Source organism: Pseudonaja textilis, chromosome 1 (genome assembly GCF_049901715.1).
Source record: "Pseudonaja textilis isolate UNSWEBS1 chromosome 1, rPseTex1.2, whole genome shotgun sequence".
NCBI lineage: Eukaryota > Metazoa > Chordata > Lepidosauria > Squamata > Elapidae > Pseudonaja > Pseudonaja textilis.
In genome coordinates, this window is record NC_141990.1 from 95,693,623 (window position 1) to 95,837,801 (window position 144,179).

At 37.5% G+C, this 144,179-nt stretch overlaps 3 protein-coding genes across 9 annotated transcripts; 2 read left to right on the forward strand and 1 right to left on the reverse strand.

The window, feature by feature from the left end:
• The first annotated feature begins 4,794 nt into the window (after positions 1 to 4,794).
• FAM184A (family with sequence similarity 184 member A) lies at positions 4,795 to 62,957 on the forward strand. Of its 7 annotated transcripts, XR_015745175.1 has the most exons (19): positions 4,795 to 5,873; positions 17,892 to 18,746; positions 24,381 to 24,516; positions 26,646 to 26,827; positions 27,427 to 27,624; positions 29,844 to 29,966; positions 30,736 to 30,897; positions 33,496 to 33,621; positions 33,966 to 34,112; positions 42,112 to 42,324; positions 42,623 to 42,776; positions 44,815 to 44,942; positions 48,733 to 48,917; positions 49,348 to 49,494; positions 53,177 to 53,294; positions 54,000 to 54,104; positions 59,642 to 59,841; positions 60,620 to 60,710; positions 61,324 to 61,460. XR_015745175.1 is itself a non-coding variant. In XM_026705436.2 (18 exons), the coding sequence occupies exons 1-18, from the start codon at positions 5,700 to 5,702 to the stop codon at positions 61,403 to 61,405; spliced, it is 3,435 nt and encodes a 1,144-aa protein (XP_026561221.1). In that variant the 5' UTR covers positions 4,795 to 5,699; the 3' UTR covers positions 61,406 to 62,957. The 7 variants fall into 7 exon arrangements, 5 of the variants coding, with proteins under 5 accessions (XP_026561221.1, XP_087798154.1, XP_087798143.1 ...); XM_026705436.2 differs by lacking the exon at positions 60,620 to 60,710 and having other exon boundaries at positions 61,324 to 62,957; XM_087942028.1 differs by lacking the exons at positions 59,642 to 59,841; positions 60,620 to 60,710 and having other exon boundaries at positions 61,324 to 62,957.
• A 3,232-nt stretch (positions 62,958 to 66,189) lies between these two features.
• Positions 66,190 to 105,693, forward strand: MCM9 (minichromosome maintenance 9 homologous recombination repair factor). The gene is made up of 13 exons (XM_026705432.2): positions 66,190 to 66,290; positions 68,037 to 68,354; positions 69,828 to 70,144; positions 70,777 to 70,858; positions 72,171 to 72,371; positions 74,108 to 74,233; positions 75,643 to 75,762; positions 91,502 to 91,676; positions 93,740 to 93,942; positions 96,521 to 96,724; positions 99,306 to 99,388; positions 101,856 to 102,001; positions 102,843 to 105,693. The coding sequence occupies exons 2-13, from the start codon at positions 68,042 to 68,044 to the stop codon at positions 104,299 to 104,301; spliced, it is 3,429 nt and encodes a 1,142-aa protein (XP_026561217.1). The 5' UTR covers positions 66,190 to 66,290; positions 68,037 to 68,041; the 3' UTR covers positions 104,302 to 105,693.
• On the reverse strand, positions 79,793 to 86,814 carry ASF1A (anti-silencing function 1A histone chaperone). The gene is made up of 4 exons (XM_026705433.2): positions 86,212 to 86,814; positions 85,149 to 85,264; positions 82,636 to 82,812; positions 79,793 to 80,191 (listed from the first exon to the last, which is right to left on the reverse strand). Exons 1-4 carry the CDS (start codon positions 86,318 to 86,320, stop codon positions 79,979 to 79,981), a joined length of 615 nt encoding a protein of 204 aa, XP_026561218.1. The 5' UTR covers positions 86,321 to 86,814; the 3' UTR covers positions 79,793 to 79,978.
• Positions 105,694 to 144,179: the final 38,486 nt, after the last annotated feature.

Sequence of the window (144,179 nt, forward strand, 5' to 3'; positions counted from 1 at the left end):
GGTTTGTCCCAGTTTTCTTCTGCTCTCCCAAGGCAAAGACTGGATAACCATTTACTATAAATATTTTAATTTGTATTTTTGCAAGGAGCTGGGAGTTGGATTCAGTTGCTTAAATGGCCCTTCCTATTCTGTAATCCTACAACTCCTATTGTAGCTATCACTCATCTTCAGGCTCAATACTGACAAAACAGAGATCTTGGATTTTTGCCCTAGCCATCCATCTTCCCCCAGTCCTCTTTCTGCTTTCCATTTGCCTTCAAGGTTGCTCTAGGCTTTCTTTACAGCCATTTGTATACCAGTAACTGCTGACGCCTGTAATTTCCATCTGATGCAAACTTGTGAAGAGGAATATTGGAGATCAGGCTAAAAGTCCTTAGCTCAAATACATCCCCATAGGGAAACTAAACTGTCAGCTGAGCCATAAAACATTTGGAATGCTAAGGGATACTGATAAGCCAGGAAAAGATGCTAGGAAACAAACATAGATTTTTGGAATCAAGCAGTTTGAGAATTCTCAAAGCAGTAACTCTCCACAAAAAAAATCATGAAATATTTCCCTTTTGCTTTTTCAAAACTCCTGTTGTCTTTGTAGTCCTGCCCATCACCACTTAGTTATGCTCTAGTAACCTCATTGACCTCACAAGATACATGATGTGCTACATTCAATCAAATACTCTTCAGTTATATATATCAAATCAAAACCTATCTTCTATACTCTCTCACATGACTATTCTCTATATACATATAGAGAGAAGGACTAGGAAACCTCTGTCTAGTCTGATAAAAAGAAGGACTAGAGATGAGATTATAGCAGTGTTCCAATATCTTAAGGGCTGCCATAAAGAAGGGGAAGTTAAGCTGGATAAGAAGCAATGGATGGGAACTAATCAAGGAGCAACCTAGAACTAAGGAAAAATTTCCTGACAGTTAGAACAATTAATCAGTGGAACAACTTGCCTCCAGAAGTTGTAAATATTCCAGCACTGGAAGTTTTAAAGAAGAGATTGGGATAACCATGTCTCTGAAATAGTATAGGGTTTCCTGCCTAAGCAGGGGGTTGGACTAGAAGACCTCAAAGATGTCCCTTCCAATTCTGTTATTCTATTGTCTGTCCTTTTTAGGGCTGTCTTTGCCTTCAATTTATGCTTCCGTGTAATTGACCCATTTGTTTGAAATTCTCCTGTATTTGAGTGCAACTTTGGGTTGTAAATATAAAAACAGTCAAAGCTTGCATTATGACAGCATGTCACGTGGTTTGCCATTTGCTGTCTTTGTGACTACAGAGACTCTGGCTCTAAGATCCCTAAGTACCTTTTACTCCTGTGAGTTCAGCCATCTCCTCATTAATGCAGCCACATCTTTTCTCATGCTGCTTCTACACTTGTTCCCAGTTGTTCCCATCTGCACATGCATGCCCGCATACATACAAAGTTCCTTTTCTGGGGCAAAAATATTGGTTCTTCTTCTTGTTCTCTAAGTGGCATTTTAATCATGGTATCCTTCTGGACCAGCTATGTGGTTTTGGAGCAGAAGGCACAATATTGTGCTTGATTTCCTCCTTTTTACATTATGATCAGTATTGATTGATGGGGAAAAAAATCCAGTCCAAAATCCCTAATTTGCAGGATAGCTAAGACCTGACACTTTAATCCCTGATGTTTAACATCTTCATGGAATTTTGGATGTCATCTACTGCATGGATTTAGGGAATCATCAGTATGTTGATGATACTTAACCAAACTTCTCAAATGTGGTCACTCCAGTGATGTTGCCGAGATCTTGTCCCAGTATTTGAAGGCTCTTCAGATCTGGATGGGGGAAATCAGGCTAAAACTTAAGTCTGATAAGACTAAAGAACTAGGGATGCATGGTTCTTCTGGTGCTACAGATTCTCCTATTATTTTGAACAATCCCTTACAGAATGTATGCACAATTTGGGGTCTGCTTAGGCCAAGAGCAACCCAGAAAAATCCAGTTCTTTGTTTACATTATATAGACAGAAACCTTGACAGATATAAGGCAGGGGTGTCAAACTCAAGGCCCGTGGGTTGGATCCAGCCCATGGGGATGCTTAGATCTGGCCCACCCTGGAAACAGCAAAGGACCAGCCCGCAGTGCCTCTGCCAGCAAAAATGGAGCTCAGAAGGGCTGTGTGGCAGAGGGTTACAGGAGGCCATCCAAGCCAAAAATGGAGCTTGGGAGAGCACTCAGGTCACCACAGGCACCCCTGACACGAAAGATATCAAGCTGGCCATGCCCAATGTTAGTGTTTGGGGATAAACCCCCAAGCAGAGTATGCAGCAGCAGTCAAGCCAGGCAGGCAAATGAGAGAGAGAGTGGGCCCAGGAGTATACACACACTGGAGACAAAAACACTGTTTGTGGTTTTAAAATAGTTATTTAATACACACAGAGATTAAGAAGTGTCATTCAGTCCATATATCATTATCCAGTATATCCATCCAGTTATCAAGTCCATTAACAGTAAATACAATGTCCTTATCTGCTTGTAAATCTTCTCCTCCCGATACCTTTCTCTCAAAGACAACGCTGAATCCTCAGCTCACCAAGCAAACAGTCTTTGTGTTCAGTTGAAATGGTATCTGGCACAGTAGCCTCCAAGAGTAAGCAGATAGACGTTCCAGCAGGCAGCAGACCAGGAACAGAACCAGGTGCATCCAGAAGCCGGGTCTATTACGTTTCCCTTCCTACCTTTATTACTGCCTGCAACCGCACCCACAATGACATTGCAGTTTCTTGCTTAAAGCTACAAAACACTTAAAACTAGGTTTACATATTTATTCAACCCAAACCTGGTTGGTGTATCCATATACCCAACACCCACCCTGGCCACACCCACCCGGAACCCCAAGTCAAACACAATCCTGATGTGGCACTCAATGAAACCAAGTTTGACACCCCTGCCCTAGGGAAGTGGTTATCCTAAATCTCTTCCTGTCTCCAATCTACCTCTGGATTGTGTTGTCTCTTGTCTCATTCATCTCCTTAGAATGTGCTCCTTCCTTCCTGGAAAACTGCCTCTTCAGTGTAGTCATAACACTTCCCACTCCATAGCTACAATCCATTGCATCTTGCTTGAAGAAAAGGTGGCAATTTAGCTGTAAGGATTTTCTCAAAGATTCATTTGGTATACTAAATGTGTTCTTTCTTGGACCAGGAGTCTTGTGATCACTCAGATCTGGGTACTTTCTAATGTGCTCTACCTGGGACTGGTTTTGAAGACCACTGGAAAGCTACAGCTGATCCAGAATGCAAAGATATGAGCAATTCTGGGCTCATCTCAGTACACCCAGGTAACATTTCTGCTGTGTGAAGTGCACTGGTCATCAGTGAGCTTCCACATACAATTCGAGATGCAGTTTATGAATTATAAAGTCCTTCCTCAGATATATAAGCTCTGTGCCTTGGAATGCTTCAGTCCTATCATTTCTGCCTGGCTCATAAGATCTGACATAGCAAGGTTGCCTTGCTTGTCCCATCCACTAAGCAATGTCATTTGATGGGATTAGGAAGTGCACCTTCTCTGCCGCAGTGCTTGCCTTTAGAGAAACATCCCCCCTGGAGATTCAGACTGCCTCAATCCTGCAAGCCTTCAAACAATCTCTGACCTATTATTTTCCCCAAATTCTGAGACCAGTTAGGCCAGGCCCGTCTGGAGTGCAGTGTGTCAGTCACACATTTATTTTTACTATCTGTTTTTTCCTTAGGCATTGTATCTTTAAAAAAAAAAAAAAAATCAGCATGCTTCCCAAAATCAGTGTTCAGCTGGATAGCCTTATGAATCTAATAAAGTTGCCCTTTGTTCAATTTTTATTCAAACCCAGGTGCTTCATTCATGTGCCAGCTCTTCAGAGGACTTGCACAGCCTAGCAGAGAACTAGACCCATGTTGGCGAACCTATGCCACGTGTGCCAGAAGTGGTACGCAGAGCCATTTCCCCCTGGCACACGAGAGGTCGCCCAGAAGAGCCCCACTGCGCATGCGCTTGTGTGCCGCCGCCGAACAGCTGATTATTGGGTATCTGGCATGCATGTGCAGGGGGCGGAGGGGAGTGCACGGGAGACACGTGCGCATGCGCCGGGAGACACGTGCACGGGAGACACGTGCGCCTCATGCACCAAGCATGAGGAGATTGCATGCACATGCGCAGACATGCTGTGCACAAGGGGGAAACGCACGTGCATGTGGTGCACGAGGAGGGAGTTGAGCGCATGCGCAAAGATGCATGGTGCATGAGGGGGGAATCATGCGCGCATGCTCAGGGGGCCCTCAACATGCATTGCCTTCTGGGTGCTGGCACACGAGCGTGCGCAAGTGAGCGTGCACTCAATTATTGGCACAGGAGCTGAAAAAGGTTAGCCACCACTGGCCTAGACCGCTGATGCCTGAGAAGGATGTGTAGTTCTCCTCTTCCAAAGTAGTGAGAGCCACACAAAAGCCTAACGGTGGGAGAGATTTTCTTTCTTGACTACTGTTCCCAGAGACCAGAGTAGTCTCAGCCTAGCAACATTGTTAGGCACCTGTCACTGTTGATTGCAGCCCAGGAAACACAAGGCATGACGCCAGGAGGAGGGGAGGGAACGGCAGATTCTAGAGTGACATGATCCACCCCCTCCCCCTTCTCTTTCCATCCCCCTCCTTCAAAGCGCGGATGCATCCACAGCGGGCGGGCGCGTGAAGCGCTTCCTTCCTGCGGGAGAGACGTTTGTTTGCTTGTTTTTAAAGAAAAGCCTCTTTCCGAGGTTCTGAAAAGGGGCGGAGACCGGAGACCGACAGAGCCGGAAATGACGTTACCCCGCCCGGTGTAAACAGTTTGGTGGGACCCTGGTAACCGTCGGTTGGCCACGGAGGTCTTGGAGCGCGAGGCGACGGGGTGGGTGACTTAACAGTCGCCGTGGCGGCCTCTTCCGTTTTCTCTCTTTGCGCCGAGAAAAGAGGAGCCCTGGAAGCGCAGAGCGGCTGAAGGAAGGAGTCCTTCTCCTTCCGCGGGAGTTCAAAGAGGGCCCCGCGGGGAGCGATGCTCCTGTGAAGGAAGAGCGGGGACCATCTTTCCTCTCCTCGCCTTCCCTCTACTCCCCCTGGTCCTTGTCATCTCTCGACGGGAGAAAGGATACTGACTGCTGGGACTTCCCAGAGGGTGGAGGTGGGAGGGGAGGGAGGCAGGAGGCTGTTTTCCATACATCCGTTGAACGGAAGCTCATACTTTTTTTGGGGGGGGGGTCTCTCTCCAAATACCCGTCTCCCTCACCAGCGTGAAACGGGGGACGAGAGGCTGTAGGGCCCTTGGTGGGTTGTTGTTTTGGGGTTTTTTTTTTTTTTTTTGGTTTTCCTTCTTTCCTCCCAGCCGAAAAGAGACAAACGGAGCAAGAAGAGACTAAAATGACCACTTGGGCCTGAAAGAGGAGACAGTGAGGGCCAGGTGCTGGTGCGTTGTGTGTACTTTGTGAGCGCGCGAGTGCGCGCTTGTCCCTGAAAAAAAAAAAAAAAGCGGGAGGAGGGGATGAGGGGGTATTTTCACCGCCCCGCTTTCCTTTGGGCACCTTCTTCCCTTTCTTGGCCAAAGCGCTAGTGGCCGGTTTCTATCCTTCCTCCCTTTCCCCACGTTTGCTTTTCATCCTCCCTCTCCCCCCACCTCCCGGGTGCCTGGCAGCTCCGTTAACGGGGTCTCTGCTGTGGAAGATGGCGACACCAGGGATGAGCTGGCAGCAGCACTACTACAGCGGCAGTTCTTCGACCGGCACTGGGAAATTCAACACCAGCTCTTCTTCCTCGGTGATGTCCTCCCATTTCGGCATGGAATACAACCAGGATCTCCATCTCAAAATGAGCAAGAAAATAGCTCAGCTAACCAAGGTAGAAGAGCCCTTCCTCCCCCCCGCACCCCAAATCCTCCCTTTTCCTTCTTAATGTTTCTTTTGCTCACTCATACCATTTGTTTTTTTTTATGTCTTTTGAAACTCTGCATTTCAAACTCTGCCTAGGTTAAAAGGGAATAATTATAATTTGACTGAACATCGGAATCTTAAAAAAAAAAAAATCTTTTAACAGGTTTATTGCATGATGATTGTTCCATTATTTATCAGTGGATCCTGGTAGTAAGCATGTTCTTCTCTGCGATTCTATTTCTTTCTCCCAATTCAGTATATGATGGCCTTTGATAAGGTGGAGGGAATGAAAGTTGCAATAAGATATACTCACAATGATAAACTCCATTGAACATAGTGAGATTTGACAAAATGTACTAATGGATAGTGTGTTTGAATGCCTGATAGCCAATGATGCATAATTGCACATAGTTTTATTATTGCTTTTATATTGGAATCTAAATATACTTTTATTTATCCTGTCGTATCTTGGTTTTTTTTATAAGGATTCAAGAATTTTCTAGTTGAGCCTCATAATGCCTAACAACTATTGATTTGTTTCAGAACTGCTATTCTTGCAAATCTTGGCAGTTTTCAAATATTAAAATAAATAGGTTTGCCTCTAGAAAGGAATTACAAAGTTCTCTTTGGGGAATGTTCCATAATCATAACCTACTACAGAAAGGCATTCGCCCTGATAGAGGTTCATGTAACTTGTCATTTAGAGGTAATTTGGAACAAGTGTCATTACAGGATTGCAAACAATATATTCTAGCAATCACATTCCTGGTTATAAATGCAAGATGTATTTTATGTATTTATTTCCTACATATGTTGTAGAAAATTGCATATACTGTATATAGACATGCCTTGATAGTTTGCAAGAATATTTTTCAAGAATATAAATTGCTTTTATAATCCAACCATAGTTTGATAGCCTTGGTAATGTTAAAATCTATATTAATCAACCTCAACTAGTATACACATCCTTCCCAAACTTCGTGTCTTCAGATATATTCAACTACAGCTGCTATAATCAGTAGATAATTCAACCATATGTTTAATTCCCAACACATCTGGAGGCACTAGATTGCAGAAACCTGATGTATACAAATATTGCTCACTTTATTGCAAGCTTGGTATGTTAATTTCAGCTTTGTTTTTATGAAACGTCTGAATGACACTGGTATTATGGGGCAGCTATATTTGAAGAAAGGGTTAATGATAATTTAAATGGTTGAATCTGTTCTATAAATACGTTTTTAACTTTTGTTCGTTTAGGAAATGCCCTACGTTTATTTTTGTAGCAGATGATTGCTCTAAATTTTCTTTCTTGGTTAACTATTGGATTTCATTGGATTTATTTATACTCTTACTGCAGGCATAGTACCATTCACAATTGCATTTTACATTTTAAAGAGGCAGCTGTCAACCAAACCCTTTATAAACTTACAAGAAATATCAGATTCAAAAATAATACGGCTCCAAATGCACTTCTAGGAATAAGAGTAGATGAGGAATACTTTTAAATCCTACATAAACATTTCTCCAAAGCAGCTGACCAGCTCTGGTTTCATATTGAATACTGGATGAGATTATTCTTGCTATATTCAGATGTAATATACCATAGTGTCTGTAGAATATGAGCTCCATTTTTTGAGCTCTATAATTCTTGAGCAACTTTTCAAAATGGTTGTTGGAATGCAAAATATATTGAATGTGTGATGAGGAGAAATTGATATGCCCAGTGAAAAATATGCCATATCATTTTTTAAACCACTAAGACAGGTAATACTGAAGGTACGACATAATGGAGACTGGCCATTACTGCTAAAAGTTGTAACAGTCATAAAACTGGTTGGTCATGTGATCAACCTGATTTTATTATTATTTTTGCAGCAGTCGTTAAGCAATGCCATGATTTAAAGTGTGAACGCCACAGTTATTAAGTGATCACCATGCCATTAAATGAACCCACTGCTCACTCTGAACACAATTTTGCCAAAAAGTACGTGCAACTTTTAAGCAAAATAGTTATAAAACATGGTCATGTGAATACAGGATACTGCAAATGGTTGTTAATGCAGTTGTGTTACCAATTGTCTGAAGTGCAGTCTTGTGATTGTTGTGGGTGGGAATCCAACTGTCAGAACCTCACATCCAAATTGCAAATCCCCTTTTTCAAGTAGGTCCTAACTTTGAACTACAGGTAGTCCTTGACTTACGGCTATAATTGAGCCCTAAATTTCCATTTCTAAGCAAGATAGTTGTTAAATGAGTTTTGTCCCATTTTATGACCTTTCTTGGCACAATTGTTAAGTGAGTCACTGCAGTTAATAACATGATTAAATGAATCTGACTTCCCTGTTGACTTTGCTTGTCAGAAGATCGCAAAAGGTCATCACATGACCCCAAGATAGTACAATCCTAAATAAATGCTGTTGCCAAACATCCAAGTTTTGATCATGTAACCATGGGGATGCTGCAATAGTTGCAAGTGTGAAAAATAGTCATAAATCACTTTTTTCAGTGCTGTTGTAACTTTGAATGGTCACTAAACAAATGATTGAAGGCACCCATTACCTGTAAACTATGCTTATTAAAAATTCCCCTTAAAAGCATGGTCATACAATAAAAGTATTCCAATATTGGAAATTGAGTATCTTGCACTTCATATTTATTCTCCTGAATTTGATGAAAAGTTATAAAGGAGCCTGTGCTATGCTAGCCCTATGTATACTGTGTCTAGCACCATTAGGCAGCACATAATTGAATCCTGTCTAATTATCTTTACACTATCACCAGATGCTGCAGGGAATCAGTTTAGGTACTCATTTGGTTTACTTTATGCTACATTGCCTGAGATAAGATTAAGCTTTCTCCTAGGATCAGGAGAACAGAAGAAGCTGCAGGACTTCATTAATGATACAGTTCTTTAATCCAGTTTAGGTGGCATAGCTTAATGTATTTTAAAAAATCCAGAATCCTTCATAAGATGGTCAGATGACCAGAACTGTACTGAATGGTCCAGATTTTTTTTATCTATTTCCACCCTTGGCTTGATTTACTGTTTTTTTTTCTGTTGTGTTTTGTTTCCTCTACTATATAGCATATTATAACCAGTTTGGTATAGTAGTTAAGATGTCAGGTTAGAAACTGGGAGACTGTGAGTTCTAGTCCTGCCTTAGCCACAAAGCCAGCTGGGTGACTTTGGGGCAATCATTCTAGCTGAGTTCTTGAAAAGGTATAAGGACAAAATATTTCCAAAAAGTCTTGCCAACTGCAGAGATTGGTCCAGAAAGCCACAAGGAGTCATAAAGTGACTTGAAAGCACCCTACACCATCACAAAAAAAGAGTAACAGTTTCTGGACGGCAAGAAATCTGAGTAACCATTAGATGGCAGTTGGTAATTGAAACTTTCTGATCTCTTTGCTGCCATCTTTTGGTTGTCTGGATTTTTATAGCCCAGTTGTGGTATCTCTACTCTCCTGACTTTTCATGCCATCAGATTTGGAAACAGAAGAACATGTGCAGGTATAACACTGACCTGGCATGTGTCCAGGGAGTCTGCTTATTATTGAAGCAGAATAGCTTGGGCAGGAAGGAAATAAGGAGGCAAAACAATCAGATGTCTTAAGGCAAAATTCCAAGGCTTTCTTCCTTTGCTTGGCAGTTACTGGTGCAAATTTTAAAAGTCTATTATCAGGCACCTGATTACCTGCTAGGAAAAAAAAGCTAAACATCCCACCTACGTATTAATTGAGGGTGCAGAGAAATAAATGAAATTTTGTTTATCCTTTATTTGAATGATTTATAGAAGATTGCTGCCAATCTCTCATAGCAATGACACTGGGAGGCATACAAAAAGTTCAAACCAAAATGATAAATGTAATGTCGTTCCAAAGAGGAAACCTACACAAAAGGTGACAGAATGCTGTACAATCAGGCCATTCCACATGTATGTACACTGAGAGCATATGCACCAAGACAAATTCCTTATGTATCCAATCACACTTAGCCAATAAAGAATTCTATTCTATTCTATTCTATTCTATTCTATTCTATTCTATTCTATAAATAATAATCTACATAACAAATGCCCAAGATTGAAAAGGAATAGTCACAACTTACAAAGGGAAATAAAAGCCATTTCATGAGAGAAATTGGCACGTTGTCATAATAAACTTTAAATTTACTGGCTGCCTAACTGTGGGTGGCACACAAAACTAAAAAAGGCACATAAAAGCTAAAAATATTAAATCAATAGGTAGCCCAGATTCAAATGCTCTAATAACAAAATCCATAAAGCAAATATTTATTTATTTATTTATTGAATTTAAATTGCCGCCTATTTGCCCGTGGTGACTTGAGGCAGCATACAGAATGTAAAACCATATTTAAAATAAAAAACAATAAAAACTAACAAAAAGACTCAGTAAAATTAATAAAGTACAATAGAACAAAATCACCAACTCTCTCCCCCCGCCGTGACAACAGCAGATCACATGAGCCATTTGATGGGCTCCATCGCACTCTGGGTTCCCCAGGCCTGCTGGCAGAACCAGGTTTCAGTGCCTTCCAGAAGAGTATTAGAGAGGGAGCCATTCTAATCTCTGGGGTTATGATGTTCCAGAGAGAGGGAGCCACCATGGAAAAGGCCTTTCTTCTGGGTCCCACCACGTGTATCTCCCCCAGGGATGGGACCCACAGCATTCCCTGCCTCCTCACTCTAATGGGTCGGCTAGATGTGACCGGAAAGAGACGTTCCCTTAGATAACCTGGTCCCAAGCCATGAAGGGCTTTAAAGATGTCAACCAACACCTTGAATTGTACCCAGAAGCAAATCGCCAACCAATGCAGCTCTTGCAGGAGAGGTGAAACGTGCGCACCAGGGTTTGCACAAAACCATGGGGGCCGCCGCATTTTGCACCAACTGGAGCTTCCAGATGTTCTTCAAGGGCAGTCCCATGTAGAGCGTGTTGCAATAATCAAGATGAGAAGTGACTAAGGCATGAGTGACTGTGAGTAGGACTGTTGGTCCAGGAAAGGGTGTAACTGGTGCACAACCTGCAGTTGTGCAAAGGCCCTCCAGGCCATGACTGCCACCTGCTTTTTGAGCAGGAGTCATGAGTCCAAGAAAATCCCTAGTTTATGTACAGGGTCTGTTTGGGGTAGTGTCACCCCATCCAAGACCAAAGATGGCAATTCTCTCTGAGCCAACGAACCCCAAACCCAGAGCCACTCGGTCTTGCAAGGGTTTAGTTTCAACCTGTTGCTCCCCATCCAGCCCCTAACAGCCTCCAGGCATTGCAAGAGGGAGGACACAGCAATACTTAACTCAACACGGGCCGAGACATACAGCTGAGTATCATCAGCATATTGGTGATACTTCAGTCCATGGTGAGGGATGATCTCACCCAGCGGCTTCATATAAATGTTGAACAGGAGTGGAGAGAGTACCGAGCCCTGTGGAACCCCATAAAGCAGTGGGCAAGGGCTGGATCTCTTCCCTCCTATCAACACTGACTGAAAGCGGCCGCAGAGGAAGGAAGTGAACCAGGACAGCACAAGGCTTCCTGGTCCCATCCCCCGAAGCCATCCCAGGAGAATCCCATGGTCAATGGTATCGAAAGCTGCCAAGAGGTCAAGTAGATCAAGGATGGATGCACTACCCCCATCCCATTCCTGCCATTAAATAGGGGCCATTATACAAATAACAAACTCCAGGACTGGAATCAAAGCCAGTTTTCTAAACATTTTGGAACCCTAGGAGATAGGGCACCAACCTTCTCTCTGAAGGGATGCTATTTCAGAGGGAGGTGGCTGCAACATATAAGGGACACTTCCTAGGTACCACAAGATATTTAATGGAAGGGCACCTATTCTGCTGGAATGTACTAGGATGGCAAGACAAGCAGAGACAAATAGTCTCCCATTATCCAGGCCCTATGCCATTCAAGGCTTCATAGGTAGTAACCAGCACCTTCAATTGCACTCAGACACCAACTGGAAACTATGCAGCTCACACATAAATAGTGATACATGCCCACACTAAGAGCCCCTCCCCTAACTGCTTGCACCTCTTTGAACCATCTGTAGCTTCTGTGTGGTCTTTGAGAGCAACCCCATGTATAGCACATTGCAATAATCCAACAATGAAGTGACCAATGCATGAGTAAATGTCTAAATGGCACCATTCCTTATACACTAATATATCTATAACTCCTTGTAGAGATTGTTTTTAATTAGGGAGAAGTAGTTGAGTTCTGCTGTCACATTGGAACTCCACTATCATAGAATTATGATATATTTATTGGAAGTTAGTGCATTCAGAAGGTAAGATATCTAACTCTTAGAAAGATATAATAAAAAAATCTTCCTTTAATCTTCCTTTAATCTTTAAATATATTGTTACTATCTATTTTGTTTTGTTTCATTTTATTTTGCGTATTTTCTTAATTTAAATTTTTAACTGGGGGGTCCTTAGGGTTTTATTTCTCTCATTTTATTTGAACCCGCTTTTAGATGTTTTATTTAGTGTTGTAAATACTTTGCTGGTCATTGACCATAAAAAAGTAAAGTTTAAAAACACAAGAAAAACACCAATAAAATTAGTCAACCATCAGAATTTGCTTAACCTCGAGATTCAAATGCCTGAGGGAACAGTCAAGTCTTTAGTGCCTTATGAAAGGCTAGCAGCTATGTGTGAGAGAGAAAAGTGTTCTTGTATGTGAGAGAAAAGTGTTCTTGTGACTGGAAAGTGCCTACATTGGTTGGTGAAATACTAACATTACTCATTGCTGTTATAATTATTTTTAGTTGGGGTTAGCACTTAATTTTTTTAAAAAAATATCACTCAATGTCCTCCCTTTTTTCATCATATCCTCTTTCATATGATACTTTAATTGCTATTCTAACCCTTCATTTACAGTAGCTTTGAATTTATTCCTCCCTCCACCAATTAAGTTGAGGAACAGAAATAGTTCTAAGTGCCTTTAAAATGCTGTTAGGATATTTTTCTGATGTTTCCCTTTATTTGTGATGGAATACTTGGCAGTGATAAGACAGTTAAGGAGAAAATAGGCCCATAACAGAAGAACCTCTTGAGTTCATTAGGGGAGAGCGAGATGAAAAATAAATTGAGAATAATTCTGCTTTATATATATATATGTTATGTGGGTGAATTACTTCTGTAGGCTTCACAATTCTGTTAGGTCATCTACCAGGAAAAAAAGAACAGAATCCATGTAGTTCTTGTTTTGTAAGCTTGCCAGCCTCACAGTGGTTGACATTATTGGACTAAAGTATTTTTGAAGAAATAATGGGAAATATATATTGCTTGATACAGATGATCCTTGACTTCTGACCACAACTGAGCCTAAAATTTTCAAGTCGCAAAAGGTGATCCCATAACTATGGGACATTGCAACCATCATCAATATATGCTAGTTGTGAATTTTGATCATATGACCATGGCGAAGCTGCAATGGTCATGTCACTTTTTCAGTGCTATTTTCACTTTGAACAGTCACCAAACCAATGGTTGTTAATAAAAGACTACCTCTATTTGGAAATATATATATATGGCATTCAGCTTTGTTCGGGTATTTTCCCACGTCATTGTAGTTGTGCTTTTAAAGTTGTAGCAACGTTTCGGCAGAATCTCATCTGCCATCATGATGAGATTCTGCCAAACGCTGCTGCAACTTTAAAAGCACAACTACAATGACGTGGAAAATACCTGAACAAAGCTGAATGCCATACATGTACCAAAACTTAAGAAAAAAAAAATATATATATATATATATATATATATATATATATATATATATATATATATATACACACACACACACACACACATACACACACACACACACACACACATACATACATACACACACACACACACACACACACACACACACACACACACTGCTCAAAAAATAAAGGGAACACTTAAACAACACAATTTAACTCCAAGTCAATCAGACTTCTGTGAAATCAAACTGTCCACTTAGGTAGCAACACTGATTGACAATCAATTTCACATGCTGTTGTGCAAATGAAATAGACAACAGGTGGAAAGCATAGGGAGTTAGCAAGACATCCCCAGTAAGGTTCTGCAGGTGGTAACCACAGACCACTTCTCAGTTCCTATGCTTTCTGGCTGATGGTTTAGTTACTTTTGAATGCTGGTGGTGCTTTCACTCTAGTGGTAGCATGAGATGGACTCTACAACCCACACAAGTGTCTCAGGTAGTGCAGCTCATCCAGGATGGCACATCAATGCGAGCTGTGGCAAGAAGGTTTGCTGTGTCTGTCAGCGTAGTGTCCAGAGCATGGAGGCGCTACCAGGAGACAGGCCAGTACATCAGGAGACATGGAGGAGGCCGTAGGAGGGCAACAACCCAGCATCAGGACCGCTACCTCCGCCTTTGTGCAAGGAGGGACAGGAGGAGCACTGCCAGAGCCCTGCAAAATGACCTCCAGTAGGCCACAAATGTGCATGTGGCTGCTCAAATGGTCAGAAACAGACTCCATGAGGGTAATATGAGGGCCCAATGTCCACAGGTGGGAGTTGTGCTTACAGCCCAACACCATGCAGGACGTTTGGCATTTGCCAGAGAACACTAAGATTGGCAAATTCGCCACTGGCGCCCTGTACTCTTCACAGATGAAAGCAGGTTCACACTGAGCACGTGTGACAGACGTGACAGGGTCTGGAGACACCATGGAGAACGTTCTGCTGCCTGCAACATCCTCCAGCATGTCCGGTTTGGCAGTGGGTCAGTAATGGTGTGGGGTAGCATTTCTTTAGGGGGCCGCACAGCCCTCCATGTGCTCGCCAGGGGTAGCCTGACTGCCATTAGGTACTGAGATGAGATCCTCAGACCCCTTGTGAGACCATATGCTGGTGCAGTTGGCCCTGGGTTCTTCCTAATGCAAGACAATGCTAGACCTCATTGGCTGGAGTGTGTCAGCAGTTCCTGCAAGACGAAGGCATTGATGCTATGGACTGGCCCGCCCATTCCCCAGACCTGAATCCAATTGAGCACATCTGGGACATCATGTCTCGCTCCATCCACCAATGCCACATTGCACTACAGACTGTCCAGGAGTTGGAGGATGCTTTAGTCCAGGTGTGGGAGGAGATCCCTCAGGAGACCATCCGCCACCTCATCAGGAGCATGCCCAGGCATTATAGGGAGGTCATGCAGGCACATGGAGGCCACACACACTACTGAGCCTCATTTTGACTTGTTTTAAAGACATTACATCACAGTTGGATCAGCCTGTAGTGTTTTTTTCCACTTTAATTTTGAGTGTAACTCTAAATCCAGACCTCCATGGGTTGCTAAATTTGATTTCCATTGATAATTTTTGTGTGATTTTGTTGTCAGCACATTAAACTATGTAATGAACAAAGTATTTAATAATAATATTTCATTCATTCAGATCTAGGATGTCTTATTTTTGTGTTCCCTTTATTTTTTTGAGCAGTGTATTTCAGAAATATACTGTATTAAGTCACTCTGAATTTTATTTTGTATTTTATTTTCTTGTGGTATGCAAGCAAGCAGAAGCATAAAGGAGTATAAAACTAACAGAGCAATATAAAAACCTTAATATAGCATGTTCTACTACAATTGCATTTGGAAAACTATTAACATCTTAGATCAAGCCAAATCTAAAAGATGCTAGAGAATTCCCCAAAGTTTAGCATTCAGACAAATCAACTATTAATAGCCATACAGAGATAAGCCACATTTATGCACTATTCACATCACAGGGGGTGGTTGTTTGATGGCTCAAAGGGTAAAGACTGGGTTTCGAGACCCGAGTGCCATGCAACGGGGTAAGCTCCTGTTACCCACCCCAGCTCCTGCTCATTTAGCAGTTCAAAAGCATACAAAGGTGGGTAGATAAATAGGTACCACTTTGGTGGGAAGATAATAGTGTTTTGTGCACCTTTGTTTTATAGTCATGCTAGCCAGATGGCCAGGGAAATGTCTTTGAGAACACTGGTTCCTTCAGTTAAGAAATGGGGATGAGCACAGCCTCCAAAATCGGACGTAACTGGACAGGGGAAATCTTTACCTTCACACACTATTCAAAAGAATCTATAAAAATAATCTAGGAAGGAAACAAAAAGACTAGTACACATCTCCTCCAGCAGTTAACATTCAGATAAGCAGAGATCAGCACCAGCCAAGCAATCAAACAGAAAACAAAAATATAAGAACCACTATGGAGGAAACTACATCCCTACCAAAACTGGCAAGACAGGTTAATTCATATAAATAGGCAGCAAACTCCACAGTCATTGCAATAGGTAAGAAAGGAGAAAATTTTTTTGAACAAGAGAACCTCAATATTATAGCTTGATTCTATGACTCACAGACCTTAATTATAAATTAACTAGTCTTGTCTCTTTTCCAACCAAACAGCAAAATTGTAGACATGTGGTTAGTGACCACTTTGCTTAGTAGCAGATTTGCCAGTCCCAATTAGGGTTATTAAGTGAAGACTACCAGTTTGTTAAAACAGGGTTTCATTACATATTTTCATGTGGGTATTTTGATGCATATCTACAATATGATTTATTTTTCTGATTTAAAAAATGTATACCACTCTGTCAGATATGCACTTAATCTTTTACTCCACTGCTTCCATTCTTTCTCTCATTCACACACTCTCTCATAGTTTTCTTAATTCAAATGTGATGAAGAATTAGAAACCACTGATAAGAGACCAACAGGGCTAATAAAAAACTGGTCCTTGCACTGGATTTACCAATTTTACACAGCCTTGATGAATGGGGCAGTGGCTGTTTGAGATGTAAATAAAGTGCAAGTGGCCCTCTTGGATTATATTATTCTCCTAAAGAAAATACACTAAAAGTTCTAGGCAAGTTGCTGTAGTATTCTGTAGGTTAACTTATATCATCTGTTATAGTATTAAATTATCTGAAGCTTTATGAGTTGCAATAAACATGGTAATTGATACCTCTAAAGACTGAGAAACCAAATCTTTTAAGTTGGTATGGTTATTGCCAGAGGAAAAATGAACAGACTTGTTATTAATCCTTACAAAATTGAATGGCTACATTTTTTGGCTTTTGGGTGCAATTCAAGGTAGTAGATACCACCTTTGAAGCCCTTAAAGGTATAGGGCCTGGCTATATGAGGAATCACTTGATTTCTGTCGTCTCTGCCCAGTAGCTTAGCAAGGTAGTTGCTCTTCATGACCTATCAGTTAAATGACACAAACTGTCATTTTGTAGAATTCTGAATGTGCACCAACACTATTACAGTTCCTGCCCTATGAAATGACAGCCCTCTCCCCCAGAGATCTGTGTGCCTCCCCCTCCCCATTTATGTTGTTCAGGGAAACTATTCAAAACTTTGTTCTCCCAGATGTTGGAGACAAAATGATTGTACAGTCCCCTTTTATTCCTTTGCCCATTTGTTTTGTTTTGTTTTTTGTTTTGGATACTTTGTTCTTCCAGTCTGTTGTATCTTTTATATGTTTTTTGGTATATATTGGTTCTTAGTTGCAGGCTCTTCAGAGTCATTTGGGAATCAGATGGCCAGATAAAAAGATAAATATATAATGTTCAATTGTCAGTTTTCTGCTTAGGTGGTTCATAGGATTTGCATCATAGAGAAATCTCAATCTTGACTTCTGGCCAGTCTCTGTCCCAGACCTGATCTGTGGAGAATGTTTTTTTTGTTTATCTGCTTTCTGGTTCAAGTACATACATTGGCTTAAATGTGCTTGCTCAATTTATGTGTAATTTAGCAGCTGTAGTACACAGACTTAGGAAACAATGCCACATTCCATTTTAACATAGTTAATTTTGCTGCCCATGATATTTTAATTAGAAAATAATCAATCTTGTGCATTAATATATTGTTGTGTTATTCTGAACTACACCAGCTTCTCATATTGTATTATTTTGAAATAATTTATAAGAAAATATCTTTTTATATATATATGCAGGTAATATATGCTTTGAACACAAAAAATGATGAACATGAAGCTGCTATGCAAGCTCTCAAGGATGCTCATGAAGAAGAAATTCAACAAATTCTTGCAGAAACCAGAGAAAAGATTTTGCAATATAAGAGTAAAGTTTCTGAAGAAATGGATCTAAAAAGAAAAATCCAGGTTTTAGAAGAGTCTCTAGAAGATCACAAAAAGATGAAGCATCAAGCTTTAACTGAATTTGAGGCTTATAAGGACAGAGTTGAGGATATGCAACTCTGTGCAGAAGCTCAGCATGTCCAACGTGTTGTAACTATGTCACGTGAAGTGGAAGAAATTAGAAAGAAATTTGAGGAAAGATTACGAAGTTTTATACAACTGCAGTTACAGTTTGAGAAGGATAAACGTTCAGCTCTCGAAGAGCTGAAAGCTGCACATAGACTTGAGATCCAAGACCTTATGAAGACACATCAAAATCAAAATGTTACTTTAAGCAAAGGTCAGGAAAAATTGGAAGAATTGCACAGGCAGGATGTGGAACAGTTGAATGTTAAAATAGAAGAGCTAAGAATAGAAAGAAAAAAGCTTATTGAGGACTATGAAGGTAAACTCAGCAAAGCTCAATCTTTCTATGAACATGAACTTGATACTATGAAAAGATCACAATTGTTTACAGCTGAAAACCTGAAATCTTGCAAAGAAAAGGAAGTAGAGCTAAGAAAGGAATTTCAGAGTCAAGAATCAGTTCTACGAAAAAATCTGGGGAAGCTTAAAACTGAGTTGCAAATGGCTCAGGATGAAGCAGGGGCTCTTCGAGAAAAATGCCAGAAGCTTCAAGTGGCTCTAAGTACCTCAGAAAACAGTGCACAGGTGAGATAATTATTGTTATGCTGTTTCTTTAACAATAAATAAATACATTTGTTAGATTGATGTTGATGAAGTTTTGTGTTACTCAGTTGGGTGTAAAATCAGATTAGTTTACCTGCAATAGCTTAACAGACCAACTAATTTCTTTCCATTTTATTTAGAGTTGTGACAAAAGTTTGCTTTTATATATGAAACTTCAGTAGCTTTTCTTCTAATAGTGAAGGCCAAAGGCAACTGAAATAGGGTTCTGCAAAATTAATGGTTTAGATTTTCAGAGCTCATTGCAGAAGCAATTTTGGTTCTAATATCCTTTCCCTTCCCTGCAGGAGCCAATAAACATTCTCTTCTGTTTTATAACATCTACTGAGCTAAAGGAGTGGCTTAAGAGGCCACAGTAGAAGAAAGCAAGTAGGGAAAGTCTTGTTTCTCTAATCTAAGTGAAAGAGTAGATTTTCCTTCATTACATCTGGAACTTTTATGTAATTATTATTGTTTATTGCATGTACTGTACATTCCACCTTTTCCTTTTTGTGTGAAAGTCTTCTTACTTGGGCATCTTTTCTGACGGAAGTTGAAATGTTAGTGTATGTATATGCACATGTGTACAGATCAAAATATTTTTATTTGTTTAAAATTAAGGTTTTATTGTCCATACCTTTTCCTAATTTTTTTCGGAATAAATATTTTTATGGAAATAATAATAGCACATTGAAGACTGGAACTGAAATACAATGCTATAAATGTCACTTGATTAAAAATGCTTACCAAATAAAAACACTAAATACTGAATTGGATAAAAGTTATAATATGAATGTGTTGTGTCTATGGAATGGCTGTGAATTTTCTAAAGGTGTAAAGTTTGCATCTGTACCTGACAATTAGAAGAAGCCTGTTTATAGTTCACTAATACAAAGGAAAACAGCAAGAATAAATGAAAAGCCATAATGGGGTTATTTTATTAAGGCTGACTGGTATGGTGCTTGGAAGAATTATGATTGACAGTTACAATATGTGACAATGAATAAAAGATGTGAAGTACACTGTATAGGTTATGTAGAGTAATGTAACATGTAGGCAATGTATGTAGGCTATATTTTTGCTCTATAGAAAGATACTAAGAAATGCATGAATATGAGAAAGTGTTGTACATTTGTTGATTTGAAGAAAGCATATGATGCAGTGAATAGGCTTGAACTGTGGAAATTTTACATGAATAAAGAATCAACCATGGATTGCTGAATGTACTAAAAATATCAGGCATAAAAATAATACTTTGCAAATGGTTCAGTACTAGCCAACAAAGTAAGACAAGGATGTGTGGTGCCTTTTGTTTATTTAATGGATTTGTGGATAAATATATAATGAATTTTTGTGGTGAGATGTGTTAGCTGCGTAAATGTGTATTTGTATTTTGTTATGCAGATTGTTGAAATCTAAAAAGCTAGATAGATTTTTAATGCAATAAATAGCATGCATTTAAAAATCAGTATATAAAAGACCAGGGATATTATATTTAACAAGACAAAGAAGCTATAGTGAATTATATATAAATGATAAAATATATCAAGTAGATAAATATATCTAATTTGATAGAATATTTAATAAAAATTGGGAAATTTTACATGCAAATGCTAGGTGAAACAATGGGTAGTATTTTTTCTCTTCTGAAAAGAATAGATATTAGTGTTGAAAGAAGTGAAAATGACTGCATGTAATAGTATGCAAACACCCACGTTATTATATAGTAAAAAGAGATAGGTGTGTCCGGAAAAGTATAAAAATAATTTGGATGCAGTAAAAATAGACATTGAATTGCCAAAAGTCAGTCCTGCTGTGTTTGAATATGGGTCTCCCTAGTACCAAGCACAATCCCACAATCACACTGGCTAATGTGGGTAGAGTGACTGGATTAGAAATAGAAGAAAATTGAAAAAGTCACGACTGGATGGAGTTGATGAAATTCTGAAAGAAAGGTAAGAAGTTTAAAAAACAAAACCCACTATTAGTGTAAAATCAAGGTAAAAGCAAGAATAGTTTGCAAGGAAAGAAAGTTATGGAGTAGTATAATAAAGGCATATACTAGTTTTAACTATATTTGCTCTCCTTTTTTCTTATTTCATACCTTCAATTTCTTTGGTTTATACTATGTTTATATTGCATACCTTGAAAAGGAATAACATATGTATGTATCTACAAATGGCAGCAAAGGGGAGAAGTAATTTGTTCTATCTGTATTAACTATTTTGTATGAATAAGTTTGAATATCACTTTTTATTCTTTTCCTATCCCTAAATTTAAAATTTCAGTTTTTTAGAGATTCATGTTGGTTTTTTTACATTACTTGCTGCAACTTCTTAAAGCTACTGCCTTTTCCCCCAAGAATCATATGGCTGTTTTCTGTAGCTGCAGGATAATCCTGGAAAATGATGCATTTCATTTAAGAGTTGCAGACAGATCTAAATGAGGACCAGGCATATTCCAAGATACCTTTTTGCCTTCAAATCCAAAGGCCTATGCTGCCCTATTTATAGAGTTATATCACTAAATGCATTTCTATCTCCTGCATTTCAATTACTCATATTTCTTCATAACATTTTAAGAATCTAAATTTTTTTAATTTACTGAATAATTTTAGCCTGTCATTCTCTGGCAGCCAACATGCTTACAGAATAAAATCTCCTATATATTGCCATGAGATATAGTAGAATGTAGTCCGGAGTCACAGGAGGGAAGAGCTCTTTCCCAGAGCGCAAAGAGACAGCAAAGTTTGGAATGTCTGTAGGCAGGAAGAAAGCAAGGTCAGACCCTAGTATAATTCACAGAATGTATTTTGGTTATTGCAGATAGTTGCTTTCATCTGGAATTTGTTTGTAGGCAAGCAACAATAAAAAAACTACTTAAAGTAACTCCATGTTCTTGGTTATTTGGACTTGACACCTGGGGGAAATGAAGGCTATAAAGAAATAAATAGCTCTTTGAAATTCCAACACATACAAGTTCCCTATCCATAATTTACCCATAACCGAAGTCCTTTGAGTGGTCTCTATGCCTGTTTGCATTGTTATTACTACTATATAGAATATAGTAGTAATTATTACTACTATATAGAATTACTACTATATAGAATTACTACTATATAGCATAAAAGTAGTGCTTAATTTATGACCAGATTTGGAATTGGAAATTCTGTCATAATTTGGTATAATCATAGAGTCATCATGTGATCAGGCCTGAATTTATCACAATTATTAAGCGAATCAAAACCACTATAGTAATTAATGAATCACTTGGTTGTTAAGTGAATCACAGTAGGAGAAGAGCAAGCAGAGCTAGGGGATGGAGTTAAATGAATCATCATCCAAGAGTCATTACGTTCCCACAAATGTCTAAGTCCAAGCCCTCTTGAATTTGTTGATTGTTATCTGGTGCCAATTTAGTGTTGAATTTTGTTGGCGAGATTCTTGCATATAGCCTTGAGCAATAAGGGCTGAATTGCAATTTAATGCATGATTCTGATTCTTTGTGTCATATAGTCAGTAAGTAAATCCAGCTTCTGCAATTGACTTTGCTTGTTGAAGCAGGCTGGGAAGGTTGCAAATTGTGATCACATGACAGCAAGACTTGTAACTATCATAAGTGCTAGATCAAGGGGGTCAAACTAATGGCCTGTGGGCTGGATGCGTCACGTGCTGGCCATATACACATCAGTCCACGAATGGGAAAACCATCACAAAATGTCACATGATGGCAACATGCCACAAGTTTGACACCTGTGTGCTAGATGATTGCCAAGTGCCTGAATTGTGATCACATGACCACAGGGGTAGTGCAATGGTCATAACTTCTAGGACAAGTTGTAGGTCACTTGTTCCAAGACCGTTGTATTTTTGAACTATCATTAAATGAATGGTCATAGTCAAGTACTGCCTATATAGTTTATTTTAAAATAAGGAGTTCTGATAGCACATTGGTTAGAATGCAGTATTGCAGGTAAACGCTGCCCACAACCTAGAGTTTGAACCTCAAGCCTTCCGTCCTTCTAAGGTTGGTAAAATGAGGACTCAGATTGTTGGAGGCAATATGCTGACTTTGTAAACCACCTAGAAAGTTTGTAAAGCACTATGAGGTAGCATATAAGTCTTAGTGCTATTGCTATTAGTCTACATATTTCATTTGCTTTTCTTTCTACAATATTGAGCAATTTTACGTATTTTGTACTTACAAATTTGGGAAAGATTATTGTGCTAAATGTTTTTTTTGCCCAAAGGTATTTTCACTCTATCTTCTTGCATTTTAAGCACTTATCAGTTTTCTCTTGTCATTTAACACAGCCTGAAGAAATAATTAAAACAATATATAATTCTGATTTGTAATCAGTAACATATGTATTTATTGGTTTCAATCTTGCTTCTAAGCAGCATTTTAAATAGTCATGGGTTTTTAAATAAATTTTTATTTTTAATGGAAAATTAATACCTATCCTAATTAAGATGTATTTCAAATTTTAAATTAGCTTTTCTTAGGACAAAATGCTAACATATCTACATTATTGGAAAATTTAGTATAACTTGTCAAAATATCTCTAGCATTTTTTTCAGTTTATCATTACTTAGTAACTATTTTATGTGAGGCCTTTTTGACATTTCACAAAGACGAATTCTGCTTTTAGGAATTTGCTTAATGAATCTATTTGATTTATCCAACAGCTTTGGGAATTTTGGTATTATCTAATCTGTTTATAATTTACTCTTTCATTGTATTTCTTTTATAATATTATAAAATTATAATATTTTATAATATTACAATTATGAAGTATAATCCAATTTTTATTCTGTCAGTAGAAGAATAAAATTGCTGTATTTTCAGCAATTTATCCTCAGCAATTTCAGCAGTTTATTACACTTTATTTATCTGCTTTGCTTTGGATAAGATTTTGCGTCTGAGATTGCAATGGGGCTACACGGGAAGGTGGAAAACTACTGTATTTTTTCCCTTCTTTTGCATATGAAATTAGTTTGCAACTTGAGGGACATTTATCATATTCCACACAATATCTTATTTTAAATGGTCTTTGGAGGGCTTTTTATGACTAAAATACAGCCGAGATTTGAAGAAAATATTCCTCTAAAAGGCAATATCAGAAAAATGAAACAAATGCAGGTGTTTTTTTTCTATTTGAATAACATTTAAATAAAATCTTGCATAATCTCTAACGTGAAACTTAGCAACTGCTTTAGAATTAACATAACATTTCATGTATTTTCCAATTTGATGCAGAATAGTGCTATTAAATGTTTTACTTTTAATCATAGTTGTTCGGTCCAATTTACTATATAGTATATATGCACACATTTTTCACTAATTAATCACAGGTAATTATGTACTGTTGTGAATAATGTAAGTCATGCACATTTATCAGAATATCTTTGTTATCAAAAGTGAATATGTCAGACTTCTATGCAGAAGTCATACATCACTTATGGAAATTTCAGAACTGACAAAATGAACGCAAATATACATAAGTAAGATAGTTACAGAACCTTTGCTCTGTATACCTATACTGGTAAATTTCATTCACATAATCTCAATTATAATAGATTTACAATACATTTTTAATAATTTTCTCTATTTTCTTAGGCTCTTCAAAAACAACTAGATGATGTCAAAGAGGAGGAAATGACATTGTTAAGCAAACACAAAGAAGTTGAAATTGAGTTAGCAGCTACAAGAGAGCGCTTACAACAGCAAGCCACAGATCTAGTGCTAAAAGCTAGTATGTGTGTATGTTTCTATTACTTTATATATAATCCATTTTAAGTTATTATTGTAAGAATGTTTGTTCCTAGGTAATATTTGATGCATAAGACAAATGTTAACTTTTTCATATAAAAACATTTTTTATTTTTATTAAAAATGATTTTTCTCAATCTGTTTCCATTATTTCGTCAAAATATCATATCCAGCACAATCTGTAGGGTTTGTTATTCATGAGGCTTACAACTAGCATATATGCAGATGATTGCAGTCTAATGACCTAAACCTTACTTAGCCAATGTCCTCCCTACACAAATGTTGGTAATATTGATAATATTGATCTATAATTCCAATATAACTGGAAAAACACTAACTTGGGGAAGCATGGTCTGACAGTTAAATCTCATGAATTGTAAGCACATGTTTTTCATGTTTTTCTAGAAATATGTTATAGTTTAAATTTTACAAGATACTTATAAAATGTATTATTAAGAACTCAAATTCAGAATATAGTTAATTCGTATGTAATATGTAAAAATGAATATATAAAGAGTCCATTTGAACAAAATATCTCAGTTAAAATAATTATGACTCAGTATCTATCATCTGACTATTACAATGGCCTAGTTCTGTTTTTAAAACTGTTTGGATTTCAGATGCCTGTTATTTTGCATGTGAAATGATACACCATGTTTCATTCCAATTATTATCCCACATCTGACTTTTTATGTGAAAAACTATAAGGTTCATTGTCAATTTTGCTGTAGTCACACGCTGTAGCGTTTTGTTCTTTATTACCTCTGTGCATCATTCAGCTATGGTAATATTGTTGGTGTTGGATAATGCTCTCAACTGTTCCAGCTAACAAAGCTAGATCTGGCAGATTGCAGGTATTATTAACATGCAGAGGACCACTGGTTTTCAATCTTTGTCCTAAGTGATTGAGTAAAGGATCTTTTTTTTTCAAAATATGTTAAATTGGAAGTTTCTCTATTTTATTTGTTTTGACAGTTGAAGATATTAGAAATAGACACTGTATTCCACCCCAATTGAAGAGAAACAAGGGGAATTCAGATGATGCATAATGTCTGCAAAATGTCCATAGATCTGTCTTTCAGTATCTCACCACTGTTTCCTAGGAACTACTACTTAAAATAGCTGCCTCATTACACTTAAATTCTGAAAGAATTTAGAGACATTTTTTCTAAAAATGAAACTAAAATTCTTGATGCCTTAATGTATTTCTAATAATATTTTAGGCATAGACATTGTGTGGTAATGTCTATGTTTTTAAGCATGTTTTTAAGTGTGGTATATAACAAACCAGAAAAGTATGTAATTTTGATAGCACCTTGGTGTTTTGTTTTGTTTTAGTTTTTTAGAGCAGAATTTGGTTTGTGTTGTGTGGAAAACTTAATAAATAAGTAGTATGTTACAAAGATAAGCATTTTTGTCTCCTATACAGCTAACTCTATTTTTTTTAGTGAATAATAGCAAAATGTACATTTTTCACAACTTTAAATCATGGAAGATTTATGTGATAACTTCATAGAAATACTTTTTGGAGAGGGAGGCAGGTGAAGTCCTGAAATATTTTTCCTTCTACATTTATCTGATTGCAATTTTAGATCAGATAAAATGATATTGTAACTAGAATTAATTCTTTTTAAAAGCATATGTTTTTATGAGCAGCTTTACTCACTAATTCTCTTATTATGAAACAAGTAGCGTCAGAGTAGGAGATCAGGAGTTAAGTCATGAAAATATATACAGAAAGGAGCAGAGTCACCTTACTTCAGATTTCAGCCTGCTTTTGTTGTACTTCTGGTCAATGAACCAAGTCAAACATTGCATGATATCGTAGTTGGGCATTCCAGAATATCTCCTGTTTCAAATTTGTCCCCAAATGAATGTGATTAAGCCAAAATCTATATAACCAATATTCACTGAGTAAAATAATGCCTGGATCCATACAATACCTAGAGTTATCATCTATGTTTACAAATTTCAGTGCTTATACTCTTACAACCCAGTAAGTTAAAATCACCTGCTTTATAGTTTGATACATTATGTGAATCAAGCTGGTGCGAGAAGCCATTCAAGTACAAATATTAATATTCCAGAAATACTTAATGCTTCATTTTACAGGTCATGTTGGAATGCTTCAAGCTACCCAAATGACCCAGGAAGTTACAATATCTGATTTGGAATCAGAAAAATCTAGATTAAAGGAGAAATTGTCTCAGTTGGAAGAGGAAAGAAATGTGTTACACAGTAAAACACAAAGTCTGGATGAAAGACAAAGGCAGCAACTTCTTACACTGGAGAAGGTAAATATTCATGGGTGGGTTACAAATGAAAATTGAAATTATATAAATATGAAAACTATTTGTTCTCTCTTTTTGAATGGTCTCCGTGCTTTTTTTTAACCCTTAATATTCAAAAGTGTTACTTCATTTGCATAAAAGCTGCATAACTTGAAAGTACACCATTTTGATCTTGGTACATAAGAATTGGTACCTTGAAATCTGTTTGTATGATCTATTATTCAATTAAAGCTATTTCATTATTGTAAATAATAGTTGTACAAAGTGTTCATTAGCAGTTTCTTTTTCTCAATATCTGTTATACAACTATTATTGCATAGCTGATTAATCTACAAGCTGTTAGAAATATTTTGGGAATTAACAGTTAATGAGGACAAGAGTGCTAGCTGTGGTGTAATACAGTTTCGTATCTAGTTTTGCTATATTAAGTGAACTTCTGTGTTCAGGTCAACTGAAGGAGAGAATCTGAAGGCTATGATATAGCTTAGATATTGCACGTATAGGACAAAACCACAATGACAACTTAAGTGTAATGAACTTAAGACTATATAGTTTTCAAAATACATTTATCTGATTTTGATTCTAAGTTGTTTAAATTAAAGAGAGTAAATGAAGCAAGGGAAACACAAAAAGAATATTATGAAAAGGAGTTAATGAAATTGCAAGTCAAACTAGAAGGAGAGACTATGCAGATAAAAGAAGCTCATTCCAAGGCTTTGGAGGAGTTGGCATGGAAACATAATACAGCTCTTGAAGCAGCACATAACAATGCTAACAAGGAAAAAAAGAAACTGCAAATGGTAAGAGAAATATAAACTCTTATGATTGTTCCTGTTTTACTATAACAACATATGTTGAGTTGTTTTTAATTGTAATAGCAGATTTTAAGTTCCACATGTTTTGCAGCAGGAAAATTTCCAGCTTCACAGATTATTTTAATCAGAAGGAATAGACTGGTATCATTTAAATAAACTAGGCAACTCTTTTTTTATTGCTGACATTTAAAAAGATTAAATTTCTACAATTTCCACAATATTTTGCATTTCTCCTATACATGGATGATTATGGATGACTAGAGTTTCATGTGAGACTATGGACTAGGATTGTTTATGAATTCCAGAAGGACTGATTGGTAGCAATTAATTAGATTCTTGATCATTAGTTTGTCATTTGGTCTGCCCATCAAATTTAAAAGTAAAATAATTACAGATAAATTACAGCTTATTCTATTTATCCAATAATATATTATTTAGATATATTAATCAGATACAATAAAATGTAGCACTGAAACAAAAAAAATATGCCAAACAATTTAACAGTTAACATTAAAAGAAATCAATTTAAAACAAGTCAGCCTTTATGATTAAAATAACTGGACTGAGATTATAGCATCACAAATGACAAGAAATTCTAGAGCTCAGGAATTACTATCGAAAGGTCCTATCTCTTGCATCCATCTTCTCTGTCTAGCTAGTTAATTTCTTTCAACAACAAAAAAATGTCATACAGATCCAAATCTCCATGAATGTATATCCTAGGTTTACTTCCCTTATGACTAATCCTAATATTGTACTCATACTGTAGAATAATCTAGAAGAAATCAGGTCAAATCATCCAAGATACTGATGGTTATTTTGAATTTCCTTCTATAGAACTTATTTTCTTTCTTTCTTTAGGAGGGACACTCATTTCCTTTGGCAGAGATAAACTGCTTTTATTTCTGAAATATTTCCTTTTCTGTCTTCTATACCTCTATAAAATTGCTACAGCAGTTGTCCCAATTTTAATTATATAAAGGAAACAAGGCATCAGAAAAATCCATCAGCATGATAATGGTCCTCCTGCTAAACATATTAACTGCCATTTATTCCTGCTCTCTGCTTCATGTTTGTTATCCAAAGAGAAAATAGGTAATTCATTAATTGAACACTTAACTCATAACAAAGATCACTGCAGAAATGTTGGAAGTCTAAATAAGCTATCTAGTAGATCTATCTATATACTACTTCATATTAAAACATTATAAAGTAAAAAAAAAGGGATTTGGCAGCTTCTTTTATTAAGCTGCAGTTACAGTTGCCTGATTGTTCAACTCATTTGACTGTAGAATTAGGTCAAATGTGCCAGTTGTATAATTGCTGAACTCAATGAACATGGCAGTAGTTACCCATATTTTTGATAAACCTTGATTTTATTTAATTATTTAAATGTTTTATATGGCCATCCTTCTTATGTACCATAACCCATAGAAAGAGCAATAAAGGCATAAAGAGACAATGAAACCAGCATCAAAATTCCTGGTAGTCCATAAACAAGCTCTTTTCCACGTGAGTAGCCCTTGACTGATGACCATTCACTTAATAGTGATTCAAAGTTATGGTGGCCTCAGAAAAAAGTGTCTTATGACCCATACTTGTGCTAATGACTGTCATATCCTCCATGGTCACATGATTTCAGTTGGGATGCTTGGCAAACAGCTCACATTGACAGCTGGTGGTAGTGTTCTGTGGTCATATTAATGTGGTTTATGATCTTTTGCCAATTTCCAACAAAAAAAACTTCTATAGAGAAGTTGTGCTTTCTAGTCCACCAGATGACCACCATTTGGGGGAAGAAATATAGAGCTCACCTACTCTACTTGATTTGGTAGAAAAGGCAGGTACCGACAGGGAGAGAGATAGTCCTTGCAAATAGCCTGGTCTTGTGCCATTCAGAGCCTTAAAGGTGAGAACCAATACTTTGAATTTCATCCAGAAAGAAACTAGAAGCCAGAGCACTTCATGCAGCAGAGGTATAATGTGGTCTTGATTGATGAATTATCTGTTCCAATAAAAATCTGAATCTAGGCTTTAAGGTTACCTAGAGAGGACTGCCTTAGATCCATTTGCTCTCTGAAACTCATTTCTGGATTATATGGGAGACTGAGCAGGAAAACAATATAAATCATTAATGTTTTTAAAGAATATAATCAATAAACAGTAGAAGACAACATTTTTTCTGCCTTGTTTTGTTTTTTAAGGAGTTGGAGCAGCAATTTGAGAAAGAGAAACAACGTTTTGAAGATGAGAAGAATCTGCTTCGACAGCAGTTGGAAAGCCTAAGGGAAGAACTGACAACCAAATTGACTTCCTCCAATCAGGAGGTAAGAATCAACACAATCATATTACCTAAATGCTGTGTGCATTCAACTATGTTTAATTATTAATGTTTTTTCTTAATTGGTATTTTAGACTTGGATTCATTCTGTTCTGCTTCATTTTGGCTAAAAAGAATTCTCTCTATCATATTGTATATTTTATGAACTATACATGTGAAAGAAATGTGTTCTTTTAGTGTTAGAATTTTTAACTAAAAAAACTAATAAGCTACCCATTCGATACTATTTTACATATGGAATTCAATAACATGATATTAATCACTGAATTGATTTCTGAGTGTCATACATATATGCACATGCATTTAGATTACAGATAATTTCTGCTGTCAAATGTGATCAACATTATATGCTTTCTGACTATGCACTATTATCATTGGACTTCCTTTGTGGGGATTATTCCCTCATTTCTTCCATCAGATTTTGATATAACTTTTTACTATTTTTTTCTATCAGAATATATGAAATAATAGGTTATTTATTATCAGCATCATGTAACATATACATAATGTTGTATGTGTTTAGTTTTTCTAATTGGATAAAGAAAACAACTGAATGTTAAACATATATTATTTCTTCATTTGTTTTACGTATTTTAAGAACAATTTTTTAGTTTATTTTGGGTTCAGTATATTAAAATGATATATAAATGAAGATTTAAAACATGAGATAATTTCTGAGAATCTGAATATACATTCATCAAATACGAATCTGATTTCTTTTTTTACTAAGCAATCATTTTCCTTCTGTATTACAGGTGGAGCATCTACAGGATGTCTTAAAAAGAAGTGAGCAGGGCCTTAGTACTGCAGAAGGGCACGTTTCTAGCCTCCAGGAAACCCAAGAAATATTACAAAAAGAATTAGAACTAACCCAGGCAAAACTGAGAGAAACCGCTGACTCCTTATATAATGTGGAGGTAAATGTAAAATTCTATCATATGTATCCACTCCATTAGGCAAACTCGGGTTGTCATATGACCTTCCATGCCATATATGGAAAAATATCTGTAATTTCTTGAATATGACAATGGTTTTCAGGGTAACCCTTTTAAACAACCCTTTTAAACAGGGATGTTTAAAAGAGTGTTAAGACAGATAACTGAAGATTTCTATTAAAATCTTGCTTGCTTGCTAATACAGTTATTTCCAACCTCAGGATTTACAATAGATATACCATTGCACCAGCTATCAGGAGCAAATGAAAGTGTTGCTTTCATGTTCTGCTTGTGGTTTTGCTAAGATATTGATCAGCTAGGCTTTATTTAACAAATATTATGTCTTTCATCCTTAGGTCAGATAGTGGTTGAGCTGTGAGTAAAGGTCTGTCTTAATATACACTGCTCAAAAAAATAAAGGGAACACTTAAACAACACAATGTAACTCCAAGCCAATCACGCTTCTGTGAAATCAAACTGTCCATTTAGGTAGCAACACTGATTGACAATTAATTTCACATGCTTTTGTGCAAATGGAATAGACAACAGGTGGAAAGCATAGGCAGTTAACAAGACATCCCCAATAAAGGAGTGGTTCTGCAGGTGGTGACCACAGACCACTTCTCAGTTCCTATGCTTTCTGGCTGATGGTTTAGTTACTTTTGAATGCTGGCGGTGCTTTCACTCTAGTGGTAGCATGAGACGGAGTCTACAACCCACACAAGTGTCTCAGGTAGTGCAGCTCATCCAGGATGGCACATCAATGCGAGCTGTGGCAAGAAGGTTTGCTGTGTCTGTCAGCGTAGTGTCCAGAGCATGGAGGCGCTACCAGCATCAGGAGACATGGAGGAGGCCGTAGGAGGGCAACAACCCAGCATCAGGACTGCTACCTCCACCTTTGTACAAGGAGGGACAGGAGGAGCATTGCCAGAGCCCTGCAAAATGACCTCCAGCAGGCCACAAATGTGCATGTGGCTGCTCAAACGGTCAGAAACAGATTCCATGAGGGTGGTATGAGGGCCCGACATCCACAGGTGGGGGTTGTGCTTACAGCCCAACACTGTGCAGGATGTTTGGCATTTGCCAGAGAACACCAAGGTTGGCAAATTCGCCACTGGCGCCCTGTGCTCTTCACAGATGAAAGTAGGTTCACACTGAACACATGTGGCAGACATGACAGGGTCTGGAGACGCCATGGAGAACGTTCTGCTGCCTGCAACATCCTCCAGCATGACCGGTTTGGCAGTGGGTCAGTAATGGTGTGGGATAGCATTTCTTTAGGGGGCCACACAGCCCTCCATGTGCTCGCCAGAGGTAGCCTGACTGCCATTAGGTACCGAGATGAGATCCTCAGACCCCTTGTGAGACCATGTGCTGGTGCAGTTGGCCCTGGGTTCTTCCTAATGCACGACAGTGCTAGACCTCGTGTGGCTGGAGTGTGTCAGCAGTTCCTGCAAGAGGAAGACATTGATGCCATGGACTGGCCCACCCGTTCCCCAGACCTGAATCCAATTGAGCACATCTGGGACATCATGTCTCGCTCCATCCACCAACGCCACGTTGCACCACAGACTGTCCAGGAGTTGGAGGATGCTTTTGTCCAGGTGTGGGAGGAGATCTCTCAGGAGACCATCCGCCACCTCATCAGGAGCATGCCCAGGCATTGTAGGGAGGTCATACAGGCACTTGGAGGTCACACACACTACTGAGCCTCATTTTGACTTCTTTTAAGGACATTACATCACAGTTGTATCAACCTGTAGTGTTTTTTTCCACTTTAATTTTGAGTGTAACTCCAAATCCAGACCTCCACGGGTTGCTAAATTTGATTTCCATTGATAATTTTTGTGTGATTTTGTTGTCAGCACATTCAACTATGTAATGAACAAAGTATTTAATAAGAATATTTCATTCATTCAGATCTAGGATATCTTATTTTTGTGTTCCCTTTATTTTTTTTGAGCAGTGTCCATACCAATAATTTAAAAAACTGTTCTTACAGTTATAGACAGGATTCTGTGATCTCCCCTCTAATATTTACATGAAGCCAATGGGTGAGTTCACCCGTGACCATGGGGTGGGGGATATCATCAGTACACTGATTATACCCAACAATACATCTCTGTCCTTGGCAACTTAAGTGAGATGGTGAATATCTTGGTGTCCAGAGTTTGTGAAGAACTGAATGGAGCATGGTAGGCTTCGACTGAACCATCAGCAAGACTGAATGATTTTGGGTTTGGGGGTCCTACTTGTTCTAAGGCTATGCCATTTTGGCATTTGGGATGGGATGCCATCTAGGATTTGGGTAGTGGAGACATTCCTAGAAGATTGATATTCTTCCTTTTTCTGTGGGATTTATATATTTATTTTTTTCTATAATGGTCTCATTTTAACAATTACATTTTATATTTTATTTATATGCTGTATTCTTTAATTGTTGTATGCTACCTAGAGTTGCTTTGTATGAAATGGGCAGCCACATTAAACATTTCCATGTTAATGTAAAAATACGAATAATTTTGCATTTTGAAATGTTGTTTCTTAGCATAATTTTGTTATAAATGTTTTTATTTTAAGGGGGAGTTAAATCAGGAGAGACAGCACCATGAAGCAATGATTATAACCATGAGGGAAGAGGAAAAATTAAAACTCGATAGAATGGCTCGTGACCTGGAAATAAAATGGACAGAAAATCTCCGGCAAGTATTATTTCCATTTATTTTCTCTTTTAGAGAAATGTGTATCTTAATAAAAAGGAGCCAATTCGGTGCAATAGTTAAGGCATCTGGCTAAATACCAGGAGACCCTGAGTTCTAGTCCTGCCGTAGGCATGAAGCCTGTTGAATGACTTTGGGTCATTCCCTTTCTCTTAACGCAAAGGTAGTGGCCAACCACTTTAGAAAATCTTGTGAAAAAACTGATTCAAAGGAACAAACATATAGCTTAATAATAATAATGTTTTGACAAAGACAGTGCATTTCAACAAGATTTCTACAATGTTTTAAATAGTAGAATAAGTTTTAGCTTTGACTCTTTTTTTTAGGCAGGAATGTACAAAACTTAGAGAGGAATTGAGACTTCAGCATGAAGAAGATAAAAAGTCAGCAATGACACAACTCTTGCAACTAAAGGAGAGAGAGAAAAATGCCGCCAGAGAGAGCTGGCAGAAAAAAGTTGAAGATCTTTTGGATCAGGTAACCAGAATAATTAGTTGATAAATTAATTTCACTTTTAGATTATTGAGATTTTTGTTGCAAAATTAATCCTCTTAAAATTTGATAAGAATAGTTGTTAAATTTGATATAAAAATGTGTGGATTTCTTTGACATTGTATGTAGCATATGACTCAATGTTTTTAATTATTAAAAATAGGAATGTGCCATACAACCAGCATACTAAAATGTTGCCTTTAAAGGTTATGACATCATTCAGTTCTCCCAATGTATAATGTTACTTTTAAAAAAACAGGCAGGAACCATTCCAAATTTTTATAAAAATTCTGTACTAAATAGGTTAATAGGAGACAAATAAATCAATATATTCAGTTACAGAGTTGCAAAAATCTCAGTACTTGGGCAGCAAGGAATTTATCCTTGACTAATAACCACAATTGAGCCCAAAATTAGCATTGCTAAGCAAGACATTTATTATCTTGGTTTTGCCCTATTTTATGATATTTCTTGTCACAGTGTTTAAGTGAATCCCTGTAGTTGTTAACAACATGGTTGTTAATACATTTGGCATCCCCATTTACTTTGCTGATCAAAAGGTCACAAAAGATAATCACATGACCCTGGGACACTGCAACTGTCATAAATAAATGCCAGTTACCAAACATCTGAATTTTGATCACGTGACCATAGGGATGCTGCAACAGTCATAAGTATGACAAATTTTTGTGTCACTTGCTTTGAAGTTGAAGTTTTAATAGTCACTAAATGAATGGTTGTAAGTTAAGCACTACCTGTATAATTTTTAGATGATGCACACATTTCTTCTGCTAGCAGATACTGGAGGAAGAAGCATTTATCTTTTTTTATTCTGTCCCGTGTTTTAAGAATTTCAATTTGAAACCTTTTGTGTTTCTTTTTCTGAAATAAGTGAGTTAGCTACATCCATTACTAGTATTATGAATCACAGCTAGATACCGAAAACAATAAAAGTAGGTAGCTGAACACAAATTAAAACCCTAAGAAATATACATATACACTAAGATTAAATAGGATGGGATGTACATTTCTGTGTTCAATTTACACATTTTAGAAATTAAGTACAGTAATAGCAAAATATAATTTTAATTCTGAAATCATTTAGAACAATCCTGACAATCCCAGTAATTCCTAGGATTGTTCTACTGAATTCAGTGGAAATCCTTCCAACAATACAAAAGTAAGATTATATTGCTTGATCATTGCGTAATAGCAAGAATTCATGCTATCATCACTAAGAAAAAATAACATTGTTGTAGACTATATAATGTCCAGTAAAAAGAGCAGCCATACTGAATAAAGTTTGAACTTGGTCTAAAGTATGTATCTGGAAATACAACAGTCTAGTTAACGAAGGAGTTTTGGTTTCTTATTAATTATGGTATCATAAATGATTTCATTTTCAGTAAAGGAAACAGGTTTTGCCATTTAGCAAAGATCTCATAGTTTTTCTGGATTAGAATTTTTTTGTGGCTGAAATTTTCTGAGTTAATTTTATTATTAACTAATTACTCCTATGAAATTGATTCAATAGCTACAAATAATAGTTTGATTAGTACATAATTTAAATAATGAATTGATCTCTTTGTAAATTGTGATTTTGATAAAACATTAATAATTTAGGAAATATATCATAGATCAGTAAGCATTTTAAGGTTCTTAATGATTTGACTGAAAGAACAAATGACTGGGAATGAATCATGTATCCAACAGTGAAATTATCCATCATTCAATTTTAACAAGTATGGTTCTCATACCCACGTGGCATTTAATGTATATAGTGATGTACCACTTATACATGCTGACAGTACATCTTTAGCTTGTTAATAAATGGCAGTATATAATGAATTTCAAATATAATTTTGCTATGGAGTAGATATTATAAAGAAAAGTTCATATTTAAAGAAGGAAAGAAAGTATTTATGAATTAAGTTGGGATTGGTAATAGTAAATTATGATGCAAAATTATTTTAGAAGTAAAAAAATGTATATGTTCAGTATTGAAAAATATAGCTGAACGTTTTTTTTCCAAATTTCTAAACAGATGTGCTAACAAATATATTTGCCAGTTTTTCAGGAATTTATTTATTAAATTTTATGTAGTATTTATTAAATTTTATGCACTATTTGGGCTAAAAAATAAAATAGTGTCATTTAGAAACTGCATATAATTCTTATATTTCCAATTTTTATATTTGAAAAGGATTCAAAACATTTTTAATAAGTAGATTTTTAGAAGTGTTCAGAAGATTTATAAAGCCATAGCAAAACTGTTCTATATTAGTTTTTCTCAACATATTTCCTTTATCATATCAATATGAATGTTCTGTCTTTTACTGCCCCTTTTTTATTCCATCTTCTTAGTTATTTCTGAATTATTTCTTTTATTCTTGTGATCTTTCCTTCATAGCGGCACTATCTTGGTGAAGCTTTGCATAAATCTATCAGCAATGTAAGTGAGTTGCACTTACAGTTTGTACGCAAAGGCATGCCTGTACTTTTCAGCTTGCATACTGGGCAGTGTTGCTTTAAAATCTAACCCTTTGAAATAAAATAATTAAAATATTTATAGAAATAAATTATATATTTTCATAAAAAGCTTACCTGCCTTCATTATGTCTGTATTTATATTTGCTATCAGATATCAGTCATTCTATATACTGAAAAGAAGCTTGCAGCTAATATATTTGCATATTACATAGCCATTTTATAAAGCATGATGTAATGCAACTCAGTTATGGATGAACTATTATAAATCTTGGACTTCTGATATTCATTTATTATAGCAAATATTTTATGGGCAATTTCCTTTAATATGCCACTTTTTAGTAATGCAAAATATCTCTTGAGCTACAGTATCATAGATTTGCTGGTATTTTTTCCATTTGGTACAATCCTATAGATGTTTCCTCAGAAATAAGAAACTTGAGATCAGTGATCAGGAGGTATAAGATTGCAATTTCCATGGCTGTAATTTTTGAATTATAAAGATTATAATTATGGCTTGCCCTTTGAGATAATGACTTTATAGTTTAAAAGTAGCATACACATCAAAATTTATTCTGGTAGCCTTTCAATTTTACACAAGGTCATATGAATGTTCAATTCCAGTAAATTTTTTCAAAAATGTTACATGTATGTGTGAAATTAGTGGTGCTTGGGTTGCAGGTTGGGAAAAAAGAAAATAGCATTTCTTAATTATATTATAATATATTATGTTAATGTTTATATCTGTGACTAGAGTGGGACAAAAAAGATTGTAGCTGAAGCTTTGGAAAAATTGTCCCAACTTCTAAGTGATTTTTAAAATAATCTGATCTTGAAATGGAAATCGGAATTGGCCCATTTGAAAGCCATAGCATTTTCAGCATACGAAACCAGAACAAACATTCCAGTAGCATGGCAAGATATTACAGTTTTGTAATTTTGGCCACTAAATAAATTTACACTTCTGTTTTTGGCTTAAAAATTAAAAGTGTTAAACATGTAAGAAAAACATTAAAATATGCATTTCTAACCCAAGTCAGTACAGGTAGTCCTTGACTTATGACCACCGTTCACTCCAAAGTTTCTGTTGCTGAGACAGTTGTTAAATGAATTCCTACAGTTATTAAGTTAGTGACATGGTTGTTAAGTGAATCTGACTTCCCCAGTGACTTTCCCTGTCAGAAGGTAGCAAAAGGTGATCACATGATCCTGGGACATTGCAACTCATAAATATGAGTAAGTTGCCAAGCATATAAATTTTGATCACATGACCATGGGGATGCATCAGTGGTTGTAAGTGTGAAAAACAGTCATAGCTCACTTTTTTCAGTGCTGTTGTAACTTTGAATGGTCACTAAACGGACTGTTGTAAGTCAAGTACTACCTGTATTCAAAATATCAACACAATTAACCCAGTTAAATTAATTTGATAGACTGCATGTTTCATATCTATTTTTGTCAGTCTCTCTTATTTGTTTAATTTGCTTGACCTGATTACCTCCCCAAAACTGGCCTTGAGAAATTTATTAGGATGTGATGTATAAACTACAGAAAGATTAGAGTTAAAGATACTGTCAAACATTTGGCATCTAAGCTTATGAGAGTAAAGCATTTTTCACAGATATAACAGTACCACTGGGAATATTTCTGGGCAAACATCAATATTTCATGTAGCTTCACAAAATTTAGTTATCCTTGTTCCTGTTCATTTTTCAAAAGGGAATAATAAATGTATAAAATTGTTTCCTTGGTTAAATGGTTTATTTCATGCATGTTTGCATTCCACATTAAATATATCCTTACATTTAAAGGGGCTGAATGTGAATTTGTTTTTTTTTTTTGGGGTGGGGGTCTGTTTACACCAAAACATTAATTAAGTATAAGGTATGTTGCCTGTTACAGTAAAACTGTATGTAGTTTTCATTATTAATACATTGCTACTTGGCATTTTATAAAGAACATGATTCATGCGTAATCCTGATTAGTGCTGTGGAATGACCAAGTGAATATGGATTGTTGGCAAAGGAAAAATAATAATGGGGCATTTGTGTGATTAGACTTCTATTAAAGCCTTATTCAGTTCTAAGCTGGGTAGAGTAGAACACAGCCAATGTAGCAAGGATTTACTCCATTGGTAAACATTGTTAAACAATGTGAAGAATTTTAGTATTCCGTTTTGTTTGGAAGTTCAGCATTCAAATAGTGGGAAAAGTGCATCAGATTAGGCATACTTTTATTATAGCTGTCAGTACCACCATTAAAAAGCCACACCTTTTCTATGATAGCTATGCATCCCAAGGCATTTTTTGGATTTTAGGAGGCAGTTTCCCAGAAAAATACATTTTCATTTAACAAGTATCAACGAGACAGTAATGGGTGTAAGACCATATTTTCCATGATTACTTCCGTTGGATTAATTTGGAATCTTATAACTATAAAGCTTGATGCAATTTAAATGAAACATTATAATTAATAATCTTTTCTTTAGAATTAGGTTTTATTTCATCGAACAAATCGAGACACTCTTCTATCAACTCTAAAATTATTAATCTTAAACACTACTGTAGTCAGCAATAAAGATTTCTCAGCTCATTTATATTCTCCATTGCTGATACAAGGCAATATCATTTTCCCGCTCTGATTCATTTACTAAAAGGATATTAACTTTAAAATTGCCAGAGGTTCCATTTCCTCAAAGGCCTCCATAGCAGAAATCTAGGATTTAGGAGAAATCCTCTTGTTTTAAAAACTCATTGTTTCCATTTTTGTTCAACAGTGAGATTTACAGAAGGATGCATAGAAGAGGGAATAAAAGACTGATGAAAAATACCCCTTTACCCTTCAGGCTTTTTGACTTTGGAAAATTTTCATGATATATAGATTTTGTTCCTCTTCCTTGCTTCAAGAACGCTATCTAAGTTCTGCCATGCAGTTTTCTTATGGTGATGGACTAACAATATAAACTGTATAGCTTTCTATAAATCAGGGCTGTCAAACTCATGGCCTGTGGGCCAGATGTGTCACGCGCTGGCCATGCCCATGCCCAGTTTAGTGAAGGGAAAAGTCCCAATATGTCACATGATGCCACTGTGATGAGTTTGGCACCCCTGCTCTAAATGCTACAGCAGTTAGTTACATAATATACCTTGTAGCTATTTGACAGGCTTTTTTTTTAAAAAAAAAATCAAGAATCCAGAGGATCCATTAGCTCAAAATTGTTTCCAGCTGTAGAAGCTGGGTGATCTTCTGTCTGAAATGCTCTAATGTAGTGATTCTCAATATGGGCCTGCCATATTTTTAGGGAGTCATAGTTAAATTTCTGAGGGTGTCGTCCAACCAGGCATATATTTGTCAATTTGTCATAATCCATATATCTCATTCTCTGTGCTAATTTCAGCAATATAGATATTGAAAATTACTGCAGTTTACATAAATATCTTAACAGTGGTAATTGTGTGTGTGTGTATGTGTGTATCAGAGAGATAAATGAAGTTCAGAAGTAAGCCACGAGCAAGAAAAGGTTGAAAACCGCTACTGTAGTGGATCCTATAATTCTAAGATTTTATAAAAGAAAATTGTATGGTGGAAGAAAACTCAAACATTTATTCAACATCGAACAGAAGGTACTGAATTTGTTGCAAATGCTTTTCCACTGCACAAATAGGTCAAGGGGGTAATTTGCATTCCACATTACCCTAAGCAATGTGCCTCTGTTGTGTTGAAGCAGCTGTGTTCTCAGGAAGATAGTCTGTGCGTGTGTATGTCCGGTCTTTGGGGACTGCTGATGAAGTAAAGCAGCTCTGCATGCACAGAAAAGTGAAGACAAAGCCCTTGGAGTACCCACACCCTCCTGAAAATACTGCTACCTGAACATTTCAATGATGAATTCTTTTTCACGCTATTGCATTTGACCAAAGTGCCTTCAGAAATTTTGCACAGGTGTAATACATTTAGCATTTATGTTATCTTGTAAATGAAAGCATAATAGAAATCTTAAATCTGAATTAACTTGTATATTAATTCTTTCATCTATATGCAGGGTATCTGTACCTTCACTGAATTATTTGTGAGTTCATCTGTGTTAAATAATACTCTTGTAACTATTTGGCATTATGATCTTCATAATAAATATTTATAGACCGATAAAGTATAATGTTTGCACTAATCATATGAATTAAATTTTATCTGATTGTCCTACAGTTAAGCTATTTGAAAGCTGATATACTATGAATGAAACTAATGATAGTACCTGTGGTCTTTACTAGTAATTACTTTATGTGAACTTATTCAAAGAGTGGTGACAACACCAATATATTATAGTAATATTGGAACATTATACACTATTTTAATGTATATTCAGGTTTTGATAGGAAGACTGTCAATTGAATATAAAAGTAGTATAGCTCTTCCTTCCAATCTCAACTGCAGTGTTATTATTTTCTCCTAATCTCAATCTCTAACATGAACTGTCCATCCTGAAAATAAGATGTAAGATCTGTACATTACTCTGCATGGCTAGCACATCACTCAATTTAAAACTGAGTTTTAAGAAATCATCTAGAAAGGTGTGGGTTAAGCCACAAAAACATAATATGGAAATAAAGAATTACAAATTAGGGGGATTATATATTAGCTTTCCTTCCAGAGTTTAAGGCATTGTACATAGTACTCCTACTACTTTACTGCAATATGCTTGTGAGGTGGGTTTGTCTGTCAGATAATACCAGATATGCAGTCGTGAACTGAGCAACATGTCTAGCAATATCAAGCTAATTGTCCTTAGTCCATGGTTGAATGCACTAAGCATTATAATATGTTAAATATATTATTCTTTTTCAGTGCCCTAAACAATTCTAGAGGTAATATAAAAATCTGATATTTAATTTTAAAAATTATTAGTAATTTACTCCAGAATCTAAACATAAGATTGTAAATCCAATTGAGTTCATTAGGATTCCTGCCTTAAGTAGATGTATTGAAATTTTTTCATTTATTATTTTTATGAAGCAATCTTTTTGTACTTTTAAGAAGACTTTCTGTAACTCTGACTAACAAGCTTTAGATATTAAAATAAACTGTCTGAGTGCTTTGAACTTGACTTTTAGATATCTGAGAATGTCACAGACAGTTGGGAGAGGCATTTTATAGAATGCAAAGTAGCAATCTTTGTAGTAGTCCTCCTATCTTTAGTATCATAAATGTTTGTTTCATGTTATAATGTATACCTGAACTTTTCCTAAAAGAAATGTGCTACTTAACAACATATGCCAGAAGATAAGGATGCAATGTTTAAAGATACAAAATTTCTGTGAACATTGTATATTGCCTTTCATATCTCAAACTACAACTTGGATTGTAGTTGTTCAGTGGACTAGTAACATGTTTATAGATTTATGTACTTTTCCAAAATTAATCACAGTTTTAAAAAAACTTTGCATAAATTTAATTTGAATTTCATTCTGATATTCCTGTGTCATTTTCCTTTTCTGTGAATTAGATCACTCTGCTAAAGCAAAACCTAGAAATGCAGCTTTCACAATCTCAGAACACAATGCAACAATTGCACGCACAGTTTAGTCAAGAGCGGCAGAGACTGACCCAAGAAATTGAAGAACTGGAGGAAGAGCATCAGCAGAGACATAAGTCCATGAAAGAAGCACATATTCTTGCCTTTCAGACCATGGAAGAAACAAAAGAACAAGAGCAAAAGGTATGTTCAATGGGGGTTGGCAATATCACACATTTTCAAATAAAGTCCACAAAAAAAGAAACATTAACATTATTTTAATTAAATACTTAATTTTTATTTAGAACATCCAAGAGACCCTCACCTATGTTTGTCTACAGTTGTCTTGGAACCAAACTACTTTGCTAAGTAGTATCCAGAGTACAGTGATTTACTGCATAAGATAGAGAAGCTACAGTACAGTAATGTACTATACAAATTTTAAAGATAATTTTATATGTTTAATTGTAAGAATAATCTCATACTGATTTACTTTCTATAGGAACTCGAGGAACACTTGCAACAGAAATATTTAGAAGAACTTCAGGCACTGAAAGATGCACATAGACAAGCTATGGATGTTTTCAAAATAGAAATGGAACAGGAAGTGCAGACTCTTCGCTTTGAATTGGAAGACGAAGGGAAAGCAATGCTTGGTACTGTACTGTACTTTCATGTCACAATTTAAAATGTAAGCTTTGATTTAGAGGGCAGATATAATTTGCTGCCTGATACACAACAATGTAGGAATTTGGCTTTAGTTTTGCTAACAATACAGAAATGGTTTGCCATTGTCTTCTCTTGGGCTGTTTTTCTCACTTTCAAGCTAGTTTATAGCCCTAGGGTTTCTTTATGTTTTTCAATGTAAAACCTTCTTGAAATCGACCAGCCTTTCCTAAGTCATATGCAACTTTTTATGTTTGGAGGACATACATACAGAGTACAGAATACAGAATAAGAGAATTGAAAAGGATCTTGGAGGTTTTTTAGTCCAATCTTCTGATCAAGTAGGAGATCCTATACCATTCTGGATAATTGGCTGTCCAATCTCTTCTTTAAAATCTCCAATGATAAGAGTACCCACAACTTCTGGAGTCAAGCTGTTCCACTGGTCAATTGTTCTCACTTATCAGGAAATATGTCCTTAGTTTTAGGTAGGATCTCTCTTTGAAATCATGTAGTTTTTTAAGATGAAAAATAGCAGCATTCCTTAGGGTAATCTTTGAAAGGTAATTAATACCTCACAGTTTATAATATAAACGTGATACTATATCTCAGTCTTGTTATTTATTATCTCTCAAGTTAATGACTCTGCTATAAGATTTTTCATAAAAGATTCTGTTGGCTAAATAAAGATTTTCCATAGGTGTTTTAGATGTGTTCTGTTTTCATATTCTGGGCTATATTCCTGTGTCTCCTTTTTCATTATCTTTGATAATAGTAGTTTCTTTAGTGTTATCTTTATATCAGTCGTCTTTTCACTATCAACATCAGTGCCTCATTTCATCAGAAATAGAGCAAAATCAGACCATAAAAATTAGGGAGAAGTATCCACATAATTGGAGAAACTCAAGGTTTGCAAAAATATAATGCAGTATTTAAAATTTCAGAGAAACAAATCACTAAAAGAAGTGCAGTGGTGATTGTTCAAAGCCATCAAATTGAATATTAGAAAAGAAAAGAGAATACTGGCTTAAAAGGAAGATAATGAAGTTGCTTCCTTGAGTCTTTCATGGGTTATATAATATACTTTCTTTGTATGATTCGCTTACCTGGTTGCTATTATTATCTCTCTGAGCTTGGTTGTTTTCTTGAAGACATTTCATTATCCAAACTAGATAACATCATCAGGACTAGCACTGATTATGTTACCTAGTTTGGGTAATGAAATGTCTACAAGAAAACCAAGGTCAGAGAGCACAAAGGATCTCTCATTTCAATCCTGATCTACAAATATTCTCCTTTATTAGCTATAGTTATTGTCATCATTATCTTCTTTGGATTATTTTTGTTTCTCTTTTTGGAATATGTAACTAATGTCCTTTTAAAATATATGCTTGCTGCTTTGAATATGCATGGTACAAAATATTGAGTTGTAAGTCTTTTAAATATACATACATATAATATATGCATGTTATGTAACTATCCTGGAAAATAATATGACTCCCTGAAAAAGGAGCACTCTTTCCAGAAATAGAAATTACATTTCCAGTCTAATGATATCAAGATAATAAGGATAAAGCAGAAATTTTAAAAATGTCATCCTTTATTTTAGTATTTTGCCTTTATGGGTTTCCTACCAAGTTTATGAGTGCTCTACACAATTATTTTATAGAAAGTTCATATACTTGGTTATGAATAATTTTACTTCACATTTTGAAATGACTTTCTTGCTTGAGTAACACCAAATATTTTGAAGACTAAAAATAAATTTAAAACTGTGGGTTGCAAACACTATAAATATGGAAGACACAGTGTGGTACTTTAATGAATGTCAGGGTAATACACTTATTATAGAAGATTTTCCCATGAATAGCTGGGAACTAGTAAGGAAAACAATCAGCAAATTGTGCCATTTGAAAAAAAACATTAATATATCACGCATAAACTATATGATAACAATATGTGTACCTATCAAAATGTCAAATATTATTTGTGAAGTATTTTTTAAAATACTTTATTTGTATTTCTCAGCATCTTTGCGCTCTGAACTAAACCATCAACATGCTGCAGCAATTGATCAGCTCAGGCACAATCATCAGCAAGAAGTAGCAGCAGCTAAAATGGAACTTGAAAGAAGCATAGAACTCAGCAGGCTTCAGGTACATATACTCTATGCCCTAAAGTTTATTAACATATTTAAAACTATCGCACAAGTGTTTGATCTTTGATATAGTTTTTTGATCAAAAAGTAATCAAAAAACTGTTTGATCAAAAATTGATATATGGTATTTGAGTTATTTCTCAGTTAACACATTTGAATTGAATTATCATCTGTCCAGCATTTCTTTGGACATTTTCTGGTCTTTTAAGGTCCATTGACATCGAGCAAGGATTGACGTTCATCACTGTTGATCTAGTTGTTATATAATATAATACAGCCAGTTCATTGCCATTTAAATTTCATTGTGTTGCTTTCACATTTAATGTCCAGGTTTCATAACTATATATCATTATACACTAATTGTAAATTAGGACTAAGCATGTAACTATGTTGCTTTTGAATGAAGCATGAAATTGTACACATGTTGTAACCACATGCTACAACCAGACCAATCTAGTTGGGTCTATTCAGAATTTATCTTACACCATGAGCTCAATAGTAATTTTTTGACTGAAGTAATTTTAACCACTATTCTAAAGATAAGTAACAGACTTAAATGACAGCAGCAAATTGTTAAACTTGAAAATGAAGAAGTTTGGACAGAGATTGTTGGGGGCAATATGCTAACTCTGTAAACCACTTAGAGAGGACTATAAAGCAGCGGTCACCAACAGGTGGGCCGCAGAAGAAATGGCCCCCAAAAGCAATTAATCTGGGCTGTGCAGTTCTCGCGCCTCCCGGCTCTCCGAGGGACCTTGGAGTCAGGTCCCTGAGATGCATGTGCCAACCAGCTCCTACACCCAGCAGCGGTGGCAACAACAGTCCCCTCCCCCAGCTCCCGCTGTTAGCTCTCCCCATTAGTTCTCTAGCTTTGAATTGCTCCCGCCTCTTTCCTCCCCCTCCATGCCCACATGCAAGCAGGGAAGGAAAGGGAGACAGAGCCATGTGCAGTTCTCCACTCTCCCACCCCTCGCTGCCTCTCTCAACATCAAAGCCTTGGAGTCGCAAGTAAAGCCGCTGCAGCAGTAGTGTCCTGAGTTGCCTTAGCATGCTCGGTTAGTTTAGAATCGCCCTACCCAGAGAAGGAAGTGGTGCTGGAGGAGGAGGAAGCAGTAGTAGAGAAGCAAGCAACTCAGGGCGCTACCGCTGTGGCGGCTTTGCCTGTGTTTCCGAGACTTTGATGTTGGGAGAGGCAGCAAGGGCTGGAAAAGGGGAGAGCTGTGCACGGCTCTCTCTTTTCTTTCCGGCCTGCATGTGGGCGGGAGGGGAGGAAAGAGAGAGAGCCGGGAGCAATTCAAAGCTAGAAAACTAATGGGGAGAGCTGGCAGCAGGCGCTGGGGAAGGGGACTGTTGCCGCCGCCATGTGGGAGCATGCATCTCAGGGACTTGAGCTGGGAGGCACGGGAACTGGAAGTGGGAGCGTTTGATGATTTTAAAGAACTCCTGGAACACGGTAGATTGGCATTTTGTATGTCTCAGTGAAAGAGTGAGTTTTGTTTCACCTACTTTCCTCCCTGGGTAATGCGAGAGATGCTTTCTCTCTCTCTCTCTCTCCCGCTCCCCCCCCCAAATAATCACTGGCTGTGGCTGGGTTTGGCAGCGAAGTGCTAAAGCGAGTGAAGTGCCCCCAGGGACACCTTTCCTTGTCTGTCTCCAGGTGAGGCTGGAAGACCCTCCCACAGCTTTTCCTCGGCTGCAGATCTGAGCCTCTCAATCCTCCACCCGGGATCTGAAAGGAGCTCCCACTTTCTCCCCCTCCCCTTCCCCAATTAATAAGGGCAGCAGTCCTTCTGCAGGCAGCCAAGGGGCACTACCCCGCAAGGAGAGCAAAGCCCCCTTTCTGCCTCTGCTCCTCCCAGTGGCAGTTGCCCCAGGCCCCTCAGCTCAGACACACACACACACACACACACACCGCCCGCTCTTCTGTCTCTTTCAAAGGTGCCAGGTGGGGGGAGGCTTCCAGCCCAGAACTTTTTATTTTGTTATCATTAAGCATTTACATTTTTGTTATAATTAAATAAGTGTGTATGTGTGTGTGTATCAAGTATGTATGTGTGTGTATATGTGTACATATATATGTATGTATGTATGTATGTGTATGTATGTGTGTGTGTGTGTGTGTGTGTGTGTGTGTGTATATATATATATATATATATATATATATTATATATATAATTTATAATTATATTAAATATATTAGCTTTTAAAAAAAATGTGTTAGTGGTCCTCGGGATTTAAAAGTATGAGTTTTGTGGTCCCTGAGATCCAAAAGGTTGGCACTCCCTGCTATAAAGTCTTATGAAGTGGTATATAAGTCTAAGTGCTGTCTGTCTGTCTGTCTGTCTGTCTATCTATCTATCTATCTATCTATCTATCTATCTATCTATCTATCTATCTATCTGCCTTCTTAACCAACCAACCAACCACCCATCCAAATCAAGAACCTGCATCTCCATTATGCTCTGCCAGTTTCCTTGTTTTATCAATCTACGATACCAATCCCATTATTCTATTAATTTATATTTCATTTTCCATTCAATCATTCCCTCTCTACCTACTCACATTCCATTCCCTCTCTTCAGCAATAAAAATTAAAACAGGATGTAGAGTAATTAAAGAGATAAGATAGTTGCATAAAGAAGAAAAGAAAAAGAGAGAGAGAAAAAGGATAAGATGACACAAGGGAAAAATAAACAGACAATGGGGGGGGGGGAAAGAAGCTCTGTTTAAGCATTATGAGAGACTTAAATTGAACAAGCATCTCAAACACCGGCTAATTATTATGGCAATCTTTGAGATAATCCATCTCTTTCAGCAAGCCCACAGTAATTTACACTAGCACTTCCCAGAATGCTCTATATATTTTATACTAATGTCTATAGGCTTAAAGCCTGATTCTTTATGACTGAAATTTCACTTATAGGATGCTTCTACAAGAGAAGGGCTATAGGTGATTCCCCACCCCCACACTCCTTCTGTTTCCCTGAAAGAAATAGGGAGTGGCAGGAGAAATCTGTATTATTTGTTAGTTTTGGGAACCGCATGTGGCATTGTGGCAGTAAAAGTGTCTGCTAAGGAAAAAAGAACTTCAGTTAAATTAAGATACTTTATTTACAGAAGAACAAGTCTGGCTGTAAAGACCTTTTGTTGAAATATGTTTTGGTGCTAAATAAAGGTGAAGGCACAATAACAAAGATAATACAGTAATTATAGACACTACCAAACCTTCCAGACAAATAACTGAAAACCTGAACTGGAGATCAGTCTTTGTAGTGAAAAGAAGCAAGCACAATTCAGTCTTAAAACTCAATTGCAATCTCATAATTCTTATTCAGTATTCCATTTAACTTTATATTTGATTTTTCACAGATGAAGAGGAATAAAGAGAAGTCAAGAATCCCCTAACTTAAGGAAGATACATTATCATTTAAATCAAGAGTGTACAACCCATGGCCCACAGGCTGCAAATGGTTCTGGACAGCTAGAAAAGTAGTCCCACAAGATTGTAAACTTTTAACATTATTATGTGATGCATGTATATTAACTACATTATATATTTTATATGTGGCAATTCTTTTCTACTCAATGACAATTCTTTTCTACTCAATGTAACCCAGGCAAGCCAAAAGGTTGAACACCAATGATTTAAATATTCTGTTTTTAAATGCAATCTAACCTAATAAGGAAATAGAAATGTTTTAGTGAAAAAATTGAGTATGTTTTTTTTTGCAGAAATGAATATATGTACAACTATTACAAAGTATTCTTTGATTATTAATACTTATTAGGAGAAAGAATGTATGTGCCGAATATCAGATGTACAGGATGAACTGAGGCATCGAGACCATCATATATCAGAATTGGATAAGGAAATACTTACTTTACATGAAAACATAAGTGCATTAACTAAGGAATTGGAGTTCAAAGGGAAGGAAATTCTACGAATACGTAGTGAATCTAATCAGCAAATTAGGTATGAGTATTTCTGATGACAGGTAACAAGTTCTAATTAATTCAGTTCCTAAAGCTGATAAATAACCTTTTTTAAATTTTACATGGAATATTTTAGGTACTTAAATTCAAACTGCTGTTCTCATCAAAGTCTAATATCGATTAATGTAATAATGCATTTAGGCTGGGATTGCCTATCATATGGCATTGCACATTACTCTAGACATTAGCAACTGGAAAAAGCTATTTTGATCATTTAATCAGATTTTGTTTTGTTTTTATTATTAAAGCATTAAAGGAGATGAAAAAAATTATAAAGATAAGCTAGAGGTTGGAGAAATGGTAATACTTTTTCAATTATCAGTATCACTGTGCACAAAGCCTTTTCAAATACCAAGATTAATGAACCCAACTGACATAAGAATAACTGTTTTTAACATGAAATGAAACAGGCTACATGAACAAGATTTAAGCAAGAAACATGAGAAAGAGTTGGATGTCATGACAGCTGACAACATCAGAGAGAAACAAAGTATGCTGGCAGATTTTAATAAGACCCAAGAGCTGCTCAAGGAAATTAATTCAGCTTTGCAAGTTTCGTAAGTTTTACTACCTTGAACAATTTCATATACGGGCCAAGTTTGAATGGAATAATATATAACTATTATCTGTTTCCAATTGATACTGGAGAGGCATAGGCTTGTACATATAATTGAGAACCTTAGCATATCCGCTAACTTTGGCAACAAATTTCAACAAACATGCAGAATTGAAGCCATGGGAAAAAGTAAGACATCCAATTCATACTTCCACTTAACCCTTGTAATATATTAAGCAGTGGAGGATAATACAAATTAAAAGGACAACGGGCATTCTCATAAAATCAATCAGAGTTTAGGTCAGCTAGATGATGCAGGTCAAACAGTTCTACACACTCTTAGAAAATATTTGGAAACTTCAATTAGTTTCCAAAATGCAGCAGCCAACATGGTTTTGTACAAGCCTATATTTGCACATGTATTACTTCTCCTGTGGGAGCAGCATTGGCTGCTGATTTGCTTCTGGGTCCAATTCAAGGTGGTGTCACCTTCAAAAATCCTACATGGCTTGGGACCACATCTTTTCCCAGTCATATCTATTCAATCCACTAGAATGGAGAAGCAGGAAATGCTATAGGTCCCCTCTCCTAAGGAGGTCCATCTAACAGGATCAAGAAGGATCTTCTCCATGGTGGCTCCCTCCCTTTTCCCTGCAGAGGTAAGATTGACCCTCACTTTTAGAGACTTTCACAAGACCCTGAAGACATGGTTCTGCCAACTAGCCTGGGGACCCCAGACTGATAGGAAGCCAATTAAGTGGCTTATCTGATTGTTTTCATAGGGGGTGGGGAGAGTGGTATTGTTTTGATATTAAGATTTTATCCTTGTAAGCTACCCAGAATCACAGAACGAGTTGGGCAGTTATATTTTTTTAAAATAAATAAATACCACCATCCTTTCATTAGGACTGAACATCAGACTAAAAATGCTTGGTAAGCCTCTTATTTTATTTTTGTGCCTCTGGTTAAATTGATGCAATATTTTTAAAACTAATAACTCCCATATTACATAATGTTGTTTATATTAATGGTTTTAATTGTGTCTTCCCACAAACTTCTATGCCACCGTATGATCCTTATATTTCTGTTTCATGTTTCTTTTTGTAAAGTTAATTTCATTACACTGAAGCTATGTCTTCTAATTAGGTTTCCAGTTTACTTTCCCAATTATTAAGCACTGTCTTATCCTAAAATAGTCTATATTCTCATATCTTTTTGGATACTTTTATTATTGAAGAAAAATATAATGTCTTTGGGGAAAAATGCCAACTAAGGGCCTTTTAAAATTCTCAAGTGTTATAGTTACTGACTAATAATTATTGGATATCTTTAGTGAAAGGACATAATAGATTGTAAACTCTTGCCCAGCTCTTATTCATCTGAGTCTGAAGCTTAGAGATTAATATACAAGCAAACTTAAATAGATGTTTGTTTAGCTATGCTTCCTTTAAAATGGTAAGATTCCATTTGTAATGAAATTTAAACTGACAAACTGCCCGAAATAATACTTTTTTCTATTTAAGTTTTTCTTCTTGTAATAAAGAAGCATAGAGCTTTCTGTAAGTCAGAATAGTCTAAACCAGCAGTCCCCAACCTTTCTAGTTCTGCAGACTGGTAGCAGCAGCAGCAGAGGTGAGGGGATGGTTTTCTGCATGTGCCTGTTGCTTGTGCAAATGGAGTTTCGTGCATTCGCACACTTGCTTGCCGCTTGCACATCCCAAGGTTTGGGGAACCTGGTCTAAACTGCCTCTTCAAGAGAGGATAGAAGATTTTCTTCAATATAATAATATTTATCATAAAATATAATGAAATCAAAATTAGTTTTACTACATAATAACCCAATGTTAAAGCAGTAACTTTGGAGGCATGACCACCAATAAAAGCTACAGATTTTAATTAAATATAAAAGCATTTCATAAAAGTTTTTAAACTTTCCAAATATAGTCTGTTTGTATTTAGGGAATAAAAGAGTTCCATTACTGTATGAGCCTGGCTGATAGAAAATATGCTAGGTAGTAGTGAACCTAAGATGTTCTAGGATTAATCTTGAGGGGATTACGAATGCTGACAATCTTCAGAAAACCTGAATGAAGTTATGAAGGACTTTTAAAACCAAAGCAGAATTTCAAATTATGTATAGTAAGAAAAAGGCAATTGGTATGTTTAATATATATTTAGCATAATACAATCTGAACATCTCTTGCATGTTCTGCATCAACTGGGATTCATAAATTGACACTAATTGAGCCAGGTACTGTATTATAAACCATCTTTCCATTGGGCCACAGAGCAAGTTGGCAAAAGGTCTTCTGCATCTATTAAGTCATTTGAGAGGGCAAAATTCAGCTTTCAGAATATATTCCCTATTCATTTATATGGCTGCCCATCTTTCAACGAACTCCGGACAGTTATCAATTAAAAATTAAAAGACATATAAAATCATTTTAAAACTATAAAATTCAGCCAATTAAAACATAAAAAGCAAAAACTTGATGCCAATCAGTTCTAATATGTGTCCCAACACTTGGGGGTGGGGGAGCCAGATCTTCATATATACCATATTTTTTGCACTATAAGACACTCCAGACCATAAAATGCACCTAGCATTTGGGGAGGAAAACTGGGGGGGAATCTGCCTCTGCTTCCCAGCAATTTGCCTCCTTGCAGCAAACAGCAAATAGCCTGGTCAGCTTCAGCACAGACTGATTTAGCAGGAGAAGCCGATTGGCAGTTGGATCAGCCTCCTTGAATACCACCAATCAGCTGTTCCAGCTGCAGGGATCACCACCACCCATCGCCTGGAACAGGCCGAAAACAGGATGCACAGAGGCCGAAAACAGGGTGTGTGGAGGCTGAAAATGGGGCACGCGGCAGTGGCCGCCAATCAGCTGCTCATGCTAAATCAGGCTGTTTGCTGTAAGGAGGCAAATTGCTGGGAGGCAGAGGCTGAAGAGTGGGGGCTGGCAGGTGGGGCTTTGCCAACATTCCCTCTATAAGAAGCACAGACACTTCCAGCCACTTTTTTGAGGGGGAAGTGTGTCTTATAGTGTGAAAAATATGGCATATGAAACCCCATCAGAAAACTGGTTCTTCAATTGCATCCAGATCAACACACCTAATAATCCATATGAATCCATCATATCAGCTTATAGCTTCAGTTTGTTCAATGTTTACTTGTAGTCTATTAAAATCCATATAAAAGTCCAAAACCAGATAGCAACCTGAAAGGTTAATTCAAAAGTTATTAACCTTTCTACAAATTCAAGGCTCTGTTTTTTTGGCCTTTCAGTATTTTTCTGTAAATTAATTTATTTCCACTCACTCCTTTAATGCTTCTTCACTGTCTTTTTAGAACTTTTTGCAATTTTCTTAATTTCTGTTTTCATTCTGTGGTGTTTTGAGTGCTTATACTAACTTGTTTTTTTTAGTTGTTAGCATATACTTTCACACTCATTAGTTGATTCATTATAATTTTATTATTGAGGTTATGTTTTAACTGTAAATTATGACAGTATTTTCTTTAGCATAACCAATAAAAAGATGTTTATAGGTATGAATCTATATCTCTTTTTATATATAATAAATTTATTTATTGAATGAATCTGATAATATGGATTTACAGTATTATCTTTTAACTTCGACTCATTACTAATGCATTGGTGATACTTTTGTCTTCTATAAAGTTTAGAAGAAATGGAAGATAAATATCAAAACAGGGAACCAAGGCCAGAAGACCTGCAGCTTATTGCAGAGCTGAAAGACCTGATTGCTGAGAGGGATCAGCTGATAAAGAAGTTGATTGTAAGATAATTTGGTGGCCTTTGTTTTGAGCATGTGAGATGCTAGTAATTTTTTGTCAAAAATTCCAAACACCTATTACATGTGAAAGACAACAGTCTAAATGAAAGTGACTTTTAGTTTTAATCTCATTTATCTAAGCTGCACACACAATTTCATATCTCTTTTTGTACTCTTAAACAGTTGTTCATAATTTAGTCTCTAAAATAATTTAATTCTATTTAATCTCTCTCTCTCCTGTTTAGAACAAATATGTACTGGAATGTTACCTATAAAATTGTATCTTTTGTACTCTAAATCAAATGCTAGATAAATTTTAAAACATTCGGGGTATCTTTTTCTTCTGGTTGGCATCTATATAAACAATATATATTTTAATGTTTTCTAGTAAGTTTGTTCTGAATTTTGCTGATAAGAAATTTGCTAATATGAACCATTTGCTGCTTCCTGTATCATAATAGGGGAGAGCAAAAATTTGTCTTTGAACTCAATGCAAAATGAGAATGTTAATGCTGCTATAGAGAAGGATTATAGGAATGCCACAAATGATAACATAAATGGAACAAATGTTGCCAATCTTAGTTCAGTTTCAACAGTTTCATATTTGAAGTGAAGATTTTTTATTTTGAACAAAGTTTGGTCATACTAGCTAAATAATCAGAACTGAATATATTGAAAACAACATGAACATATTCTTTTCTTTATTAGGATGACAAAAAATTCTATCAACTGGAACTAGTCAATAGGGAGACTAACTTCAACAAAGTGTTTAATGCAAGTCCTAATGTTGGTGTTATTAATCCTCTAGTAAAGGTATGGAACATAATTATTACCTTAAAAGTTGAGAATGTTGGTTGGTAATATTACAAATAACTGAAGTCCATTAACAAACATTAGGCAACAACACAGGTTGGGAATAGGCAAGGTTTTCACAATATGGTCAAATTTTCTTAGTGAAAAATATAAGTTCCTATGTGATTTTATACAGTAGAACTGTGGCTGTTAGGGGATTTTTGGATGTGTTTAATTTAGAGTAATAGGTTTTAAACAGGATATATAAGTGTGTTTGTATAGTATATTTATTTAACATAGGATATCTTTTTTTAAAAAAGCAACATTTCCTTAGAAACTCAAACCCTGGTGACTTCCTGCCATCCTTTAATTCTCTTAGCAATTACAGAGATTATTTCATGCTGCTATTTTTTTACTTCCTGACCTCCTCTATAAGCTGTTGATAAGCCATCCAAGTAACTGATTTATTTTGGGCTTGTTTACATTTGAGGTGGTTCCATCACCTACGTGGGTACTGTATTTTAGAATAGTTTTATATTTTATTTCTCAGAAACCATTTGTTCCTGACAATTTTCTCAAACTGCATTGCTCATTATACCCATGTTTGCAACTGCACTTTGATTGCTAACATCCTTTTCCAAAATCAAATTTTGATGTTTATTTGGTTTAACATTTACTAACACTGTAGTTAATTAGATAGAAAAACTTAATAAAAAGATTGCTTCTCTTCCGTCTTCTGGAGCTTGTTATAAAAAGTCTCTTTGTTATGAAATTCTTGTTACATGGTAGCAATTCTGAATTCAGACTATTATCTTATTTGCAGTTATGTCTCTTAAGTCCTTTGCATATTAGCATTCCAGTACTGTGGAATGTATTTTCTTTAGTAAATTGTTATAAAAGAACCAAATGCCTCTCCCAGAAGAAAAAGCAATGGAATCCATGTTAGTCCAAAGGAAATAAACTCAAAATCCACAGTTGAAGAATACCATTATTGAACTGACTATGAAGTATGGAAATCATGGGCTATATTCTGTTTTGGTACATAAAGTAACTAATATTCAATGTTAGAAAATATGAATAATTATTGCTAAAATAATTCAAGATTTTGCTATATAATACATTTTCTAAAAAAAAAATTGTGCCATCAAGTGAAATAATTATATTTTTATACTTCCTAATATGATGCTGAGTTAGTAACAGACCACATTGCTTTCCTTTTTCTACAATTGTCATCTTTTTTTAATTTACGTTTATAGAGGATTGCAACGATTGTTATTTCCAGTTGATGTTCTCATAGCACTGGCTGTAAGGCAGAAAGTGAACATCTCTTTAGAATCTCGTACTTGAATTAGGTGTATTCTGTCTTCCTGTAATGGAACTCTTTATCATTATTACATACATGTGATTAATTTTTATTACGTGAGATATGAACACAAGTTTTGATTTGAAGCCTGTTTATTTTTTTCTATACTCAAATATAAACTTACTTCTTGACTTTTTAATTTTTTTGTCAGTTTTGGCACTGGAAATACCTTTACATCCTCTATGTAACTTAATTATATTTTTCAAACCATCTTTTCTAGACATTTGAACAATTCTTTTGATTCAAAAAGAGAAGGAAAACAAGCAGTTGAAACGGGTGTGTACCCTATTTAAAATAATTAAATGGGTCTGCTCTTGAATTATTGTAGAATGAGTCTATTCCAATATACATTTCAAATGTAACAAAAAAAGGAAAAGTAAGTAAGTAGGAGTAGTGTAAGGATTGTAGCATTAAAACTGGATCCTCTGTGTTTATTATTCAAATGTAATATCTGCTAGGTTTAATATTTGTCTTCTGTTTTAGAAGTAAAGTTTGAGCAGAGAGGAGGGCTGATACAAAATGTGTTTGCAATCAGAAATGCATAGCTGACTATGGGGGGGGAAATCCTCTCTGCGTTATCCCTTACTCAATAGTATGTTTTCCCCCAACACCTCACTGAAAAAAAATACAGTATTCATGTTCTTTTAACAGATTTTTTTTGTCTTTTTATGCTATGAGAGATGTATTTAAAGTAAAAAACCACAGGTTGATTGCAAATGATTACAAATGAAATAGTATCATTTACACTGCTACAATATTATGTAAATGAGGCAGGGTAATTGTACAGTGAAAGCAGTAGCCTGACAAGGTGTAAAAGCCATCAGTCAAATAATTGCAATCTGGTATTTTCTGCACTGTACTCCTATGTTTTGTTAATTAATAACCTTTTATTTCACAATAAAATACTATCAAACTAGAGAAGATAATAAAGCACTGTTGCAGTGTTTCAGATTTGTTTTGTTTATTAGTAATTTGCTTTTAGTAGGTTTTTCTCACTCTGCTTCTAACAGGAAGATGGTTTGCTTAGTTAACTCCTTCTGTTGTCACTGTAATTCTGAGGGGAAAATATATTACCAAATTCCTTTCATTGACATGGTTGGGGGTTTTTAATATAGCAGAATATTATTTTTTTTATAAAACCATGAAAGAAAAGCAATAGATAAAGTGAGATTATGAATGACTTTAAAGAATTTAAAAATATTTGTGTCAACTTGAATCAACAGTAAACAGTTACCAGGATCTTCAAATTAAAATGCTATCTCCAGTGCAGGATCATTTTGATTGTAAACAGGGAGCTGTGCCCTGGAGAACTGTATTACTAACTAAAATAGTGTTATACGTTTAGTTTGTGAGAAATCTTTCAGGTAAAATTAAGTGTTGTTTTGCAAGGTGATATGGCTTCTGTGTAGAAGCAACCTAAAACTGAAAAAGTAAGAGATCTTCAGCTAAAACTATTTAATTGGGGAGAAATCATTCCATTTAAACTAAACCAAAATGAAAGAAATTAGACTGCATTATTATCTACTCAAAATAAGAATTCTTAAAACATTTTATAACAGACTTTAAAAAGAGGTAATATCAATTAGTGCCAAAAAATTACTTGTTATATAAAATTCTTAGTAGACTATAGAAATCAAATAAATAAATCATATTAATAAAAGATAACACTGAATTGTTTTCTGATATGGAAAAACTTTTAAACTGAGCTTAACATCACAATCTCCATTATATTATTATAAACACTAAAAAAGAAAAAAAACTGTTAAATAGTATAGATAAGTATTTAATTTCTGACTCCCCCCTTCTTGGTGCAGCAACTGAGGTACAGTATTTTAATATAAACTTTACAATCCATCCTGTGTTTGCATTACTTTACTGTGGATACTATACCTGAAAGTATATATGAAGTTGTTTTGTTAAACATTCTTTGTTTAGTTAAATCTATTATGTGTATAAATAGGCCCTACTTCTTTTAATAAGAATTAAATAGTTTTTTGCCAGAGTAATTGAGGTTAGGTCCTTGCTTGACCCTAATCTTGATATAAACATTTACTGGCATCTTGACAGCTGGCTAAATCAGCTATTTTAAACATCTGTGCAAACTCACCATACCCATGTTAGGGATGGTGATTGGTTTTTATTTTCCAATTAACAGGTGATGTTTGATAAGAGAGAAAACAAAAAATAGAGAAATTCAGTAATCCCTTGGGCCAATCCTTATCTTGACCCACAGTAATTAAGGAGATTTACAAGTCAGGTTACTATAACAAAATAGGAATTGTCCGTGGATTCAATATTGTCTGCTGAAATATGTCTCTGTCAACTCAAATATATGTAGTGCTTTTATTTTACAATTTATTATCTATTTTTATTCAAATTATAATTTTAGTATTTTAAAAAATCTTAAATGCCATCTAGAGCAGCGGTCGCCAACTAGTGGGCCACGGCACACTGTTTCTGTGCAGCCTGGATTAATTGCTTTGGGGGGCTGTGGGGTGGCATTTTTCTCGGCCCACAAAATTTTCTCATGGCGAACCAGTGGGCCATTGCACACTGGTTGGCCATGAGAAAATTTTGGTGGGCCATAGAAAATGTCACCCCACAGCTCCCCCAAAGCAATTAATCCAGGCTGCGTAGAAACACAAGGCTGCGCCACCCACATGGCCCCACCCATTTACTCCTTACCTGGCAAACTTGCCTGCTAAGTTGCTATTTTTCCTTTTTCCAACCATCAGCTGTTCTGCTGTGCCGGAAAATTTAGATTAGCTAGGAAGCAGGAAATGGTTGCATTTCTTGCTTACTAGCTAGTCTTTAAATCTTCAGCTCTGCTTTCCTTAGGACTGAAGGATCTATTTTTCAGTACAGACTCATGGGAAGCAAATGTTATGTGACAGACTGAGCTAGCTGATGCAGATAGATAGATCACTGAATGATTCTGTGAGCAACTCAATCTGCCTGTCTGCTTTGCCTGATTTTGGGTAAAAGATGCTCTTTTTTATAAAAAAATCAATATTTATATAAATATAATATTTACATACAAGCCATGCCCAGCCAGTCACATGACCACCAAGCCATACCCACAAATTAGGCCATGCTCACAGAACTGGTTAGTGGTCCCTAGGATTTAAAATTATGAGTTTGGTGGTCCCTGAGGTCCAAAAGGTTGGCGATCCCTGATCTAGAGAACTTTGGCTATTGTGTCATTTAATTTTTTTAATTAATTAAAAGTATCTTAGCTGAATGATGAAGAAAATCATTAGTGCTTTCTGGGCTGCTTACAATATATTAACTGTTTATCGTGACTTGCTGTTAATTGATAAATTGGTTTTCCCATCTGTTTGAAGTTGAAGAATATAAAAAATGAATTAGTTGTACCTGGTAGACCATAATTAAGTTTCAAATTATTCTGATTCTGAATCATTACCTTCAGCAAAGTAACAAAGAACAGATATACTTGTATGATATTGAAAATAGGGAGCAGATTTTTCTGTGAAAATCTGAAGGTTATGGTATTAAAACCCTTAATCCAATCAAAAGATTTGTAACTTTTCAACTATTTTATAGAATAGTTCATTTAAGTGGGATATTGTGTGGCTATTGGAAGCATTTTATTCAACTCTTCAACAATTTTTACTCAACTGGCAGAATATAACAATTTGGTACCAATCTGGCAACATCTGCTATATTCTCTAATCAGTTAAAGCCAGAAAAATAAAATAAATTGAAATTAAATATTTTTGTTGCAAGTTCTTTTTTTCCCTGAGAAATGAAATGTACTGGGCCAAAGTTTGCTTATAATCCTAATTATTGATTTGTTTTTTTTTAATTTGTCACTTCCTCTTAAAATACATTGAAGCAGGTTTTAATTCATTTAATGGCAATCAGGAGCCATGATTATATTAGGAAATGATTGCAAATAGAAAGTAAAATCAGTTTTTCTGATACACTTAAAACTTTCCAATTTTTTGGTTGGGAGATTCGGAATTATAACAACACAGTGTTAGTTTTAACAGAAAGGTAGTTTCCACTGTTCTTCGGAAATTGGAGTTAAATAAGCTAAATCTACTAAAATTACTGAAAAGTCAAGCATTGTACTGCAGCAATCCCCAAGCCATTAATAAAGCATAATTTAAAACATCTCAGTAATTTCCTGATTTGTATACTCCCTTCCCTACATGTGTTATTTTTAATGCAGCAAAAGAAGAAGAATGATAGATCAGCAAACAGGTTTGTGAGTGTCCCCAATCTAAGTGCTTTGGAATCTAGTGGAGTGGGCAATGGACATGCTAACCGCCTGGACCCTATTCCTAATTCATCCATCCACGATATTGAGTTCAACAGCAGCAGACCACTTCCACAACCAATACCACCCAAAGAGCCCAAGATGGTTTTGAGGTGAGCAGAGTCTCACCAGTTTTTGATTTTCTTTTTTCCTAACTTGGAAAACAAAAATTGATTTCTTTTTAGTTGACACCCCTCCCATTTAGTTTAAGAATACTGGAGTATGGTTATTGTTTTAGAATCATAATTTTCCCACTCTATTTTAAACCTCTTTATAGTATCCCTTTTTATTGTAAAGCTTGTTGAAATATGATTCCCCCAATAAGTCTTCTTTCCCTTAAAATTTCAAAGTGTTATATTATTACCAATGCATTGTGTGCTTTCAGTTATTTACCTTTATGAACAGTTGTGTTAAATGTTTGTTATTTCTACCTGCCCTTTGAGAATGTTACAATCCCCCAAATCAAAATGGTATTTTGTAACAGTGCTTCTAACAAAATATTTACCATATTAGATTTGTATCAATTTTCCTCACCACAGAAAAAATATTTTTCGAAAACAAGCTTTGAGTTTATGTGAATATAGTATGTGCATGTATTACATACCGTTTAATGCTATGCTTCAGCATTAAAATATCAAGCTCCACTTTGCATTACAATTGGAATGTTTTATTATCTAACTGAAATATTATATAATGCTTGATATCCTGGAAAAGTAAATGTTTCTTTATTCTAATTTAATTCTGCTTTAATGCAATTTACAAAGTTGGGGCAGAAAATAGAATAGGAAGTTTTCACTATAATAACATTTTATTTCTTAACTTGAAATAGGAATCCCATAAAATGTAATCTTCCTTATTTTCCCTTTGCATGTTAAATGCATGTATGCTCAGACGCCATTAACAAGCATGTGCATGAATTCATGAATTGTGATGATGGAATTTCCTTACAAATTATTGTGTTCCCTGATTTGTCCTATAAACGGTAGGGAATATTTTAACATTCTAGCTATAAATTTTAATTATACTAAAGCAATAAAGTATATGTAGTGATTATATCATACAGGTTTACTTGATAATTGTGAGTAAAAAAAAGGCTTGCTTTGTACTGAATCCCTTGTGCTATTGTATCTGATTCTGTATGCATGCAGTTTCAATAATTTACTCTTAAGTGTGTCATATTTAAAGTATGTAATTGTTCAGTGCCAGATAATTCAGCATGTCCTAAAGAATATGATGTTTGCATCATATTTGACAACTAACTTGATCAGAAGAAAAGGATGCTAAAAGAGGATGCTCTTTAAAAACAAATTTTCCCTTGCTTTTTTTTTTGACAAAAGCAGCAACTCCAATTTTTTTTCCAAAACACTATTTTTCTACCCTGTTGTGTGACTTAGTGACTTGTCTATGCTGCTGATGCTCTCCAATGGAGTGGATGACCGAAAGTTGAAAATGGGGAATTAAACTACCTCACAGACTAATGTGACTTTGAAATTATAAAAACTGATTCTGTGCTATTTTTGTATGCTTTTTCCAGGCAATTTGCACCTTGACTCTTGGTTGTGGGTTAAATCTTTCTTTTCTTTTTATGAATCTAGCCCTCCTCAGACTGAAGCTTCCCCAATGGCTTCACCAGATCCTCAACGTCAGGAATGGTTTGCTCGTTACTTCACATTCTGAAAGATTATTTTGAATGGCACAGCATGGTGTGGACTGTACTGTTCATAATAGCATGATCTTAAAATAAACCCTTATGTGAAACAAGCTTTCTTGTAATATGTCAAACACTGTGAATGAGAACGTATTTGTCTCTCTGATTTGAAAATGCACTCTATTTTATGTGATACTTGTTGGAATCACTTGACAGTTATATAAATGTGCTTAATGACACTTATTTTTATTTAAAATTGAAAACTATTTAAACTTTGTAATTACTGCATAATAAAATTTCATAGAAGAAATGCAATCTTTCCTCCACTTTTCCTATAAATATGTATATTCTTTATTTTCAGGGAAGGTTTTCACATCCCATTTCTCTCTCAAATGCAATTAATTGCATGGTTATTATATATTAAAATAAATTCTTAATTTAAAAATCAGACAATGGCAAAATATGTTTAAATCCATATATTTTTAATTAACTTAGAGAACTAACTTTAAAAATTGTGGTTTATTCTAAAAGTGAGGAAGACTGCTAAATTATAATAATATATAAAGCTAGGTGGTGATAAGATTATAGTAAGAAAAATTACGGATATTTTAATGTTGAAATTCATCACCTTTTGTCATAAATATTTTATAAATACATGCAGAAGCAATGCTCTTTAGACATTTAGCATTTGGGGTTACTACATTAGGTAATGCTGTTAATTAATAAAGTGAAATTTATGGAAAGCTGCATTTTGAGGATATTATCCTTTTGGAAAAACTCAGGCATTAATGAAAAAATAGTGCTAAACAAAATAATTATGCATAATAAAGCATGCAAATCTTTCATCCGAGTTCCAGTTAACATTTTTCTCTTCCATTTCAAAATTAAGCCATGACCATGTAACCTTTTTCATCTGGAGAATGAGCCTGATTTTCCACTCTATTACACCGTCTTATAATTGTGCAGGTTTTCTGAGAGAAAAGATGTAATATACTGGCAAATCTGGTTTTTATATATTTTGTTGATACTGTTGCTGTTATTTCCAAGATTACCACAATAAAACTAACACTGGTAATCTCAGGGAGAAACTTTTCTTTGTTTTATGAATGTACTTTTAAGATCTGATCTTTGTATGCATAAAGGGGGATTAGGAAAATTGCATGGTTATTTTAAAAACAGTTTTTATTCTTAGATACAAAAATATAGCTCTCCATTATTTCTGCTAAAGCCTGACTGCGTCTTCCCATTATGCAACAGCATAATCAACCAATGGTACCACCAATAATATAGTGAATTTTATATGTAGCATATGTACAAAAAATTTCTATGTTTTCATATAAAATGTCCTAATCAGACTTTTCAAATTGTATCTCCTGTAAACTCATATTGAATGCTTCACTGGAAGCAATGTTCTAATGCTTTCCTGCTAATCTAAAGCAGCATTTGACAGATATTCTATGGTCTGTGTAAAGATATATACAGCCTTTACATTAGAAGAAAGCCATATTAAGTTAAAGTTGGATTTCTTGGCTGTTACCTATAATAAAATATACTGGATAATTTTGCAATGATGATCCAAAATACTATTGTGTTATGTTTTTCTTATTTAAAGTTGTATGATTTGTTTACCTTAATAACAAAAGATTGAGTGGAGGGCACCAGAATACTGTAGTTAACATGTTGAGTTAGAACTACTGGTAGGCAATCCCAAACTGAAGTCGATCAACAACCATGGAAACTCATTTGGTGACTTTTATCCAGTTGCCTTCTCTAAGCCCAGCTGACCTTATATGGTTGTTGTGGGAAGAAAATGGAGGATACTGTATATATCATCTTAGGCTCTTAAGGAAAGGTGGGATAGAAGTCAAATGTTAAACATCAAAACTGTAATAGTATTTTAGTGTTCTTGTTTACATATTTTTCCTTTTTCTAGTATAATATCAATGAAATCAACTTATCTTCTATACTGAAAATATGAAAGAAGACATTCATTTGCATATTTTACTCTGACGCAGCAATTTACAGAAGCTGTTTTATCACAAAACACAAGTCATTTCCCCATACCAAACTAACCCTCAAAATAGTATAATCCAATCTGTAAATGCATAGAAGCTTGCTTACATATTATATATCAAAACTATGGAAAACATTCAAAAGAACTTTGCAAAGCAAATTGCTACAAGTAAAGCTCTTCTCCACAATATATTAAAAAGTCACATCCTTTGGAAAGTTTGCATGGCTACTGCAATTTCCAGGGTGTACAGACAACTTTTAAACTCTGATAGTACCAAAGTAACTGTATATGGCTCAGGCAATGGGAGACAGCCTTCAAAGCAGTTTTACAAGCTTTCCCAAGGTACAGTTGCTTTAATATCTCAAGGTGAGTGCATCACCATGCCAACACACTTTGCAAGGCACCTTTTTCAAGATTTCACAAATCCTATTTTGTAGGAAGCTGAAAGTGAGCTTTTAAAAGACCAGTCATTTCAATATATGGCAAATACATACTGTAGATGAACTACTCTCCTTGCAGTCTAAGTCATTTTTTCCGTAAAAAATTCAGTTTCCGGTTAACCTTGAATGATACAATTTATTTTCATTAACTTCTAATGTTCAACCTATATATGTAAAAAGTTATTCTGTACATAGCAATCTGCTAATACTGTGGTCTCTAATATGGCAACTTGGAATGCTAGTGCTCTTGCTATGCAACAAGTTCTATGCTGCCTTTTATAATTTTCTAAATTTAAAAAAAATGGGTGATGCTGCAAAATGAAGTATTTATCTCCACTGTTTTAATTCCTGGAAGCACCTCTAGTTATTCTAGTAGTTTATAACAGCAGCTTAATTTAATGCATAGGTGTTAAGTGTATTAAATGTCAGGTATTTTGAAGCCACACATAATACCATAGTATCTTCAAGGCAATATACATTTTGTGGCATCGTGTCACTTTCTAAAACATATTTAAAAGCATACTTGACTTATGACAACGTATCATGGGCTTCATTACTATACCCTTAGCTTCATTTCTACAAATGTAAACATTGGTAGATTGAGAAATCTATTTTACTTGTATTTCCTTTTTACTTTGCAAACTTTTTAAGACATGAAAGGAATCTCACACTATCAAACTGATAATTTATCAGGTTACTGTGTTTTACCTGCTCCTTTCCTTGTTATCGGTTTGTCTGTTATCTTTCCTTCCTCTTATTGGAGGAATGGTATTGCTGTGTTTTATTATTCAAGCACCCTATTTCACTTACAACATTTGGCAAAGATTGTTCTATAGTGCTTCTGACCTTAAAGCTATCACATTTAAAAGAAAAATGCTAGTTTCAAAGTTTCCCTTGAAAATCCAGCCATTTTGACTGTCAAAGCTAGAATGCTCAAACCATTCCTATACCTGGGATCTACGCCAATATTTCTTCTACATATTTCTTACTGTACAATTGCCCTACTTGACATTTTCCAGTGGGATGAGATGATGTCATTTTTGGTTTGTAATCATTGGCTTTTAAATGATAATACAACTGTAATGGAAAAACCTGTTAGAAATAGAAAACAACTGGAAGTTTTTACCAGAAGGATAATTATAGGACAATAGACTTATCCAGAAGTTTTCTACTACCAGCACTACCACCATTCAATGGTATAGAAAAGATTTGTTTGTTCATGCAGTCATCCAGTCCCTTCCATATAAGCCTATAACTCAGACTGACATAATTTCCCATGAGGAAATGCTGGTTACTGATTCCCATTAAGAAATGTTGGTTATATCCTGCAGTAATTATTCTACTATACTGACTTTTCTTAATTAAAAAATGCAGTTTTTAAGTGTGCAATCCTGTAATGCATCTTATAAACTAAAGCAAGCAAAGTATATACAGCAGTGTAAAAACGAGACAATTCCCCAGACATTGAAAAATGTTCAGCTGTAGGGCCGCATGTGTGTTTAACTGATACGAACTCAGTAGGAACCCTAAAGACAGTTGATATAAAAAAGCAAAACGGTGGGACTTGAGGTTCATTGTTCGTACTTCCAAAACGGGATCCAAGTCTTAACCTTCCGGAGGACTCCCTAGCCCGCTTCATTTCGCTTTTTTCTCCCCTTGTGTCTAAATCGATCCGACGACAAAGCTCTCTTCGCACTACAGTACTTTTTTATATGTGTGCCTTCTAATCTAGACAGAGATTCCTAGCAAGTTTTCTTGGCGAGATTTCAGAAGCGGCTTTGTCCTTCCTGCTTTTTCCTAGTGCTGAAAAATGACCGACTCAAGACAGGACGAGACCTCCCGGTTTCTACCCTGATACCTTAACCCCTACATCGAATTTTACTGTTCAAAAATAATATACATAAGGAACAGGTGGGGAGGATAGAAACGACCACCGATAATTCTGCTTTTTTCTTTCCGGTCTACAAGAGAAACAGCGCTCTGCTTCCGCCCCCCGCCCCCACGGCGGGAAAACTCCATGGCTTCCCATTGCCTAACTGGAGGATGGCTTCAATTCCCACTCTCTAATTTTAAAGTTCAATACTGCAGCCCTCCTGACACCTATACACGGAGAAGCAGTTTATTACAACCCAATCAAAGAAGTGAACTACGGAGAACAGAGCCGGCGAGCCTGGCGGTTTTCCTTCGAAGGGCTTCATTTACTCAATAAGGCTTGGCCACCGATAATCGTCGCGCCCCGCAACCCTCGCGCGCCCAGGCGCAAGCAGTCCGAAAAGGAAAGACACCCGCCCTTTCCCCGTCTGTCATCCAGCACCGAAGCCGGAGGAGAGGAGTCAATCTTCGCCGGTCCCGCCTCCTCCTCCTCCTCCTCCTCCTGCCGGCTGGTTCCTGCCGCTTCTTTTTTGCCGCCAGACCGGTAAAAGGTTTTTCCCGCCAGCTCCAAGCTTCGTCATACGGATGGTAAGTCGCGTGGCGTGAGAGGGAAGCGTCCCGCACCGGGGAGTTCGCGCTGCTCCACTTTTGCAGCGCGGCTCCGAATTTCTCCTTTGTCGAAGCGGATTAACCCGCTGGCGTGAAACCTGAGGGCCAAACTTCTTCTGCTTCTTAATTGAGCCGCTCGGATTTTGCCCGCCCCTTCTTCAGCCCCGCCCTCATTACTTCTGATTCTCTTAATGGATATACCCTGCAATAGCACTTAGGCTTATATATTGCTTCACCGTGCTTTTACAGCCCTCTCTGAGCGGTTTGCAGAGTCAGCATATTGCCCCAAAAATCTGGGTCCTCATTTGACCGACCCCTTGGAAGGATGCGGTGGGGAAGAGGTGTCTTTGAGCTCAATTAGAGCGGAAAGACGCTCCACTTGCGCCAAATGCAGCCTTGGAACACACACACACACACCCCTACACATGCAGAGACAAACCACACTCACCTGAACCTGGAGAGGAGCAAAAATCTTTTGAGATATGATGCTGCCCTGCCTTTTCGAAATGTTTAGATCAAATTCTTATTTATTTAGTTGTTCCATACTTTACTGCAATTCAGGACTACTCTCAGAATTATTGATTTTTTTTTACCAGTTTAGTAAATCTCCTTTCCTGGATTTTCTGAAAAATACCTGTTTTCTCTATTTGATTTTAAATATGTATGCATAATACCAGTAGCTGGTTAGATCGATAATTAGAAAGCACTAAAATGAATACATTTAATAATAAAACAAAACGTTGCAAGTTGATAATCCAATAATTGAAATGAAAATGAAAAGGGAGACAACAGGGAGCAGAGATAAACAAAAATTGGGTCTGAACTTGCAGTTAATCTAACAATCTGTTTTTCTGCCTCTGTTGGCCAGATGGTTGTGGAAGGCTTGATACAATAATTAATATGGCTTCTATAGCTACCTAATGCTCACAAGAATGCTCAGGAATCCTTTCATGAAGATCCGATTGAAATCACACCAAAAACAACAGTTGGAACTATCCTGTATTTGCCCGATTCTAGAGGAGTAAGAGGCAATTTGCTGTTCATTGTTTCACATATGTTTATATGTCTGCAAATTAGGAATTTTGATATTTTTTTCTGTATCGATATTTTTTTCTGTTAACAAGAAATGTTTTCTTCTGCTCTGTGGAGTTACTGCTCTGCTGTACTGTGTCTTATGAAACTGTTCAACGCTTTAAAAACCAGAAGTGTAAAAAAGACCTTTCAAAACTGAAGCTCTTCAGTTTCTAGAGTTCTCTTATAGAATCACATCGTTTCACCGAATTTTACAGGAGATGCAGCTATTAATTCATAGTTCCCCCAATTCTGTTATTTCTCTTATAAAGCAAAAACTCATCAAGAAGGTTAAGCTATAAGACTTGGTTACCATCAAGAACCACTCATCTGGAAACACCCTTTTAAAATTATTATATATATTATATTATATTATATTATATTATATTATATTATATTATATTATATTATATTATATTATATTATATTATATTATATATTGATTATTATATATACACAGCGTATGGACATAAATAATATCACTGAAATGTCAGGAGACATTAAAAAGGTTTTATCCAAGAAAGGAAGCAAAACAGAGAGCAAGGATTCAGAGGAAGAGCTGAAATATAATTATGAAGCAAATTAGTTTTATGCAATGTGCTAGAAACATAATTAAGTTAGTTTAATATTGTCTTGTATCTCTCCTAATTATAGGACTCATGATGGTCTTAACTACTGAGCAAATAAACCTGATTGGACAAGTATTTGAATCATATATTCTGGCATATCACCAAAATGACATCTTGCAGATTTTAAGGGAAAAAGATGATGACACCCATTACCCAGTTATTGTTGATGCATTGACACTTTTTGAAACCAACATGGAAATTGGTGAATATTTTAATGCCCTCCCTAATGAAGTGCTTCCTATTTTTGATAATGCATTGCGTAGAGCAGCTGCAACAATATGTCAGTCAGCTTCCCAAGCTCAGGAATTCATCATTAAACAGAATCTTCATGCCAGAATATCAGGTAAATTGCATTTCTCGTGATACATACAAATCTTGGTTAGCTTTGTAAAAAGTCTCTGTGGATTATGTAGCAAGTGTAAATGTACTTTTATAGCAAGGCTGTTTTTTTCATTAAGATACCCTTACTGCACCTGCCAAACTTGAACAGTAACTTTCATAATTTCCTTTTAGTATTGGTAGCTGAGATAAATGGAACAATTTTAAGCCAGAAAAGGCTGACTTAGAATTTGAATCCAAGAGCACAACTGTTGAGTAGACTATTGAGAATAGGGATCTAGATGCTTTTTCCTTTCTCAAGAGGTTTGGGGTGGTTTATAGAAATTCTGTGTCGATGCATGTACACCCCGTCTTCCTTCTTTCAGTGGTAATTTTCTGCATATCTCGCCAGTTCCAATGCTTTTTAGTTATATATCTAAATCTTTATTTATATATATACAGTACCATTGATGGCACGCTCTTTTTCCAGTTTCAGTTCAGTGATTTAATTTCTCTCCTTCACAACAGTCAACACTTTCCTAGTCAGTCTTCATATCTCTTATAATTTGTTAAACAAATGGGATAGGTAGGAGGTAGGTAGGTAGGTAGGTAGATAGATAGATAGATAGATAGATAGATAGATAGATAGATAGATAGATAGATAGATAGAGATAGAAAATAAATAAATAAATAAATATATCCACTCTGCTTATATTTTATTTCTAGATTCCAAATGCTTGTTTGATGCTTTTTTTCTGACAAGAAATGCTGGCAGTTCTTTGAAACACTGTATCTCTTTCAGTCTTCACATGATTAACTTGTGCTTTAAAATAGGTCATATAGTTTAAACCCGTAAATAGAGGGAAAAGGGTATTACAGGGAATATATAGGGGAGGACTCCCTTGTTAATTTTATAAAGAGTATAGTATATTTGAATCTATAGAAATATAAGGTAGCCTTAAAAAGGAAATTCTGATGAAGGTTTTTTTTTAAAAAATTCTTTTTTATGAAGTAATTTTAGATGACTTAGCCCACTAAAAATTATATATTGTGTTTATTGTTTTCATGTAGCAAATTTCTTTCTGATGCTGAGTCTCTTTAATGTTTGCTGTGAAGTTTTGGGTAGGAAAACTAGGTGGTGTTTCTATAATTTTTGACATACTATATCCTTAAATAAGAAATATATAAAAAATGATCAGCAAACTTCAACATCTGATTAGACATTGATCTTACACATTATACAAACCCGTTATTTTATTCATCTGGTTTTAGCTTAGCATGCTATGTGTAGCGAGCCTCTTTAGATTCAATTGATTGTTTAATCCTTAGCATGCTATCAGAAAAAAGTACTTGGTCCCCTGGTAGTATATTTGATTATCCATAATGAAATGAAATGTGTGAATCAAGAATTCTTCATGCCAAGTTGCTAAATCAAAATTAAGAGTTAGTGGAAACTGCCAATGAAATAATCTCTCTTCGTTGTTTGTTGTTTCGCCAGGTTTACCTGTGTGCCCAGAACTAACAAGAGAACACATCCCAAAGACTAGAGATGTGGGGCATTTCTTGTCAGTTACTGGCACTGTTATTCGGACCAGCCTAGTGAAAGTCCTGGAATTTGAGCGGGATTACATGTGCAACAAATGCAAGCACATCTTTGTGGTCAAGGCTGACTTTGAACAATATTATGCTTTCTGCCGTCCATCAACTTGCCCTGGGAAAGAAGGTTGCACCTCCTTAAAATTCACTTGTCTCTCTGGAACCTCCTGTGCTCCCAATAGATGCAAAGACTATCAAGAGATCAAGATTCAAGAGCAGGTTGTAAAAAAAAAGTGTTCACACAGATTTGTTGGCTATATGTTTCTTGAGGGATTTAGTGGGTAAATGGTAGAAGCCATTTAAGATCCTTTCTCCATGTTACTATTGCCTTTTCCATTATGTGACAAATGTTTCATAGAGAACTTAGCTGATAGAAGTGTAGAGTCACATCCATGGCTTTTTTTGTTCCCTTTCTGCTATATCCTTGTATCCGATAAATATACTTTGGAAGACCCAAAGCTTTTAAAGCAGGTTTGTGGAATATAGGGTGAAAGGATTCCATTCTGGTTATTCTCTCAAAGGCAAGCATGCTTCTAACCGGAGTGTAAATGCAAGGGAATCTGCTTCCGAATCAATCATTCAGTTTTATTACAGTCACAGATCAACATTGGAATCTGCTTCTGAAGAAACATACATAAGATAGACTCTAATGGAAATATAGATCAAATGAAAGCAGATTTCTAAACAGTTGCTTGTCTGAATTCCCACAGGTTGATCACTATTTCTAGTTGATCATACCTTCTGTAAAGTTGGTTCTCATCTGGTAACTTACATAAATTTAGTTGTAGTCCTTGAAACTTATAAGTATTTGCCAACCTTAAAATAAAATAAATAAATTCTATGTTGTCCAGGTTCAAAGGCTTTCTGTTGGAAATATTCCGCGTTCTATGATGGTGGTCCTTGAAGATGATTTAGTTGATAGTTGCAAATCTGGTGAGTTCTGTGACAGATTCTTTTGGAAAATAACTTCATTTTAGCCATTCATAATTAAAGAATAATTCAAATTAACATTTTAAATGAGTTCTTGTCTATTAGTAATGTACATGTTGTGTTGTTTCATTGTTACAGTTTTATTGATTGTATAACATGAAATGCCATTGTCTTAGGTCAAAACTTCAAATCATATGATGATTGGAATTTAAAGTTTCCAAGTTTCAAAAGACTATTTTTCCATAAAGGGAGCATTGCAATACATGCTCTTCTATGCTAACACCTTTCCACAGAATTTGGGCCAATGTGTTTAAAATATTGTTCCCAGTTAACAGTCTTTATTGTCTTATGTTTTCATATAGATTTAAAAGAAAATAAAACTACATACAAATGTGTGGCGGGGGGGTGGATTGTAGATTCTTCTATGTGCTTACTTTCTTGTTAACATTTTCCTGCAATTTTTTAAACAGTTCAATAGGCAGAGCTCTCTGGATTTAGAATCACACACACACCCAAAGAGAGAAAATATAAATTGTGTTAAAACATATCCAATAAAATAACATACAAAAGACATTACACAACTTGGGCCTTGCTGGTCATCACCAAATATAATTAAAATATAATTAAAAGCCTGATGGCAGCAGCATGCTAACATAGGGATCAATTGAGACTCTCTAGGAAGTGTTCCAAAAATTGTGCCACCACAGAAAAGTCTGTCTGCTTTGTAAACATCCACTTCACCTCCTTTGGTGTGGAGAGACTCCTCAGAAAATAGTAAAGTCTGAGTAGGTACATGCAAGAGAAGGCACTCCAGTTCATCCAAAACAGATTTCAAAGTAGCTGCTTTGTAATTTCCTCAATTCCTTCTCCACCTCCTTCCAGAGATTTGAGTTACATTGGTCTTTTTTTAACACTTGAAAAAGGATTCCTGCCTTTTGTGAGAAGTAGCATATATGGTGAGCAGCTTAGCATTTTTACTCAAAAGGTTTTTGAATTCCTTTAGAATCCTGGAGTGGACATCAAATCATATGATGACTGGCCAGAAAACTATTGCCAGTTAGCGTAAACAATAATGTATTAAATTAATACAGAACTTAGCATGATATATGAGATCTTTATTTTCCCAAATGCCAATAATTATATCAGTTGATTTTTGACTTAAGATGGCATTTCACATTGTCCGATCAGTATAATTACAATATCAGTATAATTATAATACTAATGAAACACGTACATTACAAACAGGCAAGACGTCTATACTAACATGTGCCAAATTTTTATGACAGTTCTTGATGTTTGTTTTTGTTTCCCTCAGGTGATGACATTACAGTTTATGGAGTAGTGATGCAAAGATGGAAGCCTTTTCACCAGGATTCACGCTGTGATGTAGAAATTGTTTTGAAGGCCAATTATATTCAAGTCAATAATGAGCAAATTATGGGAATCACAATTGATGAGGAAGTTCGCAAAGAATTTAAAGATTTTTGGGAAAGACACAGGAGTGACCCTTTAGCAGGTATGCAAATTTTTTTAAAAAAATTGGTATTGACAGCTTGATTTTGAAATGCACTGATTTTGTGCTTTATAATCAAATTGTATTCCATGCTCTGTAAAATCTGATGGGGAAGCTTCATAGATAATAATTAAATTAAATGAGGAAAAGGAATAAGAATAGTTATTTTTAACAAAAAGAATGGTGGGTAACTAGCTTAAAGCATGGTGTTTTAAATTTTAACCATGCTATGTCTTGTTGGGTTGATGAATAAAGAGACATCAAATAGCAGCCTTCTCCAATTTAGTACGCTATAAATTCATTGAACTGCAGCTCCTTTTATTAGTTGTACTGGTCAGGAATGATGGAAATTGTAGTCTTGGAATGCCTTAGATTGGCGTACCATGCACTGCTGTTGTGGAATTGAGATGCTAGGTTGAACACAGAATGCAAATGGCCTTGTTTATTGCTTTTTCATAGTTGTGATCAAAGAAACAGGAGACAGACGCTGGCATATGATCAATACATTTTTATATACTATTTATCCCACCCAGAATTCTATGTATTTTCCTAAGTTGCATGTAGAACTTTTGTAGAAGTTCCAGTTCATTTGACCGGAGACACCCAGAGGTGGGTTTCTACTAGTTCTGTCCACCTCTGTAGAACCGGTTGCTCTGAAGAGCAGCAGACATAGAACCGGTTCTATGTCTGCCGCTGTTGTGGCCCACCCACCCACCCCGGCTCTTACCTGACCTTTATTTTCTGCTTTTTCAACTGCAGCTGCTTTGTGTGACACAGCTACAGTTGAAAAAGCAGGAAAAAAGGGCTTTTCCAACCGCTGCGCACTTGCACGCAGCGCTGCTCAGCTATCCGGGCAGCTCAGCAGCTTGTAAATTGCACTCGTGCGACTCGCACATGCGTACATGATGCTAATAGACAGAACCGGTAGTTATACCAGTCGGATCCCATCCCTGGAGATACCTATTCCATTATGTGTCTGTTTCCAATTAAATGAAGGAAGGAAGCTTTTGTTGGTGTAAAAATTCTGCACCTGGAATAGAACTCTTAACAACCAATAATAATCCCTGGAATCCTTCTTAGAATCTTTTATTCTACCCTTTTAGAATATCAAAGTTTTACCCAATGTGTTGTCTGCCAGTTTTGAACTACTTTTCATTATTATTAAATTTCTATGCTGCCTACCTCACTGGGACCCAGTTCATTAGACTCAGTTAAGGTAAAATGTGATTAGGAATGATGGGAGTTGTCATTCTAAACATCTGGAAATAATGATTCAACAAATCAATGAATACATTTAACTTAAAGAAAAAACACATTCGCCCTATTATCTGTCAAATTATCCAATAGAAAGTACTGGATCTAGCAATTTATTTTTCATTATAACTGAGTCAAAGTGAAATTTGAGAAAACATCACAGTGATTTCTAAATCACCTATATAAATGCTAAGATGAATTGGGCATGGCTAGTACTTGGATGAGACACCCCAGATTATAGTATTGTCTAGACTGAGAAACTGAAAGTATTGTAGAAGGAGGAAACAGTGGCATTGTTGCCTTGAAAATTATATAGATGTTCAAAAAGTCAGCAAGATCACTGGAAATCAAGTCAAAAGAGACTACTGATCATTTTTTCGGTTTAAACAAAGGACAGCATAATAAATAGAGTCAAAGGTGGGATTGTATGTATGTCAGAGAAAGATCAAAGTATATTAATCTATTACTCTTTTCATACTTTGCAGGGAGGAATGAAATTTTAGCAAGCTTGTGTCCTCAGATTTTTGGATTATATCTTGTGAAATTGGCTGTAGCTATGGTACTTGCAGGAGGGGTACAGAGAACAGATAATACCGGCACCCAGGTTAGAGGTTGGTATACAATATTTTCTTCCTTCCACACTATTAGAACACTTTTATTTTTCTCTCTATTTGTTAGACATTGGCCTGAAAAATATATTTAAATTTAGATTAGACGGTGTGTGTGTGTGTACATTCTTAGGGAACTAAACAGGTTAAGGATTCTATTTCATGTTTTCACAAGTAATAGAAAGGGCAAGTTATCATCATAATGCTTACAGGCAGAATCAAGATTAAAAAGATGACATATACATATCTTTTACAATTTCTAGAACCAAAATATGCTTTATTATAAAATGTATATACAAAAAGCATATGTTTCCTACCTTTTTTGCCCTAACAGAATTTATATATCTTATTTAATATTGTACCTTACTTTACCCAAAGCAAATTTTTGTCTTTGAAATTAGTAGCCATAAATATCATACAGTATTATTGAAAAATTGTTATTGCTATGCTATAATATATGTTTAATGTAAACAATATTTTAGGCATAGTTAATGCCATAGTCTGAATTTTGATGATGATGACCTTGTTATACACATCTTTAAAAAATGCAAAAGGTTAGAAAGATCTGAAACATAGAAAGTGCTCAACAGGGATTCTTCTGGACATGATACTTAAAATACATAAAATTGTTTGATATATATACTATTCCATAGGACAAGTTCTCATTTGTTTGAAAACCTTTAGAGTATTTAGCTGTTAAAGCGAAAACTATACATTTTTATCACTACTTTAAAGTTAATCATATATTCAAATAATATTCAAACAGGGGAAAATATTAATCAGTTTCAACCATCTTACTCAAAAAAATCACCTTTTTTAAATCTCTAACTAGAGTATTTGTTTAAATTGATTATGATAAGCTTTCAGGCAGTTTTTTTCCCTTTGATATTGAATGCCTGAATTAATATTTAAAAGAAGGTGCATTTTGTTTATATGCCTATAAATAAATAAATTTAAAAACTGATCTTTGAAATAATGGTATCATTTCTATATTGGTGTAGAATATCCAGAAAGGCTTTTTGGAAATTAAGGTAATCTGTTCTGTTCTGAATAAGAGTTGTTTTGTCAACTCTTGTTTGTTTTTGTACTTTGCTCTTTAGAAATGATTGTCAGCAAATGATTTTACAAAATATTAAAAGGATGGACAATTCTGTCATTTTAATCATAGTTTTACATTTACCTTTTCCCATATTACAATTGAATTAAAAATGCATGTATTAATCATCAGTAAGGTCATGTAGTAATCTGAGTATGAAAAAGAAAAGGTGATTCATTTAAATAAATTTCCATGCTTTCCCTACAAATTATGGACTATAGATGGGCTTATATTTCTGCTTTTTATATTTCTTCAATATAATATTCATCTAAAATTTGGTCTGTAGAAAACATGGGCATCTTTACTCTACCTCCAGGTGAATCACATCTTTTATTGGTTGGAGACCCCGGTACTGGTAAATCTCAATTTCTGAAATATGCAGCAAAGATTACTCCACGATCTGTACTTACAGCAGGAATTGGATCTACAAGTGCAGGTAAATAATGCTGAATGAATATCAATTTTTAGAAAATGGGTAATTAGAGTGAAGTACTGCAGGTTATTTCTGCTGACTGCCGACTGCCTGCAATTTGGCAGTTCGAATCTCACAAGGTTCAAAGTTGACTCAGCCTTCCATTCCTTCCGAGGTTGGTAAAATGAAGATCCAGATTGTTGGGGACAATATGCTGATTCTGTAAACAACTTAGAGGTGGGTGTAAAGCACTGGGAAGGAGTATATAAGTCTAAGTGCTATTGCTAAGAGTAAGATTTCCCAAATTCTCCACTAATATGAAGAAGCTGCTGAAAATTTTACACAGACTAGTACAGACAATCTTCTTGTCTCACTGTTGACAACCACAGTTGTCCCTGGTCACATTTGTTCCTGCTGTGGTTCATGCCCCCACCAGTGGTTCACAACCCCCTCTTTTTTTATCATCACCCAGATGATGTTGGTAGATCTCCAAAACCCTTGCCTAGCTTCCTCCACATTCAGCAAGCCCAGATATTCCTGTGATCTAATATGTCATCTCTTGTTCCACGGTTGGCTGCAAATGCTATGATGGAGAAAGAGGCTGGTGCTGATGGCAGGCAAAAGTGCAGCTCTAGGCAGTTTTTTTCTCCATGCAGAAGAAAACTGTTCCTATTTCAGTGATTTATGTTCAGGGAGGCAGATGACAGACAAAGGATGCTCCTTGAATTATATTTGAATTGTAATGCAGGGCAGATGTACTCAGTCCAATAATGCATCTACAAGTTAGCTTGTAATTAAGGAGTGCTTCTGTGCATAATCAGTATAGCACTATTTGGTAGCTCAGGAAGAGAACTTTCATTTCTAAGCAAGAGAAAACAACCCATGTATTCTAGCCTCACCTTTGCAGGGACTTCAATTTTCCAGTTCAGCAACCCTGAGTTAATGATGGCAGTTTTTCTCTGATAATGTATTCCCATGTCTTAACATATTTTAAAAACCCAAATACAAGAATGATGGGAGAAACCTATCAAAGTATCAGGGGCAGAATAATATATTCAAGGCCAAGTTCTCCAAAGTAATGGGGGGTGGATTCAGGCAGTAGAAATTAGGAGACATTGGAAATGCACTGCTACTCAGAAAGAATTGGACTAGGAGCCGACCAGATGCATTATAAATCAAGTTTTACTTAGGAGGTGGTAGTCTTCCAATGGATTTTCTAAGCATCATTCAATAATTTCTCAAAGTTTTGGAAACTATATGCATAAAGCAGAGCTTCTTTTCCACTGACTGCTCCTAGTAATCCCCACTAAAAGAACCAAGAGTTGAAGTTCACCCAAGTTGAGGATATTTGGATTGGGGAAGGACGATCTAGGAATAATGGGGGTAAATGGTAGAATGTTTCTTGTGAAAGTTAGTCTTACTTGGGAATTTCTAATAGCTGACATGTGAACAGAAGAAACTACTAAGCTCCACAGTTTTCTCCATTTTCATCTAGAGGAATGGATATAGTCTTCATATAGTCAAACAACAAAGAATAAAGGTAAAGTCCAATACAGAAATCGTTGGTTGTCTAGCAGACAAGGGTCTTTGTACCCAAACCATAACCTTAAGAGATATGTGGACAGAGTCATCAAAAGTCAGATGTGTAGTTGCTAAGGCCCACTTATGTTAAAAGTGATTCTCTTGGTGCCAAAAGGAAGAGAAAATCCTGGCACTTGAAGAGAAGATGGAGGCTCAGGAAGGGACAGTATGATCTAGGATTGTTCCAAAAGATAAACTGATGAAATTGTCTGAATCTCTAATATATTGGGAGTAGATTATGAAAAAAACCTACGTGTCTGCTAAAGCTCTCTAACAGACCTTAGTAGATAGTTATTTAAAATGATGGAGAACTGAGTAAACCTATGGGGCTATCTAGGAATGTAAATTCCTACCGGCAGTTCAATAAGTACCAAAGTCCCCTGCAGAATAATAGCATGTGCAACTGATGTTAGCCTGGACTTCATTATCAGTTGACTGACAACTGACCAATTCTTGAGCTGATTATTAAATCAGTAATTCTAGATAATCAGTGTCAAGCCTGAATTTGGTTAGATTGTGGCCCGGTAAGTAGACTGAGGTGCGGTAATCCACTGTGCCACGCAAATCAGCTGAGCTGAAAAAGATAAAAATATAGGACAGGATAGGGCCGGCGGGCGGGACCAGCTGATTGTCAGAACGACTGGTTGGCTAGAACCAGTCTGAACTGGCAGCAGCCCTCCAATAGTGGTGTGAGGAGAAGTTATATAGCTCTTCCTCTTTCTTCACACTGCTAAATTTTGTAGAAGAGTAAGTTACATGGAAAATAATGAGATGTATGGCAGACCCAATGATACATACTGAGTCCTGAGCTTCAGATACAACAGTTCGTATCAAATGTAGCCATTTTGAATCTTAACTTTCCCTTGGTCTTGTTACCTCTTAAGAGTATTCACCTAGAAAATTTATAATATGCATTGCAAACTTTTTTGGAAATTAGATAACAATAAACAGCTAAAAAGAACAGAACGTGAGCCCCAGAAATCTGGCCATCTCCAGACTCCTGTCAGTCCTTGCCTAGAGACTCCATGCAAGCAGAATTTCAGGCCATAGTATTTATAGCACTTTTTTCTATCTGAAGGGGAAGGAACTTTTCCAGAAATAGGAGTGTTCTAAGATTAGCCAAGAGGGGCAGCTTGGTGTAGTAGTTAAGGCACCAGGCTGGAAAATGGGAGTCCAGGCGTTCTAATCCAACATGACTTTTGGCCAGTCATTTTCAATCCTGAGGACGTAAGGCAATGATAAGCCATTTCTGAAGCCTTACCGAAAAATCTGCAGTGACATGCACAAGCAGTTACTAGAATTTAAAAGGCAGGCGTGCACATGCACACAAAATCATACACACAGCCAGATAGGGACAATTTTGGTGTGCCCCATATTACTAACCAATAGTCTCAACCAACTAATGTAATAATAATACACCAATATAGATTCACACACTAATATGCCCTTAAATATGAATGGCATCATCTAGGAGTCACATTCATCATGTACACACCTTTTCTCTTTGCAAGTCCTACATTCTACCAACTATACGTAAATCTTTCATCTAAAAAACAGCAACAAAGCTGCCTCGGCATTTGGAGTCATAGTAAATTTCTAACGCACTGTGTTTAGCTGCTTGGAATGAGAGAAGAGGCCAATAGTTATAAGTTAAAAGAACAGCATCCTTGTGGGTAATTGTACTGTACTTATAAAGATTTGGGGGCTTGTTTCTTAAACCATGAATTCCTATTACATTATTTGCCACCTCAATAGGGAAAAAGTTTGGAGTACCTTGGCCAGCTAATGGTATTGTAATCCTCTATTTCTGGTTTGAGGTATTATACCAGGGCTGTCAAACTTGCAGCCCACAGGCCAGATACGTCATGCGCTGGCCATGCTCATGCCCAGTTTAGCGAAGGTTAAAAAAGTTGCAATACATCACGTGACACTGCCATGACAACACAAGTTTTGACACCCCTGTATTATACACTTCCAGTAGCAGCTGTGCCTTTTCCAAGATCGCTTGGGAGCTTAATGCTTGACAGGCTTGAAGTTTTACTAGTTGGTCACATTTGAGGTAGCCGCCATAATCTGACAAGTGTGCAATGGCACCTGTCCAGCCAAGGCCCCTTTGGCAGCCTGCATATGACACTGTTGTCACTGATAAGTGATATTAAGTTGCATTAGACTGATCTCACATGAATCTTAATTATCACCTGCAGTTTGCAGGTAGTTGCCACCTTTTGTTTGGGCCAGCTCTGCCCACTATGCATACAATTCACACTCAAAGCTTCTATTCACACTTTATGATTCTCAAAGCATAAAAAGATCATTACATTCAAGCTAAGCTTATAAATCAGCTTCACTAAACCCCATCTATAATTTACAATTAAAAACATTAAATGTCTATCATCCCTGCCTACGCCTAGTTTGCATACCTTTATACATGTGGGTAATAAGCTCTAACACTAGATTAAAAAAACTCAGGCAGTTACTTAAAAATAGTTTTATTTATACATCCACTCAAATACTTTTCCTTATAAACTTTCTACAGGGTGTGTGTTCTTTAAGCAATTTTCACATTTGTTTAATATGTAATCCCAAAGAAAAAGTTTCTGTGATGGTTGTGTTCTGTGTACTGTGTTTAGAGCTCAACATATAACATGGGCGCAGAAGGTCACATGCAGTCCATATGAGATTCCAACATGACATTTAGAGAGTTTTCAGATGTTGGCCACCCTTTTGAGGCCGAAGGCAGAGCATCTGTAGAAAGGAGTGACTGGAGGTTTGGGTTACTGCTCTCGGCATCTGTCAGTTTTTCAGTGTTGTCCTCCCAATTAATATGGAATCTTGTGACTCTGGGATTGGATGCCAAAATATTCCTCTGGAGCTAGAAAGCAGAAAGATTAATGTTTTAGAAGATGTATATTCATAAGGGAAGACTTTCTTTTGTATTAGATGATGTGCACAATATAAACCAGGAAAGAAAGGCCAAGGTTAAGACAAACAATATAGTTGTTTAAACGTCAAAAGGCAGACTATTCAAAACAGGCTTATTCCTCTACATTCTGCTCCTTGATAAAATAAAAATCAACTGGTGCAAATGTGGGTAGCAGAGAAACAACCCTCTCTTTTGATCTAAAGACAGTGCCCTTTGTTCCCCTTGTGTTTTCACTAAAGGTTAAATTTGTGGTTCAGATCTACAAAAATAAGCAGGTTAACTTTTTTTCCCAGTAGGAATTCACTCTGCCTGTATCAGTTCAATTAATGATGAAAAAACTTTATGAACACAATGGGTAGTTAAGCGAGGATGTCATATAATCCCCATTTGCGGGACCTCTTCCAAGTTTCTCCATTGACATTGCTTGTAGGAAGCTGCCAAAGACCACTAACTGTGATCATGAGACCTTGGAGTCATTGCAATGATCAGAACTTGAAGGACTGGTCATAAGTACCATCCGTTCAATGCAGCCGTAAGTTCAAACAGTTGCTGAACTAGCAGGCACTAAAGGATTACCTATAGATACCCTGTTTCTCCAACAATACGGCCTCCCCCAATAGGAAGTCCCAGCATGTTTTATAGGCATGAAATGAAATTAAGCCCCTCCCCCAAATTAAGGCCTATATTAAAACATGCAAAATGGGGGGTAAATGGGGGGGGGCTTGCTGTTAGGAAGTACTTTTGTTGCACACCCGGATATGGTGCTGCCTGTGTTGACCTTGATGCAAAGTGCCCCACCAACACCGAGGTCAACATCCAAGCTGTCACCGCCTGCCCTAAGATGCAAAGGGGGGAGGGGGGGATTAAGTCATCCCCGAAAAGACGGCCTAGCCGTTTTTTCGGGGCTCAAAAAAAAATAAGACCCAGCCTTATTATATGAGAAACACGGAATTAACATTGTATAAATACCAAATAATACATCCAATACACACTTCCTTTCAATAAGGGTAACATAAATAGAATCGGGACATTTTTGTTCTGCAAAGTGAAATACTAAATTTACAGCAAAGTCTAGGTAAAAGGAGGAAATTTTTATGATCAGCCTGCAGTGAAGAATAAAAAAAAATCCTCCCAAAATGAAGCCCCTTTAAGCTACTCAGAAATCATATGGCCAGGCTTAAAATCTGCTCCATTATGGTGCTTTCTGCTATAAACTGTTAATAAGCAGCATCTGTCACTAGGCTAAGGAGGTATTTACTCTACAAAAGAACATATGGATATTTACATGCATTCCTAGACTAACTTATGAGTTGATTTATGTTCTAGGGTGAGGGTCTTCAAACTAGACAGCTTTAAGACTTGTGGACTTCAACTCCCAGAATTCCCCCTCCAATCATGTTAGCTCAGGAATTCTGGGAGTTGAAGTCCAGAAGTCTTAAACTCATAACTTTGAGACATTGTTAAACTCGTTAAGGTCATTAAGTTGAGGTCTACCTATAAACTAAATATGAAGTAATGAGAGTTTTCTGAGTATACCAGTATATGCTCAAGTTTGTCATTTGTGAGTAGAATTAAGATTCAAACTCCGTTTGCCACAAATCCATCCTTGTTGGTTTAGAGTACAAGTGCACACAACAAGAAGAATATGCTTTCTTCTACACACAGAACAAATGAAGTAGACCACATAGGTCTCCTTGCAGGAAACCTGGAGATTGATTTGGGTTTCCCCTAAAACAAATCTTGGAAGAGTTTTAAAGAGCAGGTAAAACAAGGCAAGTGCCTCTTGTTCATCTCTTTGCATCTCCTACCTGTGCAACAGCTTCGCTCCCTTTATGTTCTTTCAATTACTCTGCACCAAGGAACTTTCCCTCTTGTACTCTAAACCAACAAGGATGGATTTGTGGCAAATGGATTTAGAATCTTAATTCCAGTCCCTACCAGCACACAAGGCCCTCACCCACCTTTGACAGCTCTACATCGTCAGCCTGCCTTTTCCCTGCTGACTCTGGATTCAAGCCAGAGCGGATACTGCCTGATGCTCACTGAATGATGAATGATTAGAATGCTCAGTGCCCAGAACAGTTTGTAAGTCTCCAGCTTGGAGGAATGTTTTCTCAAGTTCTTTTTGCACAGTATAATGTAAGACACTAAGGCCAAATTTTGGGGGAGGGGGCTATCCTCACTGATCTACCAACATTCCCTTGGCTCATCCTGGAGGAAGGAATGACCCCAGAGGTACAAAATGCAGCATTATCACTAATAGATGACCAAAAGCTGCTTAATATTTACCTATTAACTGTGGCTTGTTTTTAAGCAATGTTGATTAACCAATTCTATTTTAGTTTGCTGTAGTTTTTAAAAATGGAGAATTTACTCAGTATATTATAGCCTACCTTAGAAAAGTCTGGCTTTACTGGAGGGTTTTCTCTCAATTCTGTTTCAGTGTATTCATTGTTTACATAATACCCAACTCTGATAAATTCTTGACCTCTGTAAGTGCAGGTGATTAAGACAACCGTTACACCTACAGCATCTGCATCAGGAATAAGTCCTGGATTAGGAGCATCTGCCTATAGTAAAAAATAAAAGAGAACAGTATTAATCAAGTTTCATAATTTAGATTTCAAACTATCATTATTTCATTTCCTGGGATCATATCATAGTTCAAGTTAATTTTTAGAAGACCTAGGTATATTACTAGCCTTCTTTTATCTTAGATTTTTTTGAATACCACCACCAAGTAAGCATACATATGGCAATAATCAGAGCATTTAATTAAGAAGTTACTTACTTAATCCCTTATCTCAAAAGGCAACTTTTAAAATTAGATTGAGTCCTCCAACTAAACTTCATATTCACACACACGCACGGAAACACACTTGAAGTGATACATCTTTAAAAAGTTTTTCAAGCTTCAATCATACAACTAAAGTACATTACAATCAGGTTCCAGGGCAATATGTATTGTCATATATCATAACAGTGTTAGTTTTAAAATTATAGTTTAAAGTCTAGCTAATGTAAACTGACAAATGCCACTTAAATTTTAAAGTATCATGCCCTCTTCACTTCACACTAAATATTTATCTTGAATGAACCTGAGTTTAAAAATATTCCTGACTCTTCCAGTTCTCTCCCACTCCAAAAAAGATATGAATGCTATATGACATGCATTTTTAAATAGGAACTCATTCTCATTCAGCTCTTTTATAAAAGTGCATTTAAAAGAAGTTTCCTTTCACTTCTGAAGTAGAATATTTCTTCAGGAGCAAATACACTGCATTTAAAATTGCTTCCAATTTCTGCGAATTGATAGGAATTAGCAATTTCTGCTAATTGAAACAGAGTTTTGGACAAAATCATACAAGAAAAAGTTCTATTTTTATTGGCAATGTGGAGTAAAACCAACATGAAGGATGGTGGTAGAAGCATCTTGGGATTCATTTTTAAAGATATACCAGTATGTGTACTTAGATTTTGCAATGGTTTTTTTTAAGTTATATGTTAAGAAGATAAGTAATGCGATTTGTTCAACAAACAATAGTTAATACAAATCCAACCACTACAAGATAAAATTAGATGCTCATACTTCTTTAGCTAACCGTGCTCCCCATCTCTGATTCTAGAGAACTCCAATAATACTTAGAAACTACCAGTAAAAAAATAAAAGCCAATCAAAAATTTAGTCCAAAGTGGAACCAACTAACTCAGGGACTTAATGCCTTAAATAATTATTGTATTTAGTCTTTCTGAAAGTTGATTTCCACTCAGAAGCTGCAAAACTTAGAAATCTACCAATAGGTCCTATTATTTCTTCCAGCAGCAAAGCAGTTCCTATTAAGAGCAGCACCTCTTAATGGGATCTTAATAAAATATTCTCCTGTCTGGTACTAGCCATGGTGCTGGACAATTGTAGAAAACCTGGGCAGCCTTGATTCATTTGTGATCCACTGATATCTTGGCTACTTTTGCAACTATCTCTTCTGCTGCCTCTCCTATTCAATAAACAAACTGGCTCACTTAGAATCAGAGAAAGATAAAACAAATGGCTGGCTTTCTTTGCCCACCAGTTGGGGGGGAATTAACAGAATAACCCATTTTGAGAGATTTACCATTCTTTGATCTCTGGAGATCAGATAAAAGGGGGGTTATCTCAACAGAATAGAAATATTTAACAGAATAAGAGTTGGAAGGAACCTTGGAGCTCTTTAGTCCAGCCTCCTATTCAAGCAGGAAATCCTATACCATTTCAGACAAATAATTGTCCAATCTCTTCTTAAAAACTGCCAGTGTTTAGTGCACCCATAACTCCTGGGGACAAGTCCTTCCACTGATTGTTTTAACTGTCACAAAATTTCTCCTAGATTGATTCTGTCCTTAATTTCCACCCATTGCTTATCTTCAAATAAATGCTTTCCTCTAGAATGTTACTTCAAGTAATTGGTATTATTAAGCCTCAGTACAGGTTAGGCCACTACATTCAAGGATCAGGTTTGAATTTGTTATTTAAATGTGACTTGTGAAAACATCTATTCTACTCCACTATGGGCTCTTCTGTTCTTCAGCAATTATTTTTCCTCTGGGTCACTTATTGTTCACAGGCACATATATGATTTAAATTAGATGTCAGGTAAAGATAGTTATCTAACCTTGGCTTAAACTCTTAAGTTTGGAAACTCTTTTAAATATACAACAGCTCTGAATTTCAGTTACATTTAACCAATGAATTGGCGACATTTGATCATGAAAAAAAAATTCTATTATATGTTTACCCTGATATGTGTAAACTCAGTAAGCATTAGTAATATGTGTAACCAAAGTAAACATAAGAAATATCCCTGCCTCCTATTTACTCCCAAATAATTTAGAAGAGCAACTATCGTGCAGCATTTAAGAACTGACTTACCTGAAATACAAACATGTGTCTTCCTGCAGGAACAGGGCCTACTAATACTGAATCTAAAACTTGATCGAATTCCTCACTTTCTGCTGAGCCCACATAAATGATTTTCCATTCCAAATCTACATTGGAGAAAAAAGCTTTTAAATAAAACGTTCAAAATTTTGGTCTTCCAAGCTCCCCCCCTCCCAACAGTAACAAAACCCCTTCCAAACCACCATCTCTTTGAACTTGAAAACAAAAAACCCTAATACTTAGCTTCGATCAAACCAAGCTCTTATAACCAAATGCTGAAGTTAGTGGCACTTACTGAAAATTAGTTGGGTGGGGAGGGTAATTGAAGTTTCAATTTCGAATTACAGCAAACAATTCACCATTTCCTCCGCTCGAGGGGGAAGGCAAGGAGCTCTTTGCCCGCCAGTTAAGTCTCAGTTTACAAGGCTTGAACTGACTCGGTGATTTTATTTCGCTACCAAGGTTAGCGAAAATTGGAATTGCTCCCGAGCTGGCAAGGTCCGATCACCGAAGCGCTCTTCCAAAAGAGCACCTTCCGGAAGCAAAGTAACACCACGGCTGCTGCTCCTGCTACTACTTTCCGCGCTTTCCAATCGCGAGTCCCAGGAGAGAACAAGCAGCAAACCGCGTTCAGGGGCATCCAAGCCCACCTAAAGCTAGGCCACTGCTGGTGAAGCCTTGCCCTGCCTTGGCGCCCCGTTTCCCGGCTCGGCGGTCCTGCTCGGGCGGCACTTTAAAAGCCCTCCTCCTCGCGTACGCGCCCGACGTTGCCCGCTCACCACGACGGCGGCAACATGGCTGCTCCCAGCACCCGAACAACTTCCCAGTAACTTGCGGCTTCCTTTTTCCTCGCGGGCGCTCGCGCCTGGCCCCGAACCGCGCGGCGGAGGGGAAACCCGGAGCGCCGCCGGATCGCCTCCTCCAGGCAGCCCGCCCTCCCACCGGGTGGAACCCTTCCCGCTCCCCCGCGGGAAGACGCTCCCGCCTGCCGAGGCCTTTGCAAAGTTTAAGCCTGGAAGCCCCGGGAAAAAAAGGGGGATCGGCGGGGACTCACCTTCGGAGAGGTCCTCTATGCACTCGAAGGTGATTTCGAACTGGAAGGGGTTGTAGAAAGGCGAAGGGTTGTCCAGCACCACGACGTTGTTCACCTGAACCTTTGCCATATTGGGCGGGAGGGGAGGGGAGGGGTGGGGGAAAGAAGCGCGGGGAGAGGACCCGCAAACAATAGTCGGAGCGTGTTCCTCCTGGCGCCCGGGAAAGTGCCTCGCGCGGGAGACGCACGCCGGCCAGGGATGGAGAGGCGAGTTAGAAAACTTCGCCGCTGGCTCTCCCGTCTGCTGCTCCCGCCGCCTTCGGCGGAGGCATCGGCCGGGCGGGCGCTGGCGTCGTGTGCCTCTCTCCTTTCCTAGCCGAGAGCTCTCCGCGCTGTTTTGCAGGTTTCGCTACTCCACCAAACTCCAGCCCATTCTCCTCGGTTAACTGGCAGCGCGGGCCCGGATTGGCTACGGGCGGAGCCGTGACCCTCCTCCCGCTGCCGAGGTTTCCCTGAGAGAGCAAGAAGGGCTCCGTGGCTTGAGCGGAATGCTGAAGCTTCGCTGGCGCTCCACCTGCCGGGCTCGGCGCCGGGTTTCGCCGCGGAAGAGCCCGCGGGGACTTCGCTGGAGGGAAGGGGGCGTGAGCTCCAGGCCTGGTCGAGGGTGCTTTGCCGCCTCAAGGAAAGGACTCTCCCTCGTTTCCGTCTCCACGCCGCCCCCCTCCCTCACGCCGGACGTCTTTTATTTTGCGTAAAAAGTGGCTCGGTTTTAATTGAGAGAATAGAATAGAATTCTTTATCGGCCAAGTGTGATTGGACACACAAGGAATTTGTCTTGGTGCAAATGCTCTCAGTGGACATAAAATAAAAGATACATTTGTCAAGAGTCGAGAATCATAGCTTAATAATAGTCATAGGGTACAATAAGCAATCAAATCATACTAGGAAGCCTCGTTAGCTTAAGCCTGTTTTAGCTGAGGAATTCTGGGAGTTGAAGTCCACATGTTTTAATAGGGCTGAGATGGAGAAACTGGCTTAAACCAAAACCTCTGGCCTTGGTTCAAGAAGCTCTTTTTATTTTGCAGCTTATCTATTGAGAGAGTGGTGGGGTGGAGAGTGGCTGTTTCTTAGGGCATTCTGATCACAGACCTGTGTAGGTTGGGAAAATAATCACAAGTGTGTGAGGATAGATAAATTCTGCAAGTGTGCACTTGCATCAGATGTCAGGGTGAAACTATGTATGTGGTTTGCATGATGTTGCATATGTATCCTGTTTTGGCCTGGTTGTTTGCTATAGATGCCAATGATTCTAATAAACTTTGGGAAAAAGCAGTGAAGTGAGTGCCCAGCTAGCATCTTTTCTTATTGGGATTGTCAGTTGCCAGTTGAGAGAATATTCCATGCTGTATCTATGAGATACAGTATTGGCAATTTGTTGGTGACCCTGGGCTCCATTTCCTTTTCTCACCAGCTTTTAAACAGGGAATCAAAATCCTGAAACACTGACTGATCATGGATGGATGAATGGACAGACGGACAGACAGAATGCGACAGTGGCGGCACTTTGAGAAAGTGGTGGCAGCAGCTTTTCCCAACGTGCTGCCGCATTCGAGGCACCAGTTCTGGAGCATTACTACAGTCAATAGGTTAACCTGTAGGGCTGGTGCCTCGAACTCCCCCTTGCTGCCTCTTAGCATCCCCAAGGGGGCTGGCAGAGGGGGGCTAAGAGGCGGCAGGGGGGCGTTCGAGGCGCCGGCCGGCCCTGCAGTTTTACCCATTGACTAGCACCGCTCCAGAGCCAGCGCCTCCAATGCGGAAGCAGTGGCACGGCCATGCTCGATACACCACCACCCTGCCGCATCTTAGCGCCCTTCTACTGGCCCCCTTGGAGATGCTAAGAGGTGGCAGGTGGGCGTTTGAGGCGCCAGCCCTACAGGTTCACCCATTGACTAGCACCGCTCCAGAGCCAGCGCCTCCAATGTGGAAGCGGCGGCACGTTACATGCCGCCAAGGCCGTGTTCGATGCACCGCCCCCCTGCTGCCTCTTAGCGCCCTGCTGGCGCCCTTGGGGATGCTAAGAGGTGGCAGGGGGGCGTTTGAGGCGCTGGCCCTGCAGGTTCACCCATTGACTCTAGCACCGCTCTGGAGCCGGCGCCTCAATGGGTGAACCTGCAGGGCCGGCTGGTGTCTCGAATGCCCCCCTGCTGCCTCTTAGTGCCCCTCTGCTGTCTCCCTTGGGGACACTAAGAGGTGGCAGGGGACGGTGCGTTGAATGCTGCCACGGCGGCACATAACGTGCCACTGCTTCCACATTGGAGGTACCGGCCCGGAGTGGTGCTACAGTCAATGGGTGAACCTGCAGGACTGGCGCTCGAATGCCTCCCCCACCTCTTAGCGTCCCCAAGGGCCAGCAGAGGGGCACTAAGAGGCGGCAGGGGGGCAGCGCATCAAACGTGGCCATGGCGGCATGTAACGTGCCTCCGCTTCCTCATTGGAGGCACCAGCTCTGGAGCGGTGCTAAAGTTAATGAGTGAACCTGCAGGGCCAGCACCTCAAACACCCCCTGCCATGTCTTAGCGCCCCCTGCCAGCCCCCTTGCCTCTTAGCACCCACCTAAGGCATCCCACCGCCCTCCGGGGCGGTACTGCCCACTTTGGGAACCACTGGTTTAGATGATTAAAGTGATAGAAAAAAATTGTATTGATGTGTAATGGAATATTTGTTTGTAAAGAGAATAAGGCTCTCAATGATTTAAAAAGAAACTTAAAAAAAACTGAAAAGAAACATGGAAGATTTTTATCAGTTGACAAGATGAATTTGAATAAGAATAATAATTTTATTGACTACTGTTAATAGCTATTGTTTTGTTTTTTATTTAACGACAATAATAAAGTAAAATATGAAATATAGATGATTAAGACAACTGATATTACTAGGTAATGTTTGTTAAAAGAAATAGAAATGTAAAAGATTGTTATTAATATAATGGCAGAACTGTACTTGAATAGAATAATTATTCTATTTACGATTGTTATACATATTTACACAGATATATATATATATATACACATACATACATACATACATACATACATACATACATACATACTTTTTTCTTTTAAGAATTTAGTGTGTATTTTTAAGAGAACGTACCAAGCAGAATTCAATTGAAAATAGGTACGTGTTATAAAATAGAGGTTAAAAAATGAACGTTATAACTGTAAAGGTAGTAACTTAAATTTTTAAACAAGATTTAAAAAAACATACAAAGGTGTTACACTCCAGTCTAGTAATTACAGGGGAAAATTTGTTTTATGAGAAAAGATAATATGAAATTGTAAACAGGACAGACAAAAGTATAAAAACATCGATTAGAAAGATTTTAAAAATTAGAAAAAGATATGTAATTGAATTAAGAAAGGAATGAGATAATTTAAAATAAGGCTATAGGAAGTAAAAAAAAGGGAAAAGCTATTGAAAAAATTGCAAAAATAGTTATAAGATATGGATTACAATGTATAAGATAAATATGTATTGAGTTTATGTCTGCATGGAGAAGTGATAACCCGGGGCCACGCTGTTCTCAAAAATATTTTATTTGTATTTATATATTTTGTGAAAACTTAAATGAAACTTTTATTTAAAAAAAAAAGTGTTTTCCTATTTGTAGCGTTTCTTTCATAACCCTATGCATGTGATTGGTGGTTTGATCACATTTCAAACTGATACAGTAAACTTCATTGTGATGCTGCCTTTCAGAAACATCCAGAAATTGTGACTATTTCAGAATTCTAGTGTTCTCTCATTGATTGGTCCTAGCCATTGAAATGCACCAGTACTGTGTAGATCAAAAGCCACTCTGGTTCATACATTTCTGGAGAAAATCTTTATGCTGTGACTTGTGCAGTTAAATTGTCAGTTTTTTTCTGGTGGTATTGTTCCATTGTTAGGAATGAATCTTGGTTTTACTAGTGTGACTGGGTTTGAGTTTCCTTTTGCCCCAAAGCAAACCTATAAGTATATATTTAAACATATTAAAGTTGCAGCGGTTTAATATTGTCAATTTTTTAGCCTTTTCCAGCTTGGGTATACACTAGTTACCGATTCAACTTCAACTCTCAAATTTCTCAGCAAATAGCGATGCTGGCTTTCAAATTCTAGAAGATGGGGAAAATGAAGACCTGGAAAAATGGTGAAGTAGGGAATAGTACTTCTTCTGTACAGTATTAGAAATAAAAAACAATTTTACCTCTGCAGCAAAACAAATAGAACAGCACTAAAACTGTACTTTTAAATCAGCAGACTGAAAAACAAATTGCCAGAGCACTGTGAATATGAAAATATTTTTTCTGTTCTAGTTAAAATCAAGTGTTAATCCCCTTTAAGAAATAAAAGTGTCTTATTTTTCCATGTGATGAACTGTAAAAGTGGTGATAGTTTCCATGTGATGAACTATCAATGATGTATTTAAAAAGGAGTAGGGTGGCTTCATGTTTAAAATGGTAAATGTACAAAATAAATACTGTAATTTTGCTTTAATTTGTCTTGTGTATATTTTAACCAAATTTCATACATTTTTTAAAAATGCATATGTGATTAGCTTTTTAGTTGTGATCTGCTTAAAAGTACAGAATTTTCATGAGGATCAGTGAAAAAGTTCCTTGGTTAACAATGCGTATGTCAATAGTGTCAAATTTGTGTTCACTAGAATTAGTAAAGCTTTTAGGTTCCTGTGGTTTAAGCATAGGCTTTGGAAAGTCACACTGAGATGAAACTCAGAGCAAGAATACTCCGCTTTTAAATATGTTTTTTCAGAAGCGACTAGACTTCCTTGTTTTTCTTGGAAGACATTTTCTTTCTCATCCAAGAAGCTTCTTCTGCTCCCGCTGGATGGCAGGGAATGGAAGGATTTATACTCCTTGCAGACAGCTGGTCATTTGCATTCTTTTAGAGAATCGTTGAGGCCACCTAGAGGTTTATCTGTGTCATCAGGGTCACCCGAGTGGTGCAGATGGGTGTGGAGCCTTCTTGGAACTGTTGAAAAGACTGTGTTGTAGACCAGCGATAGATGATCTGATATCCCTCCCCCTCTATTGAGAGAGGGCTGTTCAATTTTGACATAGATGGCCTCTTGGATGAGACGTGAAATGTCTTCCCCAAAAACCCAAGAAAGTCCAGTTGCCTCTTGAAAAAAGCTGTCCTTTGGGACAACCATGACCTGGATGAATCTCCAGAGACACTCTGCTTTCAAATGCATTTTTAAAACAGCAGCTGTAGTACAAGCTTTTACAGGGAAGATTTTGTTCTGAAGGTCTGACTGTAACTGCTGTGAAAGACTCTGGAGAATGGAATTTGGAGGCTGGTGCACTGGTCCTGGCCGATGGAGGCCTCTGTTGCATAGATGAGTTTAACAGCATTAAGGAACATGACAGGACAAGCATCCATGAGGCCATGGAGCAGCAAACCATCAGTGTTGCCAAGGCTGGGTAAGTATGTTTAAAATGTTAAGGTTGCAGCTGTACTACTTTTAAAACTTATTGATCCTTGTGCTAATGTAGGATTGCCTGTGTGATGAAGTGCTTTGAGGGTACAAACTAAGCCTGAAAGATCCAGATTCAGCTCCCCATTTAATTATGAAGCTTTTTGGATAAGCCAGCTTCAGTCCATATCTGTCCATCTCACCAGCCTCACAGAGGATAAAACGGACAGGATGGAAGAAGAAACATGCCTTGGAGAAATGGTAGACTAAATGAAACAAAATGTTAAAAAGATATGACATTTATGTAGTTACTTATCAAGCACATTTGAATTACATTAAAGCAACCCAAATGTCTTTACAATCCCCAAGGCACATCACAACTTTTTGCACATTGAAAGTTGAAAAATTTGACACACCCTGTGAATTAATTAAACATTTTCAATTTTACTGCTGAGATCAGAGACAACATAATTTAATTTCAATTTAAAAGCAGTGTGTTCTATAAGGATGCTACAAGTCACGACCTATCTAGGTGGATTATATAGGGATGTTATAGATTGCAGTCCAGCCCAGAGATTACAGTGGGCACTCTGCAGCTCCAAAGCTCTTTCGCAGCCCCTGATATCTTGAGTGTATTACTGCATTTTAACACCCTTCCAACATTTTTTTAAATTGCCAGGTGAAGAAGAAGCAGCTTTTGATTAGCTGTTAGCTCTCATTTTTTCCCATCTCCTGTTATAGATTACCACAATGAATTGTTAAAATTTGCAGCAAAGCTTTCTGGACATGTATAAAAGCTGGATGCATGAGAAAATAATGCACTTTGGTTTTATGTTTACATCACCCTTGTCCAATGTAAGTCTGATCATAAACACGGACTTGAAATAACCATTACTGGATACTATTTTCAGCAAAAATGGAAATCCAGTTAGGAGCGCAATGAAACTTGTTTGATGCTGCCAATGGAATTTTAGACCCTTTTTTCCATTCCAAGTATGTATTCCGGAGTTCCAAATTTTCCCTTCCATATTTAGCAATCTTTATGGCATTATGCAAAGGGGTCAACTCTCATTTCCTTTTTGAATCTCTGTTGATACTGGCTTCAAGACAAAATGCTTTTCCCATGTTGCGTACTGTTACAAATAAGAAAGCTAAGATGGTTGGTGCAGTATTTGTTCCCATTCAATATGTGAAGTAAGATGGCACCAACTAGAAATAGATCAAACCTAAATCAGATTTAGAACAGCTGCCTGGCTGCCTACAACAAGGGTTATGCTATGACTACTAGGAGAAAAATATCCTTCTGGTTCTTTGAAAACAAATCTGGGGTCAAGGTCAAACAAATTAAGGAAAGCAAAAGTGTACTGTATTCAAGAGCTGTCATAGAAACTCTTACTACAAAGTCAGACTGTTTGTATGTTCATTCTTCAAGCACAATAATTTTAAGAGGCATATGTGTTTACAGTGCATCAAATAAGAATACAGTAGCTGTATTTATAAGTGGCATATATCAGTGGAAATGAAAGTTTGGATGTGAGTCATAGTTTATCAAGTATCAGGATAATCAGGTTTGGATTAAACAAAGAGGGTCTCCTGGGGAAGATTACATGGTGAGGCTGGTCAGGGAATAGCTATGTAGATTGAAGCAAATCAAGAGAAGAGTTCAATTCATTGTGATTGGGACCTGACAAAATTTAGAGTTTTCGAATTCAGTATTAGTTTTCCAGATAATTCATTCTTCTCGCTTTTTAAAAACTGTTTTATTAATTAGATCAGAAAGTGTTTAGCAACCCAACACCATTTTGAAATGTGTAGTGTTGTTGCTTCTAGTCAAAATAGGATTGTTGTCGTCCATCACCTATATGTCTACCTTGCCAAACTCGTACAAATTGTACTTTGTTATAATCCGCAAGCCTTTTCCCAAGACTTGTACTATCATCCAAATTGTTCAGTTCACATGAAATAAATGGAAAGCTTTGGGATCCCATAATGAAGAATAAATTTAAAATGAAAGATTTTCTACAAGTAACATTTAAAAAATCATTTATAAAGAATTCTTTTTTCCTTCAGTTTAGTGTGCAAACTAAATACAAGGACCACAATTTTGGCAGCAACCAATCCAAAGGGCCAATATGATACTAATGAATCCATCTCTGTCAACATAGCCCTTGGAAGCCCTCTTCTTAGCAGGTTTGATCTTATCTTGGTATTGTTGGATACAAAAAATGAAGAATGGGATCGCATAATTTCATCCTTCATACTGGAAAATAAAGGTAGCCCTTTTATATTAATTTTTATGGAATTATGTGAATCAATTTGCCACTGATCATAATAAAGTTTTTATGCACAAATAAAGGTTTCCCTTATGAGAATTCACTTTGTGTAAAGTTACTATTGTGAATTAGTTTAAAAATTCATGCTATGCAAATAGAAAAAAGAAATCACTGTTATGTTATTTGTACCAACAACTTCTGGAAATAGACTTCTCATTAAAATTGTTTGAACAGTTCCCTACCAAAACCTCTTTCTACTTCACTCGCAAATTTACTGTCATGTTTTGCAGGTGTTCTAGTTGTGCATCCTGGTTTCCACTTATTTTCATATCGGTCATGTATTACTCAGTGCTCAAAATGGGCCATCAACATTTTACCCGATCCCCTTACACAAAATAAAAAGAAAGACCTCGCCAGTATTAAACCTTGGGCTTATTATGTCACACCAAGCTGATGAAGAGTTATAGGCCAAGAGTTATAGGCCAAGCTTTTAATCAGGGTGATGCTACTGTGTGCAACAGAGCAAAGAATGCTAATAAAATTTTTCCTTTTATATTTGATACTATGGTATTATACTATAAAGTATTTTCTGTAAACTAGTGACATCTATATGCTTTATGTATGATATTCAGCTTTGTTAGGGTATTTTCTCATGTCTTTATAGTTGTGCTTTTAAAGTTGTAGTGACGTTTCAGCAGAATCTCATCTGCCATCATCAGGCTCATGTATTGGGTTCATCTTCGTTGTGTGTGTCAGGCTTTCGCAGCCATTTCTATTTTAAATTTGGTGCTAGCCTCGTGCTTCATTTGAATGTTTTTTTTCTTCATCCTGATTGGTTGGGAGTCTTGAACTGTGTTTATTGGTCTTGAAGTTTGCAGTGTTCTGCTAGATTGATGTTTCTAATATCTTCTGTCTGTTTTGTAGCATTTTTTTGTCTTGTCTTGATTAGCTGGCAACATTGTGTTTCGTGTATTGGGGGCTTTCAGCACGGTTTGGCTTCGGGTGAATGGCTGGCTGTCGTTTATTAGGAAGCTAGGTTTCATCTAGGCGGCTAGCTGGGGTGTGTTTGGGCTGGAGGTATCAGGATGTCTGTGCCCAGGTGCTTGCTTGGCTTGTGGTGTGGAGATTTTTTTGTTTGTGAGTGCAGGCTTCCAGATAATTGACAGTCTGGTGGAGTCTTCTATTCACGCTTTCAGATCTTTTTTTCAATCTCTATGGCTTCTCTGATAATTCTGTAGCTGGGGTTTTCTATTGTGGCTAGGGTTTTGGTGCCATTGAAGTCTATGCTATGACCTGTGGCTTTCATGTGTTGGACTAGTGAGGAAGTGTGTTCCAGCTTTTTTACTGCATTCTTGTGTTCGTCATATATGTTCATCGTATATATGTTTAGCATTTAGTGTTTAGTATTTTTAAACATTCACTTGTTTTCTTGTTTTCTCTCCTTTTTTCAATTCTGTTTGGGGGGATACTAGTAAAAAAATGGTTTTTACTATTTCATTATTTCTTTAACCGTTTTAGTTTTGTATTGTCACTTCTGTTTATTTTTTTGTACTCTTGCTATAAAATATAATGAAATAAATGGTAAAAAATAACAACAATGGTACATTGGAATATCTGGATGAAATACCATTTGCCTGCAAGCAAGAACTGTACTTGACCACAAAATGGACAAGTAATATGAAATAAAGAAGCTAAAATATTTTGGGACTTTAGAATTCAAATAGAAATCATCTGCCACGTAATACCCCATCCTTAACTATTGTTGCTAAGAAAGACAGAAAAAGTTTGAATGGTGGATTTCACATACCTGGAGACAACAGAACAGAAAGAACTGGGAAAAAAATCACAAAATACAAAGACCCGCAAATTGAAAAATAGCTGTGGAAAAGAATGCAAAGATAGCACAAATAGTAATAGGCCCTTGGGTGCAATCCCAAAATATCTGGAGCACCACTGCAATACCATCAGCATTAACAAAAATCATCATCAGTCAATTGCAAAAGACAATTTTACTTGGCACTTATATCCTGTGACAATATCTTTAATAGTATTATACAATATTTCCCTATTTTATGTCCTTGGGAAGCACAATAAGGGGGTACAAATGCCAAATCCAGTTTAAATATTTGGCTGACTGTGTGACAAACACAAACACAAAAAGCATGGGACCATTGCAAAGTGGATTACAAAAGCCAAGGCGACTTGTAATGCTAAGCAATTTTTTTTTCAAATTTTCAAATAATAGGGTTTTGACACTGATATGTGAATCCTGCATTGTCATTCATAAACTACATATAGGACTTAGTGATAGGTATGAACACAGCCAATGTGGCTCATACAGTGAACCACAATTAAGTAAGCAGAGGTGTAGCCAAGGGTCAGAGTTCAACCAGAGAGATAAACTTAACCACCCAAGCATATTATATTGAAGAGAGAAATTCAAGGGGTCTCCAACCTTGGCAACTTTAAGGCCAGAAGACTTCAACTCCCAGAGTTCCTCAGCCAGCAAAGCATTTTTTTCAACGCTGTCATGCATCTAGTGTTGTTGGTTTTGCTTTATTATTTAATCTTTTTTCAGGCTGTCCAAGCACATCTGAAAAACTCTGGTCTATGGAAAAAATGAAAACTTACTTCTGCCTTATCAAGAATCTCCAGCCGATACTGACTGATGAAAGCCACCTGATCCTTGTCCGCTATTATCAGATGCAGCGGCAGAGCGACTGCCGGAACGCAGCCCGAACCACTATCCGCTTACTAGAGAGCTTGATCCGGCTCGCAGAAGGTGAGACTTCTTTCTTCCCCACTTGCTTTTCCAATACCGGAATTCCACATAACTGATTAATAAACACACATTAAAGAAATGTTGCAGTCACTATTTTACCCAGTTTGATAGATTTGACTTATATTGCCCTATATAAATAGCTTATGAATGTAAATTTTCTTCATGCATTCAAAATACGATCCAGGCAGAAATCTCCAGCATATTCGTGTGAGCTGAAACACAGAATAAGGAGATATTACACTTTGTACTTCATTTATTATGCTGTGTACTTTGTTTTATCACAGAAGCACACCGCAAGCAGTTATATGTTTGTGTCTCTGTGTGTGTAAAAAAATGTTTTAAAAGATTTTACATAAGATTAAAAACTGCAGAAGCATAAAAAGAAAAGTAGAAAAAAGATATATTAGAATAAAAGAAAAAGTGAAGGACAAGAAAAAAGAAGGAAAAAGGAAAATATTGTGAGCGGCTTTCAATGTTCTACATTGAAAGACATCTGGTCACACATACTCAATAACCTTACACAAAGTCAGGGGTGGGGTTCCACTGGTATAACAACCAGTTTGGTAATTGCATGCTTTGCGTGCACACTCCACATTTAGAAAAGCTCTAATAATTACCTTCTACAGCAGTCCCTGTGAATAAAACAGCTGAGGCGCAGCAAACCGCTCTGCCACGTGAATCAGCTATGCTCTAAACAAAGGAAATGAAGCACAGGAAAAAGCAGGGGTGGGTGGGTGGTCCCACCTGCTCATCGCAGTGAACTGGTTTGGAGCAAGGGGTTCGCCCAAACCAGTCCAAACTGGTAGAACCCCACCCCTACATAATGTCTTCTGCTTCTGGAATGATTATCATACAGCAATTTGGAACAGAATAGAGTTACATGCATTTCCCCAGAGTATAACTGAGAGATTTGCCATCAATCCTCGATTGTTATCAGTGACAAAATAGCTGTGATGTGCTCTTACATTATACTCAGAAATAATCCTAGCTTAGAAATTGTGGCTGATTTTTTTTTGAAAGTTGTAAGCAGTTACGGATATTAATACTTCCAACTTGCTTAAGTTTATAAAACATGAAATAACAGAGTTGGAAGGGACTTTGGAGGTCTTCCAGTCCAACCCCCTGCTCAAGCTGGAGACCCTATCCCACACTGAACGGATGACTGTTCAATCTTTTAAAAACTTCCAGTGATGGAGCATCACAACTGCTAAGGCAAGCTCTTCCACTGATTAATTGTTCTTACTGATAGGAAATTTCTCCTTAATTCTAAGTTGCATCTCTCTTTGTTAAGCTTGGTTGGTGGGTAGTTCTCATTGGGAAAAATGAAAGGAGAGAATGTTATGTAGACCAGTGGTCCCCAACCTTTTTTGTGCCACGGCCCGGTACCGGCATCACAAAATGATCCACGGCCCGGTACCGGCATCAGCACGCATGACAAGGCAAGGCGAGCCGAGCGACCGGCCAGCCAGCCGTCCCCCGCTTCTCCCCGCCAACTTCAACTCCTCCTTTGTACCTTTGTTGATGGGCTTCACTTCGGGACGGCTTCGGGACGGTCGCTCGGCTCGCCTTGCCTTGGGTACTGAAAGAATCCTCGCACCTTAGTTTCGTTTGAAGCCCCCCCTTCGATTAAACTAAGGCGCAAGGATTCTTTCAGCACCCAAACGCCGCTTTCCAACCGGAAAAGCTCACCCGGAAGCACTTTCTCGTCAAACAAGATGGCAGCGCCCAGCAAACCGGCGGCCCGGTAGGAAATGTTCCACGGACCGGTACCGGTCTGTGGCCCGGTGGTTGGGAACCCCTGATGTAGACCACCTGGAGCTCCTGATCAAAAGACAGAATATAGCACTTAGACTTATATACCGTTTCACAGTGCTTTACAGCCCTCTCTAAGTGGTTTGCAGCATATTGCCCCCATTAATCTGGGTCCTCATTTAACTGACCTCGGAAGGATGGAAGGCTGAGTCAACCTTGAGCCAATAAGAATTGAACTGCTGGCAGTGAGCTGAATTAGCTTGCAATACTGCATTCTAACACTGCATCACCATGACTCTTTTTTTCATCTAATGTGGACTCAGATGTTTTGAGGTACAAGTATTAAAAGATGCGTATATGAAATAGAGATGCTTGTAATAAGTAGGAAGATGATTCTAATAGGTAGAAAAATAAAGTGACAGATATGTACCTGTATTAGATATGTATGTTTATTTATGATATACCCCATTTTGAAACCTTACATGCACAACAAAAGGCAAAATAACAAAAATTAAACAAAATAAAATAAAACCTGATAACAGAACAATTACAAAGGAGAAGATGATTTTAACTACATCAGTAAATTGCACTTTTATTGATCACTTAATTCTAAAAAGCAGCTGAAACAGTTGTGCTGTATTGAATACCTGTGACTAAATTAAGCTAATAAATACATTCCAGGTAGATTACATTAGGTAAAACAGGATAGATAGATATATATAGGAATTGGGTGTTCCTGATAAAACTTGGGTGTATGTGCATTTAGTTTATTCCATGTAAAAATGTACTCATCAACTTTTATAGATTTTCTTTAAAACCTGTTTTTCAGCACATGCTCGATTGATGTTCAGGGAAATTGTAACTGTGGAAGATGCAGTAACTGTGGTTTCGGTGATGGAATCTTCCATGCAGGTAAGTTTACATATATATTATAGGTAACACAAACAATTATCAGGGACCATAAACTGTAGGCACATATTTTTTTTTAAAAAAACGTGTTCTCCACTTTCCAGATCTTGTCATTTTGCATAAAAGTCCATTCCTGTTCATAGTTATGGAAATTGGAATGGGTCACATCCATGTACCTTGACAATAAATTTTTCTGCATAAGCAATATTGTTCGGTTTTAAATGACTTTTCAAGACATTACTGTGTGATATTTATACAATATGAGTACTATTTGTGGCAAGCCAAAGCAATGACCTTGGAGAAGCAAGGTAGAATTGAAAGCATATTTAAGCCCAGGATACAGAGAAAGAATGAGCCAGTAAGTCTCATTCCTCCCAAATTCATTAGAATCTGACCTTCAAGATTTTGTTTCTATAGCCTACATCAACCTAGTTTCAGCTAGAATTGGGGAGTCTGCTTTTTGACATGCTCCACCTTGAAGGGATCACAGTATGGCATGATGTATGCATGTACATTCTGGAAATGATATGGGGGAAAAATGGTCTTACGGAAGAGCATGTTCAATTAATATGGCTCTGGAAAAGAAACTATGATTTATTTTAAATTTGACACTTGATAAATCCAAAACTCAACAGGTTTTTCTACATAAAAGAGAACATGGGACCTTAATCTGTCCTATGTATATCTTTTATCAAAAACTACAGATAGTCCTCGACTTATGACCATTAAGCCCAACACTTCTGTTGTTAAGCGAAACATTTGTTAAGTGAGTTTTCCCCCATTTTACGACATTTCTTGCCACAGTTGTGAAGTAAATCGTTGCAGTTGATAAGTTAGTAAAATGGTTGTTAAGTGAATCTGACTTCCCCATTGATTTTGCTTGTCAGAAGGTTACAAAAGGGAATCACATGACCTTGGGAGACAGCAACGGTCATAAGTATGAACCAGTTGCCAAGCATCTGAATTTTGATCATGTGGCCATGCAGATGCTGGAAGGGTCTTAAGTGTGAATAAGTCACTTTTTTCAATGCTATAACTTTGAACGGTCACTAAATGAATTGTAAGTCGAGGACTACCTTTAGATATGTGTTCAAAATGAGGAAAGTGGGTTCTTTCAAACATAGAATAAGCCAACTTGTGGCAAAGTGTTCAGTTCAACTATGGTTTTGTAAAATGATTTCATTGAATGATTTAATTGTTCTAATATGGGGACAAAATCTGGATGGGCAAGTACAGAAAAACTAGTGCATACCAGCTCTTCTTTCCTCTTAGCAGCTCCTGCCTTTAAACATGATTTCTAGGTCTCAAGTTTTAATGGATTAAGAGCCTCAGTTTATGAAAATGTCCCTCAAGATAACCAACTGTGTGCTATCCCATTTTATTCAGGAGTGGCCCATGTCTTCCAAAGGCTTCTTGGGAGCAGGATGGGATGGGAAGCTTTTTGTTGTGGTTTGCCTGCAGCCGTTGCAGACAGCAGTGGAATCAGATAGTGAGGAAGAAAGGGAGTCAGGGAGTCTGGAGAGGACTTGGGCAAGGGTCCTGCGTCCGATGCGGGGATGGGGCCAGGACCATCTGGGAGTTGGGTGCTTTCCTTTGGAGCTTTCGGAGCCTGGCAACAGCAAAGCAGAGGACCCAGGGGAGCCTGTTTCCAGTGTGCGTGTGCACAGAGCTGCTAGAAGGCGAGAGCAGCTAAAATAGAAGGGGCAACTCAGGAGTAAGGCTGCGAGGTGATTGCCCCTCTCATAAGGGATAAAAGTCAGACCTCAGTGATGAAATCTTTGCAGGAAGCAAAGTAGTTCAATAGATTCTGAGTCCTCCTTGAAGCTCTGTGTACTATGATCGTTTTTTTTCTGGTACTTCGGTTGGTTTCTGTTATAATTAATTGGATACTTCTGTTTTTGGCAGCATTCCACAGCACTGAAAGGCATGTGCTTATCTTGGGGAACTGTTTCAGATTAGTTCCGGCTGGGAATGAAAGTAATTCCCAACATTGCAATAAGCGTTTGCTTTTAAAACAAGTTTGTGTTTAATTATGTTTGGTGAAGCCTGGCTCAGAACACTTTTGTTGATTAAAAGTCTCTGGAGATTTTCAATCATCCAGGTCATGGTTTTTCCAAAGATACTTTTCAAAAGGCAACTGGACTTTTTTTCCTTGAAAACTTCCTTTTTATTGATTACTTTATTTAAGATCGAAGCCAAAGGTTGTGAATATTTTCTAGGTATTATGTAGTGTTCCACGGATGCAAACTCTTAAGGCTCTCCGGAATAAATAGTTTTGTTCCATGCTTGCAAACTTTACCAAGTTTTTACCATGTTTAATTTAACAGAATAACAGAGTTGGAAAAGACATTGGAGGTCTTCTAATCCAATCTACTGCTCAGCCAGGAAAAGCTATACCATTTCAGACAAATATTTAATTTAAGTTTTCACAGAAAACAGTTTGTGCATCACAATTCTTGTCTTGCTTTAGGGAGGTGCACTTCTTGGTGGTGCTAATGCACTCCACGCTTCCTTTCCTGAAAATCCGGTGGAACAATATAGAATGCAGTGTGACCTAATCTTGAAGAAGCTGGAGTTGCAACACCTTCTGCAGGAGGAATTAAGAAGGCTTGACAGGTGCAGAACATTTATGTTTGGGAGGAAAAACATCGGCTTGAAATCAGATTTCACATCAGCTGCTATGACAATGTGCGATGTGATGAATATTAACGTTTTCTTGTAAGCCATAGTCTTGAAAGCATATGGATGAAAATAATTAACAATATAAGAGAAAATCGTTCTGTTATTTGTTTATTTATGTGCAAAACCAATATCAATACCTTTTCTGTCTTCACATGACAGAAAAAAACTTCATTTATTCCTGAGTAAGTAAACACAGAATTCTACTGCAGAAGAATGATTTGCTTGAATATTATTCACAGGTACTCATCAACTTACGTTTGGTTGCCTATCAGCTGTTTGAAATTACAAGCTTCATCTCCCCAGAGCTACTTATGACCCATTTGTAAAGTTACAATGGCCACACACCCACAAAGTCACATGATTGCATTTTGGGCACTTGGCAACCAGGTTATTTTTATAGCTGTTTTCAGTATTCTGCAGTCATGTGAACACCCATTGGGGAAAATGGATTCATTTAACAGCCACAGCATTTGCTTAACAATTGCAGCAGTCACTTAACAATCACTACAAAAAATGTAAAAAAAATAATAATGGGGGTCAGGTCATGTAACTTATACAATGACTTATGACCATAGATCTGATCTCAATTACAGTTGTAAGTCGAGGACTACCTGTATTCACAAAAAGCAAATATTCTCATCTGTTTTATCTAAAATTCCTAAAGTCATGTATTTACTAATGTTTGCACCCATAAAGAAACATCACTTCTATATTTCAAAGCTTATAAAAATGCAAATTATTTTGACAAAAAATATTTTCCTTTTAATACTTTTAGATTTTTACAGAATGGAAATTTAAGCCCATCTCTGCAGCGCAAAGGAGCATCTTTAAGTAATGACACGTTTGGGGAATTAGAGCAGAGGATTCATTCCCAACATTCAGAAAAAGAAGAAAATAATATTCAGTTACAACCTTTGTCAGCCAATGATGCTGATGCTGATACGCATCTGGGATTCCCAACCAGACAAGTATCTAATGATGCCCAAGTAAGAGAAAAATCGAAGAGTCTTAATGAGAGCAACAGTGATAACACCTTGAATTGGTTTGATAGTATAGCAGAAGGCAACATGGAAAGTGAGACGGTCAGTTGTAATTTTCCAGTTGCAGTAACATCTCAGGACAATCCGGCTTTGGAAGCAACGAATACTAAATCTTCTAAAAAGACCAACTGTTTAAGAGAATCTGAGCAAACCAAGAAGAGGGAATCAATGACCAAAAAATACCAGGGAAACTCTTGTATACAGACTATTTTTGCCCTTGAGAGGATACACAAGCCTATAAATTCCCCTTCAGAGATAGTCCATAAAGGTTCAGATGCTACACCTAGCACACCTAACTTAATCATTACTCAAAGGGCCTCTAAGAAGTGGCAGAAGAGAAATATTGAAAGCATTAAGAGCTTTTGTATGAATACAGCAGATTCCAAGACTGAGGATACTCAATCTTCATTATCTTCTCATTCTGCAATTATCCCAGATTGTCCTGAAAAAGATACCGGGGCTTCTCTGTGTCACAGTGTGCCGTCGAGGCGTTTGACATCAACATCTTTAAATCGGAAGCGAAATAGAGACCAAACCAACAATGTAAGAAATTGCAATGAACCTGTCGTCCCTGAGAAATCAGAAGCTGCCCCTACTAAGTTTGCAAAATTTTCCTTTCAACGAAAGCCTAAGCTTTCTCTGTCTCCTGAAAATGAGGAATATCAGACATTACAGGAGACTATTTACAACCCTGACCTTTCTACCCTAAGTACATCAAAAGGAGAAAATCTGAGGGAAGAAGATCCTGATAAACATCAGGAAAGCTACAGTTTTAACACAGGAAATACGGCCAAGGAGAAACAAGCCTGTAAAAACAAGGAGGAGAAAGACAAGCCAAAGCCAACTAAAGCCACAGCCATTTCTTTTACAAATACGTCAGTGGCAAGAATAACAAATTTGGATGGTCAAAATTCGAGAAAAGTGTGCCCCAGCACTTTAGCAAAGCTAGCAAAGTTTGCCTTTATACCATCAGATGAATCTCCAGTTTCTTTGAATACCACCACTAATGAAAAAGTGAGAGAAAGGCAGCCATTGAAGACTCAGAAAGATTGTGCAGAGCCCACCCGGAAGTGCTTTGAATTAGGAAACATTCACAGAATTTCAGGGAAATCATTGTTCTCGGTAACTGATCTGGACGATGCACTGTTAGACTTTGACTGGGATGAAGAGATTCAGAAATATGCTAAAACTTAAACTTCAGTATCTCTACCTTCTCAAAAATACTTTGTGGTACTTTTATAATTGGCTTATTTTTGATGTGGGAATAATGCTGCAAATAATAAGCAACCTAGCAGACTTAAAAAATTGAATTGGGTTCTAAAAAGAGCATGCTTCCATCTGCAAAAATTTGATGCTATTGGAGTGCTCAAAGTGAAATAAACTTAGTACTCTCCAACTCACCAAGTGCAGGCAACAGCTCTGAAAAAATAAACCTACTCCTTCCTGGGTTTTTCTTCATTGAGAAGTAGTCTAAACCTCTGCAGTACTGGGAAATCTGGTAGGTGGTAGATCGGGAAGGTTTCTCTTTTTTATGCCTGTTTAAGCATATGTGTTTGATAGAGGGACACACATCATGTCAAATTGTGTTACAATGTCACATGTTTGCGTCATTTTGTGTCATAACATGCACAATGTCACTTGTCCTTCTTCCTGCAGATATCCTCTGATACTAATATCTCCAACAATGAGCTTCAGATTTTCAGAGGACATTGTTCAGGGCCTAAGGTTTATGTGGACTAGAGGTTTTTCCCATGATCAGGACAGGAAATGTATAAAACTACAGCTTTTAAGGTAGTCAAGCCTGCACAACTAGTATGGATAAACAGATTGAAAAGCAATGAGTGAGACACTATTTTATTGGATGTTTCCCTAAGATATAAATCCATACATTATTCAATTAGCATATTTTGGTGAATAATGACATGGAGAATCCCTAGTGAAGAAGCACATTAAGGTTTTTAAAATTATTTTAGTTTTCTTCTTAGCATCCTATAGAAATGTGTGATTTCAATTATTTTCTATTCAAGTAAAATGAACTCCAAAATCTTTGAAAAGTGGGAGGGGCCCTCCCCTCTTTAACTTCTTTTTTGGTTTTACCATATATTTGTCTAGCTCCATTTCATAATGAGTACTGATCTATGACTTTAATTAGGTAACTGATAACATTTATTATATTTGGCTCAGGAAGGAGCTTGAATTCTTTGTTCAATTGGACAGTTTAGCTGCTAAAAGTTTGTAAGCCAATATAGCTATTAAAATGATTAATGTGGCAATTTACTTCAATTCATATGTATATCACTGCTTTCCTTTAATAAAATATCAACTAATATCTGTACTCAGTTCATTTTAGTGCAACACTTCGCTTTATATAGGACGCATAAAAATGCTCAGAGACTTCCCCTCCCTAATTAAATAATCCCGTGAAATTGTAGTAAATGTTTTTTATTGTATATTGAAAAAACTCATATATGACAGTATCTGCTTTTGCTTTCCTTGTATTGTCTTGCATCTAATTTGAAATTTCATATAGTTCTGTGAAATTTCATGTAGAAGGGTCATTCATCTCTTGTATATTAAGACACAAGTTGAGGTGTCAGTGTGATGGTCTCTTTCTTAAAGCTCCTTGTCTACACAAGGTCTTTGACTACATCATCCACAGAAAGAGAAAATTTTGGGGTCACCCATACAGTTATAGTACTAAGGGAATTAATAAAACATCAAGCAAAACTCCCAAGTGATGTTGAATGGTATTGGGTATTCGACAGAAAACATGTATTGAAAGTTGGGGTGCTAAATTTTTGCCATTTAATTCACTGATGTCATTAATAATAAATCTAACACATTATCCAGTAATATTACAGCCAATATTAATGGAAACTAATAGTAGCTGTATTATAAATTATGAAAATTTCCTGTTATTTTGGAGAATTGAGGAAATTCTGCTTCAAATGACACTACTTTTATGCAAGGAAGTCCTTACATTTTTTTCCTCTCCATTGACTTCTGCCGTAGAATTTTATTTATGTATATTTGTGTATGATGGTGGAGATTTAAGTTCGGGGTGGGATTCTACTAGCTCACACCTATTCGCTAGAACCAGTTGCTAACATTCTAAGCAGTTCGGAGAACCAGTTTTTAGAAGAAATTACTGGCCTAATCCTGTAAGGAAGGCAGGAAGGAAACATTCTGGTGTTGCTTACAGAAACTGCCTTTCTGTTAATCTTTATTATGTTGTTGGCAGGATTAGACTTCCAGTCTCAGGAACATCTCTGGAGTTTTTTTCCCCTCCTTTGCTAGCACTTTGCTTGTGTGGAGTGACCATTCAAAGTTATAATGGCACTGAAAAAAGCAACTTATGACCATTTTTCACATTTACGACTGTTGTAGCAACCCCACAGTCGTGAGAGGCCAGGCAAGGAGATGCGTGCCTCGATGTGAGTGATATTGAGTTGGCCACACCCAGTCAATAACATGACCACCAAGCCATGTCCACCCAGTCACATGACCATCAAGCCATGCCCCACCATCTAAGCCACACCCACAGAACTGGTTGTTAAAAATTTGAATCCCACCCGTTTAAGTTATAGTAAATACTTAGTATTGATTTCTCCTAATCTTTCCAATCTTTAATTAATCTTTCTAATATTGATTCAGCTTCTAATGGCAAGTTCTGTATCTTTTGAAACTATATCAGACTTCTTTAGTCACTGGTTAAACATTCTCATGGTTCTTATCCCTTCTTTGCATTGGAGAGAAAGTTCTCATCAGGCAGATGTTTTCTCAGTGTGTGCAGAACAGTCCACTTCCATTTCCACGAATTACCTGCAATTAGATATAGCGAGAGAGCAAGTCTTGGAAGTATGGCTTCTCCATTTGCATAGGAGAACTGTAAGTCACCTGGTGTTTGCCTCTAAGATGGACAGCTATACAAACGTTACAAACAAACAAACATTTTGTGCCCCCCGTGGCGCAGTGGTTAGAGTGCAGTACTGCAGGCTACTTCTGCTGATCTCCGGCTGCCAGCAAGTTTGGGTCTCACTAGGCTCAAGGTTGACTCAGCCTTCCATACTTCCGAGGTGGGTAAAATGAGGACCCAGATTGTTGGGAGCAATAGGCTGACTCTGCAAACCTCTTAGAGGGGGCTGTGAAGCACTATGAGGCGGTATATAAGTCTAAGTGCTATTGCTATTGCAGCCTAGGTGTTTGTGAAAGAGAAGGGAAGGAAATGGCCAAATGTGTTCAATAACAACTCTGGCCCCCGTGTCCTTGTGTGCAATTTCACAATGCAAGTATGAGAGGGCAGGATTCATGTCGTGACTTATGGCTTCTGGATGTGCACTGTGTTCAGACTAGTGTTACCTAGAAACACCCAGCACAATTATTTTTGGATTCATGGAAACAGTGGATGGGAGATTCACCAAATATTGAAAGTAGAAAACAGCAGATGAGAGATTTACCAACTAGTAGAAAGAAGAGTGTATATTGTTGTATACACTCAGAAGGGTGTTTCATTTAGTTGTCCTTTCACAGATTGGGGTTCTTCTGTTCTAAAACAGCTGACAAGCAAGGATGCAGTTTATGAATCAGAATCACAGTATGTTAGTTCACCGTAGTCATCCAATCTTTGCCAAGACTATTATTTTTATCCATCTCTAGGCCAACTCAATAATATCCAGGGGTGGGATTCAAATTTCTTAACAACCAGTTCTGTGGGTGTGGCCTAATTTCTGGGTGTGGCTTGGTGGTCATGTGACTGGCTGGGCATAGTTTGTATGTAAATATAAATATTTATGTAAATATTGAATTTTTTATTTTAAAAAAAGAGCAACTTTTACACAAAATCAGGCAAAGCAGGCAGGCAAATTGAGTTGCTCACAGAATCACAGATTCATTTAGATATCAATCTTTCTGCAATCAGCTACCTGAGTCTGTCACATAAAATGTGCTTGCAACCTCATAAAATTTGCTAGCAAGCAAACCCACAAAATTAACTCACAATGTGAGTTAATAATATAACTTTCTGCCATCTACTACCTGAGTCTGCACTGAATAATAGTAGCTTCAGGCTCAGCTCTGCTTTTAGATTAGCTAGAAAGCAAGAAATGCAATGATTTCCTGCTTTCTAGCTAATCTAAATCTCCCATCACAGCAGAACAGCTGATGGTCGGGGGGGAAAAAGGAAAAATAGCAACTTAGCAGGCAAGTTTGATGGCATGCCTTCCAGGTAAGGAGTGAGTGGGCAGGGCGGGGCAGGGTGTGATTTGCCAGTTTTCCAGCAGGTAGAATCCCACCCCTGGTGAGAGTGCATTTTGCACATGTGTGCAGACCATTTCCAAAAAAACCTCACCTATGCTGCCCGAACAGCTGACAATGCTCTTTCCTGCTTTTTCAACTTCAGCTGCGCCACGCAAAGCAGCTGAGGTTGAAAAAGTAGGAAATAAAGGACAGCCAAGACCCTGGGCGGGCAGAACCAGCTCGGTGTCTGCTGCTCTTCAGAGCTACCAGTTCTATAGAACCGGGCCAAACCAGTAGCATCCCACCCCTGATAATATCTACTTAAATTGAGCACAAACTCTATTTCTTACTAGCACTGATTATGTTACCTAGGTAATGAAAGTCTGCAAGAAAACAACCAAACTCAGCACCAAGAACCTCTCATTTTAACCCTGAGCAATAGATATTCTCCTTTATTGGCATTATTCACTTACTCAATCCAAAACTGAAAGTAATGTGAGGTTTTAGATGAGTTCCGTATCATAATTTCTAAGGCCAATGCAATGGATTCTGAAGCATGTTGCAGTTTCTGAAGAAAAAGGGAAGTCAAGTTGGTGAACTTTGGTTTTCAAACCATCTAGAAAGGCCTTTTATGTCCTTGACCAATGCAAAATCAAAATAGCTTCCATTACGTTTGAAATCTCTGCATATTTTGCAAGGCTTAGTACAATATTTATCATGCAAAGCACTGTAAATATACACTGGTTTCCCTGAACTTTTTGTATTAAAGCCTTGTCACTTAGTAGGATGGAACAGTGAAGCATACACAACTGCATCTATATTGTGTTTTTTCAGAGACATTTTCTAACCACCAGGAGGTGCTCTAACTATTGCAGTAGACATTTAACAGCTAAGTCTGACTTCATATACTGTATTTTCCTGCTTCCTTTCTCTCAAACTACCATACTCTTTTCTTAGGGCTCTAATCCATGCATACAATGAACTGTTGCAAGAGTGTTATATTGTTTTTGTAGCAACATACCAGCAGTATCACAAAGTCCTAGAAAATTGTGTGTGTGTGTGAGAGAGAGAGGGAGGGAGAGAGAGAGAGAGAGAGAGAGCACAACACATATGACTTTTCTTCTCCAACTTTTCACCACAATAGCTCTGGATTAGGTTAGGCAGAGTGATGGATCAAACTGAGCTTCTGTGGGTGAAGTCGGATTAGAAACTGGATCTCCCTAGTCCTAGTCAACATCTTCAAGACAAGAATGTACCAGCCACAACAGCAATCAAATCCTGTTATTGGTTCACTTTGGATTGATGGAACGTAGTCCAATATATCTGGTGGTAACCAGTGTGGTGGGATTCTATCGGTTTGGACCAGTTTGGGCCAATGTTAAAGTTACAGCTAGTTCGGCTGAACCAGTATTTCAGCTGACCATCTAGCCCCTCCCCTCCCCCCTCCCCGGACTCTCCACGCAACCCATTTTCAATGGAGGTAAGTGCAAGGTCTGCATGGGGGCTCTGGGAGGCAGAAATACTGGCCTTCTGGAGGTCCGGGAACAGGCCTGTTTCCAGCTTCCAGAAGGCCTCCAGAGCCCAGTTTTCACCCTCCCAGAGGCCCGGGGGAGGCTTCTGGACCCTTGGGAGGGCAAAAACGGCCTCCTTCAAGCTCTGGAGGCCCACCGGAAGCCGAAAACAGGAAGTTTCAATAGGACCCGCCCACCATGGCCTCGCCTACCCAGCAACCGGGCAGCGAGCCAATTGCTGGGATTTTTGAATCCCACTCCCGGTGGTAACATGTTGAGTTCCTCCAGCCTTAATTGTTCAGTTTTTGTGGGCTTAGTTATAGGTATAATACTATGCTTCCATGGGAAGTATTAATTGTTCTGTGCCTCTTTATGCCTGTCCTCAGGAATGGTATTTGACAGATCTTCACCAACAATTGTTAATTTTTTAAATAATTCGTAACTGTTTATTACAAGAAAATTCTGTTTCTCTTAAAAGATAGTTAATTTGTGAGTTTTGTACTATTACAAAATTTCAAGCCTAACCCTACTCTGAGCATTACTCAAAATATAATTAAAACATTCTCAAATATTTTCTTGCTCAATTTTCCTTTGTGCAACAACATAAAATACCCTTGGTAATAAAGATGATGCTGGAAGCTGATACTGAACATTATTACAGATATAGCTGACAAGACAAATGAAAAGTAAGCAATCCCCTTAGTCTAGTACTTTGTATGGTTGATAAGAAAATGGCTTCAGTCTTTTTACACAGGGTTTAGTTGATTTGGCAGCTACAGACTAACTCTAAATGTGGACAATTGTTTGTAATGGACAAGGTGCATTGTATCTGATCTTGTGTACTACTGAAAAGAATGGTTATTCTTCACAGTAGATTTGATTATACCAGTAGCAAAAATGGATAGGTACAATTCTTCTACTCACATTACTTGGGGGCGATATCTGTCTTTTGTCTTCTACATTTACTGCACTATGGGTGTTATAACTTCATTTGTCAGTGAGAAAAATGGAGACACTCTTGTAGAACTAGATGGGAATACCTAAAACACAGGCTTGAAATGCATCCAATCTTCTCAATACATTTTTTATTCAGAACGTATGATGGATCTAGAACTATAGGAGCTGCTGATAATCAAATTGTATTGAGAAAGAAGGGGAGGAATATTCTTGTTTAAGCTTTGAGGTTGACTATACAGGCCCTGCTCACAGACCAAGCTGAAGGGGGAATTAAATTTGACAGAGGGACCCTGTTTTGTTGGTGATTTAGCCCGAATAATGCTTCAGATGGACCATAAATCACTTCTGTTTCACTTTTAATTAACAAATTAATTAACAAAATAGATTAGGTTGTTCTTAATGCCTCCTTTTTTAAGTAATGGAAGAACATCTGGCTAACATGAGCAATCATCAAAGATATTATTTCATGTTCATGACTCTTCTTATTCTAATGCTGGTATTGATATTTTTCAATTTTATCATATGTTATATGCCACCTACAGTAATAAACATATCTTCTGAAAAGCAACTTATTACTCTTCTCAGGTGAATCGGTCCACCTAGCATTTGTCAGGTCTGTAGCAAATTCAGAATGAATCTTACAGTAATGCTCCTAACTTCCTGGTTAATGATTAAGCATCATAATTTGCTAATCTGGGTTTCTTGGGAGAGATTGCACCTACTCAAATGGAGAAAGCAGAACTGTCAGAAGGGGTGAGGTTAAAAAAAAAAACTCTAGATGCTCCCCACAAAAAAATATTTGGCAACAGACACAAAGGATGGAGTTTGATCACAGTTGTGGCCAGGGTGGTGAGGAGTCAAAAAGAGAGATTTGAAAACAAGGACCTTTTTAGGGTGTCTCCATGTGTGGCTTTTGAAATAAGTCTCACTTTTTAAGAGACAAAAAAGGAATCCCACTTCCCTTCTTCAAGCAGTGTAGTTTTCCAGTTCTGTGTGCTTCTTAATAAATCTGCCTTGTCCTTCAGAAGCAATGAATGTCCGCTAGCAGTCACTAATAGCTGGTTTCAGCTCATACTCGACCTTCCAAACAGCTCTATTAAAGTGCACACACACTACTCTTTTGAAATGGGACCTGATGTAATTTCCTTAGTTGGTGTTCTTGGAGCTCTCTACAATGGGCCAAGGAGCACATCTTTTAACAAGAATTCAACTCTACAGCAATTCTTTCACGGAGCACTTTGAAGGACAAAAGATCTTCTTTCCAGTCTCTGGAGATTTTCTCAAAGGAGGGGTGACATTGATCAATACTGACTTGGCTTGTGCTCATGTAAAACGATCCTGCGTGCCAAAGAGAAGGAACTGCTGAAGTAAGGAGCTTTCACCCGTATCTCCTCGCTTTCACCTCCCCGAGCAATTGGCACAGTTTTCCAAGTTAGAGACTGACGGGGGGAGGAAACTGCGGGATCTGAGAGAAGACAAGGAGAAGCATTCACCACACAAGCAAAGTAATACTGTTTTCAGCCGCAGGCTATTTAAACAATGGCTTTGCATTGACCTTAGTGCTTGGCTGGGAATCACACTTTTAACATCTCCATATTAGAACACTTTGAGAGGCGGGGGAAAGCGTTCTCTCCCCCAATTACATTCTCTCATCCCAGTTTTGCTAGGAAAAATGTCTAGTCAAATAGTAGAATATAAATCAACCTTGTCTTCCTTGTCTGTGTGGTGTGTAAGTGTCCATCTTCCACTGGACAGTTTGATTCTTTGTTTCTTTGCATCCATTACCTTCTAAATATTTGTTTTCCTGCTCATTAAGGTCTTTTCCTTCTGTGTTTTGTTGTACCTCCTCCCTTACTAATAGTGACACATAGGTAAACAGCCAAACTGTAAGCAAGAACTTGAATTTCCAATTACTATTTATAAATAGTAGCAAATTTTGCAGCACTGAACATTTTCACTACAATACTTCTATTGCCACCCCCTCCTTTTCTTTTTAACGCCCCATCAGCTTTGGGTCAGCATTTTATGGCCACCAAATACATGCAAAACATACTCTCCAATTGCCCCTGCCTCCGTGATCCATAGAAGACAATTTTTCATCAGAAACTGGTCCCTGGCACCAGAAAAGTTGGGGGCCACTAGCTTATTGTACCTCTCCAAGGAAAAACGGTTGATAGCTGGTTGATAACTGGCTTTGATGGTTAAGTTAGTTAGAAGATCTGTACCATTATGGATCCTATTTATGATCTAATCTTTTATATTGTGTATTCTGCGTGTGTGTGTGTGTGTGTGTGTGTAATTTTCAACTTTAAACTTTGTAAGTCTCTACATCAGAGAGCCTTGTGGGTTAAGCTAATGCTTTCTTTTTGTGGCCAGCACTTTTAAAGTACATGAATCATTTTTTTATTTATTGTGATTCTGTTTACTGGAGGCCATGGTGCTTCTGTTTACTGGAGCAGAAACCAAGGGTTCTTTTTCATAAAGGCCTCCCTCCCCAGAATGCTCTGGGAAGGCTTCATAGTTCTGGGACGATCTAATTCTTGCTTCATCTGATTTTACCAGTGCATCTCCAGATGACACATTAAGTGCAGAGAAATCAGGAGGCTGTGTAATCTATTATGCACAATAAAAGGAAGTCTAAAGTTTCCACTGGCCTCTTGCTCCACTTTAGTTTATTCTTACATTGGCATTTTAGCCAATCTGGCCCTGATTCAAGGATACCAGGCTTCTCGTTGATTTTTGACATTGGTTTTTGGAAGTGCTTTATCCATTTGGGCAGAAACACCTATTTATTGGCAGCTGAAAAACCAAAAGTTGCAATGTTTGAAATGCTTGATAGTAACTGGTTCATGAGAAAGAACATCTTCACGGGAGGAGAATCTTTTAATTGCAAATCTGAAGATACTGACAGGTTAGTTTCTAAAGCACTTCAAAACAACCCAGGCTGGCTGAGGAATTGCAGGAGTTGATGTCTATTCATCTTAAGTTTGCCAAATTTAAATAACACTGCTTTATACTATAAAAACACATTCACATCTTAAATACAGTCAAACCAACACCATTTGACACAAAGCAGATGTATACGAAATCTCAGTTTTAAAAAATCCATGCAAGGACACACACATGTACACACACAAGAACTCAAGATAAGCACCTACATCCAGGGAGAAAAAGGACCTTCTATACATACTGATGCTCTTTGGTTAGGAAATGAGAAGATGGAAAATTTAGGCATTGGGAAAAGTTATTTTGGAACAGACTTCCAACTATCTGACTTCCTGAATACGTACACTCTGTAAGACAATGTTTAGTAGAACATTTTATTGCAGGCGTCATACTTTTTGACATTCTAATATGTACACATCCAGCTGCTGTAAAAACAGTAATACAGAGTTCAGTACATCTATACATAATATTTGTATGAACAGAAAATCATAGCAGTTGTGGATATCTATCTATCTATCTATCTATCTATCTATCTATCTATCTATCTATCTATCTATCTATCTATCTATATCTTTACATGATAATTTACTGATTCCAGAAAAAAACAAATTTGCAAAAATCCAATTCACAGCTGCCAAGGTATATATAATCTTTGGATTTTTTTTCTATTCTTGATGAAAGAAGAGTTTAATGATCTGCAATCCTTCTACCATTATGGCATCCTTTTAATAGGAAATCACATGCTGAGGAAATTTGAGGACATTAGCCATAAATTTTCCACGCCTTTCCTTCCCAAACTAACACTGCAAGCCTGAACTATTCCCTGAATATCACAATACAGAACAATCAACCAGTACAATTACATTTGAGTGTAAAAAAGTATCTTGTTTTGGAAATCTGTTTTGTGCTATGTGGAGGAAAAGCAGATTTTCTTTTACACTGAAAACTGGTTCACTCACATTTAAGGCCAATGACATCAGTTGGGTGATTTGCATGGGTGAAGGATTCATCATCCAACAAACATTCTGTTCTTTATGGACACATTCAACTGTGTGTCACTTTGAGATAAGAAATCAATCAAACTTGATGTAAAAATGAGCCCTGAGAATAAAAGTTGAGTTTGAGAGTAAAACCTGACCATATATTTGTTTTATCAATTTTTGAAAGATGGGAGAGAAACTCCAAAGAAATTAACTGCTTAAACTCATATCACTATTATTGAACAGACCCACACATTGTATGTCCCTTTTAATCTGGAAGGATTTTTCTCAAATGCCTATAGTTCTTATTCTTAATAAAATAACAATACTTTCACATTGAAATAATAAAAACGAAATACAAATCTGTGAAACAGAAATCCACTACCTAGGAGAGCAAATTTAAGACAATTTTGGGACATTCCTGGGTGTTTTTAGGAGGAAATAAGATACATTTAAATGTAGTTACTATAATTGTTGAGAAGTATTATGAGAATTAATAGATCACTGTAGAATTAATATTGCATTTAGAGTAGAATTAATTATTTTAAATTAATATAAAAGGTGAAGGTTCTCCACGCACATACATGCTAGTCATTTCCTGCTCTAGGGGGCAGTGTTCATCTCCGTTAGAAAGCCAAAGAGCCAGCACTGTCCCAAGATGTCTCCTTGGTCATGTGGCCAGCATGACTAAACACCAAAGGTGCATGGAACGCTGTTACCTTCCCACCAAAGGTGGTCCCTATTTTTCTACTTTCATTTTTACATGCTTTTGAACTACTAGGTTGGCAGAAGCTGGGACAAGTAACAGGAGCTCACTCTGTTACACGGTGCTAGTGATTCGAACTGCTGAACTGCCGACTTTTCTGATTGACAAGCTCAGCTTCTTAGCCACTGAGCCACCATGTCCCTAGGAAATTAATATACTGTAACTTAATATATTAATGAATGCAATTTAGCTTAAATTAGATCATAATTATATATCTTATCAAAAATTATTTGCTTATTTGTTTGCTTGCTTGCCTGTTTGTTTGTTTTGGAATGAGACATCATGATGAACAGACCTCGTCTTGCTAGGATTAAATTTTAGCCTCTCTAGTCCCATTGAAAAAAACTTCAGAATTCCATATATCATTGCTGTTATAAATATTGCTTTAATCTGCAACTTGATTTAACTTTCTCACAAACTAAAGCTCAAATTCCCTACTTGGCACTGTAGACTTGATGATATTGTAATATCAACAGATAACATGGGAAATACTAAATAGCATTTCAAAATGAATACACTATGACTATTCTAAGAACAATTCTCTTAAACATTCCAGGACAAAAAGTATATTTCCATTTAAATTTAGGTTATCAATCAACTGGAAAAATCTTGCCTTCATGGCAGCATCTTTCAGGTGAACTGAAAAAGCTGTCACTGCTCCAACTTTCTCTTTCTGTATTTGGCAGTTCCTTGGCTTCCCCCTTCCAGCAAGCCTGCAAAATAGACTCAACGAAAGGAGTAAGTTCAGAGAAATACTTAGCTATGCAATACATAGACTTTGTAGGGGAAAACTGAGGCTTCAGATTAGTGTCTAGTTAAGCTAGACAGCTAAGACTTAATGTAATTAGATTATTTTAAAATATGTATACGTCCTTTGAGATCTGAAATATATGAACACATTGATCAACAACAAAAGATAGATGCTACCAAGATTTACAGTTGGAATTCTCTGAGAAAAGAAAAATTACACATTTGTCTAAAAGACATTCAAAACTAGAGGCCTTTAGAGCACATTCCAGGGACTGCAAGTTCTCTCTTGTGCAAAAAAAAAATAATTCTTCTGTGACTGCAACAATGTGATATACTACTATTTAGTCATTTATCTGCTTAATAAAATAATCATATTTTAGGTCAAGGCCTTTCAAACAGTAAGAATCTTTATTTATTACATTTCTGTGCCTTGCCATAACAGTATATTCATGATTGGGATACTGCCCTGGAGCTATGAAATTTGTTGTAATTGAATACATTCTTCCCCTTCAAAAAACCCCAAACATTATGTGAAACAAATGTGCTTCTCAAAACAACCACTCAGTAAATTAAGTTTCACTCTAATACAGCATAGCTTCGCTTCAACAAAAGGCCTTTTTCTTACCAATAGATTTGCCTGTAAGGTTCCAGCCACACCATTCCATGAGCTTACGTCTAACTTTCAGGAACTGGAAAACCCCCATCTGAGATTTTTTTCAGTCCAGAAGAAAGGAGAGGGCTTGACAAGAGGGAATGGATGTGTATGGCCTGGAAGCAATTACACACTTGAGTGAAAACACCACCAAGGTCATAACAACCACCCCTCCTGAGGACAAGAGTTGTGGGAGGGCAGTGATTAGAATGCAGTATTGCAGGCTAACTCTGCCCACAGCCAGGAGTTCAGTCCTGACCAGCTCAGGGTTGACTCAGCCTTGCATCCTTCTGAGGTTGGTAAAATGAGGACCCAGATAGGTGGCAATATGCTGACTTGGTAAACTGCTTAAAGAGGGCTGTAAAGCACTGTGAAGCAGTATATTTCACAAGAAATACTCCTCCGTTCGCAACAGAATATACTACACCACCAGGCTTGAGATTTTGAATTTGGACAACCTCGAACTATGCCGCCTACGGTTTGACTTAAGCATGGTTTATAAAATAATCTGCTTTAATGTACTACCAATCAATGACTTTTTCACCTTCAACTGCAACAATACAAGAGCACACAACAGATATAAACTTAATGTACACCACTCCAAACTTGATTGCAAAAAGTACGACTTCAGCAACAGAATGCTCAATGCCTGGAACACACTATCTGACTCTGTTGTCACATCCCCAAACCCACACTCCTTTTCCCTCAAACTAACCACTATTCACTTCACCCCTTTCCTAAGAGGTAGGTAAGGGGAATGCATAAGCGCACAATCATGCCTACCATCCCTGTCCTATTGTCCCCAATTATTTGTACCCATTTCCTGCATTTATACTTACGCTTATTATCTTGTAAGCTATTGATAAATAAATAAATAAAATATTATGAGGTGCTATAAGTTGGAAGGTTGGATGTTGTAAAGATCCAGGGGGTCGTGAGAACTTCATGTCAGCAATGTAGGTGGAGAATTGTGTGTTAGACAATGTACACAGGTAATACTGAATTTTAAATCTTTGATGGCTTTTATAGGATACACACACACACACACACACACACACACACACAGAGTTATTGCTTATTTTAATCTGACAGATGGAGCAGTAATAACCCAAGCTGAATAAAAAAAATAATTCACTTATTAAATATTCTATCACCAGATGATTGCAGAACTTTCTCCATTAAATTTAACCTTTTTTCATCATTTCATTTCCTATAAACTAAGAAAAGGGCCTCTCTTCCTTTAGAAAAGCATTTAGCACAGGGCTAAAATCATTTTCTTCCTTGCTGTAAATAATTCAGTTAGAGACTCCCAAATGAACTAACTCTTGCTAGCTAATCATCAACATATCAAACACAAAGATAATCTCTGGTACCATTTTCTACTCACTGAGATAAAAATAAATCAAGGATGCTTGCTTATGACTCAGGCATAGAATTTGCCTGCAGAGAGATGCAGGCACCTTGTGTTATCTTGACAACAGGGCAGCTTTAAACACAGTGCCATAGCAAGGCATCCTTGAGTGGCCAAAATCATTGATCTTCCCCAACATCTTTTTTGTTCCTTTTGGTGCTTATGTTGAGACATTTCATTTTAATTTAGTTTAGCATTCGGGTCCCAAATCATCTCTTTGTCCTTTTATTGGAATTCCAGGGTGACAGTTTGTTCGTATGGATTTTTATTAATGTAAACTGAACCAAAGTTGATTTTTTTTAAAAAATGTATATGTTAAAAATAAAATGTACATCTCATCAGATGTACATCCAGACATCTCATGTACTCATCAGATGTACATCCAGAAATTTTTATTTCCTCTCTAGATAGATGAGTCTTCACTTCCTAATAGCACACCTAGGATCAAGATGCAAGCTTCTGCACCAGGTATGTGAACTTCACACTCCAGGCTTCTTTCTAAAGGAGCGGTCGCCAACCAGTGGGCTGCAGCCCACTGGTGGGCTGTGAGAAAATTTTGGTGGGCCGCAGAGAAATCTCACCCCCAGAGCACCCCCCGCAAAGCAATTAACCCAGGCTGCGCAGAACACACAAGGCTGCTCAGTCCACATGGCCTGTGGGAATCCTCCCCGCCCACTCACTCCTTATGCGGCAAACTTGCCTGCTAAATTGCTATTTTCCCTTTTTCCAACCATCATCTGTTCTGCTGTGCCGGGAGATTTCGATTAGCTAGGAAGCAGGAAATGGTTGGATTTCTTGCTTTCTAGCTAGTCTTTAGATCTTCAGCTCTACTTTTAAGTACAGCCGAACCTTAGGACTGAAGGTTTGCTTGCGAGCAAATTCAGTGCAGACTCATGGCAAGCAAATTTGAGAGACTGAGCTAGCTGATGGCATATAGGTAGATCACTGAATGATTCTGTGAGCAACTCAATCTGCCTGCTTTGCCTGATTTTGGATAAAAGTTGCTCTTTTTTAATAAAAAATCCAATATTTACATACATGGTGTGTTGTGAGTTAATTTTGTGAGTTTGTTTGCAAGCAAATTTTATGAGTTTGCTTGCAAGCAAATTTTATGTGACAGACTGAGCCAGCCGATGGCAGATAGTTAGATCTTTGAGTGAATCTGTGATTCTGTGAGCAACTCAATCTGCCTGCCTGCTTTGCCTGATTTGGGTAAAAGTTGCTCTTTTTTATAAAAAATTCAATATTTACATAAATATTTATAATATTTACATACAAGCCATGCCCAGCCAGTCACATGACCACCAAGCCACACCCACAAATTAGGCCACACCCACAGAACCAGTTAGTGGTCCCTGGGATCTAAAATTATGAGTTTGGTGGTCCCTGAGGTCCAAAAGGTTGGCGACCCCTGTTCTAAAGTCTTCTTGGTCAAGCTTAGAGCTTTTTTGGTCCCTTAAGGTCTAACTAGCTCAAAGACACTTGACTTCCTGGGAAGATATGACACAAGCAAGTAATTCAAGCCAACTTGTTAATGTTGGCATCATTCCTGGTTGCAGGGCATTGTGAGAAGTCAGAGGTATTATTATATAGATTCTCCAATATTGTTTGGAATATTTTGTATTATATTGTATATTGTATTGTAAAGATAAAAATATTCCATCTTTTCTTTTTATGTACACTGGGAGCATATGCACCAAGACAAATTCCTTGTGTGTCTAATCACACTTGGCCAATAAATCATTCATTCATATTGTCAGACACTCATATCAACTCAACAGTGCTTACTGAGAGTGAAGGTTGTCCACCAGAGAATACATTTCTCAAGCCCATCCCAAAGATTGTACTGTGGTAGGCTCAACTGATAATAGGGCTTCCTATTAAAGGCACTCAACATGCTTTTGGGTGCCTTTAATAGGAATGTGTCAAGTTTTCTAACAGTTCTAGTCTGGTTGTGGCCATACGTCCTGAAAAATAAATACAGTAGCGATGTGCCCATAATCAAAGTGTTCCATGCAAAGGCAATTTGCATTTTGAATTCACTTTCATCAGGGGTGTCAAACTCACGGCCTGCGGGCAGGACAGGTCATGTGTTGTCCCCGCCCCCACCCAGTTTAGCAAAGGGGGAAAAAGTCCAGATACATCACACGATGCTGCCGTGAAGATGCAAGTTTGGCACCCCTGACTTACATGGTCCTTGGTGTGAAGCTCTTCAGTGTTCCAGCAAAATGCATAAGGAATTCACTTTTGGTTATAAATCACTATTGAGATGGCCTCAATAGTGCATCCCAGACACCACCGTGGAAAGCAAATATATGGGGTATTTCATCAACTTTCCAAACTTTGTATTGTGTTTCAAGTGTCTTTAAAACATAATATTCTTGGTAGAACCGTCTAACAAGAAGCAACTCTCAAGGAAACCAAATGTCCACAGAAGAGAGAGGCCAAATTCTCCCTGGGTTTCCCATTTCATTTGTTAAGATTTAGCAAGACCAGTGGTGCTATTCTACCGATTCGGCCCGGTTCTGGTGTACCAGTAGTGCCGAAGATCGGCTGAGACCACCCGCCCGTCCAGGCTTCCATACTGATCTTTATTCCCTGCTTTTGAAGCACAGCTGCTTTGAACGGCACAGCAGATTGCCACACATCAGCTGTTGAAGCTACAGGGATTGCAGGAGGTGAGTAGGAAAGCCTCTGAGCATGCGCAAAGTGTGCGCTTGGCATGCACGCACCCACCAAGCCACGCCCACCAAACTGGTGGTAAACCTCTTTGAAACTCACCACTGAGCAAGACTCCTTCCAAGAATGATGGTTGCCCATTTCTGAGCAACATCTACAGAAGCTGCCATTTCAGTGCTGCTTTTCCACACAGAAAGTAAAGTAAGATCTGACAGGTTACATTTGCAGTCACTTGAGTGAAAAGATTTAAATTGATGGAATATCATATTAGCCAGCCAACCTTCCTTTGTAGATGCTTGCGCATCATGGACTAATCTCTCTCCAGAGGATAATGGGGATCAGGTGGCTGAGAAACCTGTGATTACTTCATACAAAATCCATGCAAAATCACCCAGAAACTCTTGGCACTGATTTTCTCTCTTTCTCTCTCCCTGTGTGTGTGTGTGTGTGTGTGTGTGTGTGTGTGTGTGTGAGAGAGAGAGAGAGAGAGAGAGAGAGAGAGGGAGGGAGGGAGGGAGAGAGGGAGAGAGATGAGTGGGGGTGGGGCGGGGGTGGTGGAATCCACATTTCTTCTCTTCTGAGAGTGAAATTATCTCTCTGGCCAGGCTCATGTCTCAATCCAACCAACTCCATCTGGAAAGCTCTCCCTGTTTTGACTGAACAGATTTCTCACCCCAAGAGAGTTGCTGCTTGAAAGAAAAAAACAGAATTATAGTTCTGCCAGGGAATTCACTGACTTCAAAATAATCTTTCAAATATTCAAATGAAATGTATTCCTCATTCATTGTTACTATTCTTCAAAAGAAATCTTCCCCAGGGCACAGAGCTCAAGGCCAGCCTTTGAAATGGAAGAAAAAAAATATCTGCCTTTTGGTTAGAAGCCAAGGGGAGTTTTGTGGTTTATGGTGCCGGTGGCTGCTTGTGTTATTGTTTCTCCTCTGCATTCACCCCATTATGAACCTAAAGATAACAGTTCCACTTTCTTTGTATTATTTCATTCTCTGTTTCTTTCTCTGGGATGTAGCATTTCACAGGATTTGTCACGTTGGGTTAGCTAGAAATTCTTGCTACACTCTAGAAAGAAACTGTGTCTTTCTTTTGATTGCTCTCTTTAGGAACCCTCTAAACTGGAAGCAAGCTGCCTTAACCTGTATAGGATGTTCATTTTCCGGCAAGAAAAAAAAAATCTATAAGGGTAGGCTGGAATTTTAACCATGGCTGATTTTGCAAATCTAAGTGAAATCAGATATGACACACTTGAAGGGGAGGCCGCTAAGAAACACCAGCACTGTAGATTAGATTGGGAGTTCAAACAAACAAACAAGAACAAAACAGACATTTGCTATGCCAAATCACTTCCATGTTGCTGCCTAGAAAACTACATGGGGATATCCATAAAGTCACCCAAAGCTGAGGATGATTTGAGAAAGAAACCGTACCCTTTAATTCTAAACATATGTATGTCCATGAAAACAGATGGACACAAAAAAAAAAAAACATGTAAAATTGGACACATGTAAACATAGTTAATGTGGAACGGGGTTGCATAGATGTGCTCTTTGTGAGAGTTACAATATATTCAACATGAAAACAGGAAGATTGCTGTTTCAGAACTAATAGAGTGGCCTATAGGCAAAATTTCATTAATTAATTTAGGATTTGATAGTAAACACTTATATAGCATATATGGTACTTAGTCTAATCAAGAAACATTTGAAATATCTGTGTGGTTATAGTAGTCTTATAGAAAGAAATTTTGGGCAGATAATTTGCGGGTAATTCAATAATTTGTTGCTAACCTTTAATTAATTTAATCTTTATTTAAAACATCCATTACTTAACTTTGTATTAATATTTGTCCCTAAGACGGGCAATTCAGAGTTAACATTCTGAAGTAATTATGCTTTCCTATCTAGTATTGCTTTAATATTCAGCCAAAAATTATCAACATTTGTCGGCAAAATAAGAGTTCTAGAGATTCTATTCATATAGTTCCAAAACCATTTAACTAAGAGAATGGTACATAGTTTTTTAATTAATTCATCATTAGCCATGGAATTATATACATATGTAGAGAATATAGAAGCAATATAATCAGTCAGGGAATTTTATATACCCACAGCCTGGATAAGGTCCTAGCCTAGAAACCAGGAGACTGTGAGTTTTAGTCCTGCCTTAGGCATGAAAGTCAGCTGGGTGAATTTGAGCTAGTAGCTCTCCCTCAGCCCGACTCACTGGACAGAGTTGTTGTTTGGCAAAAAAAAAAAAAAAAAAGAGGAGCGGGGAATGTTAGGCATGTGTGTAATTTGATTTACGTATAAAAAAATAATATGGCTGGAAATTTTTTAAAAAAATTTTGTATAGTGGAGTTGAGGATACAGATAACTGAAGTTTAATTAGAGGTTTAATTATGAAAGTTAGAGTTAATACATAAGTCAGAGAATATGAAATCGTGTCACGTAGATGGTTGTCAATGCACATTAAAATAGGAACCTTTAGGTTGGTGAGACTTGAATGCTATAGTAAAATAAATTATTCTCACAAATTTCCCTCAGAGGTTGTTTAAAACTGGAGTCTCACACAATATTTTGTTTCTCTTGTTTAACCAGTGGTTAACTTGTTTAACCAGTTTCTCCTATATTATACATCACCAAACGATGATAATACTGGTAGAAGAATCAAATGTGAATTTTGAAGAGAATTGTACAATGTTCTAAATGAACGTGATTAAGGAAAACATTATTCTGTTACATGAATCATAGAATCATAGATCTGAACTCATGTATTTTGAGGCCTCCAAAATTCTAGCGGTCATCGAATCAAAGAATCACAGGACTGAAGGGGACCTGATAGGTCTAATCCAAGCCCCTGCCCATGGAAGGAGTCCTTATTCCCTCCTGGATAAATAGTTGTCAAATCTTTTCTTCAAAACCTCCAGTGATGGAGCACCCACAATTCCAAGAGGCAAGTTGTTCCATTGATTAATCATATTTTTACTGTCAAGGTAAAAGCAAGATGACATGGAGAAATGAGAAGAGAACATATCAAAAAACTGATTTGGCCATTTTGATATGCAAGAGTAGTTGAAAATAGTAAGCATCTGCCTAGAGAAAGGTGTGTGTTTTGAACATGAAGTTTCAAATGTCTATTCATATTTATAAATATCAAAGGAATGAACTTAAAAACATAATGAATTTGATTTGATTTGAGAGAATTAGTGAAGAATATAATAGAATGAAAGGATAAGTCCTTTATTTGATAGGGATAAAACTGTTATTTGGAATGGTTCTTCAGAAAAAAGTGACTTTTAAGAAAAGACAATAAGTGAGATAAACTACATTGTAAATAGATTAATTGTAGAGAGAAAGCATGTGATTCCTGTATTTAAAAAAATGGTAGAAGGTGGATTAATCATCCAGCAGAATGAATGAAACATAAGAAAAATAAGCTGTGGAAGCTGCATGGAATATGTACTCCAGAATGAAAAAATAATCATGTGGTAAAGTTTTGTTAAGAGTATCTAGATTTATACTGAAGGGAAGTATGAAAAATAATGTTTGGAGGAGCTATAAATAAGCAAAATGCATACAAGAGAATGATTGTTGCAAAACTGAGAATAAAATATTGTATGCTGTAGAGCAGGGGTCCCCAACCACCGGGCCGCGGACCGCTACCGGTCCGTGGAACATTTCCTACCGGGCTGCCGATTTGCTGGGCGCTGCCATCTTGTTTGACGAGAAAGTGCTTCCGGGTGAGCTTTTCCAGCTGCAAAGTGGCGTTTGGGTCCTGAAGGAATCCTCGCACCTTAGTTTCATTGAAGAGGGGGGGGGGGGCTTTGAACGAAACTAAGGCGCGAGGATTCTTTCAGCACCCAAGGCAAGGCGAGCCGAGCGGCCGTCCCGAAGCGAAGCTCATCGACAAAGGTACAAAGGAGGAGTTGAAGGTGGCGGGGAGAAGCGGGGGACGGCTGGCTGGCCGGTCGCTCGGCTCACCTTGCCTTGTCATGCGTGCTGATGCCAGTACCGGGCCGCGGATCATTTTGTGATGCCGGTACCGGGCCACGGCACAAAAAAGGTTGGGGGCCACTGCTGTAGAGAAAGAAAATGTAGTTGCATATAATGTAACCATAGGGAACAACAAATAGTTGCAATTAAGGAAAGCAGGGGAAAGACAGAACAATTGTGATGCAAACAAATCATTGGTTTGGGAACAGCTGAGGAAGTTAATCTAGGAGCCTCCAATAGAATGAGTGGAATTAAAAATGAAAATGATTATAAATTAGTTTGTAAAGAAAGACAGGCAATTTAGGATAATTGTAATCAAAATGGTACAACAGATAACAATGAGAAATCCAGGAAATATGCAGACCAGATTTTTTTTCCTCTTTAGCCAATCATTCAAAAAGCACGAGAAAGTTTATTGATTGATTTAAAGAAAAGGCATTGATAAAGTGAATAGGCTGAAATTACAGAATATTTTGCATTAGTACAGCTTTAAGTGGTTGGCTGCTGAATATAAGAGCAATATATGGTAGAAGTAAACCAGGCATGAAAATAAATGACATAAGTAGCAAATGAATCACTAGCAAATACATAAAAAGAATCTGATTTCTCAATAGTTGTTTTATATATTAATGGACTAGAGTATCATAAATGCCTGTAATATTGCAAGAACTGGGTTGTCTGGGGAATGAATGTGGTATATTTTTATTAGATGATACAAAGTTCATGGCTGGGATCCCAGATTATTTGCAGTAAATGTCAGACAGACCCTGTGTTGCAATGAAAAATATCAATCCTAAAAAAACCCAAGGCATTTCTTTTGGACGAAGCAAATGGACTGGATTGCAAGTTATCAATAAAGAGCAATCAAGGAAAACAAAGAATCTGTATACTTTTCTGGAATGTTTACGAAAGATGGAAGGACAAACGAAGAAATGTTAAGATATGGAAAAGCTGATAGAAAGGTACTGTAGTATGTAAGATATAGACTGTTGCCAGGAATAATTATTGAAATAAGCAAAAATGACTGTAAGAGTGTGGTCTTTGTTATCTGGAATTGAGAGTTGCATATGTCAGGGGCAAGAGACACTAAAGTTAAATTTTAAAGTCAAAACCCCACAGGCAGTAGGGCACTTAAAGTACTAAAACAAGAACAGAAGTATTGAGAGTTTATGGGTGCTGTACCAATATCGACGGAATACAAAACTGACAAGTATAAACGAAGTACCTTGATGTGGGTGGATTTTATTGAGACAATAATTGAGGATGGGATTGTGAAAGAAATGTTTAAAAAACTGTGAAAGGGCTAAGAGGAAGAAGAAGACTGGGAAGTTGGCATTGGTTGGAGTTCATGAAACCCTGAAAAAGAGAGAAGTGAAATGACAGAAGAAAAGTCACCGTACAAAGCAATATGGTAGCTAGGAGGAAATAAGAATGGATTACAAAACTAGAAGATTGGAAGGAATGTCAGCTGGCTTTAACTATCTCTATTGCTTATCTCATGCTTTTAATTACTTTGGGTTACTTTTTTATTTTTCTTTTGAACTCTACATAACATTGCTTTCCTTGAAAGATAAAAGTGATGAGTAAACATATGTGGAAATTCTATCCTTCTGGGTCATTTACCTAACAGAAGCTCTGAGCATGCTTGAGGGCAATGTATTTCTGTTTATCTCTATTTTCCATGAGGGACCCTCTGGAATCTGGATCAAATCTTATGTTTCTTTTTTTCCTGATAGCTTTCTAAACTGAAGACAAAACAAAAGCAAAATGAAACAAAGCAACCTAGAATCAGGTATTGGAAACCCCAGACTATAAAACTGAGAATATAAACTGACATATTCTGTCAGTTCAAATAACTTTTAAAACAGGACTTTCTGAAAAGGTGACTCTTATAATTAACACGGCATCGACAGTAGGCTGGGAGTGGTGTTTTTTTTTTAATGTATCCTTATCCTGTATTGTTTTTTTTTAGCAGTAAAGAAGGTAGAACTGGAGCTTGAGAAAGATTAGAAGCTGCCAAAGCTTTCAACCCAGACTGGCAGAGAACTTGGTCCACAGAAAGCTTCCAAGCTTCTCCCCATCTCAGTGTCCTTCAGGTATGAGGAGCTCAACTCCTGGAATATCCAGGGAGTATGGCCATTGCTAGGGCAGCTGCAAGATAGCAAATGATGAAACAGGATCATGCCATCTCAATGCAAATCTCGCCCCCTTGTATATGTGTGTCCTATGACATTGTACACGTGCTTGGAAGGGGCTGTGTTTGTAATCTGACAGCACAACATTGTTTATGTCCTTTAGGCAATTGTCTCCAATCCCGCAGGTCCCTCTAGGAATTTACTGAGAATTCTGTGAATTGACACCCAGTTCAGTTCAACTGGGAAATTCTGGGAGTTGAAGTCCACCCATCTTAAAATTGCTAAGGTAGAGAAACACTGTTCTAAGAACAGCTGCTTGCCAATTTTGGTGTGAGGGGACAAGCAGACAGTGAGGAGAAACTCTTAGCCCTGTGTGGACTTCAATTTCCAGAATTCTCCAGCCAGGATTTCTGGGAATTGAAATCCACACACCTTCAAGCTGCCAAGGTTGAGAAACCCAGCCTTAGATTATAAGCTTTATCTTAAATATTCAATGTGCTGAAAATACACCAGATGTGCCTGCCTGCCTTCGTCCTCCTTGCAACTGAATGGAAGACAGGATTCAGTGGCATCTATCATACAACGCAAGCCTCATGCAGCCGAATACCAATTCTTAATTTCCTTTAGCATCTCTCTGTTTTACACGCCTCATTTCTCAGCTAATGGCTTTCATTTTGCTGTGTAACATAAAATACATATCATAAAAAGACAAAACTGGACACAACCCATTAAACAATTTAACCTTCCTTCCTTTTGGTTCAATAAGCTACAATCCGAATGGAATTAAGTAGCAAGGAACCTCATTATGAACAATTAATGGCTTCTCCCACTTAACAGGAGTTATTTTATGGCTGTCAAGGGAGGTGCTTTCACTAAGGATCATGACAGCTTTGGCTGTAATACAGGGCACTTCCTAAGAAGTGGTGAGTGGCAGTCATCTTCAGTATAAGATGACATTACTTTGGTGCTTGCATTCACGAGCATAGCAGGGTCCTAATATTTTCCTACATTCCTCTTAACATGTTGTCTTACAGAAAGACAATTGCCTGCATTTGTGGAGAGTGACATGCTCCCAGTGAATTGTGCAATGTCATGGACTTGATCAATCTGCTTATTTTGGATTAACGTGAATTTATCTGAATCCAGATGCAGTGTTTTTGTCCTGTGATTCTTTTGTTAAGGTTGTTTATTAAAAAAAGTCATGGAATTATATGAGAAGAAACAAGTAACAGATAAAGGAGATAAAGAAGAACAGGGGGATTATAACACAAAGCAAAAAAGCCTTGAAATAATTCTCTTTGGGTTGATTTTTAAGTGTTACTTCAGCCCCTTTTCTTGGTGTAATCTTCATTTTTGCTGCAGGACAAAGTTCCTGGGGTTTTTGCACAGCATGATGGAAATTTTGCAAATCTATTTTTCCAGCCTGAGGATAGGTGGAAAAGCAGCTCTATATTACCTGGAATTTGTAAAAGCATTCTCTTTCATTTGTTCAATCTATGTAAATTGTTGGGGATCAGTAATCACTTTAATTTCCTAGCCCCACAGATAGACCTTAAGTGGTTGATAGTCTACTGGAAAGCACATGCCTCTTTTTCAATAGTACTCATACTTTGGGGGACAATTTTTAGACAGGTACGAGACTGAATGATGTCCATCATAGTAAGCTTATATGAGGACGGCTTCTAGTCCAACTGCAGAAATAGGAGCATCTACATATGCAATGTAAAAAGGTTGACTATAATATAATTCTTGTAGGACTAGTTCAGAGGTGGTATTCAGCAGGTTCTGACCAGTTCTGGGGAACCCATAGAGGAAGTTTTGAGTAGTTCAGAGAACCTGCAAATCCCACCTCTGACTGGAGATTTTATAGTATCCTTCCCCTGCCACGCCCACCAAGCCACACCCACAGAACCGGTAGTAAATTTGAATCCCACCACTGGACTAGTTCAATTCATCAAGCCATTTTTAAGTTCTCGAAAGCTTGTTCACAGCTGGAAATTTATTCTACTTTGAGTTTTAATCTACTTATTTGATTTCATGATTTTTTTAATGTCTTTACAATTTATAATTGTTTTTATATATTTGTCCTAACTCTGACTGTGTAGTCAGAGTTAAGTGTAGTCCAGATAAACCTGAGGAAATTCATGATATGCACATAATAACTAAGGCAACTAAATATTGCAGACTTCATTAGTTCTTCAACAACGTTCTTGCCAATGAAAGCTCTTGTGGCCTCTGTGGAATGTGTTATATAGTCACACATGAGCAACATATATGCAGTAATGGCCTTTGTTAGTTTTAAAAAGTAGTCCATTATATATAAGGCAATCTTCTAGAAAAATATTGAGATTAGAGGAATTCTAACCTTAGGTATCTTATCTTAAGATAAGATGGTTAGAATTCCTCTAATCTCAGTATTTAAAAATCTTGAGATTCCTTTCTTTTTAGTAGCTGTCATTTATAGTAAGACTGACACTACTGGCTCATCTCTGTAGCTTTTCTTGACAAATTAAATCAATCTAATGGTTGATAGACAGATTTATTCTTCCCTAAATGATCATATTTCTATTTTTGGTCTCCTCCTAAATTGTGTGCCCTTTTCTATCTCCTTATCTGTCCGCTTTGTTTCTGTATAAACCTGATAAACCTGACCTAACTTAGTTTTTAAAGATCAGCCAAGGTCATCCAGATGCTTCCCCCAGCTGAGTTTATATTCAGAAAGTGATTAAAGTTAAGGTAATGACAGCAGCATCCTTTTCCAAATAATTTTCTCTTAACACACATCTTCATCAAATGAAACGTGGCTCCTTACATATTCGTTCCGCCGTCCATCTTGCAAGAATATTTTTCACATTTTTTCTGTTCACATCTCCTTTTTTAAAATCTACCAATACAGACAAGGGAAAGAACAAAAGTCTTTTAATACCTAGTCTGCCAGAGGTTCAGTGACTTCTTAATTTTAAGCATTTTTTTGTCTTTTACAAAACTTGAATGTTACCCAGTGAAGACTCTATGGAGAAGTTATGTTATTATAATTTCTACTGACGAATTTGAAGAATCAGCCAAGCTTTTATGTGGTAGTTTATCTGGTACTATCTCTAGTTTATGGCTGCTTTGAGTACAGTTGGCAGGAATTCAGAAGAATTTTCACCATGTGTAGGATATAGCATAGTACAAAGCTCCATCTGTGCTAACTGTGAGCCAGGTCCAATACAGTTCCCCATAGATCATCATAGAAAATAACAATTTGAAAGGAATGGGATGCTGACATTTCCAGTATTTGTACATATTCCTGTTTTTTCCTGTCTTCATAGTGAAGTCATCATGCTTCAGGTCCCAAAGCTAGAACTCTTGGCTGAGTTAGGTGAATCCAGCAATTCCAATGGGTTTAGGCCTGCTTAATTATTCATGAATTCTTCATCTAAATGAACAAGAAAGATCTGGGAATAATATTTGGCTCAATAAGCATCCATTTAAAAAAAAAAGCTATGATGACCATCTGTTTGTCCAAATGTACACTTTTTAAAAAAAATTCCCAAGAAATGCATTGAGAAGAGCTTCTACTTTGCTGGCTTGTTTTTGGAAAGTAACAACAGTATATGTTATTTGTATAGTAACTAATATAATGAAAATATCATTATTAATACTTTACCTTGGGTATGTAAACTGTTAAACTAATAAGTGTTCCCTAATCTAGAATTAATTTGTGGCGTACTTCATTTAGGAGGTGCATACGATACAAATGTACACTTTTTTAAAAAAAATTCCCAAGAAATGCATCGAGAAGAGCTTCTACTATGCTGGCTTGTTTTTGGAAACTAACAACAGTATATGTTATTTGTATAGTAACTAATATAATGAAAATATCATTTTTAATACTTTACCTTGGGTATGTAAACTGTTAAACTAATAAGTGTTCCCTAATTTAGAATTAATTTGTGGCATACTTCATTTAGGAGGTGCATACGATACAAATCTAATAAAATAAATATAGCACAGAACCCTATTAAAACCATTGCTTTGTCTTGAAGTCCCCTCAATCATTTTGTTGAACTGGAAGTTGTAACTCTGTTGCTCTCTGTTGCTTATTATTTAATTTACTTCAATCACTGTATAAGTTATATTTGTGGCTTTCCTAAAAAGGCAAGTAATATGGTTTTTAATCAAGTGCTTTATAGCAACAAAAAAAAGTTTTATGCTTTAGAACAGGGGTCTCCAACCTTGGCACCTTTAAGCCTGGAGGACTTCAACTCCCAGAATTCCACAGCCAGCACCTGCTTTAGAATGTATTCTTATACATGTAGTCCAAGGTATACTTGAGTGAATTCCAGGGGGGAGATTGATCCTTGTAAGGATATTTAGGAGTACAGCCTCAATAAATTTATCCTGAGTGGTCTTGAATGTGATATTATTCAGAATATCAACAGCTCAAGCATCCATACTTCACTTGAAGACTTTTACATGCATGTTTTTTTTCTGTTTTGGAGAGAAGACCACATAATGGGTTTTTAGAATAACAAAGAAGTATGAAATGATATGGCTCCATATTGAATCCAACGTGATTGTTATATAGTTATTTCTGAGAGCTATTTCTGTCTTGCCATTCACTTTCCTTTTTTGACTAGAATATTCTGAAAAGGCCACGTCTGACATTTAGCTAACTATTGTCTGTTTCTACACCTGTTAATGAATGAATATTATCAGCTAAGGAGAATACTGTTTGGAAACATCTCATTCTTTAGTATTGGTGAATTGCTAAGCATATTACCATACATCTTTAATCCAGAAAAGGGCAATTTTCAGGCTTGCAAAATCTTTATTTGTTTAGTAGAATCCTGCACGTTGCCAGCTGCAACCAGCTGGAAATGCTGGCAACCCCAAGAGCAGAGTCTTAGTTGCCATATCCTAGACATTGTACACCTGCACGTTATGCTGGGATGATACAGAAAGATCAAATTGTTCTCAGATCAGTCCACTGAGGTCAATTTACCTTCTACCAAACATTGCTTTAAGCTTCTGAGTAAATCTCCAAATAGGGTAGATGGCACATTTTTATTTCTGCTGTTCAAATTGTGCTTCAGTTACATCTTTCCCATGTATTCTCATGAGATACATCATAATAAATGTAAGGAATTCATTGTGTTTGGCTCTCAGGATATTTGGACAAGATCCAAATGAAGATTTGAAAATGTGAGTTGAACAATCTTTTTTTTTAAAAAAAAACATTTTTTATTAATTTTCAAAGACAATACACAAACAAACAAAACATAAAAACATAAAACATCTGTTTTGAAAGCTGCTTGATCCCGGGTTACATCTCTTCATACAGACACAAATTCAAATTCATGTTCATTTGATATACCATTCCATATCTTATTATCATTTTCCATTTTCTATATAGCTTCTCACCTCTTTTAACTTTCTTAGTTTTATTTTATTTATCTCATCTCAGTTCAGATCGTTATGCTTATTATTCTTTGTCTGTTCTGTTTCCAGCTATCTATTTATCTTTTCTCTTTAAACAAAATTTCTCCTGTATCCTAATTGGAGTGTGACGCCTTTAACTCTTTCCCCTAAACTTAGTATAGTATATAACTTTCATTGGGATTCTATTTAGTACATTCTAAAGTTACACATTATATTCAAAAAAAGAGAAAAATTTATAAGTATGTAATATAGTTAAAACAACTATCCATGCCAATTCAAATCTATCATTAATATTAATATTCATTTAAATCTTAAACATTTTACACATTACTTTTCAATTGAATATCATACTTTTATGGGAACACTTATACTTTCCATAGTTATTCCCCCCCACTTCAGATCACTTATATCTTAAATCATTGTATCATTAAAATGTTCCCATTTCCTCCTACTTCAATTCTCTCATTTATTTCATTGCCTTCCTTTTATTCACAAAAATTTCACTAAGTTACATTAAATATTTTATCCCATTTTTTGATCACATGTTGTTTCCAATTTTCTAACATTATTTCTAAGTACAAATATAACAATACAATCTTATGTACCTTTGCAGAATCCCTTTTTCAATTAAATTTTACCCATTATCTCTAAATGAATCTTGTTTCTTTACATCTTGCTCCACACCATTGAGGCTTCTCATCCCTTCCTTCCTCCCTTGCTTCTTCTTCTCCCTGCCCTTTTTACCCCCTTGTCTCTCCACCTCCCTTTTCTTCTTCTGCATTCCCCCTTTCTGTTGTTTTCTAACATTATATCCACTTTTCACCTTATTTTTCTCTTTTTGGGTTGTTTTTTTATATCTTAAAGTCCCCCTTTTCTTTTCCTCCTTCTCCCTTTCTTCCCCAAATACAGTTACTTGTTCATCAAAGATGGCTTCTTCTTTATCCCAATCATCTTGTTGCACAGTCAGTTTCTCACAGGTGCAAATCGCCATTTCTAAAAATTGAAAAAGAGTGCCAAGAGAGTCTTTCCCTTCTTGTTCTTCTTCTTTGCATTTTTTGAATTCAATTTTCAATTCATCCACAAGTGATGCCATTGTAGAAAGAATTTCTTTTTTCCAAAACAACCACCCAAGTGTTTTTAGTCCTTCAAAGATAATTTCCAAAAGTCCCAAAGTCACCAAACAGTCCGAATAAGCTGTTTCTTTTAGCACTTTCTTCTTTCTTCACTTTCTCTTTCTGGGGTTACTGTTTAGTTGCAAAGTTCCAGTTAAAATGTATCATTTAGAAGTCTTGTTAGTATTTAATGATTCTTTAAAAATTCTAGGCAATCTCCTCCTTACTTCCAAGTCCTGCTCCAATTCTTTTCCTCTCCCTTCCCACTTACAGCAAAAAAATTTTTTAAATGTTCAGAAATCCTTATTATCCCTTTAGCATTTAATTATCCAGTTTACCTATTGATGCCAAAGCGGGTTTTTCTGATTTCTCATATATTTCTGTTCACTGTCACTGGAAGGAGAGTGAAAAAGGAAGGAGAGTGAAAAAAAACCCTTTTCCTCTTAACTTCCATTCGCCGCTTATAGATCTCTTGGAACAATGTATCTTGCACAAATTTTAAGTTCCAGGATACCTTCGTTGTTGCTTTGTCCCGGTCAGCAAAAAAACTTTCACTTCTTCTTAACTCCTCCTGCACTTTCTTTCCTGGCTGAGCGCTTCTTTGTGGCGGCCATTTCTGGCCGCTCTACCGCCTTCGGAAAAGAGGGTTTAGCCGGCTAGGGAAGAGAGGTGTGATTTCTCTCGACCCTGTCAGATCCCCCCTATCTTTACCACCTTCTACGGAGGTGGCTAGCCCTGAAGCCAGATGGCTCAGGGCACTCCAGCGGCGAGTGCAGGCAGAAACCGCGCATGATCGCAGATTCCTGCCTGCCCCAAAGCGCTGCAAACCGAAACTCCCGAACAATCTTCATGGTAATAGTCTGGTCCATAATTTCACATCAGTAGCATGCAGGGTTTGTCAACGCAAAAGTCTCATGTTCAAGTACTACTGCCTCCTAGTGAAGGATGTCTCATATAAAAGAGATGAACAAGTTATGGAGATTTTTTGTCACAATATAATATTATTATATTATTAACTAGCTCTATACCCGTGCTTTGCAATGAAACTATGTGATCAGGCTTAGTTTTGGGTGAGAAAAAAAAGAAGGGGGGAAAAATTGTACCTCTGCCTACCAGCATCCATCAATATTAATCAGGGTAGCATTCTGTCAGCGTGTGAGAGTTGAGGGCTGTTTGGAAACTGAAAAATGGAAATTCAAACAGTATTTGCTGTGTGAGCAACAAGGAGATAGCAAGGAGCCTAGGCATGGCTTAACTCAACTGTTCTGTACTAAAGCTGGTTGCTGCTGTGAAACTAAAACTGAAATTGAAACTCCTCTCCTTTGCTTGTGTTTTGCATTTGGAACAGATTTCTTTTCAGGTGGGGAGGGGGAGTAGAACTCCTTGGTATCAGAGCATATTGATAGTAATATACAAAATACTAATGTTCTGATGGTCATTTCAAAAAACCCTTTCTTAGTGAGCACCTAGAAGCCAAGAAGAACATACGTGCCAAATTTCAAGTTTGTAGGCTTTAAGGATTTGTGATGATGCGTGAGTGGTATTTCGCATATGTATATGTATATATGTATATATGTATGTATATATGTATGTATGTATGTATGTGTATATATATATATATATATATATATATATATATATATATATATATATATATATATATATATATATATTTTTTTTCTGAGGTTCTCACGGTATTTGTATGTGGATCTTTGGTTATTCGGGTTTTCTCCGCATAAGATTGGAAGTATCTAGGCAACGTTTCGATGAAGTCTCATTCATCATCTTCAGGCTTGTGTCTTCAGCTCTGTGCTTCTCAGAATGATGTGAGCTTGCAGCTGCTTCTTCCTTTTAACTGCTAGTGGGGGTGTGACTTTATTGGGTGGGGGCTTGGCTGTGTTCTGATTGGGTGGGGGTGTTTTCTCATTGGTAGGGGGCTTGGCTGTGTTCTGATTGGCTGGAGGCATGTTCTGTTCAGGTGGGGGCTTGGTTGTGCTCAGGTTAGTCTTAGTTGCTGGGGGATCTGAGTTGGTGAGCTGTGATCTTGCTGTTTGGCTTCGAGTTCGTGATTGTGCCGCATCTTCATGGTGGGTGTCTGTTTGCTTCATGTATGGCTCGGAGGGGTTTGAAGTGGGTAGTGATGCAGCTGCAATGCGGCTTCTGGTCCGTGGTCGTATCTCATCTTCTGTGTGGGTGTGAGTCTGTTTTCTACGTGGAAGTGTGGTGGTGGCATCTTGTGTGGCTCTCGTGGGTGTGGGTCTGGTGTCATTCTTGAAGGAAGTTAGCACCCACCCCTATCCTAGAAAATTGAAATATCCTAGGAAATATTAAAAAGGCAGAATATTTCCTCTAAAAAGAGTAGAAACTCAGAAGCAGAAACTCACCTCAGAAGCAGAAACTCACCCCCAGCTTTTTTAATGGGTGGGCCATTAAGGCCTGGGCCAGAATACTTTACATAACAAAGATCTCCAGGTAAAGCTACAGCAATTGCCAAAAGCCCTTTTCAGTGCATCATCATCCAGCAAAGCTCAACCAAGCCTGGAACTCAGGATAGCCTACAGAGTTGCCCCCGCATGTCCCCATAGGAGTCTGACAACCAATTAGAAACAAGCTCCAATTCAAATCCCAACAAAGGTTATAAAACCCAGGCACTCTCAGCATCTCAGTCTCCTTTTTTGATCTCTTCCTTCACCTTGAAGCATGTGATCCTCCTTCCTTTTCACTCTGGAGCTCCAGGCCATGTGGTCCTGTCCACCATTAAACTTTCCAAACAGCCTCCATGTTTCCAGTGTCTTTTTCCACACTTGGAACTGAACCCAGAAGGATATTTCTTCCAACAATATAATATTATATTGTGACAACTGTAACTGTACCAATGCTTTAGTTTCTGTTCTCTCTCTCATCCAGTATTAGCTTCCACCTGGCTTGAAAACACACACACACACACACACACTGAAGATTAGGAAAATTCCTGTGTTAACTTTCACATAAGAAAGAAAATAAACTGTTATGCTTATCACCTGATGAATCTATACTTTTCACGTGTAACTTACATCATTCTGAATATATTTCATTGACAGTACTCATTTTCAATGGACTATGAGGCATACTCCACCACTATTTAATGTATTAATTTAAAATCTCTATGTAATATGGAAAAAGAAAAAAGAAACAATATGGGGCAATTCAGCAGGTTTTGTGCTTATTTGCTTCTGAAAATTACAATTGAAATGTGCATTCTCGCTTATACTTTGCATAAGAAAACCATGATTTCCTGTCATCTAAAGATGTTCCAGAGGAAGTTATTAAATATCATGTTGTCTTTATTTGAAAGTTGAAGTTTTATTTCTCACTTCATTCTTATATTCTTCTCAAAATGTTCTTTAGCATTCTTTAGAGAAACCAACCTATGTATCCGATGAATGAATAGATAAATAAATACTGGGGACATGTTATATATCTAATTTATACTTGAAAAGTAATCCCTTTCTCACTCAGGCATATGATTCAGATTCTACAGTTGTATTTGATTCAGGAAATTACTTGATTTAGTACAGTAGCTCTGAAAGTAATGAAACAGCTTTCCAAATACTGGCTTTATAATGTTAAGATGCCATGGAAACAAGATGAGCAAACTGATTCCTTTGTCCCACAAGACAAAGGGCTGCTACCGTGCACATATTTCAGAATGAAGTGTCCATAGATTAGATCATACTGTTTCAGTTTGGTTAGAATCATGTTTCTTAATATAAAATCAGGAAACCCTACCAGCAGGGACACAGCCCAGTATGCTAACTGGTATGGGAGAACATTACAAAATGGCACACACATTCCTGTGTTTCTTTAAGGCAAAAGCATGCAGCTTCCATCAACTAGTACAGGGGTCTCCAATCTTGGCAACTTTAAGATGTGGACTTCAACTCCCAGAATTCCTCAGCCAGTAAAAGAAGCTGGCTGAGGATTCTGGGAGCTGAAGTCCACAAGTCTTAAAGTTGCCAAGGTTGGAGACCCCTGTGTTATGTTTGGCAGAGTTGAGCAGAAACTGAAGTTCGTTTCTATTGGCTGAGCTGTCTGACAGCGAGCAATATAAAAGGGAGCTGTCAGACGGCATCAGCTGTTGTTCTCTCCCATCTGCCAATCCGGGCATTTAGCGGCTACTGCGGCAACCAGTTATTTGTTAATAAAAGGGTTAAACTTCTTAAGATTGTGGATGTCGTCTTTACCTTCACAAAACTGGCGAAAAGGATGGGATTGACGCGGTGAAGGCAAACAAGATTCTTGAAGGATTCGAAGCGCTCCATGAAGTTACCTCAGCTAGCTGACGAGATGTCTTCCCCTCCATCGTTCCCGTGTTTCCATCCTACAGCAGAGACTTGGTATTCTTACATTAACTGATTCAAGTGTTTCCTAGACGCTGCTGATTTGGCGGACATATTGAATCATAGAAAAAAAGCTTATTTCCTAAGTTTCTGTGGGGTGGCTGTCTTTGACACTGCTACCGCTTTATTGGCACCACAATCTGTCAAAGAGGTTTCCTGGGGAGCCCTCCAGGAAATCTTTAGTAACCATTATACCCCCAAGCCCTCTTGAATCACTAGGCAACATGCTTTTAGGTGGCGGGCGCAAGTGGAAGGGGAGACCATTAGTATGAATATGGCTTCTCTCCAAACAGCAATGTTGCAATCAATTGGTTTGCAGAGTGAGAGTCCTCAGACTTCTAAGACATCTGTTAGCAAATGGTGACCTCACTTTAAAGATGGCCATAGAAGAGGCTCAAGCCGCAGAGATGTCCAATCTTTCTGCGGCTGAAATCCAAGGCGCAACTAGCAGTCCAGTGGCAAAGCCAAACGCTACTGTACATTTTGAAGAGTTTGCCCCTGATGAGCTTTTAGATTATGGCAAGGACATTAATCGCCTCACAAATCGCCAACAACTTCCACAGCAAAGAGGCTGGAACCCAGGAAACACACCACAGCAGTTTTCTGCAGTGCAGGCAATTTGTTTATGTTGTGGGGGTAATCATTGAAGACCTGCCTGCAGATTTAGGAATGCTATTTGTTTAAACTGCCAGCGCAAGGGCCACATAGCTAGGGTCTGCAAATCTGGAAAAAAATATGTCACAAGTGCAGTCTCAGCCTCAGGTTAGGTACCAGAAATGGAGAGATGAGTGTTTACTGTTACCAGAGCATCTCCCACTGAATCTCTAAACAGTTTATTGCAACAGTTACGGATTAATAAAATTCATGTAACCATCTTGTTAGAAGGTAAAGAGTGCCCAATGGAGATAGACACCGGCTTGTCCTTTTCCATACTTTCCTGGATCACCCTGAAGAGGCTGACTCCAATTATCTTCAACCTTGCAATCTATCTCTCAAGGATTATCAAGGATGGAACATACTGGTCATAGGGACAATTGCAATTAATTTCCAAGAGTTTAAGGGACATTTACCCCTTACTATTGTAGAAGGCGCCTTACCTAGCTTGCTAGGGTTAGACTGGTTTGATGCTTTGGGTCTTAAAGTAACTGGAATACATTGCACTCAAAGCCAGGACATTGAGTCATTGTTAACTGAGTTTAAAGATGTTTTCAATGAAGAGTTAGGTCAGTATGTGGGCTCCCCAATTTCATTTGCATTAGACCCAGCAATAACACCAATCAGATTGAAGCCCAGATGTGTCCCTTTTGTCTTAAAACTAAAAGTAGATAAAGAGCTAGACCAGTGGTAGTCAACCTGGTCCCTACCACCCACTAGTGGGCATTCCAGCTTTCATGGTGGGCAATAGGGGTTTTGTCCCCTACTTTATAAATCACCATTACTGTGAAACTGGTGGGCGGTTAGAGAAAATTTTACTACTAAAAGAGATACAAAAGTGGATGGTAGGTATAAAAAGGTTGACTACCCATGAGATAGACAAACTGATATCCCAAGGGGTCCTGGAGCCTGTAGATTATGCACTATGGGAAACCCCTATAGTGACCCCAATTAAACATGATGGCTCTATCAGATTATGCACAGACTATAAGAACACATTAAATAAGGCTATAACCTGTGTCTATAATTCAACATCTCCTCCATTCAATGGAAAAGGGCTCCATCTTTGCTAAGCTTGACATGGCCCAAGCTTATCAACAGCTGCCTGTCAATGAAACAACTGCTATGGGCCAAACCATTGTGATGCACAGGGGTGTGTTCAAATGTAAACGGTTGCAGTTTGGGGTCTCTGTGGCTCCTGGCATATTCCAATGCCTTATGGAATGTTTGCTGCAGGGCATCTCTGGGGTTATACCCTACTTTGACAATGTCATTATTTCTACAATAAGCAAGCAAGACCTTCTGGCATGCATTAGATGGGTCCTAACATGTTTCCAGACCTCAGGACTCAAATTAAAAAGGGACAAATGCAAATTCGGTGTTTCCTAAGTAGACTTTCTGGGCTACTGCATTGATGCACGGCTTTTGGTAATTCCGGAAATGACTAAACAGGCCTATAATTTGTCCTGGAAAGCCTTGCACAGGCTTTTTCTAAGCCTCTGGGAGGCAAAAAAAAGGGCCTCAAACCAGCTGAAAAATCAGCTGTGAGGTGCAGTGCAGGTAAGGGGGTGGGTGAGGATTGTGCGTGCATGCGCAGGGGGAGGGGGGAGCACATTGCATTCTGGGTGCTGGCACTCAAGTGCATGCGTGCTGGTGCACACGCAATTTTTGGTACGGGAGCCCAAAAAGGTTAGCCACCACTGGAACAGCCCAAAACACACATTCTGGTAGAGATAAGTTCCCTGAGGATGGGCTCCAAGCACAAGTCCAAAAGCTCAGAAGCTTAAACCTCAGGTCTTAGTGATCGATCTAGATTGGATCCTGCAATTTTAAAAAGTGCCTTAAGAAAGATAAGTGATGAAGGATTCTGTTTGCCCTTAAATTCAAACTGTAAATAACAATGAAAAATATTGATTCCCACCCTCAAGGGAGAACTCAGCTCCTGAAAAAAACACTGTGGCTGATAGGATAGCATTTTTTGCATCTTTGTCTTAAGAATGTAAGTCACTCTATCCTTTCAAGATTTTACAACCTCATGTTGGATGTTAAAACCTACCCCTCTCCTAGGAAAATGAAATATTTTAGGATATACTAAAAAGGCAGAATATTTCCCCTAAAAAGAGTAGAAACTCAGAAGCAAAAACTCAGCACCCCTCATCTTTGCTAATGGGCCATTACTCTAGCATAGGCCAGCCTATTTTACATAACAAAGATCTCCAGTTAGAGCTATCGGAATTGTCCAAAGCCCTTTCATTACATCATCACCCAGCAAAGCTCAACCAAGTGTGGGACTCAGGACATCCTACAGAGTTACCTCTGCATTGCCCCATGGGAGTCTGACAACCAATCAGAATACAAGCTCAAATTCAAATCCCAACAGAGGGTATAAAACCCAGGCACTTTCAGCATCTCAGACCTTCCTTCTTTGGAGCTCCAGGCCATGTGGTCCTGTCCACCATTAAACCATCTTTCCAAACAGCCTCCATGTTTTCAGTGTCTTTTTCCCCACTTGGAACTGAACCCAGAAGGATAATTCTTCCAACACTCATGTGCGGTGAATGTAGCTCAGGCATCAACAATTTCTTCAAAAGTTGAAAAGCTATGTGTTAGAAATAGTACTCCAGAATGATAGATAACTTTCTGCACTGCTGAGCGTAGGCCTCTTCTAATGAACCCAGAAGGATAAGCCAGACCATTTAGTATAAAGAATATTATTTGTACCTTTTGTTTAATGGTAGTGGCTTCCTGGCTTTGTAACAGGAAATGGGTTGGAGAGGAAAAACAGCAGACTGCCTGCCTGACCTGTTCAGATAACCCATTCTAGTACATTGAATTATAGTGCCCTTCAGGGGAGACACTATCGATATAAATCCACTTAGAGGCAGGTCTCACTGCCTCTGCAGTTCAGTTTCACAAACGCACTTACATTGCATTATTTTTCAGCACCAAAAAGAAAAGAAGCAAAAATGTACAACATTTTTCCAGTCTGAGGAAACATTGGGAAGTGGAGAGACAAGGATTATTTTGTAGTTGTTTCCAGGGCAACATGGAGTATGAGCCAAACAAGAGCGAGATACTAAAGCTGTTTGTATCGGCTTCAGGAACCACACAAGGTCCTAAAAAGAGCTGACTGCTCCACATTCTCTAACGTGCGTGTCTGTATACACTGTTGACTTTTTCCTGATAGATGCTAGAGTTGATACTATCTTTCTAGGTTACTTAAGGCTATCTCAGATGTGGATTGCATAAACAGGGATAACCACTAGATGGCAAGAAAGATATTCAGAAAACACTGCTGCCATCTAGTAAGTATCTGGATTTTTGCAGCCTAGGTCTGCTGCTCTATCTGCACAAAGGCGAATAGCTGCCACTTGTCTCAGCCAACAAAATTTGCTTTGTTAAAATATTACGCTTTGATAATTGGCTAAGGCAGAGGACTATGGGGCTGTTCTTATTGTGCATGTGTAGCAGATGAGGGGTAAAATGATTAATCATCTCCTTGGCTTCACCGCCATCTCTTCTCAGCCTACTACTAGCTGTTGTGTAAAACACCCACCAAGCATGACAACTGCAGAAGGCATCTGATGAGTTTGGCTCAGGATTATGTCCATCGTTTTTAGATTCTTTCCTATGGATTTCCTCCTACACGCATTTCTGCATAACTCAAGCTAAGTTTGGGAAGGAGGTGGGAAAGAGAGAGGGAGAAGGAGAGGGAGGGAAAGAACAGAGTTTTGAAGGGAACTGAATCCTAGCCAGCCCTTGTAATACATCTCTTTATGCAAGAAATAAATGTCAACTTCCAGATTTCAGTCTTCTCTGTTCAGGAGGCCCTAGGGAGAACAATCTTCTTACTTTACTACCATGCTATTTTAGACTGTTATACTCTTTCACTCCTTAGCCTATTTCAAGCTCTGGCAAGAAGTTTCATTACACACGGTGGTGTCCAGCTCTTTAGGGAAACAGCTACTGAATCTGAGATGAGGCTGGCTGAGAACTGAAGGGACAGGAGGAGCATGCCTGAAATAGACTCCAAACCCCACAGTCCTCTGATTCTATCCACTCTGATTTCACCTGTGATGTAATGGGTTATAAACTGTATCAAATTTTACACACCTTGAAGCTGTCATTGGATGCTGTGAGCTTTAAGGAGGAAAATTTCACACTGCATAAGTGTTGTGCCCACAAGGCAAGTTAAGACACCTAAAATGTGCTTTGGAAAAAAAGGGAAAATAATACTAATACTAATAATACCTGGGTTACACCTTATGTGACATAATACATTGCTGGAATTATAGGTAGTTCTCAACTTAAACCATTCTTTTAGTGACCATTTGAAGTTACAACAGCACTGAAAAAAGTGACTTATGACTCTTTTTCACATTTCACATTTATGACCGTTGAAGCATCACCATCAGAGATGGGCTGCTACCGGTTTGCACTGGTTCTGGCAAACCGGTAGTTAAGATTAGGTGCAGTTCAGTGAACGGGAAAATCCCACCACTGGCTGCCCCCGCCCCTGCCCATTTTGGGGGGCCTGTATTTTTGGCTGTTTTTAGGCCATTTTTAGGCCGTCTTTAGACCATTTTCAGGTTGTTCTTCAGGCCATATTTGGCCCAAATATTTGGCAAATGGCCTGAAAATAGCCCAAAATTGGTCTGAAAACAGCCTGAAAACGCCCCCCCCAAAGCCTGAAAACACCCCCAAAAGGCCACATTTGAGTTGTTTTCAGGCTTTTTGGGGAGCCCTTTTCACACCCCTTTCAGGTCATTTTCAGGCCGTTCTTTGAGCCATATTTGGTCCCAAAATGACCCAAAAAGAGGCCCAAAAATGGGAGGGGCGGGGCCAGGATTAGCCCCAACTGGCTGAATCCTACCTCTTTCTTTGAGGTGAATGGCCGGGAGGCAGGGCTGGGTGTGATGAATGACATCAGCCATCCAGTCACATGACCAACTGGCCACGCCTACCCAGCCAGAGAACCAGTTGTTAAAATATTTGCAGCCCACCATTGGTCACCATGGTCATGTGATCAAAAGTTGGCTGTTTGGTTGGCAACTGGTTCACATTTATGACAGTTGCAGTGTCCCAGGGTCCTATGATCACCTTTGTTACCTTCTGACAAGCAAAGTCAGTGGGGAAGCCAGGTTCATTTAACAACCATGTTACTAACTTTGCAACTGTAGTGATTCACTTAATAACTGTGGCAGGAAAGGTCATAAAATGGAGCAAAATTCACTTAAGTGTCTAGCTTAGCAACAGAAATCTTGGGCTCAAGTGTGGTCATAAGTCAAGGAACTATTATATATGTATTTGCTTGCATGTTTTACTTCATCAATAAAAAAGAAGTAAAAAAAGTTCCCCAAATTGGAGATGCAATTAATGTTGAAATTAACATTTTATTTAAATACTATATTCTGTATATTCTATATATACAGTATACTCTATTTTAGTAAGAAGCAATTCTGTGTATTAACTCA

What these genes read in the sequence shown, in the direction of transcription:
- FAM184A (XM_026705436.2), top strand. Translation starts at nt 5,700, where the DNA reads ATGGCGACACCAGGGATGAGCTGGCAGCAGCACTACTACAGCGGCAGT. An exon ending in AAAAAAAGAAACTGCAAATG is followed by an intron (nt 27,625 to 29,843) that starts GTAAGAGAAATA and finishes TTGTTTTTTAAG; the next exon opens with GAGTTGGAGCAGCAATTTGA. An exon ending in TAGAACTCAGCAGGCTTCAG is followed by an intron (nt 44,943 to 48,732) that starts GTACATATACTC and finishes AATACTTATTAG; the next exon opens with GAGAAAGAATGTATGTGCCG.
- MCM9 (XM_026705432.2), top strand. Translation starts at nt 68,042, where the DNA reads ATGATGGTCTTAACTACTGAGCAAATAAACCTGATTGGACAAGTATTT. An exon ending in CAGGAGTGACCCTTTAGCAG is followed by an intron (nt 72,372 to 74,107) that starts GTATGCAAATTT and finishes CATACTTTGCAG; the next exon opens with GGAGGAATGAAATTTTAGCA. An exon ending in CTTGATCCGGCTCGCAGAAG is followed by an intron (nt 96,725 to 99,305) that starts GTGAGACTTCTT and finishes CCTGTTTTTCAG; the next exon opens with CACATGCTCGATTGATGTTC.
- ASF1A (XM_026705433.2), bottom strand. Translation starts at nt 86,320, where the DNA reads ATGGCAAAGGTTCAGGTGAACAACGTCGTGGTGCTGGACAACCCTTCG. An exon ending in CATAGAGGACCTCTCCGAAG is followed by an intron (nt 85,265 to 86,211) that starts GTGAGTCCCCGC and finishes TCTCCAATGTAG; the next exon opens with ATTTGGAATGGAAAATCATT. An exon ending in TAAAGCCAGACTTTTCTAAG is followed by an intron (nt 80,192 to 82,635) that starts GTAGGCTATAAT and finishes TCTGCTTTCTAG; the next exon opens with CTCCAGAGGAATATTTTGGC.